Genomic DNA, 144179 nt, shown 5'->3' on the forward strand with positions numbered 1-144179 from the left:
AACAAATGCGTAAGTCAAAAGATATAGTATAACATTTATCTTGCAAATACAGTCATTGAAATGCTCTGAATCCTTTGATTTCAACAAAAGAGTTATAATTATTTTTTACCAATAATAGAGAAACTCAACATCATGGTTCTTGAAACACTTTTGTAGCATGTCTGTGAAAAAAGAGACATAAAAAATTATGAAGTTGAAAACGAACGTTTTGTTAATGTTACAAATGCAGAAAGAAAATTATGTACTTGTTAGTGAATCTTATGTGTTCACTCGATTTAGGTAAGGTTGCAAAAAAACTATCACAAAAGATCTAGAGTGCAATAGAATTCAATATTGATACCATTGTGTTGCATTTGAGTGTTAACTTACTATAATGGCTACATGATTTTAGGTCACTTGTAGCATGAGACAGTAAAGATTTTAATTAGAAAGAAAATTATACCATTGTATGCTTATTTTTTCCTGTATTTTACAGAACAAATGGATCTTCTGACTTTCATTGGATAGCCCTGATATTACCATGAAACATCGCTTTAAAATATTTCAGGAAAACTTCCTTCCTTACAAAAAAATAAATCTTACTATTTTAAGAATTGCTGTAACAGTGTTCTTACCTTCCTCTCCTAATAAAACAGAGTATTAAACTAGTAACTTCAGATAAATTAACAATTTCTCTGCTGCTCAGAGTAAGTCTCTCACAAAAAGCAGAAGTGTCAGAAACATCATGAAAACCCCTTGACCTTGCTACTGCCCTTGATTTTATGTAGAGGGCACTAAGATTTCAAAGATGCTCATGCACCCAATCTCTTTGAAATTACACTTCTTAGGTACTTAAATACCTTGAAGCATTTAAGCTTTACATTGCAGTGATAGGCTGTAGTGTGAAATTCTTAGGAAAACAGCAGTGCTTTTCCAAATTCAATTCAACAGTAATAGGAATAATTGATCATATTGGTATTCCGAAGTAAAACTCCTCTTTAGAGCAGTTTTCATGTAAGGTTTCATTTTATCTACATGAAAACCCTCAGATATTTTGCTAAATCCTTTAGGAAAGGCTCTATTGACCTACATGGAAAATAATTTGCAAGAAAACACTGCAAGCATAAATTTTAGAGCTCTCATAAAACATTATGCATGGGACAAGTGAGGCCATATTACATAGAAGAATGGACTCTGTCCATAGAGTTATCAGTTAGGTTACTGGTTAATATGTAATCTTCAATCTACAAACCCTGAAAAACAAACTCTCTGCACTCCATATCGCCTCAAAAATATGAGGGTATAGTCACTTTCCATGATCTCATAACTTTATTACTGATTTTGTTAACTTCAAGCTATTAAGCTGAACAAAAGTTCTCCTTACATCTATTTTTCCTGCCAAACAGAAAGTTTTGATGCTAAAAAGCTACTTTAATAGTTCTCCTGATACACACGGTTTTGTTATAGCATTTTTTACCTAGATAGACATTGAAACTATTTTATGTTTTCCTAAATTATATGATCCAAAACTGTAACACATAAAAATATGAACATCTAGAAGATGTATTTTACTTAGCTTATTCAAGGGCCTAATACACCATCCTATATAAGATCCTTACCATTTAACAAAATCGATCAAGCAAGGTGCCACTAACTTTAAAATTTGAGGGGTTTTTTGTTAGTATCTTTTTAAAAGCTAATCTATATTATACCAGACTAGTTTCTATGTTAAGCCTGATTTAAGTGCTGAGAGGTTTTTTTACGCCATTTTCTTCTCCTCACAAGCCATGGAACAGACACACAGTGCAGAGCTATGCAGATACCTTTATAACTATTTTGTTTGTTGCTACTGCACACTAGAACTAGAAGTTCCATAGAAATATTTGTGCTAGGCAAGAATGGATTTGGCTTCATTATTTTCCTTTAGCACCATCCATACCCAGAGGAAACTGTTACTCAAATAGAAATGAGACATATACTCCAAGTTTCAGGGGGACATTGTGTTCCCTAAAAACCCTAAATAAAGTCCTTTTCCCTAAATTAAGATCTTGTTCCCTAAAGACCCAACTTACGGAAGTGACTGAACTTTTATTGAACCTCAAAGTATTGGTCTATCTCTTGGGCAATAGCTGGGCTGGTTCTTATTTATATCCCTATTTAAAACAAGCAGATTAATTCTTGGGTTTGCTTTCAAATTTAGTCACACATGGAATGTCTTAATTGTTTGTTAAAGGATCAGCAGGTTATGGTCAGATGCCCTTGTGCTCAACAGATTTTAACTTTGCATAGTACTAACTCTTGAGACTATGATAAGCAAGCCCAGAGGAAGATCATGCTTTATGTAAGGGAAGTGCTGAGTGTGCAGGTATGCAAGGGCAGGGGAAAGGAGGAGGGGACCTGAGTCCACGGGACTGGGTATTTTTTACCCTACTAGACAGCATAGTACGTGCTGGTAAATAAGCTTTCAGAGCATGCATTTCGAACAGTATGAGATTCTGCAAGATTTGTAGTAAAACAATGCGAGATGTCTCCACTGCACAGTTAATTGGATGTTGGCAGAAAGGTTTAGGTGTATGGTTGGAAACTTGGTTATGTGTTCGCTCCTGCTAGTAACTCATCACCTGCTTTGTAGGTGTAGGTTGGGTAACAGGCAGGCTCATGGCCCTCCAGTGATGCCATTCCAGAATTCCCTGTTTTCACATATGAGGTGGGGTCCTCCCTGAGTCACTGGAGAAGGACCTTCCAGTAGTTTACTCAACACGGTATAAGGTAACATGAGGTTTCTTGTCACGTATGGTGAAGATGTCCTTTGATGTACTTGAGGAAAGGCGAGGAACTGGTGCAGGGACTGAACCATGAGGTACCACAGAAGGCATGAGCCCACCAGTTAGACTAGTGCAGCCATGAGAGTCATGGGCTGTTTGAGTGGTTTCTAAGGTAGACTCCCAGGGAGCTGGGGAATTAAGGCTCTCCTCATTTCCTCACTGTCCTTCCAAACCTGATCTTGCCCATTCAGGAATAGATTATGAGGGGGATTGGAGTGGTTGAAGGACAGTAGGGAAGACACAGATAAATCTCTTTCTTTTTGTGACCTGTGAAGGCTCAGGCTCAGACCCTGTGATCACTGGGTCCCTCTCTCCACTGGTGAGCAAAACCTCCTGAAAAGGAGAAGTTAACAGGAGTTAACTGGCTGTGGTGGGCTGTGGGAAGTGGATGACTCAGCAGGCAAACCACCTGTTCCAGACTGGTGCTTGGCACAGCATCTTTCTTGCATATCAGGCAGACACAAGGGAAGGAAAAAAAGGGTTATTTTAACTCACACAACCATGGTTTCAGCTCTGTGTTCAGCAAAGAGAAAAGGGAAGGCTGTCCTGTGTTTTGGACCAAGGGACTAATTCTGTTTGATTTCCCTTAGAGAAGACTGATTGCCAACTTTTCCATTCCTTGGAACAAGGGGTCTGGCTTAATTTATTTTCAGCACCTTCCAGGAAATGAGGCTGTTAGGTTTATTTTCCTTAAGCTAGAAGACAATTTCAGTTTCTTTAGTAGGTGTAGGGACATGGTTACTAAATTTACTGTGCTTTATCCAAAGGTTTGAGCCTTGGAGCAAGTCTGTTATTCCCTGATGCCTCAGTGTGTCTTTGGCTGAAATCTGCCAGCTCGAGCCATGACCTGCCACCGTGAGCAAAGACCTTACATAGACAGCCACCTTCAGTTGGCTCTGGTAAAAGAGAAATCCTGAGAGCTGTGTGTATCTCCATGTGAGCGCAGCAGTGGTATCAGTTCAGGGCAGTGAGTGTAGAAGTGATTAAGGAGGCTGTTTTACAGCAACATGCCAGTCTCCTACAAGACAAAAAGAAAATCCAGATAGCATTACACAAGAGAAAGGTACATTTCTTTCTCTGATCTCTTTAGTGCTTACAAGATTTAGATAACATGCTTATCATGAGGCAAATGGAGATATTTTGCAAGTTTTACTTGGTGTGGTAACAACTGTTACCCTTTATATCTTTGTAAATACCCTAGAGTTCACAAGAGTAAGCGCATAAATAAAGTGAACAAACACAGCTTAACTCCAAATACCTCTTGGTTTTTCATGTATATCTCTAATTAAGTGATGAGGATGAATCCTTGTGAGGTAGCAGTAAAATACAATTATTTAAATAAATATCTGACAAAAGAGTCATATGGCCAGAATAAATTACCATGATATTTTTAATTACTGAAGTAAGTTTTGGTAGGAGGGAATGGATAATATTAAAAGATTTAATTAGTGAATTCAGAGAGGGAGTATTTACAGCACTAACACCACCAACAAAAAATTTAACATAATTAGAGATCAAAGAAACTCTACCAGGCAAGCAAGACCCTTCTTGCAGAAGAAGATGTGGTCTCCTAGTCTTTAATTCTTGCTTTTCTCTCCTTTAATTTTTTTCCCAAGTACTTTTATTTCCTCTAGAGTATTTAACCATAGGTAATTAAATAATTTTTGTAAGGGATCAAATAATATGCAGCAGTTGTCTGTTGGTTCTACAGAAGCTAAACATCAGAAATGGTTGAAGAATCCTGACTTCACAATCCCACTTCATATGAGAGCAACAGGGCAAGGGGGAGCTAAATAACATCACTGTTATTTAGCACATATGCTTGTTTGAATTTTTTTCTCAAGGTACATAAAGGGTCCTTCTGACCTGGGTAATTTCAGCAGTGCTTTGAAATGGTTGGTCTATGAAGTTATAGGGCAGAGGCCTTGTTCTACCTTGGCCTAGTCCTGTGCCTTTTGATGACTCTCAGGCATGTGCAGAGTTTAGAATAGGAAACCTGCCAAGAGGCAAAAATTAAGTAGATTAATTAGATGCAATGAATTAGAGGGACATTTTTGAGGATTTTTTTTTCTACATGGAAGAATTTTCTTCCACCCAAATGCGTCATATTTACTTCTGCAATTTCTCTGACTTGCTCCATGTTTCCTGTCTGCTCTCAAGAACCTGTTCCGGTCACTGAAAAGGATCCTTTTTCTGTCTAGACTGAAGGTAAAGAGAGACTATCTAATAAAAATATTCAGGAGAGGAATTTACTTTCATGAAATTTATCTCCATTTCTCCTTCCCCACATTTTCTGTCAGAATTTGAAACCATATGAATAGCAAAAATGAAAAAAAAAGTTTATAAAAAAGTCAATTAAAATTTCCAGATGAAGAAAAATGTAAAACTTGTTCTAATATATATTAGATCTTTGAAATTCCTGCACACTCCTCCAGGAGAGGGAAATAACAAAATGAATAAAAGGCATTCCTCTTCAGTAATATTTTTGTAACTTGACAAACCTAAAATTCATCTACAAAAGTGACTATATACTGAGTAAACCACGTAGAGCTTCTGTACCAGCCCCAGACAACATTAGAATGTCTCTAAAAGTTTTTGTAGTACAGTTTAAAATTAGTTATTAAAAGCATTTATTATCAACAAATTACATGTTGGAACAGGAGAACAACATGCTCTCATTTTTCTCCAGATTTCTGTGAGCTCCAAAGGGCTCTCTCCTTGACCTCCTTCCCTCCTCCCCTTGGAGAGGGCACCTCCTCTCTGGGGAAGGTTGTCTGTAAACACAAGCTCAACTGCGGAGGACTCAAATCCACTTGTCTGCTCCCTTCTGTCCCAGCCCAAAGATCAGCCTGCTTCTTTCTGAATGTCTCGCCACCGGCTCAAGCTCAGTACAGCTCACCAGAGCTCTTAATCTGTCTTCTAAGCTCTCATTGCTACTGCTTTTTCCAGTCTGTGGCTAACATCATTGGCTCATCTGTTGCCTGGGCCTTGAATTTGCCCAATACCTTCAATCTAGGATTTTCTCCACCTCAGCTTCTCGTACGAAGGCTCTGTGTAAATTTTGACACACAAAAATTTAAACCTTTGACCTTCCTCATGCTTACACACACCTAAAATTACCAGTCCACCTTTCACCCTTCCACCACAAGATGCTTCTCCCTGGTTTTGACAGAGTCTATTTCCTGCTTGTTCCTCCGTGCCCAAAGATGTAAGCAGATTTCCTGTCTTCTCCCATCTTTCCATCAGCTCCCCTGTCATCAAGCACAACATAATTCTTGTCTATGCAGATTGCAGCCCCACTGCCATCTCGGACAACCCATGGCACCAGTTGTCATCACACAGTTGTAAACCTCATCACATCAGTAATGTCCTCTTCCTACACTGCTCTGCCAATCAGGGAGAAGCTCTCTGTAAAAAAACCCAGCACTCTGCCGCTACGCACCTTCAACATTTCCCCGTGAGCTTTCCTTTTTCACAGTCTGCAAAAAATGGGTGGTTGGCAATCTGCAAGTATTACATGCACAGTGACCAGTAACATCATATTATTTTCCTCCACATCTCTGAATGTAGCTACCTGTTGTTTTGCATTTTGGTTTTTTGATTGAAAGCATTAGATCATAAATGCATGGAGTTTCGCTAGCACTTGGGCCTGTGTGGAAAATGGCACAGTACAATGGCCCTGGTCTACATCTGAATTACACAGACTCTGCAGTACTAGAAATAGAAAGATTTCATATTCAGCTATACAGATCTTTGGAATGCATTATTCAATTTCAGGACCAGGTTTGAGTAATTCTCCTTTAGAGAAGAGGCTAAAGTTAAAAAAGAGGCTAAATGTTAAAAAGCCCCCATGAATTATTTACAAATATAATTATTTAGTGTCTACCAAAATCAGACACCTTTCTTAAAGGCACTTCTGAAATTGAATTTTCTTTAATTCTTCTTAGTTTTGCCTTCATTGTAGAATTGTAGCAATACTTTAAATGAATGATTATCCAGGGTGACTAGAGCACTACTGTATGTGATAACCTTGCACACTCTCCAATGCAGTTTGAATTTCAAATTTGGTGGTCACTGAATTGTATACACTTTTCTGTATTTTTCTATTCCCATGTATTGAGATGTTCTTAAAGACACATGCAAGTCTCTCTTGGAAGCACATTTCTGCAGGGATCTATAGTTGCTATAGTGTTATAATCCAAACCAAATATTTTCTGAGGCATAACAGAAAGCTCTATTTCTAAGCTATTTGAACACATTTATTCAAAAAGTATTAAATATGGGTAGATGATGACTGCAGAAGAAAATATTTCTAGATGTGGAGTCTTTTGAAAGGAGCTAAAATTGTTTTTCTTTCCAAGAAAAATATATCAGTTTCCCTATGTTTAGTATATTTCAAATTCTGTCAACAAGTTATAAGCTGGTAACAGGAAGCTGCCTTCTGTTCTTCTCACTGCCAAGATTAGGGATGACATTTCTACCCTCTTGAAATCAGTGACAAAACCTCCTTTGACTTCAATAGGCAAAAGATTTCATCCAAAGCAAGAAAATTATTATCCTTAAGTTTTCAGAACTGAAAAGAATTAAAAGCCTCCTTCCAATTCATACTTATCTCCATTTTCAGATACTGCCATGCAAGAATTAATTACACTGTCATCATTTTCAATAGAAAGTTTATCTTAGTTGATTTTGATGCCTGAAGATGGAAATCAGCTTATGAAGTGTTTTACAGCATGCAACAATGATAAAAGACTCTTCACAAAGGCAAAAGCAAATGCAGAAAAGTAAACGCCTATCTTTCCATTTTATTAATATGGATTTGCTACCTTTCTACACAAAAGAATTAATATAATTTCTTTATATAGAAAATTATACAGATAGTTCTTTTTGCAGAGCGATGTTTGGTGGGTGGAGGTTTTGTCAGGAGGAAGGGTTGATTCAAGGATCAGTGAAATGGGGGAAAAAAGTAGACATGCAAACTTCTATTGACTTTATTGGACTTTATGTCACACTCTTCTCCCCTGTTAAATACTGTGTAGGAATAAAAGTTCAAATCCTTCTAACTTTTCTGCAAGAACCTTCCTAAGAAGGACAGCAAAATGCATGAGCCACGGAGTCCCATCTGAATTGTATAAGATTAGGATAAATTTCCAGAAATACTTAAGTAAGTATAACGTAGGTGTCAAGAATACACAGTGATTTGGTGCATAAGTAGGCACCAGACCTACAAACCTCACAAACACTGGAGATCTCTGTGATAACTTATTAAATGACACAAGCTCACCGAATTCAGTCAGAGCTGAGAGTGGGTATCTACCCAGTGACACAAGAGTGCAGATTTTACTATGTGATCTCTGGTTTTTGGCAAATCCTTATTTTAATGGTAAATTATCTGATACAAATTTAAGAATTGAAAAAAAAGGGGTAACTAAAAAAATTTGGTCATCAGTCTCTTCTAGGATTACAATTTTGTTCATTCTTCACCTCACAAGGAAGGTCACTGCAGAACAAAAAATTCCTTTAAAGAAAAGTTATTTTTAATTGAGTGTACTGATACTATGATCTGTGTGTTCATCCTCATACATCAATTTAGGTAAGTTTATCATACCATAAATATGGTTTAGATTGCCTAGCTGATGAAATACTATTTAATACTACTTTGCAATTGCTATTCCATACTAACGCTTCACAGACATCACTACATCACTTAACTGACTTCACAGGACCTGCAGTGTAAGCACACCAATGCACAGCCCCAGGGCATGCTAGAGTATGATTCTGCAGCATGACACTGACTTTAGTGCACCCCTCCTATTCCACGGTGTGCAGAGCAGTTTACCACAATGAAATATTGCTTTGCTTGGTCATACATTCAAATATTGGCCAGACCTATGTCATGTGGTAGTTTCTGTAACTGAGATAATAAAACCATATTTTGTCACGTAAGCCACTTCATAATTCAGCTCAAAAAACAAGCAACCCTTTAATTATCCATAAACAATATACAATTATCGTAATTAATGTGTGCAGTAGATTAACATAATTTAGGAATCAAAGATTCAGTGAAAATCAACAGGATTTAGGCTCTTAAGTCAGTGCTTCCAAAATAGCAACTCATCAGGGCAGATATTTTGAGAGTCACATTCCTCTGAAACTCGAGTTATTTGCACACCTCAGCACATGCTCATAGTAGCATAAGACTGAGGTTCTGCTGACACCTGTTGATAAATGTCTGAACAGCAGAACTGCTGTCTTACAATTAGGTAAATGAAATAAAAAACATGTAAGAAAACAGAAGTAAAGGTACAGACCTGTCTTCATTCTATCACAGAAAAGTTTCCAGTCATTGCTAAGTTATAATGGGAGTGAGGTTGGGGAAAGGACAATAAGGAAAGGTAAAAACAAAATTTGCTGCTAGATTTTCTGTCAGATCTGACAGGATGATGAAGTCACTTCCTACTGAGTCAATATACTACTTGCAGTTAGTCATTGTGGAGAGGCTGACTAAGCTGAAAGAGATTTGATAATGACTGGATGATCAGCAGAAGTATAATTAATATCAGCAGAGACCAGTATCTGTTTTTCAAATTATCAGAATCATGCTAGCATGGGAGTATGATGACATAGACTACTGAGAGATTTTCAAACTTTCTGTTTTAAATATAGGAAGATTGTTTTTGGCTTACTCAGCAGCTTATCCTCAGAACTCAGTAAATATCATATCTGAACTCTGCTGGTTTTGGTTAGGCCCAAGAAAAGGGAAAATTTTAGTAGAAACTTTTTGCTACAATACTAAACAATTAAGATAGACTTCAAATTTTCAGTTACAGCACAGTCCTAACATGAATCAATTTTAACTTTGTGTTAAGCAAACACACTGTAAAAGAGAGAAGATTGCTAGAGCTTTCATTATAAGAATTTTTGTTACTAGACTGCACAGTACACTCCCTTTTATCTGAATAGGGAGTGCATGGTGTCAGGTAAGAAAAACATGTTTGGGGCAGTGTTTTAGACACTATATAAATCTGTATTAACTGCTTTTCTGATAAGAAAAGATCAGACAATGTAGATTTGCTCCTTTTACTGTTGTTCATGTGTGATCCTTCTTTCCTTCTCAAGCCCTACTTCATCCCCCCTCCTCTCTCCACAAGAAACAAAGGAGAAATTTACAGTAAAAAGGAAATTCACTTTCTGTCCCTGGTGTTCACCTTTAGAAGAAAATTACTGCTCGTAAAATACAGGTCCAAAGATCTTATCTTGGACAACTGTGTACTTGGGTTTCTTTGTACATTCCCTCCTTCTCTGTATCCAGGGTGAATTGGAAGGTATGAATGGATGATTGCTGTGCTTCCTGGATGCTTGCCAGCCCATTCGGGAATTACCCTGCTCTGCACTGAAAGGGCTGCTGAAGCCTGAAAAACCACGGGCACTGCCACGTGCCAGCTGCCAGCTGTGCAGCAGCGTGCAACCAGACTGCCCTCTCCCGCCAGCTCAGGACTCTGCAGCTGTGTGAAGCACAGCTGTCCAAAACTTCCAATACACCTCAGACTGGCTGCTTTTACAGTATAAAGCTCATCTGCGCTGATGTTGCAGGAATGCCCAAGATATTGGGATGTACAGCTGCTCAGTCAGAGCTACTCACAAGCCTTGACCGAGCTGCTAAACATCCAGATATTCTGGACAAACATAAAATACGTTCATCTAGGACAACACCTTGAGGCTGAAAAAGACATTTTCATCAGACAAAATGCAGCTCTGAATCAGATGCAAGGTCTTCGCTGCCTGTGAAGTTGCAGTCGAGACTGCTCAAAACTCCCAGATGTACTGTGCACATACAGCTTGTTTGTGTAGCCCACAGGCAAGTTGAATGCTTGACAGAGGTATTGAACTAATAATTCTCCATATGATGCAAATTTCTGTGCATATATAATTCTGTCTGGGAAGCTTTAGTCAGAAACAGCCTTTGCCTGCCAGTATTTACCTGAGCAAGTTGCTTAGACAACTAACAAGCTTTTATGAGCATTGGGCACATCAAGACATTGCCACTAACCACCTTGCTGGTGGCATGTTCTTGAGCTCTGGAACAAAAGGTGTAGTTGGCAGCTGTCCTGCTGCCTTGCAAAGGGAGAAGATGAGCCGAGAAAAAAGTTCAGAAGGAGAAGTGGCCAAAAGAGAAGGGATGAGAGACAAGAAGCCATGTAGGTGTTGTTTACTGTGTAAGCAGAGCTGATGAACGCAGTTATGTCACTTAGTAAGAGTTATCATTATTTCCTGGCATATTTCCTCATATTTACACAACCCTCAGCCTCCCTACAGGATGTCCAATTACAGACAGTAACTCTTTCCATTAAGAGTAGGCAATCGAGGCACAGTTCTGAGCTGGTAATTATAAAGGTTTCATGCCATTTCAGAAATGCTTTAGATCATTGTCATTTCAGGCAGTTACTTTATTTGCAACCATGAGCATTTTTGGGGCTGATCAGACTTTAAACACCACCACACGCAAACCTCCATGCCTCCAGCTGGTGCCATGCACCACATATACACACGAGTTTACCCTGGATGAGAAGCTGGGGTAAAGTCCTCCCCAGGCTGACAGGACAGCATGGCAAGGGCTCCTGGCAGCAACTTCATTTGGAGGAAAAGCAGTTCATCCATCTTACTAGCCAAACCATCATCTGCCCCCTGCATGTTTCTGGTGTATGGGAGGAGTGCACTGGGTCTCTTCCTTGGATGTAAAATGTTTGCAAGTTTTCTGACCCAGGAAACCCTATTGTAGAATAACCACCGTGTGGATGAGCCTGAGGTCACCCACTTGCAACACCTTTATGGGCTGCACGTTCATCCAGACCTGCTGCACAGGCCAGAGCCTGCAGTGGTGCCAGACTGTAGCCCCTGACAGCGGGAGTGAGGGGGATGAGCACCAGCCACCAGGGCTGTGCACTTGGAGTGGCCATCTTCACTGGGACTGGGTGGCCAACTTGTCCTTTGTTTTTAGGGTGAAGGGGAGTCTCTGGTAACATGTAGAAGTGTGTTGGATGGAAATGTTCTAAAGGTTTGGGTGGACCAAGCCAGGTTTAGCCTGGAGGAGGCTCAGGGGTGACCTTACCACCCTCTCCAACTACCTGAAAGGAGGTTGTAACCAGGTGGGAGTTGGGCTCTTCCACCAGCAATAGGAAAAGAGAACATAGTCTTAAGCTGAGCCAGGAGAGATTTAGATTGAACTTTAGGAAGAATTTCTTCACAGAAAGGGTGATTAGACATTGGAATGGGCTGGCCCGGTTGGTGGTGGAGTCACTGTCCCTGGAGGTGCTCAAGGAAAGACTGGACGTGGCACTTAGTGCAGTGGTCTAGTTGACATGGTGTTATTCGGTCATAAGTTAGACTCGATGATCTCAGAGGTCTTTTCCATCATAGTCGATCCTGTGATTCTGTGCCTCTCGGCTTCGAGCTGCAGAGCCCCTACCCAGGAATAAGCTGCTGTTTTCGAGGCAGCTCTGCAGGTCAGACCCTCTGCCAGCGCTCAGGAACTGAAAGGAAAAAGAATGGAAATCTAAGATTTGATTTTTTTTTAATTATTATTATTATTATTACAAGGAGGATGAGACCCGAGCGGTGCCCGACACACAGCTCCGCCGGAGCTGGGTGAGCAGGAGGGTTTAGCAGAGGCCGGGGGCAGCAGTGAGGGCGGGAGGGCCTCTCGGCCCGGCCCCTTCTGTGCCGGCGGGGCGGCGCGTGCCCGGCAGGGGGCGCGACGTATGGCGGCGGCGCTCCGCCTGTGCCGCGCTGCGTGCCTTGCTGCCGCTGCTGCCGCCACGGCCCCGACGCACGGGCCACGGACTCGCCGCCGCCGTCCGCGCCTCTCCGCCTCCACCTCAGCCTCCTTCTCTTCCTCTTCCTCCTCCTCTTTCTCTGCCGCTCTCGGCGCCCGCCGCCCGCCATGCAGGCCTTCCAGTACCGCGAGGTGTACCGCGACCGAGAACCGCCGTGAGTACGGCAACTGCCGGGGCAGCCCCCGGGCGTGCGGCGGCCCGCCCGCTGGACGCGGGGCTCCTCCGCTTGGCCGGCCCGCCCCGGGTCGCCTTGGGGGGGGTGTTGCTGCCCGGCTCTCGGGCTTTTGTTCGGGCTCCAGCTGCTCCGTGCGGAGGTCTCAGGGCTTGTCAACGCCTGCGGGCCGCGGCGGGCTGTGCCGGGGCTGGTTGGGGCGGGCATCGGGGCCCTGGCGCCGGTGGCCCCCGAGGCACGTCCCGCGTGTGGGGCCGGCCAGGGGCCGCAGACAGCCGAGCCCAGACGGGCGGATCCCGGGGCTTCGGCACCGGCTGGCATGTGGCAGGGAAAGCCCAGGCCTCCGCCGGGGCTGGAGTAGCGTCAGCAGAGGAACAAATAGTCTATTTATATAGGATGGCACATCTGTAACATAGTCCTATCTCCTCATGTTCCGACCGTAACTGGATACACAAGGATTACGGTGTTAGTTTGAGTAAAATGGGTTCTTTTTTTTTTTCCCCTTCTGCAAAGCGCTGTGCTTTGGGCACCGGCCCGGTAATTATTTACAGAACTAACATCGCATTTAAACCAAAATGTTTGCCGGCATGAGCCAAAGCTGTAAAAGCTAAAGTATTTATTTTCGTAGTTGGCTAAAAGGCTGAACTGTGCAAGTCCTAACAGGAGGTATCTAGTCCTGTTTTGTATACTGAAGGAAGGAAGCAGGTTAATTCAACCACGTGGATTAGTCTTTTGTGGGTTTTTTTGCTTGCTTGTTGTTTTGGGGGTGGGTTTTTGGTTGGAGGTTTTTTTAATTATTATTTATATATGTACATTATGCACATGTTTGTGGGCAACAATAGTAGGGAGGGCTAAACTAGAGACAGTTCGTGTAACCAGGAACCACATTTGGGGTACATCCAGTAATCAGGTTTGATAATTTGGCTCCAACACCTGGATTTGGAGGAAGCTTTAGGTTGTTTGATTTTTTTAGGGATATTGGTTTAGTGGGGTATATTTTTTACTTACTAATCTATCTTGTGGTAGGACTGAATGTTCATTTCACCCTTTTTCTGGTGCTCTGTGTTTTTTCTGAGGACTACTCTGCTGCCTTAGTGCCATCACCAAAGTGGTTATATTAGCAACTCACCTGGGAGCAATGTGTTGCTTTTCTCTTTCTTTGCTCCTTAGCACTGTATGTTTTCGTGAAATTCCGAATACTCTTCATTGTGATGACTATCATTCCTTGATGGACCGAGTTTGCTTGCGAGTATGTCTCTTTTAAAATTATTGTCTTTTATGAATTCAGGTGCAGGATTACCATGGATGTAAAATAAGCGACCCATACTGCTGGCTTGAAGATCCCGATAGCGAACAGACAAAGGTAACCTTTCCTTGTATGAGAATAACTGTTTTCACATGATTCTCCTTTATAGACTCTGTTTTGAAGAACCTGCCAGTACTTTCTGAAAAGTTACATAGTGAATCATAGTGAATGGAAGTGTAGTTCATGTGGCACTCATGGGGCCAAGAGCAATGCTGTTATTTTGTCCCTGTATTTTAGTGGGAGAAAGGTCGGATGGGGCTTGGAGCAACCTGGACTACTGGAAAGTGTCCCTGCACTGGCAGGGGGCTTGGAACTAGACGATTTTTAAGGTCCATTCTAACCCAAACCATTCTGTGGTTCTATGAAAAAATGGAACACTTTGTATAACCTAGATCACAGAATTTGCAAAATTAAGGCCTTGTTTATCTTGCACCCATTTTTCTTAGACAATTTGAATGCTCAAAGTGGTGTTATCACACTGAAGAGAAACACTCAGATTTTAGAGTGCTTTATCCACTGTCCTAAGTACATCTAAAATTGCCATAATAAAATAGTTAGGAAAGGGTAGAAAGAAAACTTCTTTGGCTTGCTTTTTATACAGTGATCGAGTGTGTGAGTATATTTTTTTTGTTTAATCCTTTTTAAAAGCAAAATAAAACCAAAAACATTTTCCTTCCTGAAGTTAGGCTTTTTTAGTGTCTGCTATTACAGATTGCAGGTGTTGCGGTGTTTTCAGCCTGCAGTCCGGTATAGCTAGACTGTGCTGTTGGAATCCGTCTTTCGCTGAGAGAGAATCCTGAAAAGTGATAGGAATGACTGTGAGCTAGGTCCTCTGATATTAATGGCATAGGGACTTACAGGGGTGGTGGCCTGGAAGTGGTAGGTGACCTTGTGGAAGAGGTTTCCTCTGTAATGGCTAGTAACTTTGTGATAATTGTAGTTCCAGATCTAAAACACTGGTGTCTATCCGATATGCATGATTTTGTCAGGAAGATGATGGAGGGCAGGATCTCCCTTCAAAAATATCCCACAGTGTAGCTTTCCATTAGTGAGATTCCTTCTAGGTTCTGTCATGTATGTGCTTACTTAATACACCTTGATGAGCCTAAGGTTGGTCAAATTGAACTTATTGTAACTGTCAAGAAAAAATAAAATGTGTACAGTTAGGAACTCATTCCCTACTTATAAATCTGTTAGCGTATTTGAAGACTCATGGGATTAAAAAGCTTGGTTTGGGATCTGGTTTTAGTGAAAATGCCAAGACATGATTTTTGTGTCCCTGTGTTCAATACTGTAGCCACGTACTGTGAACAGGTTGGGTGAGAACAGTTGGAGGACAGTGAACCGCATTGTCCAGGGGCTGTAGTTTATATAGGAGGCAAAATAAGGAGTGAGGGATTAGAACATCCTCATAATAGTGCAGCAGCTCAGACACAAGATGTCGTATTGGTGGAATGAAGATCTTGTTATATCTTACTTGCCTACACTAAAAAAACGCATGCCTTGGCAGTGCAGTAGTAGTATGACACAGAGTGGAGAGAGTTTCTGTATGTGTAAGTATGCAAAGTATCCAAAGTTTCAGGAGTTACAGAACAAAAGGGAGTAAAAGTATTTTGCTGTTCTACATCTTTCTTAAAAGAGGTCAGAAAACAATGGTCTTGAAGTGCTAAACGCTAAACTCCTTGGATCTCCTTTATCACTCACTTCTTTGTGCTCTGCAGCAGAGGTTGCTGATGACCACTCTTTCTTGCTAGCTTTTAATAGTTACATCTCCAAGTTCTTGAGGTAGTTTGCAGGACTCCTGCAGAACAGCCATTCTGAACCTACCAGATCAAAAAATAACCAGACACTGCTATAGAGACAGTTGAATGACCATATGGGCTTCAGAGAGAATATGGAGCGTGCTTTGTAGGCTTTTCAGACCTTCATGTCATTGACCTTGAGACATTTGTCCTTCCCATTCTTCTTCCAAGTCACACTCTCTGTCCTTATATAGTCCTTTATATCCCAAATCTGCATTCGTTTTTTGGAAAAGCAAATATACCCTGTGTACACCTCCAACATTATGCTACCTTTAAGTTTCTACATATTAAGTACTGAACTAGAAGAATTCCTTGGACATTTATGCTCATCTGTAGTGAAAGACCCCTATTCAGTTCCCGTTTACAACATGCTTGCTTGATTTGAGTAGGTGTAACTTGATTTATGCCAAGAGGGAAGAATGAACATCTTTCATTTATTAAGTTAGAATCTTTTCTCATATGCGAACAATCAAAATTATTTGAATGTGTGCTGTCAAATACATACAGAAATATGTTGGAATTCTACTTTTCTATGTGTAGCAGAAATAGTTGTGTCAACTATTGGTGTGCTCACAGAAAATAAATGAATAGGCTTCACTTAGTTTCTGTTTTGAGTCAGTGAAACATAAAGTTTGCTGTTCCCTGAAGCATGGGGAAATAAGCAGGTGAGATTGGTTTTAGCTCTGAAATGTTCATGGCAGTTTCACCTGATGTTCACTGTAGCTAAGACTGAAGGAAATTAGAACAGTTATGAGTATAAAAAAGTCTTATTTGGCTTTTGCTTCAACTAGTCCAAATTATCTTGTGGACCTTGATAGTTAACAGTTTACAAACAAGTGAACACAGAAGGGTAGAATTTTTTTGTAATTGGCTTAATCAGGTATTTTTGCAGCAAGAGTAGAGTGCAGATTGTGCTGTACCTGTTCAATTGTAGTTTGAATGTTTCCATTAAGCCAAGTGGCTTTGTAGTTGCCCTCCCTCTCATTCTTGTGCTGACATGAATGCTTCTGTCCCTCCATTGCATGGGTACAGACATCACAAGGTGATATTTTGGGAGGGAAGACTTTAGTGGATTAGTTTTCTATTGACATACATGGTTCATATAGGTCACCCCAAGGCCACATGATAGTTGGATCTAAGATGTTTCAAGAAGGGGATCTTTCCTTTTCTAGCCACCCACACTCTACTTTTAATTAGGTGAAAGTCAAATAGATCTATAAATTTTTCAGCCAGGTCACCAGGATGATCTTATTCTGTATGCGGTGCATTTATCTGCTACAAAAAGGAGGTTATTGAAATCTACAGGTGGCTAAGCAGGACTGTTTCTTGTCAAATGGGCAGTCTTAAGAGTCCATTAAGCCAATCATCAAGTCACATCCTCAGTCTTTTGTGCAAAAGCTGTTATTCAAGAAGTATGGGCTTTCATATTAACAGTCTATGCTCTTTACTACATCCCTTTTTTTTCCCCTGCGTGTGCTTGGTTGGAGCAACCAAGGGCAGCTATAAGCAAGCAAAACTCCCTTCTCCAGATTCACAAATGAAAATTAACCCCTGGGCAGATGGGGAAGTTCCTATTAGACTTTGGAGAAAGGAAGTGTAGAATGTGGGTTCATGCTCTGCTACTGTTCAGCCACTGACTTTTAAGACAAAATGAGGAAACATCTCTGGCATAGTTAAAATCTGCTACACTGGTAAAATGCTTCTGGTAATGACATAGGCCACAACTGCAAAACCACGCTTTCACTGTTGTTTTAGGTTTGGCTTGGCTGGACTTTTGAACTTCTTGGTTTGTTTTAACACTTTGTGGGAAATAAGCTGGGAGATAAGCTCTTTTTTAGACTGCAGCAAAGTCTTTTGCTACTATGTTAGTCATATATAGCACCCTAACTCACTGATGGTGTAGCAGCTAGTTCGAGAGATAAGGGATGGACAAGGGATGAGAAAGCAGGGATCATGTAAGGTCAAGTTGTACTATTATGAACACGTGTATGCTTGGATTAAGACTAGAATCAAAACTCTCAAAAATACAATTAAGTGGATTTTTAGTTACTATAGACCAGTGTTTAGTTCACATTTTGATACATTTCTAATTGCACTTAATTTTTCTTTGTAAATACCAAAAAAGTAAATTCCAAGAGGCAAGCCACAAGAAGTCTGATTAGTTTTAATTTGTAATACTTAACAAAGGTATGTGCCCTCTTGTAGGAGTTGCACTGAACTACCTTTTACTGAGAATGTATATATGAACTGTAAATATTTTGCAGACAAATAACAAAGACTAGTAGTGTTAAAACAGTTTGTATTCTGAGACTTCTCCATGGAAAGTATGCTGTGAGTGGAAATCATTGTCTTGAGAGAGTGTCTTAGTGGAATGTAGAAAGCTTATAGGTTTTAAAATGGCATGGTCAAAAAAAGCTTGTGTTTCTTAGATGAAATTTAATTATACTTTTTAAAAAAACCAAAAACAACAATTGGCCTGCTCGAGTAATGGCCAAACACTTCAACCTCAAGTAGAGCATCTCTACTCTTAGGACAGTGCTTTAGACCCTTACTCTGTTCTTTCTTCTGCTAGCAAATTCTGTCCTGTTTCAAACCTTATGACAGATTGTCAGATGCAGGTATAATAAAAATCTTTCTTTTTAGGTTCATGAAGATGTACAGTTACTGTTAGCCCTGTAGCATGAGTGGCACGTGATTTGCTCACCGTGGTGGATGGAGTTGTTTACTGTGAGAGTTTCTGGTGACATATGTTCCTGTACCTCACCTAGAGCAATATTTCAATTAGGTATTGCTTTTTGAACATCAGTGCAACCTCATGCTCAAAGGTGCAAGAACAGAAAGTTGCCAGACTGGACCAGATTCTTCTCAGTGGAACTCTTTCAAAAACCTGTAATTCCTTCCTCCTTTTTCAGACAACAGTGGCACTCCCTTTTTCATATAATCTTGAAATATTTGGTGCATATTTAGGGGAAATGAGAAAAATACGTCAAGTTCCTGTAAAAGCAAAATTACTAATGATTCAGTTGTGAGTGCAATAATTAGTATGTAATCATGCTTTTATGCAATGAAGGCTTGTAAGAAAAAGTTTGTGTCTCCTCCTTGAATACCAGTAATGAAAGCAAATGTGATAAGGTGTGTCTGCAGTTAAAAGTGAGTAATGCACAGTTCCAGTATACCCTTGCAGGGGTGTTGTAATTTCGGTTGTGTTATTGATAGATGAAAAAAATATCTGTGCCAGTTTCTGTCCACTGAATGCAAATGAAAAGTGCTTTTGCCCATCCAGTACAATGGATGGTTGTATACATGTTTTTATAAGCCATTTTTTCTCTGAAAATGTCACAGCCCTTGGAGGAGTTAGTTTATTTGTGTAGGATCCACTGTCTAGATTTTTGTGTATGTAGTCTTTGAAATTCATGTGTTTCCATTTAGAGAAGACAAATTCAGAGACACACAATTCTTAGGTAGATTTGGTTAAATTCTTTCATCATCTGATGGGGAGAACAGTTCTAGCACTGCAGTGTGGAGGCTGCACGCTGTTTTGACTTACCACTGGGATGTGCTGTGCACATATTAATTCTTCACCTGAAGAATTAATAAATGACTAAACATTGATAGCAATTGGTATATGTGTGCCAGGTACTCTGTCTGACAGCAGCTGGCTTTTCTGAAGAATTGCAAAACACATTTGTAGCCCTACTGTCCTGTAGTTCCTGTCCTGGGATGAAGTGTAACTCAGATGTTACAATACATTGATCTGATTGCTGTGTGACAGATTTGGGACAGGTAGAAACAGTAGCCTCTTTCAAAGCAACTGAGAAAGAGACCTGTGTATGTGGGAGATGAATAGACAGGGTTTCATGCTCTAGGCAAGAGGCTGGAGTCCCAGAGCAATACTGCTGCTGTCACTGCGACATTTGGCTGTGTATTACAGCCATGCAGTGTCCTGTCCTACCTACTTCATGTTAGATTCAGAAAGGCCTGCTTGTTAGCAGCTGTGATTCACCTTAAGATGCTTAGCTATTAATTTTATGTTAATGTACCATGCTATAAATAGGGATGGCAAAACACCAGTAGAGTACCCCATTTTCCATGCATGCCATGGGAGTGGCAACCTCTAGCAAACAGCTGGTGTGGTAATGGTTTTGACCACTGTCCTTAAGTGTTTGTGACAGGGAGTTGGAATGTTTTAAAGAAACCAGACTTCTCAAAGCTTTCAGAAATTGCATATTTTTGCCTTTTGTAACTAAGAATTGATCTCTGTACAGCACTTTGGCCTTCTCAGGAAATACTGACTGGGACTAATTCTGTGTGTTATGTTAATAATATGAACATTTGATGCATGTGAGATTTTGTATCATCTTCCCAGCTCCTGAAATGATAGTGCAGTCTGTGGGCAATATTAACCATTTAGGCAAATAAAAAGAGAGTTTTTAAAAGCATGGAGTGTTTTTTTGGGTTGTGTTTTTGGATTTTTGTTTTGTTTGTCTGTTTTTGTTTTGCTTGATTGTTTTTTATTTGTTTGGGGTTTCTTTGGTAGTTGGGATTTGGGTTTTTTTGTTTTTAAGGAGAATGGCAGGAATGTCTTGTCTTTTGGCTGGTTACCCCTGTGCATGCCCTGGAGAGACATTACTCAAGATATAAGTTCAGTCTTATTACAGAATTGTGGTATAATGCAAATAAGCATGTAAGATTCTTCAGGTATGATACTGCACAACCTATGTGGGCAGAAAGATATCGGTGATGCATTGCTTCTGAAAACACTTCCTGTAGAAAATGTGCATTTCTACTTGAGTTCATATTTTTTGGGGGGGGGATTGTTTTCTTTCAGGCATTTGTGGATGCTCAGAACAAGCTTACAGTACCCTTTCTCGAAAAGTGTCCTGTCAGAGGGCTGTTCAAAGAACGAATGACTGAACTTTACGATTATCCTAAGTACGGCTGCCACTTCAAGAGAGGAAAAAGGTATGTGAGGAATGTCTTGGTGATGAATGTGAAGCAAGTCAGAAGCAACTACTAATTGGGAAAACAAATTATAAATTATATTTATATGTATTCTTTTATAGTTCAGAAGTAGGAAAAGTAAGCCAATGTTAACAAGTGCGGTTGCATGATGCTGAGCACAAGATGCTTGACTGTCCTCTTCTTGTTCTTTTGTTGTCTTTTCTTTCTGTAGGAAGAATTGTGAGTTTATCAGAACTCAGACAACTTTGTAGAACAACTGTAGTAAAAGTAAGGCTTTGAGGAGTTCCTTTCGGGCCTGGTCATCCTGGAAACAGCATAAGTCTGTCATGTTGTTCCAAATATTTGCTGAAATACTGCTCTTATGTTGGTCATTCTTTTAGCAGCTTTTGTTTAGTCATAGCCAGTGAAAAGCAGTGGGAATTCCCTTGTGAAAAACTGCTTCTTTATTTGCATGATGATAAGGGAAAAATAATTTGGAGGATTTAAGAGTACTGATGCAAAAAGATATGTTTTTTAAGAAACAAACAAATCCTGCTGTGTTCCAATGTCTAGTCTGCTTGTATCCCTGTTTTAATTCTGTGGCTAGGTAGAGAGATGGTGCTTCTGTGGCTTACCGAAGATTACGAGACTGCAGCTGCTATTGAATTTTGTGTGACTTCTGTTAGAAACACTATCAGGCTTCTAAAGAAAGGAAAGGGAGTAAAGGGATGAAACGCTTGTTAACTTAGTAACATCTGAAGATTGTTTTAGCAATTGAAAAAGGTAGAGGGAACAAGCAGCCATTCTTAATTGTGGGAAACACAAATAAGGTTTTTCAATATTTTCGATTTGTTTGATCCTGGTTGAGTGGTATGCCAGGTATGTTTTCACCATCATCCATGGATCATGAGAAGGAGCAGAGGATGTCTCATTGTCTTAAGATTTCTGCACAGATATTGAGGGAAATTTGCTTTAGTTATCTGTGCTGTGGGGAAGGTATAGATATAGATAGAGAGAGAAATTCTGTCCTGTATGGGGTTTTGTGAAAGACTAATGTGGGCAGTGAACCCAAGTTGATGTTGGTTTCAATTGTCACAGATGCGGCTCAGCATGTCAGTGTATAGAGGTGTCAGGTTTAAGCTCAGAATCAGTGGAGATTTTTAGGACAATGCTGCATCCAGGGAAGTATGCCTTATTGAGAGAGTCAGGCAAAGCTTATTAGTTTGTATGTGATGCATCCATGTATGTGAAGCTACAGCTTCAGCTGTAGCTATGCTGAAGCAGATTCTAGAGCAGGCCTGGTCAATGACTACTCTGGATTCTCTGCAGTGCAAACATGTCTGGATGTGGTTACCTTCAATGCTGTTAAGGCTTGATGTTGCAGAAATGCTTATGGCAGTAGTCTTCACTACAAGATACAAAGTCTTAATTTGATGCAGCTGACTGTCCTCCAGGAAGAACAGTTATGCCAGGAGCTTAATGTGCTTATGATTTAGGATACTTTACTCTGATTGTAATAGATGTCTCTTTGGTCTTTCTGAGTGATACTCTATTTCTTGGCATGTGCTGAAGTTTAATCAGAGCAATTTAAAAATAATACAAAACCCCCCTATATTACGGTGTTTGAGGCAATCAAGAGGGCTTTACCAAGTTAAGTAACACTAAGTAAGGGGTGAGGGAAGGAACTGTTCTGTTTGAAGAACCATCCAAACTTCCCATGACACTTAAAAATTCTGAAATTTAATTACTCTGGTTTAGTGCTGAAGAACAGCTGATAAAGGACAGTGTCTCAAGAGTTCTGCAGAATCTGCATACAGGAGTACTGGGAGGTGCTGTGCCTGTCACATTGTTTGAGGTTTGCTTCCTATCTTGTTGCCCAGCATTGCAGAGGTGAAATAGAGAAGAAAATGCCTGGTCAAACTGAAAATTACTTTTCTTTTCCTTCTATTTTTTTGAATCTTTCAGTTTTGCACTTGCTGAACATTACTGTTACTACTTGAGCATATTACTAGCTCAGACTGTTAGCCAGGCCTTTGTGAGTACAGTTTCCCCTTCTTGGCTTTACCAGGTTCCCATGCTTGTATCCAAGTACTGGTTGGTCTTAGGGGATAGATGAACTTATTTTTAGATTTGAATATTGCCCCATAAATTCCCCTGTTCCCCCAGGTGAGGCTGCTATTTGGTTTATTAAGTCACAGGTTTGTGTAGTAAAGTTCTGAGAAGGAAGAAAAGTGTAGTACCTCTGTCTTGTGTAGAATATGGGTATTAATTTCTTTGAGGTCTGTAGTGTTTTGTGATGTGAAGAGTATCGCTCACTAAAGACAATTCTGTAGTTCCTACAACTCTTTCAAACACTGTTTTAGGGACATTGGTAAATACAGATTAAATAGTTTTGGTTCTGTTTCATTTGAACATAAGTCTACCACCCAATACGGATTGAAAGCAGCTATATGAATGACAAAGTTGAGAACTTAAGGAATGGGAACATGTGCCAGCTCTTGTAACAGGGAAATGCTGTGGCTGCCAGAGATGTTTAACACAGACAGTTATGTCAAGTTTATAGTATACTAGGCATTCTTTGAAATGCACTGTGGCAAATGCAGCTTTTTATTTTTAAATAATGGTTTGGATGCATCCTACAGTCTCTAGCCATGATTCCTACTCTGCTGCGGAGCTTGTTTTTCCCTTATATATTTATCTGCTTTTATTTCCTTCATGACAATCTCATACAAGTTTTTTTGTGCTTGCCTAACTGAAAATCAAGAGTTTTCCTGCTTATTTTCCCCTCTTGTGTTCTTTTAGGTATTTTCACTTTTACAATACAGGACTGCAGAACCAGCGAGTTTTATATGTACAGGACTCCTTGGATGCTGATGCCAAAGTTTTTCTTGATCCAAATAAGCTTTCTGATGATGGCACTGTGGCTTTGCGAGGTTAGTGAGACTGCGGTTTTCAGTCTTCAGCAGACATTGGAAATTTAATCAAAGTAATCACAGTAACCATATGGGGATTTATATAGTGTTTCAGAAGAACACATCTAAGTCTACACTGTATCAACAATGAGCTTGGTTCAGTTTCATTGTGCTTTTTTTTTGCAACTCTGTAGCAGCCTTCCACTGAAATATGAACAGGTCTTGAGGCTGTCCATAGAAAGGACAAAAAGTTTATGTATTTTTATTGACAAGTTGTCTTAAAATTGTATTTTACATCTTTAACACAAGCCACCAAGTTAAAAAAGTAAGAGACTGTGAAGGAATATGGCATTAAGTTTTATGAGAATCACAAAATTTCTTGTTTTCACTAGGACTGTAATTTCTGTTAACTGTCCCCTTTCCCACTTGCTAGTGGCTTAATGTAAAAGCGAGATTCTTGTATCTAGAAGTCCTATAATATCTGTTCAAGGCCAGTTAATAGAAACAGAGGACGGAAATAGTGAATGTGTCTCTAAGTGTGACCTAGTTGAAAAGAATCAATGTGGCTTTTTTTAGTGAGCAGTCCTGCCTTGAACTATAGATGTAAGGAATTGGGTTCATATGTTTTTAAAAGTCTTACAGCAAAGTCTCCTTCCAAATGCATTTAGAAAACAAACAACCGTGTAACCAGAGGGAAAACTCATGGTGTGGATAAATGATTGATTTAAGGGCAGGGAAAGGAATTACTGATGGGCTGTCAAAGTGGAAATCATCAGTGAAGTTCTGTTAGGGACTATGCTAGGACTTGCAGTGTTCAGTACATATTAGAAAAAGGAGTGAGCCTTGAGGTTGCAGAGTTTGGTGACAATACAAAGTTATTCCAGATGAAGGCTGAGGAATGGCTGAAGAGCTACAGGAGAATCTTAATAATAGTGAGTGGGCAATAAATTGTCAGGTAGAGGTCTGTGTGCAGATAATTAAGTGATGCACAGGGGGCAAACAGTCCTAATCTCATTTGTAGAGGAACGGATAGAATGAACTCTCGAGCTGCTATGATCACATGATCACCAATGCTTAGACTGTAACACATAGTTCCATGAAAATGTCAGCCTGTTTCTCGGTAGAAGCCAGACAAGCACATCAAATATCAATTTATTTGTCAAGGAGAAATTAATCCCTGGAAGTGTTCAAGGAACGACTGGATGTGGCACTTAGTGCTATGCTTTAGTTGACAAGATGGTGTTCGGTACAACTTGGTGATCTTGGAAGTCTTTTCCAACCTTAATGATTCTATGATTCTATGAAATAGAGTACAGAACAGAAGACATCATTTCATTAGCAACCCCAGGAGTTTATACCATAGCATGGAATACTAAATATGGTTCCAGTCTCCTCCGCTCAAAATGGACTCTAAAATACTATTTGGAGGAGAGCAGTAGGAACGATCAAGGGTGTGGAGCAAAGGTCAGAAAAAACTGAGTGTGCCTGGATCAATCAGCTTGGAAAAGGGGCAATTTAGCAAGGATATAATAGAGGTCTACAGAATCATTTGTGGCATGGAGCACGGACAGAGGAAATAGGAGTTGATTAGTTGGTTTTTCTATTACAAGAATGAGGGGATATCAAATGAAGGCAATGGGAGTTGAGTCTAAAGCAAACAGAAGAAAATGACTTTAAACTGAGAGTAGGTTTAGATTGGATATTAGAAAGAAGTTCTTTACTGTGAGGGTGGTGAGGCATTGCAACAGATTGCCCAGAAAAGTTGTGGATGCCCCATCCCTGGGAGTGTTCAAGACCAAACTCTACAGGGCTTTGAGTAACCTTTTTCTTGTGGAAGGTGCCCCTGTCTACAGCATGGGACTAGAAACTAGATTATCTTGAAGGTCCCTTCCAACCCAAACCATTCTATGATTATAAGATTGTTCTTATTCATGTAGGCATCACATTGTGGTTACTCCTGAGTACAGCTAAGTGGAATTTTACTCTGAATCAGTGACCACTCCTATGCTCTTATAGGGAGAATAGTGAGTGCACAGTAGTACCTCTCAAACCTATGATGTCTTTGAAATACGACTTTTTTTTTGGTCATTTTTTGGTGAGTACTTTCAGGTCCATACAGGCCTATGATCATTCAGTCTCTTGACTTGAATTGGTTTGCAAGTAGTGAATTCCATCCTTATCAACTATGACAGAAGCTCTTCTGAATTTTTTTCAGAATAGTGCTTTCCTCACACTTTGGATAAAGTGAAGAAATATCAGAGGTCTTATCTGAGAATACTGGTGATTAATACATTTGTGTACTAGTGGCAGAGCTTTCCAGTTACTTCAGTTTTCGTGATTTTGCAGCATCTAGTTTTCAGTGACTCCATTTTTTAAGTGGTATTTACATTATTTGAGGATACATTGCTTGGATCGCAGTTTCTGTGGGCTTCTTTGGTACTGTTTCTCTCTGAAAATACTACTTTTAAGTTCTCTACTTGTGTCCATTTTCATTTTCCAACTCTTCCCCCCAGACTCAGGAAAGTAGAAGAAATATGACTCAAATCATAATTCAGATGTTGAGCATAAGTTATGCTGCTGAACATGAATAGTTACTGAATATCCTTGCCTAAACTTGGATCTGTGAACAAACTGATAAAAGTGCTGTGAATCCCAAGTCATAGCAGATGTAGTTGCTTGCATTGTCTTTTAGAAAATAAACCGTCTTCTCTCAGTGTTTGGTGAACACAGTTCTTTTAACTAGTGTCCCAATTTCATCTGTTTTCCATTGGGATTTGTCTAGCATGTAGTAGATGATAAAAAGATGTGTGGCAAAATAACAAGCACTTTTTTGAAAATACTGTTTCCTTGTGCTGCTTCTTGTTTCTTTCCAATTTCCTAGGTTATGCATTCAGCGAAGACGGTGAATACTTCGCATATGGCCTGAGTTCTAGTGGCTCTGATTGGGTTACTATCAAGTTTATGAAAGTAGAAGGTCCTGAGGATCTTCCAGATACACTGGAGAGAGTTAAATTCAGTTGCATGGTATGGACCCATGATGGAAGAGGCATATTCTATAACTGCTATCCAAAACAAGATGGGAAAAGTGATGGTAAGTATGAGTGTGCTAATTGCATACTATGTGGAAGCAAAATGACCTTTGCACTACATTGGTGCAACAAATGTTTCAGTTTATACTGAAATAATTAGCTGTACTAGTTTATACAGTTAGAGATCAAACTATGCCTTGTATGGCCAAAGCCTGTGCTCAGTTACTGTGAGTATCTTCTTGTCTGCTCCTGTTTTTCTTTTAAAAGTTTGATATTCCTTTTCTTTTTGTCTGGAATGATTTACTTAGCTTTCATACAGGGTTCTGTTGGGTAGAATTAGATGTCTGGTGACAGCTTACTTAGATCTTTCCCCTTATACATTTGTGTGGGCATAGATGAGCTGGTTTGGGATGCTGACCTGATGAATAGCAATCTGACGCATAAGGCTTTTGTTATTCGACCAGATTAATTCATCTGTGGTTCACAGTACAACAACACAAAATGTTTATGCTAGCAAAAGTCAAGGAGCAGCACACAAAGTGAAATAAACTGCTGAGAAGCGTCAGCAGGAAAGGAAATTAGCAGCTCTTACTATAAGGCAGAACTACTGAAAAGTTTTCTGGAGCTGTGCTTTTTGTTAAACTGGAGAAAACCTGAATTTTGCCTCTGTATTTGCTCTTGAAGCCTATCATTTTGCCAAACTTGCAAGATAGATACCCACCTTTTTTTTTGTTGGGGTTTTTTAACCTCATATTTGTAGTTCAGAAGTTGGAGTGTTAGAAAACATTGCAAGAAGAAAATTAAAAAAAAGTTGTAACTACTCAGTGCTTTAAAATACACCACTTTTATATTTTCAACAAATGGAAATATGAAGGTTTTTAGAAATGTTAATTTTAGCAGTAAATCTCCCCTTAGTTGCTCAGGATAAAATGGGAGTGAAAACATCATTAAAGGGGTTGTTTTTCCTTGCTTTGCTTGCTTGTATTTCTAGAAAACAAAGCTTGAAATGATAAATATTAAATGTGAAGAACATATTATCAGCAATAAAAGGAAAGGATAACTGTTTGAAGAGGTTTGCAGTGTGAAGTTTTATTTTGTTTTGGAGGAGAGCGTTTGTTTGGAGGGGAATGGCTACAGTTTGGAACCATTCCTAGTTCTCTCTGCTGAATTTCTCTTTCATATGCAAAGGGATACAGATGTTTCTAAGGGTTACATATGGTTATTGTTGGATTTCTTTGAGAACTAATTGGTTTAAATATCTGCATTTCACTAGGCACTGAGACCTCTACTAATTTGCACCAAAAGTTGTATTATCACGTATTAGGAACTAACCAGTCAGAAGATATCCTATGTGCTGAATTTCCTGATGAACCAAAATGGATGGGTGGAGCTGAGGTATGGTAAACATCCTGCAGCTTGTCATTGTCATGTTCTGTGTTTCAGATTCTAACTGATAGTAGGTGTTAAATGGAAAACATTTTATTAAAAGAACATGTTTTATTAGTGTTGTAGAGGTGACCGTTGAACTAAGAATCGTTGATTAAGAATTCCCAAAAATAAGACTACCTAGTTTGCTTTAAATCAATCCTCCAACCTGTAATGACACAATCTCATATGCTTTTTCTTCATTGAGGTCATTCTGCCTGATACACATTCCAAGACAGAGAAGGATCTTTTGAGAGATAATGTGTCACTGTTCTTGTTTCTTCTTCGTCGATGTTTAGCCCGATGTTTAGCAAAAAGCTTGTTCCAATAATCAGCGTATCTGGATATTCCCTGCCATATATTTATTTTGTTTATTTTCGTCGTGTCTTTCCTGAAAAATAAATATGTCTATTCTGCTTAATTAAAGAATGGAGACATTCAGGTCAAAATCTGTTAATACTGTGTGCACAACTGGAGAATTCTAGATTTTCCTGTAAAAAGTTTTATCAACACAGATAGAGTACAGACTGTGTTGTTGGAAATGGAACCAGTGACTGCTGCTGGAATTGATTTCTTAAGCTTATTTTGTTGAACTACTACTATATAGTGCAAAGGTTTTGTAATTAATATGTGGTTTGTTCTTCATATTAGGTTTAACAGTGCTCAATTCAGTGTACTAAGTGCTGTTGGAATGGAGTGTTGGTCATTCTGTTTATCAAGGAACTGATGTTTTTCCAGTGGATGAATACCCATTGTAATACCTTGCTTTCTCCTAGCTACTATGTTTAATCAGTACATTTTGTTTCTATATAGGGTTGTTTTTGGTCTGATGCTTTTGATAAATATGAAGTAGTTTTACTCTGATTTGGGTCCTAGACTACTTTTCCCTGAGAGCGTCCCTCTTAAAAAATTTGTTCATCAGTCTGTGTCACTTTTCAACACATTAACCCATGAAAATGTTGGTGGGAGTCTTTTCTGTGGGCTGCAAGAAAACAGATCCTTTCAGAGAATTTGAACAGTGAGATTTAAAATGAGACAGTGAGTGAGAACATGAAGGGCTTCCCAGCAAAGTGATGACACTGAGTTTTCTCTATACAAATCAGATTTATCTGTAGGTTCTGTGAATAACAAGAACCTTTTTTACACAATCTGATGTATTCATGAAACGTACATTTAACAACTGACCTGAATATCAGTGTAAACTTGCAAACAGGGCTTTGGATTTTTTTTTTTTTTTTAATTTTCAAAAACTAGTCAGTTCTGTTGAGTTTAACTGGCAATAAAATGGAATTTAGAAATCATTATCCTTATTTTCCCCTAGTTCCATAAATAAATGGACTTTCTGTTGGTGACAGATGTCTTGTAGTGATGTATCCACTGATTCACAAGTGATGTTCATTATTATTATTATTTCTTTCCAGTATCATGAGCTAAACTCCACATGTTGTTGTGAAGGCAAATTCGTTTTCCATGGGGGAGGACTGTTGCAGTCTGATTCATTAGGCTCTTGCTGTAGAAGGGGAAGATGAAAGAATATGGTGCAGCTATGAGTTCTGAAACTACTGGAGTTGAAACAGGGCAGTGAATAGAGAAAACACCTCCCTCCTGTGGGTTCTTGTTTAATAAATTTATATCATAGAATGGTATGGCTGCTTATGAATGTCCAGAGATGTTCCATAAATGCTATTTTAAGGAGTGGTAAAACAGAGATCCACCTCAGTGAATAATCATGAACTTATCTAAGTGAGAGTACTTTGAAACAGCTGATATTCTGAGGTTGTGCTGTGAGCTCCAGCTGTAAATATGGCTCTGTTATAGTGATACTAATGAAAAAATGGGTTTTAATGGCCAGGAGAAAAAATATTCTGCAATAAAAAAACCCAAAACCAAATTAAACAGTGCAATTGCAAAACGTGGTTTCATCCTTGTGCAGTAGGTCAAAAAATCTTCTTTTCAGGCCATTCCGACAAGTTTTCTGGTGAATTTTTTAAAGTGTTTGAGAACATGGAAGACCACAAAGTAATGGGGGAAAAGTTAAAATATTGTTAGTAAAAATCAAATTATATCGCTTTTTGGTGCTTCCTTGGTGCCGATATGCTGCCATAGATTTTAAAATACACAGCTCAACATGCTGTGAAATGAATGCTTTCATGCATTCCTATCAGATAAATAAATAAATGTTTTAATTTTAGCAACCTTACTGGTCCAAATAGGTAGAGCCCTCTATAAATTGGATTCTTTTAATGTTTTACACAAGCTTCAATGAAAACAGTTGGATTATGGTGTAGGAGTTCTAATCTCAACTACCAAACCTTTCTCTATGGTGGGGGTAGAGTTGAAACTTTCATACTCAGAGCAGAATTTGCAGGTCTCGCAACCACTGGGCCAAGAAAGAGAAATAGAAATTCCAAGCTTGCAAGTGAAAAGCACTGAGAAGGAGATCCTTCAGAGACTGCAGCAGTAATAATGTTGCCACGATACTTCAGAAAAAATGAGTAATCTCAGGTACTGTAGGAAGTCAGAGTGGTGTGTATTCTTAACGGAGAGAAGAAACTAGGTCACTGATGAGGACAAAAGAGGCTTGTATAAAATTCTGTCAGCTTAATATATGTACAAGACAATATGCAAGAAAATAGCTTCAGGATTTTTTTCCTCATTACACATTCAACACCAGCCCCAAGTATGCTTGATTTAAACAAAATCTGTGGTGCTGAAAATGGTATTGGCAGAGAAATATATATATATTTCCAGTTCTTCACTTGAAGGGATTGCATGTTTATCTGTTTATTTTTAGTCATACATATGTTTTGAAAAAGAGCCTATGAAACCTTTTTTTAGTTTAGAGAAAGCATGTGCAGTTCTGGTACAGATTCTAGGATGGTGGGGGAGTTGGGAAGAGCAGGGATGGAGTTTAATTGAATAAACATCCCAGTAGAGGGCAGTCTGCTATGAAGATTTTTAAAACCTTTGCAATGTCTTAGCTACTCTGGAAAAAGGAACATCCCATGCTTCTCTGTTTAAGTGGCATGTTCTTGCTTCTTCTCCAGACTGACTGAGCATATATCTCTTTCACAGACAGGCTGTTATTCTCAAAGTTAAACAATAAGTTATATAAGAGTCTTTCATGGCTGGTAGTGTTAAAAGTCCCTATGGTACTGGCAGGAAAGTAAACAGGAGAGAAAGGAGGGGGCGAGGGGAACTCTCCTAGCCCAATTCTGCCAGCAGTAAAACAAATACAATTTTTCATGTTGTTGTTTAACAAGCACTGCCTCTGAATTGACTTTTTTTTTAGAATTTTTTATTTTGTATTTAGAGTTGTCACTTAACATCAGTGACTCTTAACTAGGGAGGTGATCTTGCAAATGACATTCAGAGCACAGAGGGGTAAGCTGTGCTAGGAGAAAGTGTACTGGCTGTGGTTTGTTTTCACTGCAGGAACATTGACATGCAGCATGCTCAGGGGAAGAGTGAGTAGCGTGGAGGGGAAGGGCTGAAAACATTGTCAGCTTGCTCAAGTGAGACATACTGATGGTTAAAACAGGGCTGTGGGAATTTTTCTAAAACCTTACACTATCTTTGTCAAGCCTGGATCTGGAATAGAAGCCTACTATGACTATCTTCCTGCAGCCCTGGCAATAGGTGTGGAGAATTTTACTATCGAGAAACAGCCAGGTAGTAGCTTTATTATTTATTTATTTTACTATAAGCTGAAGGCCATCATAAAAGTTGTGTGTGATGTTTCAGACATCAGAAGATTACTGATTTAATTCTGGCTAGACTTAAGAAAGAGAATGGATGTAAATATGCATGTACATATTGCTGGGGTCCTCTTCTGAACAGGGCTGCCTGGTGTCCTGTTGGAATTGAAACAGTTGTCAGCCCAATGATCTAGGGTCAAAATCCCACTTCTGTGGCTCTGGTAGGGCTCCTTCAACCTCAAACTTAGCAGAGGCTCAGATGAATATGGTCAGAATAGAAAGGCTCTTTATACCAGCACATGATATCTAAAATCCCAGAAGAAAAACCCAGCTGGAATAAGGAATTTAAATTAATGCCCGGAGCAAGTTTTCTAACCAGGGAAGTGGGCGGATAAAACATATCAGACTGTCATTTACATATAACTGTATCCATGCCCTGCATAAAGTATGTTGGGTCTGCTCTCAGAATGTAGTAAGTAGTTTCTGTTGGACCCGATCCTGAAATTATGCAATCCTGTGATCACCCATCATCTCGGCTTCTGAAATCTAGTCGATTAAGCCAGTACTCTGCAAATAGAAAACAAAACAAAGCCTTTGCAGCCTGAGAGTACCAGCTTCGGGTGGCTTGGATTGTTCAGATGGTCCCAAGAGGTCGCTATTTGAAAGGGAGTTCTTGCCCCAGTCCTCAAAGTCTCAAAAAACTGCTAGAACATAAAATGAGACAGGAGGTATGTGCAAACTTCAGTGACTTACTGGAACCACTGCAAAGATAATGTCAAAACATAGCTTTATGTTCCTTTCATTAAAAAAAAACAAATACACCTCTTCCCTCCCCAAGGAAAAAAAAAACCAACCAAAAAAACTCCAACCCTTCACAATCATTTTATCTAACGAAAAAATTTAGAAAATAAAAGTGGAGTTTGAAAGGCTGAGAGATTACAGTGGGGGTTCTTTGTGATCATGCAGGCAGATCTTTGTGGCATGGAAACATGTGCACATCTATGATATTAGAACACTTGAGGCTGTTCAGAGAGCATAATTGCTCTTTACTGATCAAATGTTTCAGCAAATTCTACAGAAATTTTTTCTCTGTAGAAGCCATGTGCTTTTTGTTTTTTTCCTTAAATAACAACAGATAGGTAATTTCTGCATCAAGTGAAATTTTTCTTGTATGTGAAATCTTCTTAGTTGAGTCAAATGCAGGGTCAGTGTTATGCAAAAGTGCAGTATATATGTAAAGTTAAGGAAGTAACTGATGTTATGACTGTTTTATTGTGGTGACTAGGTACATCCCTAAATGTAGATTTAAAAAGAAAAAAAATCTAGTCAGTCACTCTGTGTTTTTAAGCTGTTACATCCATAGCATATAGTGAAAATTGTGGCAATGTTAAAATGCAGCTTATTGATGCAATGAGTTTTTAGTTCCTAGTTATTAAAGCCATGCATTGCACAATTGCATCTCTCTTGCGACCCATCTTTCTTTCTCTGGATGCTTTCATCTTCCGTGGCTGGATACATGGAGTCCAGTTAGTAATTTGACCTTTTGGCTCTGTTTGAAAGTTTGGATTCTGTTTGTGATTTTTGTGAACTTCAATGTTTATTTTTTTCTATGAGATTGATTTGATGTATTTCATTGGAAATGCGTTAGATAGCAATGCAAAGGGCACTAGCGCATGAAGAACAGTAGTTTGTCAAATAACCACAGATAAAGATCAGGCTGTAGATTATCATGGTGTTAATGTCTGCAGTTAAAGAAGAGAGTTTATCTTTTCCTATATACAGGCATATTATCTAGTAACTGAATTTTACTTTTTTAATTTTTAGTACATTGTTATGCAGAAACAAATTATGCAGTAGAGTTTTTTCCCACCTTGAAAATAAAAAGGGGAAAGGCAGTAAAACTTGTAATTTATCATCTTAAAAAGGAATGCCTTAGTATGATACTATGTACTCAAAGGGCCCCTATTTGTGAACTAAATATAAAGAACTCTTCCTTGTCCTAAATCTGGCAGTGGTGATTTTCCAGGTAGTGTTCAAAGAACTTGCGTTAATAGTCACTGGGGTTGCTGGCATGCACATTACTTGGAAGTAGAGCACTCTGATGTCTGTCCTATTGACATTTTAGTTGAGGGGTAATACATAAAGCCAGGAAGTCTGAAAACCACCTGCCTTCTCTTGTTCATTCTTTTTGTTGTTGTTGTTTGTTTAATTATGTATGAATTCTTGGTTTGAAATGTGCTGCTACTAGACAAAATATTTAACTTTACTTTTGCTGTGGATCCTAATAAAGCTTTGGCATTCCTTATATGACTTGTATGATGAATCAATTGGATTTTGTAATGAAAGAAAATATTTAAGTGATTACAAGATTCCTTTTACTAATTGGGCTTTAAATAATTTTTCTTATTTTGATAATCATTGATTTATTGAAATTGCAGGTAAATCACTTCATCTCTTAATGCTTACCTAAGCTGTGCTTACTTTTCATCAAACTGAAGAAAAACAGGTAGCATTGAAACAAAATTGCTAAGGGAAAAAAAACAATTCACAGAAAATACTCCACTAGAAACTAAAACTCCTCTATAAAGGTTTTACTTTAAAGAGTTTGACACTTGAAAGATTAGATAAAATAGTACTTGGGAGCACAGCTATCTTAATGATACTGCTGTACATGTTGGTATGGTGTAATGATGGTCATAACGAATGTTTAAGAAATAATAGATATAACAAATTCAAAATTGCCAAGTGACTGAATGGCAGTAGTGAAACTAAAAGCCATGTACCAATGTCAGCTCTTTGAAATAATCCTTCCCTTACTAGTGCCGAGTTAGGGAGTATGTGTTATGCTGTGTTATGCTTATAAAATCATTGTTATGCTGAAGGTTTTTCAAAGCTCTAATTGAAAGGCTACAGGATCTTTTCTGTCCTGCTTTGACAGATCCTAAATGTTGTTTTGAGAGTTGCAATTGGTTTATAACTTCCTTACTTTTACCAGTGGGTGTTGTTCGAAATGATAGTAATTATTTTAATGAGAGAAATGTGCACTGAGTGGCATTCCAGAGCTCCTTCAGAAATTATTGAAATGTGTTTCCTTTTCAGTTTAGATGGAGGAAACCAGGTCTGACATTACAGCTGTCTCCCTTATGCTGAACCATGAATGCATTCTAAGATTTGACTGAGATGCTAGTGTGAAATTTCAGTTCATAAATTTGTGAACCAAGAACAAGGATTGCAGTTCAGCTCATGAAGATGATGTGGCAGTATAAGAATAACCCAAATGATAGTTGGTAAATCCTATTTCTTTTTGCCATCCTGAAACCCAGGATACTGTCTGTTTACAGTATAGTGTCCGTGGCATTCAGGCTGTGATTCCACATTCGTCAGTGCTGCAATCTGAGCTGCCTTAAGCAATCTCTGCCCCTAATATTCATGTTTCCAGCTGCTTGGTGCAGTGTGTTAGCTTGGCCATTTGTGCAACTGCACAATGAATGGACCAAGATAGTAATGTGGCAGAGGGACTTCTTTTATTATTTTTCTTTTTTTATTGTGTTTAGTCTTTTTTTTTATTTCCTCCTTCCCCTCCTGGATTCTTTGGTTTTTTTGGATTTTTTTTTTTATGTTTTTTTGTTGTAACATGCTATTTTTTCAGCTGGATCAGTTCCCCAGACTGGTTTACTTCACAAATGGCAGATGCTTGTACTGACATGACATGGGGAATGAACTTGCATGGATACAAGCAAGCACAGCAGTAGAAAGAGCTAGAGGTGGAGACCTCCTAAGCTGATACTGCTGCCAAGATTTGCTCACCAAACTGTGACTTTGCATCGTGAATGTCTAAATCTGTGGTATAATGCTAAACATTTTAGCGTGCTGCAGTCAACTGTATCTTGTCCTGTTTCTGTCAAATTCCTTTGGGTTATAGAACACACTGATGTAAGAATAGCTTTAGACAGACATAATTGCTATCCCACCAGCAAGATGCATTGGGAGTTCCTACTTCAAATTAAACATGAACTGCTATCAACTCTTAACCAGTCCAGCTGGGAATAATGAAGGAAAAACTCATTAGATGTACTCAGATTTGCTGTCATCAGAGGTTCTGAATTGCCTTTGTAACAACATCAGAAATTTGCAAGTCAGTGTTCTTTCTTGGGGAAAGCAATCAGTCTTCTCTTAACCGTTTAATTCACAGTATTAAAGAACAGATTTACACAGGTTCTGACTGTGACTTAAAGAATTTTGTGTGTCATACTCTTAAGTTTAACTGAAATTTATATTTCTATATACCACTTAAATTACTAGATATGTTTTTTGAGTTTGGGAGGAAGAGGAGGAAACTTGGTGCTTTTACAGGTATGGACAGATGTTTAAGCAGTGTATTGCAGTAATTTTCTTAATTACAACTGACACCTTCAGTTATTGTTTCTCTAAAAAAACACTTACGATGCTTCTTTCAAGAAAGATCACCTAATCTTGGATTCCTTTTCTGGATAGACTCCCTTCTAGGAAGGAGGAAACAATGTCTCAATTTTGCAGATTGCCCTATGTTTCATATAATGGGGCTTTTTTTTGGTCCAGTAGGAATCTTAGGTGTTTTTTTCTATTTGTGTTGTGAGATTTCAGCTCTGTAGACGTTTTTTAGTCATATAATTAGTTGTTGACAAAATGCCTGTAAAAAATACAACTTGGAAACACTCATTTGGGGTTTGTTTTTGTTTTGAGGACTCTTTGGTTGTTGGCTTTTTTGTCAGCTTTCATACACTGACATTTGTCTCTATTCTACTAGGTCCTCTTCTTGTGTCTTCAGAACTGTGGATTTGTTTGAATAGCAGTATCGTTAGAACTAATTCTTTGGAAATTTATTTTCCTTAACTCATTCTACAGATATTTTGCACAACTAATGTTGCAAATATTAACCAAAATATGTCTAAGAAGTAGTGACAATGTATGAATAAGAATCCTTTGAAGATGTGTTTAGGGCCAAGTGGAAAAAAAAAAAACAGATTCATATTTTTTGATTAGGGGTTTAAATTTCCATTAGATACTGTCATGTAAGGACAATATGGACAGGACATGGCCTGTGTCAGCTCAGTTCATTAAACATCTATGGTACTTATGGAATATGCTCAAAACAGCTCAGTCAGGAGAGGGAAACTTTAAGTTGATGACTTCGTGTTACTTTCTGCCTTTCCTTGTTGGGCTTGCACTTTCAAAAGCTTTGCCAGGAAACAGAGTATGTTTGCAAAGCCCAAGTAGCAAGAAGGATTCATTTTGAAAATTTTATCTTGTGTTATACGCGTGCAAAAATGAACCAGAAGCTTCAGAAAATTTATAACTTAATGCTCATTTAACAGCAGCACTAGATTTTTGTGTGTGTAAACATAATGAAAAGGTCAAACCTCAAAATTCTGAGTGTCATTTAGTTTGCCACAGTAGGCAAAGCAAGGGCGAGGAGGTGCTCCAGGTGCTGGAGTAGAGATTGCCCTGCTGACTGTGCTGAAGACCACGGTGAAGCAGGCTGTGCCCCTGCAGCCTACAGAGGTCCACAGTGGAGGAGATATCCGCTGTGACTTATTTAGACACCTGTTTAGCTGGAATACATTTAATAATAATAAACTTTCTTTGTTTTAATTCATGGTTAAAATAAACAGATAATGCTGTTTGGTTTTGATCTCCTGAAACGTTAGCAGACTGTACTTACTTTATTTATTGATGTAAGTGATAAATGTGGGTTCTTGGTGAGTTCTCACATTCCATACGTGTCTGTTTACTCAACTAACTGTAGAAACAATTCATTTTTTCCTTGGGGTTTAGGTAGTAACTTCTCAAGTTAGACTTTTTTTTCTCCAGAGAATGAATTGTCTTTGGTTTTTCTATACCTTCTTATAGGTGTCGGATGATGGTCGATATGTCTTGCTGTCTATTAGAGAAGGCTGTGATCCAGTGAACAGACTGTGGTACTGTGATCTACAAAGAGAATCTCAGGGTATATCAGGTATGTGTTTTCTTGCTTTCTAAGTTTTGCTTCATTTTAAGGCAATGTATGACTTGAATTACTTTGTTTAAATATATGTATTTCAATATGCGTATTGCTTAACCTCCTTAATGCAGAGATTATGAGAAAAAATAAGCACTGCTTCCTTCTGCTAGCATTCCATTTTCTGTTATATATCAGTAGATGGAAAACTCTGTTCATAGTTCTGTGGTTTGTTTAAAAGGTCTCAATGAAAAATCGATGTAATATAGGCAGCCTTACCCAGTGTATGTTTCATTTCATTCTACCCCACTAGTACTTTTCCATGTTTAATTTCTTTTTTGTATTTTAAAATAATTTAATTTAATTTAATAATTTAAAATAATTCATGTCTCCCTTCAAGCACTAATAACCTTTTTTCAAAAAAACATAGCTGCTTTATGGATAACATTTTTTTCTTTATATAGTACTAGGAAATGAACAAAAATCTTCTGATTTTGTTTTGTAGCAACATTGTTATTACAGTAGAAGTATCTGCTCATACTTCCAATACACTGTCATGGGATGTTCCTTCCTTACTTTCTAGTTGGATTAGTGTTTGGCTTTTGTGTATTTGGCTTTTTAGCCTCAATGGTATGGGATGAAAGTATGGCACTTTGCTCCCTATGGCTGTTGGTGATGGTTGGCATAGTTAGCTGTCTTATTGATTGGTGGTTTTGTATTTCCAGAGTATTGGATTATTGAAATGTCATCTTCGATATGTGCTTTGCATACAACACAACTCAGCTTTTTTCGATTCTTTGCAACTTTGTTTCTGTTAAATACTGGATCTCAAGAAACTTCTTTTTTTGTTTATTAACAGAATATTCTAGGCTTAGGAGTGTGATTAAGACTGATAGCAGCTTTGCAATGTGGAGTGTATAGTTCTGTTTCACCCTGCCTTTATTGCACTAGGTGGTGGTTGTGTTCTTCCCTTAGTTCATCAACAAGTCTTAGTACAATATTTTGCATTTTGGTGAGTTTGGTGTTATTGATGATAGTTAACAGTTTTATACTCCTTTCTGGGAGTAATTTTTTGAGGCATGTCACACACTCATTTTATAAAGGATATTTCTTAATTACTTCTAAACTTGTCTTGAACAGCTGTAGTTGTTTAATGCCCTCTTGAATGCAGGAAGTTGCAGGCCTAATCAAAGTTATTATGTGCTTTCTATGCAACTATATTTCAAACATAAAATTGTGTAGATAAACTGCTTAGTATAGTGAAGCATTTTTGTAAATGATAAATTGCATTGTCATTCAAGTTGACACTCTTCAGCTGGAGACAGAATATACGAAAAGCATAGCTCTCCTCCCATATTCACCCTCCCATTTATAGAGACACTGGACAATTTTGAAGAGAATACTATCATCAAGCCTTGAAATGACCATGGATGAGATAACGAAGCATCTATTTTGTACTACCTGGTATAAGGTAAACCTACAGTTTAACCTTTTCCAGGCTTGAAAATGCTTCTTTAAAAAAGTGTTTTCTCTGAACCAGTCTTTGATTTACCTTGCTACTTGTTTGTCGTTGGGTAGGAGTTATGCAATCCTTCAAAATTCTCCCTTTTTGCCTATAAAAGGAAAGATCTAGCTGTAACCATTTGCTTGCACAAATTCCCTATTCTATAAAGTTAGGAACTCTCCAGATCTGTCTCACTAAGTTGCCAAGTGCACTTTCAGTACAAAGACTCTTCTTTACCCATGTCTTTTTACCTCCATGTTAGTGAGCACAGGCTTAACAGTAAATGTCTGGGATACTTCCTAAAGTTGATCTTCTGTGGAACTGTAAATATGCTGAACCTTCAGCTTTTGGTGGCCAAAGGCAATAAGTTGAGCAAGCAGTAATATATGTAAGCTTAAATTTTGGCTCTATCAATCTAGCCCACAAGAGGTGTAATTTCAGTTCAACTTTTAACTTTCTGAGACAGCAAGTGTAGAACAGGTTGCTTGTGAAGTTCGGAGAAATTAATGCCAAATTTCAGTTTAGCTGTTCTAGACAAGTAAATGAGCAGCTCTGGAGTAGTGGAGTTAAATGGCAAATCTGTTTCTTAAGACTTGCATTTAACTGCTGGTAGTACAGGCTGCTCAGTAATATATCAAGATATGTTCAGATGGGTTAAGTGATGCTTAGAGAATTATGTATAACAGAAGCATATTCTTAACAAAACCATGAGATACAAAAATACTGACTCTTGCTACGCTATCTTTGGAATGCAGTGTTAGTACAAGGATCTGCGTAAGTATCAAACTATACCTCGTTATGAAATTTTAGGAGAATCAAGTGACTTTGAAAAATATCTCTACTTTTAAAACATGTTACATGATCCTTCTGTCTTTTGGAACAGATTTTATTTATGAGTAGATCTCATACCTTTGGTGACATCTAAGATAGTTCTTGCCTTCAGAACTATTGAATGTTTAATCTATGACTTTTTACTTGAATTGTTTACAATTATATATTTGTTCAAGAAGCCATTCTAGTGTTCAGAATACCACATATTAGTTTTGAAAAAAAAATACAAAGGAAGAAAAAAGTAGGATACCTAGTGCTTTTCCAGTCTCCTTGGTGGTACTTGATATAGATAAATAATTAGATTTTCAAGCACATTTTTTTCCCTACTTGCTCTTTTAATCCAGGTTTTCCAAGAATACTCTAGTTCTTTAGAAAATTTTCTCTTTATGCTATAGATCTTTTAGGTCTCAAACCTCTTTAGACTTATACAGAAACAATCAAACACAAAAAGCAGTGAGGCCTTTTCGAAAGGTAACAGTTATATTTTACATAGAATCCATTAGTTATACCACATGTTTCTTTGTAAGGAAGTAAAAGCAACTGCTAAGCAAAAGCTAATGGGTGAGATTCAAATTCTTATGAAGTTTGTGGCAAAACCCTAATTATAGAATGACATGCTTCAACAGATTGTGTTCGGTGCTCCTCTGTAGCATATATGGTTTATAAAATAATGTTTTAATCATGTAATCATGGATTTATCTTTTTTAAAATATTTTGTGTCCCAAGGTAAACATATCCCTGTGTAGTTTGAAATGCTACATATAAAACCAGGAGTGAAGAAATCTTCGGTTACTTAGACTTGCACAAAAATGCAAAGAATGGATTCTCATCTGTGACTTATTAACTAAAAAACCTGTTTCAAAGTGTTATGTTAACTACATCAGGAACACCTTTCTTGATTTTTGATTGCTAGTTGTGATTTGTTTTCCTTTGACAGGAGGAAATCAAATATCTTCATTGTTTAAAGAATTTTCGTTTGAAAGACTATGTTCTCATAGTCAACAAAACCATCCACTGAAAAGTGAATTTGTTTTCCTTCTAATACACTGAGGCCTTGTGGAATTAACTGCAGTTCTGTTACTGTTTCTTAGAGATGATGGTTGCAATGATAAAAGCTTCTTATTTGGCCACTTTGCAAACAAATGTCTGTGAAGAACTCAAGAAGTTCAGTGTGGCAGCATTAGTACCGACTGCCAAAATGCCAGGTGGTCATCTCCAGGAAAACTACAGGAATGTCTATCAAAATGCAATTCCTTATAGATATAGATCAATAGTTCATTTCCAAGATAAACTTGTATTTTTGCTGGAAATATATCCATATTTCATGACTTAAGAAAAGTAATTGGGAATAATTTGTCTAAATTATTTGATCTTGTCTAATTGCAGTGTCTTTGTTCTTGTTTTGCGGAGAATGAAAATGCAAACTGAAACCCATGACACTAGGGAACTGTAAGAGAACAGAGGAAAATATATTTGACCTCTTCAAAGAATGATGTGGAATATTTTCATAGTGTGCCTCTTAATCAGTAGTGCTCTCCAAATCTGACAAAAATCCAGTTTCTAGGGCCAGTAGGTTCCACTTATCCTAAGAACACTTCCAAATGCAATTAATGAACTGATTATCTTGATAAAGTCTTATGAACAAGCAACATAATTAATTATTGCTGTCCTTAGAGGTTAAAAAATGAACTGAAGGCAGCAAAAAGTCAACTCCCATCTTACATCAGTTTATAATTTGTACCTTTTATATTGTATTTTCTGAAAGGAGAAGATAAGTCTGAGATACTTGACTCCCCTCTGCGAAGGTCCCTGTCAACATAGTCTCTACTCTGTATTGCTATTGCTGAAACAGAGACCTGGCACAGAATTTGCAAACAGAAGTTTGGATGGAACAATGTAGCCATAGGTGTATTTGTGATGTTCTCAATACTGTCCTTGTGCTGGAATTCCCAAGCCTTTCAGATGATGGCAGTTTGAAGCATGTGTTCAACCAGCATGGTTTAGGAGGGGCAGGTTCTGTCTGACCAACCTGATCTTCTTTTGTGATCAGGTGACCCGCCTGGTGGATGAGGGGAAGGCTGTGGATGTGTCTATCTGGACTTCAGCAAAGCCTTTGACACCATCTCCCATAGCACTCTCCTGAAAAAGCTGGCAGCCCACAGCTTGGACAGGGGCACTCTGTGCTGGGTTAGGAACTGGCTGGAGAGCTGGGCTCAGAGAGTGGTGGTGAACGGGGCTGCAACCAGTTGGTAGCCAGTCACTAGTGGTGTCCCCCAGGGATCAGTGTTGGACCCAGTCCTGTTTAATATCTTTCTTGATGATCTGGATGAGGGGATTGAGTGTACCATTAGCAAATTTACAGATGACACCAAGTTGAGGGGCGTGTTGATCTACTGGAAAGCAGGAGGGCTCTTCAGAGGGACCTGAACAAGCTGGAGAGATGCTCTGATTCCAGCAGGATGAGGTTCAACAAGGCCAAGTGCCGGGTCCTGCACTTTGGCCACAACAACCCCCTGCAGCGCTACAGGCTGGGGACAGAGTGGCTGGAGAGCAGCCAGGCAGAAAGAGACCTGGGAGTCTGGACTGACAGGAAGCTGAACATGAGCCAGCAGTGTGCCCAGGTGGCCAAGAAGGCCAATGGCATCCTGGCCTGGATCAGGAACAGTGTGGCCAGCAGGACCAGGGAAGTGATTCTTCCCCTGTACTCAGCACTGGTGAGGCCACATCTGGAGTACTGTGTCCAGTTCTGGGCCTCTCAGTTCAGGAAGGATGTCGAGGTGCTGGAGCAGGTCCAGAGAAGAACAACAAGGCTGGTGAAGGGACTCGAGCACAGGTCCTATGAGGAGAGGCTGAGGGAGCTGGGGTCGTTTAGCCCGGAGCAAGCTCGGGGGAGACCTCATCACTCTCTGCAACTACCTGAAAGGAGGTTGTAGGCAGGTGGACGTTGGTCTCTTCTCCCAGGCAACCAGGATAGGACAAGATAGCATGGTCTTAAGCTGTGCCAGGGGAGGTTTAGGTTGAATATTAGGAGAAAATTTTTTTACAGAGAGAGTAATCAGACATTGGAATGGACTGCCCAGGGAGGTGGTGGATTCACCGTCCCTGGAGGTTTTTAAGATGAGACTGGATGTAGCACTTAGTGCCACGGTCTAGTAACCACAGCAGTGTTGGATCAAGGGTTGGACTTGATGATCTCAAGATCTTTTCCAACCCAGTCAATTCTATGATTCAGGCTTCCCACTGCTTCATTGTAGGGATGGCATACACTGCCTATGTAACTTAGAGACTATATCCATACAGTGACAGGTTGGCCACAACCTGTATTCTGACTCTGAAACTAAGGAGTGTGCCGCCTCACCTCCATGTGTCAAAGCTCTCTTTCTCCAAGATATCATAACTATATCCAAGTTGCCTGTTGGGAATGATTTTGGCAAATACTGTCCCCCAAACTGTGATTGCATGTTGTCTGTTAATTGGCAGAGACTAAAAATGTGAGGGGGGATGTGGTAGTCATTAAACAGTGCAGAAGTTGCAGCCTGTGTCTCACCTATATATACATATATATATATATATATATATATATGTAAAACCAGGTTGATTTCACATGGCAACCTGTTTTGTGTTAATTTCTTGTGCAGTGAGACATGAATTACCTGGCCTTGATTAAAGACTCCCTGTCATGATGTGTTTCCAGATGAACTATTCAAGAGCTGAGATGATGGATGTAAGTGAGGAAAGGAAGCAACACAGTTGCAATTTGCCTGCGTGAAAGTTATGTTCCTTTAGGAAGCAGTGGTCGCAGGATGAGAATGATAGTAATTGCTATGATGGTAATGACTGTAATAATGAAGTTGTCTTAAGGTAAAAGTAAACTGAAAAGGTGGTCTCCATCTCTCCTTCTCTCTGGCAATTCATGCAATCTGGCAATATTGCACTGGACATACAGAGGTGGTGAGGTGGCAGATTTCATATGATCTCATACAACTCTTAAGTTTTCTCTGTCATGTATAGAGATTGTTGATACAGTTTTTCATTATATTCATCTTTGGGGGCTTTTTTGATTTAGCTGAACTAGTGAACTTCAGCACACAGATGGACATATGGAAGTGGGTTATGCTCTTACGAAATATTTCAAGTCTGGTGTCAACAAATTTCTCATAGTTCTGAACTGACTTGTTTTGTAAAGTCAGTTTAGAAAGATAAATGCCAATAGAGTAAATATACTGTACTTAGGGGTCGTAAGAATTGAGGTTGACTAGCTCATTTGTGGGCTTTGTTTCTAACTTACTGTAGATTAATGACATGGTACAATTTTTTGGAACATTTTTACCTATATATTAAGAGACCCACTTGCTCAGAGTAAAGTTTTGTTTGTCTGAAAGACGGAAAAAATTGTTTTCCTTCAAAGAGCACAGTATCTGATTGAACTATTTTGCAGGCTAGAATGGAGAAGTGGGGTGAAAAGGGGGGATCCATCTTGGGAAAAGAGAGAGGAGAAACAGGAGTGCAAAATGAAACAATATATTTCATGTATGGAAATGGAAAACACTTAACAAATATCTGCCTTGTAGAACTCAGAAGATGGCTGTGAATTCAGGGATGAGTCAGCTACTGTGGGAATCATTAAGCAACACAATATAGCCCATAACAGGCTTACAGGAGCTCGGGGATTTCTTTCCCCAGCAGGTGAAAGGAACGTGCAGTCTTTGCTTTTTACTCTTATTTATATATGGCATGATTTTATAGCAAGAAAATTATTTCCTTTTTAAATTTCAAATTAAACTCAACAATTTCTGGCTGCTTTGAAAAGATAATCCAATAGAATAAGCAAATCCAGTTGAAAAAATTAAGCTGTAAAACCTTTTTTTGCTTTCTTAAATTGTGAACTTTTCCAGTATTTATGTTCAGTTACATGCCTGTCCCATTTTTACTGGCTGTCTAGACAATACAAATAAAAAAGTAAATTTGCAGTAAATTTTCGATCTGAGAGGCTGAAAAGGAAGATCCAGATTGTTCCACAAGAATGAGCAAGAAATGGAACAGAATGATTTTGCTAACAATCTGTAAGTAGTCAGAGTAATACCTTTCTTTCCAAAGCGACAGAATAATATTGTAGTTCTTCCTCTGTTTCTCATCCCAGATGTTGTTGGGGTTTTTTGCAGTTCCTTTAAGCTTTTCTTCACCACGTTGGTCTTGTTTTCTGACTGAGAGTTAGGCGGTGATGCTAAATCAAAATGTCTTGTTGTTTTGAGGTGCCTGGTGTAGGTTTTAATTGAGTTACCATTAGTTATTTTTGTTGTTCTAAATAATTTTCATTTTTTCACAGAATGTGTTGCTTTCTCCTGCAAGAAGACAGGTCATCTTCAGTCTTGCTAGTGAAGAAAGAATAACGGGCCTTACAAATAAGGAACATAAAGTATATTTTCCTGGTTTGTCCCATATTGGATAGATCTGTGACATGATCTGGACATTGCAACACTGAAATATTTCAATATTTATCTTTCAGATTCTCTGCTACTCCATGGTTCATGCAGTCCTGAGCTACATTTCCATTCTATAAAATTCGAAGAGATAGGGACCACAGAAAAGGATGCAGGAAAACCTACCTGTGGAGCTGTTGAAATGGGGAAATAGGCAGTGTTGAGGGGTGAGGGGCAAAGTTCAAACTACATGGGATGTAGATACTCCATGTTTAATAGGTAACTACCTTTCTGAGGTATCACAGAATATACAAGGAGTTGGTGTTTTTCCTGTAATGGCATAGCATGGAGAACACATACTGTGTCTTTGCTTTGACTATGGATGTTGTCTCTTGGGATGAGACACTGTATTCACTCCATACTTTGCCCGAAGATGAGCTTCTTAGCTTGGATATTACCTAAGTACTTGCGTAAAATCTGTTCTTTGTGAAAATCATCTACTGGTACCTCAGTCACTTCTGTGCATTTCAGGACAGTATTCTAGGTGCCAACCAATCCAAAGTAAATTGCTTTGATGTGGAGGAAACCTCTGACTTAACTTTCCCACAAGTTATCTTGTTATGAAACATGGTTTACCCAATATTTGCCATTTCATTGTTGGTTTAGTAATGGTGATGTGATGCATTTCATTAACTTCTTGCACAGCATGAATTGTTGCTTCTTTTTGCATACTCCCTTTAAATAAGTGAGGTGATAATGATATCATTAAAGACTCTATGCAAGCATGACATTTGACTAGATCTGCTGTACTGAGGGCAGTTGTGTTCTGTGCATTCATTGATTCTTGATGTATTTCTCAGGCTATGGACTAATGGTAGTTAACTTGCCCTGTGTTTAGCAGGAAATTACCTTGTCTATGAATGGAAATCACATCTAATAAATGAGAGTAGACTATTTCTAAATGTTTAGGAAACTTAAAAGACTTTGACTTGTTTGTTTCTACATTTGAAAAATTAAGTGTGTCGGATAGGACTTCCCCCTTTACTGTATTTGATTACTCATGATATTTTTGTCAAGAGCTATAGATTAATTGAACTTGCAGTGCAATCTTCTGTAATAATTCTTGTCAAATTGTATTCCCCAGAAGGTAATCTACACTACTGTTTCTGTTTCTTTCCATGAATAGTACAGGGAGCATCTGAACATCTTTTCTGCTTCCCAGAGTGCTTCCCTTCCCCCTTTCACAATGTTTCTGCTGTATACAGACTGAGTCATTTTCCTCTTCAAATGTTCAGGTTGTTTGCTAGGTTTTCAAGTGGGCCATTGTGAGCTATTTGTGCCAAGAATGGTCCTTTTTAGAATAGAAAATCACCGTGATAAGTAACCTATGACAAATACATAATAGCTTTTTTTTTAAATGGGAATTTTAAATTAGTCTGAAAAGGTAAGAGGTTTGGGAGATAATTTTCCCCTGCTCCTCTACTACCCCGGGCCTCTCGTGAATCCCACCAGGTAAAGCCAGTTTGTGGTGTAGTTTTTAAGACAAAACTCTTTGTGTTAGAAGTGACTAGATTTACCTATTGGAGTTTTGTGTTTACAGCTAACTTAACTAAACCCACTTTTTAAAAAAAGCTTTTATTATCTGATATTGGTGCTTTACAAATATTCCATTTCTCAAGACTGGGTATCTGTGGTCATAATTCACAGTATTGTGGCAAGGCAATAGTGAGGAGACATCACTGGGAGAAAACAAGAGGGCTGCTCTTGGGGTAACTCCCTTGCTGTACTCTGCTTCAGGTAGCTGTGGATATGGGAGCTCTTCCCTTCATGCTTGCTGCTTTGGTTGCTTGTGGGGTGAGCTTTAGAAAGATCAGGCAAAATTAAAATTATGGGATTCTTGTTGGGATTTGACCACTCTTTGTCAGCCACTGAACCAACTCACACAGTTTAATTTTGCTTTATGAAATTTCAGTAGCAGGAGTGCAACAGCCGTGTGTTGGGTCAGGAAGGACAGCACTGTAGGTTCATGTACAGAAGGTTATCCCTCATTCAGGGCTCCAGATTTCCCTACTTATCTTGCCAAACTGCTGGTAGGCTTTTCAACCCTTGACTCTTGTAACAAACATTTAAAAGTGATCAAATACTAAGTATTTCTTTAAAAAAACACACATATTTACCCAGTAGCTGAGCATTATAAGGCACAATTTTTAGTAACTATTTTACCAACTTGCCTTCCAGAACACAGACAGCACTCTGGTTTGCTTGTATGTTGAACCAGTCAAACAAGAAAATTCTCTCATTAATCACTTTGCTTAACTGTTTTTGGGAAATCTGAAAATGTCTCATAATAACCAAGCAGCTGGATACACAGTAATCAAGCGATTATATATAAGCAAAAGGTCCTTGTTGTGCACCTTGCCAAAAAAATCCCACAAAACCCCCCAACCAAACAATGACTTCAAAAAAACCAAAACCAGTGTTTTTTTTCTGTAGCATGTCTCTTCCTGTTTCTGTGCCTGATAATAATTTTGTTCTTCCCTTTTCTTGAGAAATGAGTTTGTTTCTTTTCTATTAGATTGTCAGGCTTTACTGTTTATTCTTTTGAATATGTGGTTTGGTGCAGCGAAGAAAGAATTTAGCACCAATCTGTTGGTGTGGAACAAGAGACAAATGAAAGCTGTTTAATCACTCTTGGCTATGAACTTAAACCAGCATAACATAGCCTGTTGGTCTTGCTGAAGTTGTCCTTAATATTGACCTTTTTCTTTATTTTGTGTTATGGTAGCCACTATGAAGCCTAATAACGAAATCAGGATCCTCTTGTGAGCACCACAGAACTGTTTTATGAGTCACTGACGCAGAGCCCTGGGCAGAGCCCCACTTTGCTCTCTTGGGGGAGCTGAAGCATGAGAATAGAGGGGGAAAAGAAGGGATATAAGGCAGTGCGAGGAGCAAAAGAGGTAGCTCTTGTTATAACCTCTGGGAACATAGAAACTGTGAAAGGCTGCTGTGACTCTGGAATGCAAAAAGTTGAAAGGGTTGGCTAATTGGAAGGCACAGCCTGAGTTGTTGACCTGGAAGGGAGACTAAACGCAGGTTTGTCTAAGCAGGAGGTACAAGGGCTTTGTGGAGAGAGGACAGTGGTAGAGGCTTTTATGCTTGGGTGCTGGGCTGCCTGGAGATTGGTAGTTTGTGTGTGATGGGAACAGTGTGAGGTAGTAGGAGGACACATAGAAGCTAGTGTAAAATAGATGAGGACCACTGCCTTGGAAAGATGAGATAAAAATTGAGCAAACACAGAAGTTCACAACTTGCTGGTTGCTTAGTCATTGTCAGCTGGAACTGCTTTGTACTAGACTGGTAGAGAGAGGTTGCAAGAAGGAATTTGAGAGCAGGACTGTCAGCCTCAAGAATTTTTATTTTGCTTCTTTGTTTAGAAGGTTGTTCTTTTTTTCCCCCTCACTGAAGAAAGCATGTACGTGACTTGAGGGTAGGTGGAAAAGAAAAGGTAATGTTTGTCCAGTTCCTGTTGAAAATAGGATTCTTTGGCCTTTTGTGTCTGAGTTTAGCCTTGCAATTTATCAGGCTCTCTTAAAAATAAATAAATAAGCAACGAACAGTGCTATATACAGTTACATCAAAGGGCTGAGTCACTATGTGCTGGGTAGCCTGAAAAAATGGATCAAAACCTTTGTAATGAAAATAAACAAGAGATACTGAGGAGACAGTAGACATCAGCTATAAAGTGGAATGTGGTGGGAGAAAACTCTTCCCTTTTTTGAAAGACTTTTTGTGATTGAAGTGACTTTAAAAAAAAAAGTTTCAAAAGTCAACATCAAAACAAGACCATTATATCCTAGTCCCTAACAAATGGGGAGAAAAAAATCAGTTGTCTTGAAGCATATGTGGAAGCCTCAACAATAGTGTTTACTTTAAGAAAAATGTTTCATATCCTTTAAATGGCAATTCCAAAGAGTTTTGCTTTCAGTGCATTTTTTTAATTGGAACCAAATTATTAGTAATAAAAATAAATAAAATTAGCAACAAAAAAAAGAGCTGCATATGTCATCTGTCTGAATTTATGTAAGGCCTTTGACATGGTCCCCTACAACAACCTTCTCTCTAAATTGGACAGATATGGATTTCATGAGTGGAATGTTCATTGGTTAAGGAATTGGCTTCAGACCCCTCATCATCTTTGTGGGCCTCTGCTGGACCCTCTCCAGTAGCTCCTTGTGTTTCTTGTACTGAGGAGCCCAGAACTAGACATGCCTGGAGAGGAGAAGGCTTCAGGGAGACTGCTGACTCTCAGTACTTAAAGGAAACCTATAAGAAAGATGGGGACAAACTTTTTAGCAGAGCCAGTTGCCAGTGGTAATGGTTTTAAACTAAAAAAGAGTAGGTTTAGATTAGATATAAGGAAGAAGTTTTTTACAATGAGTGTGATAAAACACTAAGGTTGCCCAGAGAGGTAACAGATGCCTTATCCCTGGAAACATTCAAGTTCAGGTTGCGTGGGGCTTTTCATCTAGTTGAAGATGTCCCTGCTCATTGCAAAGAGGTAACCTTCAAAGGTCCAAACTGGGTAACCTTCAAAGGTCCTTTCAACCCAAACTATTCTATGATTCTATGAAATTAAATAGCTTGCTATTAATTTGAGCAAGGAGATCTTCATGCTGCCACTGTCTAACTGGACATTACATTTATAAATAGTATTCATAATGAAGTTATTTTTTTAGATTAGGTATTTGTGCTTTTGTTTGTGTATATTAGAGAAGTGTGGTGTGAGAGAGAGATTACCTTTGATGCCTGTTCTTTTGTTGCTATATTCTTCTACCTGAGGACATAAGCTATAACTCTCTCAAAACAAAGCATATTCTCTTGTCCTGTCTTTTGAGTGATTATCCCAATGGAGGTAAAATAGAAGCCTTGAAACTAATCGAGAAATGTCTGCCCATAAAAGTACTTGATTTGTTTTTTCTGGATTAATCTTTGGTTGACATGTCTGAACTTATTTAACTCGAAGGAATAAATAATGCCTGTTTCCATTTATTTATTTTTAGATGGCAAATACATTAACTCTGCATGCTCATTGAGTAGCTGTCATCCATTATCTGCAACTTGAGTGGTACTGAGAGCCCTTTCAATACAAACCCAATGAACTTGGCGTTCCTTTCAGAGACATCTTAATATCTCCTCTCCAGTCTTCCCCCCTTCAGACCTTCGTAAGTTAAGTCAGGTCCCAAGAGATAAAGAGATCTGGCTTTCAAAGAGAGTCCAAATTGTTTGAAAATCTCTCTTGCCCTTTGGAGACCAGAGTGAGACACTTAATTAAACATTTGTGGCTTTGAAAAAGAAAGAGGGGAAAAAAACCCCTGAGTTCTTTCACATAGTTACCTGGCTCAGACCAAAAGCTTGAGAGCAAGCTGAGTATTGCATGATTTAAAAAGAAGTTAGATTCTGATGTGGAAGTAGATGTCGGAGTGAAGGGCTTTGCTTTGCCATTCAGTTCCCAGAATATGTTATGAATGTACCATGAGGGCCCTGAAACAGTCTCGATTTGAAGCATGCTGTGTACCATGAGATTATCTGTCTTCTATCGAACGTAAAAACTAGTTTGGATTACTACTATGACAAACTCCAAAGTAAATGCCCAGTTTTCAAAATCTCCTCTTGTAGAGAATACTTGAAATTTGAAAGCCTTTGAGTGTACATATCTTAAATAAGTCTGATAGATCTAACTTGCTTTAGTGAACCAGTATTCAGCAATGAAAATAGGCAGCTCTCTGATGTGATGAGAAATACAGTGAGAGTGAATTGTGGCCCGGTGACATGCAGCAGTTGAACACTGCCTGTTAAGCTGTATAGGATAAATCTAGGACAGGAAAAGAGAAAATGCAAATGGGAGAATACTAAAAGGAGATGTTACTACTAGACAAAATTTAAATTACACCATGAGATTTGTGCTGGGGATTTTTTCCCCTGTGATGGAAGGCTTTATGTATCCTATGATTAGGGTTTGCAGAGATGGAATAGACCTCTAGCAACTGAAAGAATTTTTCGGTTAGTAATTGACAGCCCAAGTGCAAAAGATATCTCTCTGCTATAGCAAACTTAACGTGTCTATATATATACACACATGTGTATTATAAATTTTAAACCTTTTTAAGTATACTGCAGGCTATGTAGATTAGTTAATATTGGAAAATGGAATCTCTAAAGGATGCAGAGGATTCTTTAAGAAAATAAAATTTGGTGTTTAAGAGCTGTTTCTTTAGTGAGAAACATAAAAAGCAGAAATTATGAGAAAAAGAGTGGCTTTAATCCACTTTCCTGAGACTAAGAAAAAAATAATAATCCACTAGCAGGGATGACTTGCACAACTGGAGTGGAGCTGAGGCTGTTCAATCTGGAGAAGAGACAACTCCAGGGTGACCTAGTCGCGGCTTTCCAGTGCCTAAAGGGGACCTGCAAGAGAGATGGAGAGGGACTTTTTACAGGGGCACGTGTGATGGGACAAGGGGGAAGGGCCTTAAACTGAAACAGAGCAGGTTTAAATTAGATATTAGGAAGAAATTCCTTACTGTGAGGGTGGTGAAACACTATAATAGGTTGCCTAGAGAGATTGTAGATACCCCATCCCTGGAGGTGTTTGAGTCCAGGTTGGATGGGGCTTTGAGCAACTTGATCTGGTAGGTGTCCCTGTCCATGGTAGTAACGTTGGAACTAGACAACCTTTAAGATCCCTTCCAACCCAAATCACTTTATGATTCTATGAAAATCTAAGAGTTGAAAAATCAGGATCTTTCCTTGAGTAGAAGTTTATCTGCTTAATGCAGGTACCACAATGAAATGTGGTATGACTTTTTTAGTTAGAAAGCCTTCCTATTGTTATGAGCCGAACCTCTTCATTCATTTTCTGAGCATTCTCAGCACGAACTGATTTCCAGAAAAACTGTCTTGCAAAAAATAAAAATGACAAGTCAGAATGGAATATAAATTTATGGAGATGAACATTTATATCTTCACCTGATAATTATGACTGCTAGAGTATATGAAAAAAGCCAAATGCCAATGTTTGCCTTTTCAAAACTTTTTTCACATCAGATAGCCCTACTTGATTACTAAGCCCTGTCTCTCCAGCAAGCACAGTCGAGAGGTTATTTGCCATGAATTGATTGTTTGGCCTTTCCATGAAACATGAAATATGGAAGGAAGTATTGAGAACATTTTGTGAACTGATGATCAGTGACTCTCAGCTGCTTTATCCTTTCTGTCTAAAGACCGTTGGTAACAGACTCTGTGATCGTTCATGCTGTTATCAGTTTGTTCACATTAGCTTCTCCTTCTCCTGTAGCTGTCATCATTCACTTACAGACTTGCTTCATCACACAGAGCTCTCAGCAAACCGGTGAATCTTTTACTATGTTCAGAGACCAGTACAAGATCGAGGGCTTATTCTGTGATGCTTACTGATACAATTTCCCTTTTGATCTTCTGTGGATCCAAAATTTTTTAAAAAAAATTCTATCTGTTCACTGATAGAATTTGCAGAAGGGCTTTTCTTTTGTCCTTTGCAGAAGGGCTAGCTCTATAAGATTATGATTTTCTGTTGTGTGGTATGGCTTTATTGTCCACTGAATAAAGATTATAGGTCTTCTACCTGCAGTTCCTCTTCTACTGCAATTATTTGATGATGGATAACTGGCTGGTATAAGGTATAGAGGCAAAACCATCTGTATATCTGTATGTTTTCAGCAATGTGTTTTAATGTAAGGGATGGCAGGGGAAAGGATTAGGTTATAGGGGCAGCATACAGTAAACTGTCATGCTTTTCTTATATATAATAAATCTGTCTCATTGTAACCTTATGTGGATTAAACTTCAGTGGTTCAGGTGTTAAGAACAGCCTGGACTACAAATGCCACTTCTCAGTGACTCTCCTCAAAGATTCATGTTCTCATGGGCTGCTGGTTAAACCTGCAAATGTCTTATCAAGATCTAGTTCTTCAATTCCTCCCTCCCCTCCTTTCTTTTAACAAAGAATGAACTGAGTGCCCATCCTTCACCTTGTTTTTTGAGTACTTCTTGAAGTCATAAGTTATAGATATACTGTTCTTTTTGTTAGTGAGAGTGCTTGACAGGGGGGCAGAGCCATAGTAGTGAGCTGCATGGGCCTGCCCCTTCCTTATGCTGCCACTGGAATAACCTGGGGATAAATGATGTGTGTGTCCCCATCAGTTTTCAGCCATATTAGTGACCAGCGAACTGGCTGTGTTTGTTACCAGGTTGTTATTCCTAGCCCAAAAGAGAGAGCTAAGCAAGAGAATCTAAGGCAATGCTAGAATATCCCTTTCAGTCACAGCCGCAACTAGGTCACCTGGAACTGGCCATAAAGAAGCATCCTCTTATGTCTGATATCTGTGTCATTGCAAAGGGTTTCTTCCTCTCACTGGAAAACTACAGCACATACTCTGTACAGTAATGTACCTGATATAATTGTCTCTTTCAGCTCCCTGTGGTTGCCTCTTTACTGCCTCTGATCTTAGATTAGGTACTGGCTTATTTAACCACTTCAGTGAGACAGTGGTTTAGAGGTAATTCATCTGCAATATTTGTCTTCTAAGGACTATATCACATCCACTTTAATAAGATGAATGCTTTTATTTTTGTATAATAACAACTAAGTGTACCCCTGTAGAACATCAACCCTCTTGCTTTTTTACTAGCTGTTCATTTGAGAGTGGATGAATAACTTGCAAGGAAGCAATGTAAATCCCTAATATCACATTATTGTCCTTTTTCTTCATGGAATCCAAGTCCTGTTGCACTTAGGGAGACTACAACTATTGTGAACATTTAGCATTAAAAAAAGTGGATTTTTTCAACAGTCTGGTGATTCCATTTTATGAAGTCTTGTTCTTTAGTAGGACGGTTTCATTCTGTTAGATACTAAAATACAAATGTTCCAATATTGTTATGGTGTTACACTGCAGTTAGTGTTTTTATTTACTAAAATGTTTGTGCGTGCGACTTGGGATCTTAAAACAGTTTCACTGGTGTTTATTAGAGTTCACTGTAGGTTGGATTTTCTTTGTTTTACTAGGCATCAAAGCAGGTTTTCTCTGTAGAACTCACAGGAACTGGAGTGACTTAGCAGGATTTTTCTTCAAGATCAAATCAAAACTTTGGACCTCACAGCAAAAATCAAGGTTTAACAGGCAATGTATTCATTCAGAGACAGGATACTAAGTTTATATTACAGCAGTATACAAAGTAGAATTTAATTGTCTAATCTATCACTTTGCATGAAGAGACAGGGAAGTTTTTCTTAAACCAAAATGGCAATTAAGAACTTTATGAATGTACCGGGCCTAATTATACTCTGTTATTACATCTAATGGGTTTAAAATGACCTTAGTCATCTCACTGCTTCCTCAATTATTCTTTCCTTTTTTTAAACTTCCAGTAGTTACAACTCAGCTGTGATCTACTTTCATTATTCTGCTCAGCTTTTAATATTATAAAATAAACTGAAATGCTTTTTATTGATGCAAACATTGTGTTATAGAGTTTTACAAACAGATTTATAAAGTTTATTTGTTTATACTTAAAAGCAAAGACCCAACCTTTAGTTTTGGGAAAGAGACAGAGAGTGCACCAAATGTTATTTTAAGATATAAGTACATATCAACAGGAGTTGATCAATTTAAGATATCATATATCAGTAAGGGTTTTGATTTTTCAGCACAGCTAATTTTTGATACTTATAATAGAAAGTTTGAATGATAGGCTGTGTTGTGGATATAACAAGTATATTGCATATCTTATCTAGTCCTGCTGCTTTTCCTTTCTACTAGCCTTTTGACCTATTACAAAACAATAAAATGTGAATAAAAAGTAGTGAAGTCTTAAAATCCCAACTACCGGTTGAGTCAATACTATTCACTCTGTATCACAGTCTGAAACTGAGGCAATTCATGTTTGAGAGAACTCCACTTCTGTTCCTGAGTGTGATATTCTAGAAGGTTGATAAGGAAAATGCAGTTTCATTCTTGAAAAACCCAGATGTTAACATTTTAGCTAACTGTGGTTGTCCTTATAAGTGGTGACAAGCTTCTGCCGAACAACATTTCAGGAATGTTGTTTCTTGAGTTGAAAGGGAAATTCCTTATGTTGAAGTTTATTGTACTCATTCAAATAGCATAATTTCTATTCTGTGGGAAGTTCTGGGCTTTTAAGAAGAATGGAAAACTTTCCATTCAAAGTTGTTTTTTTTCCCAGAAAGAAAAAAAAACAACCCAGCAACATTTCTTTATAATTATATAATAATTTTAGAAAAGCTATTTGAAATAAAATGGAGCTTGAAAGCTTAGTGCAGCCTTTTGACTCAGCTGTGACTCTTCATTCTAAGAAGTCTGTAGAAGTGGGGACTTGTGAGCTCCATTGACAAGAACCCGATGTGCTCAAAGGTGTTGGCTTCAAGGCAGTCAGTGTGGTAGAAGCACTTCTGTAGCAAACATCTGAGCTTTCCAACAACCCCTTAGGAAAACTGGTAAAACACTAGCCGTAATCCTGTCAGTATTCTGCATGTATTTCCCTAGAAATTCCTCAAAACCAGTTATGTTAACATGTCCATGAACTGGCATTTTTCCACTGCAGCCTATCAATCTGGAGAATTCTTGGGAAGTTCTTAATACTTAGTAGACATTTTGGCCTTTCCATAGCTGTGCTGCTTCTGGTCACTGCTGTTGTTCAAGAAAGAGCCTACAACAATTGTCAGGAAGGCCTTGCCCTCCAGTGTTAAAACGTTTTGTTTCAGGAGATGAAGAATTTATATTCGATGTTTTATCTTTCAGGAATTCTTCACTGGGTGAAACTGATAGATAACTTTGAGGCTGAGTATGAGTATGTCACCAATGAAGGAACAGTGTTCACTTTCAAGACAAACCGCCATTCTCCAAATTACCAATTAATCAACATTGACTTCAGTGATCCAGAGGAATCCAAATGGAAAGTTCTCGTCCCTGAACATGAAAAAGATGTTCTAGGTAAGAGTTCAAGTCAAGTTAAAGAATTCCTATTCTGCTTTTTTCAAATTAATTCAGTAATTAGTCTATTGAATGATCTTTTACAGACCTTCTTAATTTTTTCCTATGTTTAGGAAAACATAGGAAATCCTATATAGGATTTGCAATTAAAAGGTTTCCTGAGATACAAGACATTTAGAATCACAGAATATACTGAGTTGGAAGGGACCCACAGGGATCATTGAGTCCAATCCTTAGCCCTGCACAGGAGCGTTCCCAAGAGTCACACCATGGCCCCAAGAGTATTGTCCAAATGCTTCTTGAACTCTGTCAGGCTTGGTAACCACTTCCCTGGGGAACCTGTTCAAGTACCCAGCCACTCTCTGGGAGAAGAACCTTTTTCTAATATCCAGCCTAAACCTCCCCTGACACAACTTCAGACCATTTCCTTGGGTCCTGTCAGTGGTCACCATAGAGAAGAGATTGGTGCCTGCTCCTCCTCTTCCCCTCACGAGGAAGTTGTAACTGCAATGAAGTCTCCCCTCAGTCTCCTCTCCTCCAGGCTGAACAGACCAAGTGATCTCAGCCACTCCTCATACGGCTTCCCCTCAAGGCCCTTCATCATCTTCATTGCCCTCCTTTGGGCACTCTCTAAGAGCTTAATATCTTTCTTATATCGTGGTGCCCAAAACTGCACACAATATTAAAGGTGAGGCTGCAACAGTGCAGAGCAGAGCGGGACAATCCCCTCCCTCAACCGGCTGGTGATGCTTTGCCTGATGCCCCCCAAGATACAGTTGGCCCTTCTGGCTGCCAGAATCAATCTCTCTCTCCTTCTCTCTCTCTTACATCCTGTGTGGCCATAGTGAAGTTGCTTCATCTGTCCTTGGTTTAATTCTGTGTTTGTAGGAAATGAGGGGAAAGTATTTTCCTGCTTTATGTCAGTGTAATAAATGTTTACTAGACAGTCAGAGATTACAACAAGAGGGACTTTGTAAGCAGAAAGAAGGAAAAGAGTAAATCTGGCAGTAGTGTAGCACACTTTGAACAGAATTGATCAGAATTTGAGACAGGATTTTTTGTTGTTCCTGGAATAAGAGGAGTAAACAATACTTCAAAAAAAAGCCTCAGGAAAGTTGAAGGGCATGGAGGTCTCTTAAGTGTAAAAGCAAGTTCGAAGCATAAATCTTTGGTTTTGATACAATTAAAAAAAGGTGTATTTTTTTAATGCCATCATTTTGCAGAAAGTTCTATGAAAACTAGAATTAGTTTCAGATAATGCAGAAAAACCTCTTCTGAGCTGTTTTTTGACAGATGCTTAGTGTACATTTATGTAGTTTGTTCTCCATACAGTACAAGGTACAATTCGATTTATCTGACCAATATTAGTTATTCAAAAATACACTCCTTTTTTATTAATAATTTTTTATACAAACTCCTTCATGTTTGCTACTTTTCTAGTGAAGGGTTACTTTGTAGAATGAGTAGAATTCTCTTTGTGTATATGATTTGATATGCATATTTACAGTAACATCTGTCTTTCCTCACTAAAACAAACCAACAGGCATTCAGCTCTTAAACACTTGAAAGCAAACATAATCTATCATATGAAACCATCAGAGTGACTTTCAGGAGTCTGTTGTGTGTCATTAGTCTTCTACTGTATTTGAATGTGAAGCCAGAGGAGGCAGTCAAACATCCACTTCTCTCTCTAGCTTTTTGGAGTGGTATATAAAGGAATTTGATTAACTAACAAACGAAAGTGTCTCCATAAGAAGGTGAGTTTAAAGTAGATCTTAGAGGAAAGTAAGTTTGAATTGTTCGGTTACTTCTTTGTGGCGGACAAAGAATTACTGTATCCTTAGCACCAAGGTAGGGAGTTTTCTCACCTTCAGGAAGCTGTAGACCTGAATAAATAAAAAAACCCCACTCCTTCACTTGATGAAGCCAGTAAGCAAACCAGTCTCCATGTCATCCTTTTCAAATCATTCTAAGATTTGTTAAGGAAGACGTAATTATAGCAAAGACAGTTGATAATTCATTGTCTTGAAAACCTTGTAGTCAAGTGAATTTGATTTTGTGTGATCCAGAGATGACAATGTGATGAACACCTTCTGCAAAAGCTAGGACAGCAGTGGGTAAATGAGTATTGCTACTTATCCAGTTGTACATATGTGTGGGAGTGACTCCTTAACAAGATGTAGTTTAGCTGTATCAGTATTTCTTTATAAACATTATAGTTAGTGATGCCATAGCTCACAAATATGTTTTACTTGGATATATTGATCCTTGGTTTAAGTTTCCAGCTCTGTTGTGATCTGCCTGGAAGCCATAGCCTGCTTCATTTCTATGTGTTAACTTAAATTTCAAAAAAGCTGCACTTGCACATATAGAAATAGGTTTATCTACAAATAATAAATTCAGGATTAAGAATTATGAATCCCTGCCAGTGTCCATCAATGGCATAAAGAAATGTTCAACAAAGTATCATAATGCATTCTTTGGAAGATTCTATAGCTAATATAATTTAACCAAGAAATACACATGCCTACAAGGTGGTGTGAATGTCATTTAGTTTCTTCAACATATTAAGATGGACTTTTTATTATCTTTGACCTTTTTTTTTCAAGAACTGTTTATAAAGGAGATAATTTGGGAAATACTGGGAAAAAACCAAGCACATCACTGCAAAGGGGTTGTACACACACCTCATTTTACAACTGTCAGCATGAATTTCACACAGAGTTGAGGTAAATTTAGATCTCTACTCTGTAAGCTGAGGGGAAGAAAGAATGACAGCTATTTTAAAATGAAATTGAAGAGGGCATCTCGGAACATATTGTAGTGTGATGAGACTCATTTCCTTCCCTTTGGAGTTTGTTTATAAAGAGTTATTTCTCATTTTCAGGGAGTCTAAAATAAAACCATAAGAGACATTCACATCTAGCACTGAACTTATGCTTTAAGTGACCACATAGCTACAAGTAGGTGTGCTGAATTGGTTGAAAGGCAGCTTTGAAACTGTAAATGCAGACTGATCATTATAGACACTGCAGCCTAAGACATAGGATAAACCTGCTGGTTTTAGAAGGTTAAAGGATTAATTCTGAGAACTGTGACAGTCCCCATCTCCCTACCCCTGCAAAATGCCCAGTACTGGTAGAGCAGGGCGACTTGAGAGTAGCAGTTAGTATCCAGCCCTTTACTTGTGACAATGTAAAGAAAAGCAGCATAGATCTCCTGAGTAAGAAGGGCTGAGAAATAAAACAAGTTCATGAACATGTCATAGATGTGAGTGTGATCTTGAGCAGTTCCTTGAATCTCAATTCACCATTTAACAAGCAGAGGCAAAGCTAGCAATTGCTCCCTGTACCTCACTGTACCTACACATCTGCACACCTAAACTCAGTGCATGTAAAATACTTCCCTTCCCTCAACTAGAATGTGCACTCCCAAGTGAAAAATGGTATTTTTCTTCATACCTTTAACCTTCAAACCTGCTAGCTAATTGATAAATGGTTAAGAGATAGGGAGGGGAGTTACTGCAACTGAAGTTTATCTTCTGGCACTGTAGTGAAGACAGGAGGGAAAGTCAGAATGAGCACCATGAGATCGTTGATCCTGAATGACAAGAATGCGTGGATGTTAGTAATCTTTCATGCTCATCTCAGCCATCAGGAAGCTTGTGTGCTCAGTTAACCCTGTGGTGTTTTTCAGAGTACTCATAGGCTTACACGCTTGGGAGTTTTGTCATTTGGTTCCATGTCCTCATTTTTTGCTTCCAGCAGATAAGAAAAGACATTGTCCAGTGCTGGTGCCTTGCCCATGATTTAGAGTTCCAGTCTGACTTGTCAGGGAAGAAGTTGCACATACATAGTTGAAAGAGAATAAGAATCACCTCCTTACCTAGTCCTACAAACAAACAAAAAAAAAAGCCCTCATTACCTTCTTCAGGATGCTTTTTCTTAACTTTTAACCTTGTTTGTCATTTTTCTTGTTTGTATTTGATTTGTGAGTTAAGGAGAAGTTGAAATACTTTTATTGCAAAGTAGTTTCTTATATGACAGAAATACTGAGTGAGATTGAGAGGTTTCAGTCTTTTTCTTGCTTACATGAGTAAACAGATTTGTCACTAAAGAGTAAAGCCAGCGGCACAGGAGACAGGAGTGACTATGTTACGTGATATATTCTGGGTGAACCAGAGCTCTGAAGGATACAAAGATAGAGATTGAAGTGAGATGGTCAGTAGGACTACAGAGATTGTTTTTAGAAATTACCAGCCCAGATTTTTTATTAAAAAAATTAACATACCGTGAAGAAAAAGTTCACATATCTCTAGTAACTGTTCTGAGGAACAAACTCAGAATGTGACAGTTCTGCTGTCTTCTGTGAAGCAGAAGCTTTCATTCCTGCACAGCTGCACAGACAAAGTGGCAGGTCTGCAGGAGCCCAGGACTGCCAGGAGAGGCATAAAGGCAATGAACCTCTGCAGAGTTTTTTGTTTCTGGGTCCTTTTGGTGGATTGTGTTCCCTGTGCTGCATCATCCTCCTCCTATTTTACAGTCTCAAGAATGATGTTTAGCAACATTAACTCCTTGAATAAGCGTGTGGGGTATTTTTAATGGCCTGTTGAGAATATCACTCCAGAATAGCCCTTTTCTTACACCCAGTAGAGCTTACTTACAAGAATAGCATCCTGATTACTTAAGCAGTAAAACCAAGACAAATAGTAACCTTTAGGTTCTATACTTCAATGCAATATAGGATCACGTCTTTTTTCATTAGTTTAGTTTGAGTATAAATCATAATGATTGTTTTGATTTTCATGAATTTCTGTAAGTATTGCTGGAAAAGATAAATGTTTTGCTTGGGTTTTGCATTGAAATATGTGATATTTAAGAGCAATACTGATCTATAAACATCCCAAATGCATAAGCATATTGATTAGACAATTCTTTATTCCTATGTCTGCATAAATTAGCTTCAAGTGGCATGGTTAGTGCATTTCTAGAGAATGTCAGACTTGATTTTGGGTTCACTTTTTTGTTTCAGAAGGCAGGTGACTTACAAAGATTTAAGAGTTCTGATTGTTTGCTTTCTTACATTTTTTAATTGTGCAGAATGGGTTGATTGTGTGAGGTCAAATTTACTAGTTTTGTGCTATCTGCATGACGTGAAGAATATCCTGCAACTTCATGACCTCGCCACTGGTGCACATCTCAAGACTTTCCCCCTAGAGGTTGGCAGTATTGTGGGATATAGTGGCCGAAAGAAGGACACCGAAATATTCTATCAGTTTACTTCCTTTTTGTCTCCAGGTAAGACTTTTTTCTTTCATATTGTTGTTCTTTTTCCTGTGAACAAGATCTGTCTCTTTTTCTGTTGTTTAGTTGTTGTTTGGTATGTTTAAGATGCAGATAAAACTGCTTCACCCTTCCCCATGTAGTAAGCAGTGGTTGTGCGTTTCAAAACGTACCAGTCCTTCGTCCATCAAGCCTAAATAATATGCCTACTAGTATTTTAGAGGCCTGCGTTAAGAAATTAGTCAAGACAGACTTGTAGTGGAGATGAAATTGTAGCATTCTCACAACTCTTGCTTCATACAGCAAGATATAAGTTGACAAATGCTGTTGAAGACGATTGTTAATGTATTTAATGTGATTTTTATCAAAATTTTAAAGAACATTAATAAAAGTCACAGAAATTCTTTCTCTGAAAGTTTAGTGATTCATTTATGCATAACTCATTAGAGCAACCTTACTATGTGTCCTTACAGCACTTGCTGTTGTTTGATTGCTGTAGAAATTATTCTTCTACAATCCTGCAAAGCCGGAGATGTCCAAAGCATTATGTAATGCATATGTGGCACACCAATAAATATTCTAGAATTCTGCATAGGAAGGGAGTTTCTACGCTATAGTCTAGCTAGTATATGACAAGAAAATGTGTTTGCTGTTCACTCTTTTTAATTCCTCTTCTTCAATAGCTAATAAAAGACAGGATTCAAATATGGAGGGGGAGATAGGCTTCAGGATCTTTATCTTCTTCCAAGGTTGGGAATCATAAGATGATAAAAAATGTTCTTATAGTATCTGACATATATTTTTGCTCTGTTTCAGTTAGAGCACAGCAACATTACATTTCAAAATGGCCATATTGCAGTTTTGATAGGTTTACTGGTTTTGCTAGAAAGGATCATATGAAATTATCAAAATTATCTTTCTTAGCAGATAAGAAGCGTGATTAATTTCCTGTTATCTTACTGTTTACATAACCAGGAATAAGATACCTTATGTTTTCAGTTCGTCTTTTAAACAACATTCAGATCATTGCAGCTGGATAGTAGCTTGACACTCTTGCATTTACTTCTGACTTCATCCAGCTTGATGGTGCAGATAGTTCACTTGCTCATGTCCTGCCTCGTGGGCCAGTTTTACAAGCCTCCACTGTTCATTGCAGCTGAGCCAGTAGAGTCTCTGTGGCTGCTAAACGCATAGGGGAAGAGCGTGGAGATCTGTTTGAGCCCATGACTTGCCAACCAGTCAGCAATGGCTGCTCTCACTGCCTACTGGTTGCTTAGGCAGAATTTTTTCTCCTTTTGATTCATTTGCTTAGCATCTACAAAGGATTCGCCATGGCATAGCTCTCTTAACTGGGGCAGAGTGACCTGGAACCTAGAATTAAAATGGAAGGTAAGAAATGGAGGCAGACTGTATGGGAATAAGGAACGGGTGAGGAAAGCAGAGCAGAGAGGTAATTTTTAGGAAGGTGTATGGATATTTTTTAATTTGCATGCAACCTCCATTCACCCAATCATTGGAATAGTCTGACAAAGGGTATGGGGCTGATCCTTGATTAACCTAGATCTTTCTACTTTACTGTTAGAAATCAATACAATTTGCACTTGTACTATTTTTTTTTTCTAATGAGAAACAAATTAACATACTGGTGTTTAATACTTATGGCAAAAGTAATAGTAAACATATATATGAAATAATGAAAAAAGCAGTTCTAAAACCGTAGATGTTGATACCATAAAAATAATTTTCGTTATTCCCTGAAAAATATGGTTATCCCTGCTGTCTACTCCAATCAGACATTTAGGTGACCACTCTGGTATTTTTATTTATTTAGAACACTGAAAAGGAATGCAGGCCCCAATATTACAATGTTTCTTGATATAACTGCTGTGACACTAAAAATAGAAGAAAAGATTCAGTACCAGGGGCTGAATTGCATGTTACTGTAACATTAGGCTGATTGGCTCCTGAAATGCAGTCTGTGACTGTGCTTATACTTCATCATGTGGTTTACTAAGATGCAGCTATTCTGCCTGCTCTGTGTGTAATATTTGCCAGTACATTATCCAGCTTGGGCAGCTGCATTTATGTCAGTTGGCTGCTCTGCCTGTTACTGCCTCCAGTGCTTTACATTGCTCTTTCACATCATTTTCTGGATCCTAATCTTTAAGGGAAACACTGCTTTAATGCTTGTTTGCATCTGTCACCCTGATTAGGTTTGCTAGTCATTTTGTGATAAATGAAGAAAAAAAAATCCCAGCAGATTAGAGTAGTCCTACTTTTAGTCCCCTATTAATTCACCATTATGGAAAAAGCCTTTATCAGTTATTAGAAATGTTGATTTATATCTGTATTCTTTGCCAACCTGTAACTTCCTGATCTTCCACAGTCTATAAAAGTGATTTAATGAGGCAATTCCCTTGTATCAGATATGTTTCCTCATCATTTCATGTTTCAGTATAAATTTTTATAACTGTAACCTCTGTATTAATTACATCTGGTTTCCTGAAAGTATCTAAAATGTACACAATACAATATGGCATTATTTCAGTCAAGTCCTGTCCACATTGGTTAGTTTTATTACCTTGAGGATCCTAGTAGAATACTTGTTGCCTTAACTTTTAGTGTTATTTTCTCTAATATGTGTTTCTAATTTTGCAGGGACCAGCTTACTGTAAAGGAGAAAAACATAGAATAATTAACAATCAAGTTTGTTTATGGATCATATGTATCTCTAGTGTAGCCATGAATATTAGGGTTTTGTAGTATGTTAGCCAGTGTGCAAACATGATAGTCGCACTGTATGGCATGTACTCAAATGTGTTAAATTATATAATAAATGAAAAAATGTCAGAAACTACTGTTTTTCACCCTACCAAGTTACCTTTACCATTCATTCATTACTGCATCACAGTGTGTAAACTGGCATCCTTTTAATGGTGGATATATACTAAATTGATAAACTTGCACTGTATTTTGTATTTTAGGTATTATATATCACTGTGATCTGACCAAAGAGGAACTGGAGCCAAGAGTTTTCCGAGAGGTGACAGTGAAAGGATTTGATCCTTCGGTTTATCAGACAGTTCAGGTAATAAACAGGAACCCTTCTGTCTTGCTCTAATCACTTATGCAAGAGTTTAAATTTGTGCTTGGCTGTGAGGGAGAGGGCTTGGATTAGCTCCTGAATTCAGGTCTATGTGCATGCTGAAGGAATCCCACCAAGTCTTGATAGAGAAACTGAAAGATGCCACTGCAAGTAACCAGGGCAGACTCAGTACTCCCGTCATCTTATATTAGGAGGCAATATGTTCTTTAATTTTTTTTGCGTGTTACGGTATTCTTTTCATGTTTATGTATCTCTTCCATCAGGACAACTTGATATGGCTCCCATAGGCAAGTGATAGGACAAGATTTAAAAGGCGGTGGAAAAATAGAGGAAACTTGGAATAACCTGTTGTCTTCCCAGCACTTCCACAGTATTCCGTGGCCCATAGTGGGAAGTGACAACAATAGATAAAACACTTCAGTCTTCACCACTCTTGTATAAAAATAGTGATAATTTTTGCCACAAGTTCATGCTGTGGATCGCTATTAAGACCTCAAGAAGAAACTGAGAAGAAAGAAGGAAATGCATTGATACATTTTTAACTTGTATCAAATATAAAATTTGCCATAGAACTATGAAAGGTCTTACTAGGACAGAAAGTAGGAAAATATCTAGTGATGTGAACAAAAATCATATTCATTCATGTTATGTAATAATTTCCCATTCTGTTCACCTTACCAAGGAGTGCTATAGCATTGTGTTCATTAATGCATCAGTGCAGTTAGACATGGAGCAACTCACTTTGGTTATCCTAAGAACAGGATTAGACCCTTTGTTTACAGTACTGGGAGGACTAGAACAAGGAGCAAAAGATGAAAGGAGTTTAAAATACATACATATATGTAATTATAATTTCTAATATAAAACTCCATGAAGCAGTTATTATAAAGGTCTAAGAATTTTTAGTGTTATTCAGGAAGAATTTCTTCATGGAAAGGATTGTCAAGCATTGGAACAGGCTGCCCAGGGAGGTGATAGAGTTCAGCATTCCTGGAAGTGTTCAAGAAACGACTGGATGTGGCACTTAGTGCTATGGTCTAATTGACAAGGTGATGATCAGTCAAAGGCTGGACTTGATGACCTTTTAAGATCATGGAGTCCAACCGTAAACCTAATATTGCCAACTCCATCACTAGATCGTGCCCCAGAGTGCCCCATCTGCATGTCTTTTAAAAACCTCCAGGGATGGTGACTCAACCAAAATAATTAGGGATCTAGAAAAACAGTCATTATATTGTGATGCTTAGCATATTTAATATTTACAATTTATAGAAAAAATATTGGAAGGTGGATTCATTATTTTCTATGTAGGATTTTTCATCTGAAAAGTGAGAGTAGAATAGAAGTTTTTTCTTCTGTAGACAAAGGTATAACAGGATCTAGTGCGAAAAGTGGAATTTAAACTTAGCCTGGAAAAAAGTGAAATTACGTAGAAGATGAGCAACAGTGTGACAGCATGACTTGGAGTCTTTGAAAGGAGATTAGATATTTTTCTTAATATCTTATTTTTAATTTTACCTCTGGCACATGCACAGGGCAGGTTCTCGAAAAACATAAAGACAGTAGTGTGTGTGCATGAGGTGGTTGTAAATAGCCCCATCTGTTTGTCTCTGCATCTCCAGACAGAAATAACAGTGTGGTAGAGGACAGTTTGCTGGAAGTGTTCTTACAGAAAATGTGTTTTTACTGCTTCGCTTAAATTCATAAATAGACTTTGCAGGATAACTTCAGGGCATAGTAAGCTGAATAAAAGAAAGAAAACTGCATTCTCTTTAGGAAAGAACTTGCTGCAATTATAATACTGCCATCAAACCCAGAAGTATAATAATGGAACACAAACACCCATGTAATTAGAAAGGGTATAGAAGATGTTGCTGTGAATTAGAAATAATGTATTTTTCTAGTAAATATAATTTTATAAAATAAATGTCCGGAAAAACAAAATCTCGTTTTATATTTAAATCAATTACATGCTAAATTAAGGTAAAGTAGAGCAGTAATACAAATAATTCAAGGAGGAAGCATGCTGTTGCTATGGCCTTGTAAACCTTCAGTTTGCAGAGCACTGGCAGAGCTTCAACGCTAGGCTGTAATAGCGTGGAAGTCAGTATCACTGATTCTGGTTTTCTCCTTACTTACTTCTGCTCAGTTCCAGCTCTAGGGAAATGTGACCTGTGTCGTTACACTGGGATCAGTGCTTCTAAGGAGTACTCTTGGCTCACCAATCATCCAGTTTTGCCTTTTACCAACAAATTATCTCGATATGGCAACATCTTGGAAATTAGTTTCTGATAGCTTTCATTCAAATCCATGGAGAAATCTCAGCTGAACTGTGAAAAAGACTATTTGTAAGAGCCAGGACTGAGACTGCATGGTCACTGTTGTGGTAACTCAGCCTGTCAGTGCTACACACTTCAGCCAGACTCCAGTCCTCATTTCCATTTGTGGAGTCCCACTTAGAGCCTTGATGGTACTTCTACTTGGAGGAGGGAAGGGAAGATGGAAGCTTATCAAAGCAGTGTATAATAAATGGCTATCAGCCTAGATGAAACCTTTGCACAGCCATACCAAAACCTGGGCAACATTGCAGGGAATTGTGACAAAACCTCAAAATTAAGAATGCAAGAAGTATACTGAGAGTAAGCAAAAACTGATGACTATAGGAGAATGAACAGTGCTGCAGAATTTATTGAATAGTTTTAATTTCTGTCAGAATTACTAAGTAGTAAAGAAAAATGTTGCTGAATCTGTCCTGATCCATGTCCTTAATGAAAGGCAGGTCTCCTGCCAAGGTTCTTCCTTTATTCTCATATACCTGAAGAAATACCTACTATTACCAGCAATCTTCCTAGCTTTGCTATGTAACATACACAGAACTTTAATGAGTTGTTGTTCTTTAGCAGTCTTTGAATATAACTGAGTCAAGATTTGAACTGAAATGTAAGGTGTCATGTATATGAAACCTGAATTAATGGCAATTGGAAAATGCCACAATGCCTGTCTTTTGCTCTTTCAAAGATTTATTACACAGATGTTGTACAGTGCAGGGGTGGACCAGTGATAAAGATTACTACACTAAGAAAATTTGTGGTAGAGCAGCTGCAGTGTTGTACCTAAGTTTAAGATCTTACACTTTGACAGCCCAAAGGAAGAACAAATTACCCCCCTTACCTTGCACTGAAGGGAGAGCTGTTTCAATATACTTGGCACACCAGGGTAAGAGCATGCCTGTAAGTTGTTGGCTCTATATGACTCCCTGCAAGTACACAGTCTAACTTACTGTGCTGTAGCTTGTACATATGCCCTTACCTTGAAAGACTCTGTGACCTTCATGAAAAAGTCAAACTGATTAAAATGCTTGCCACACATCAAAAATTTATCCTGGCTAGTCTTGTTGAATGATACATTAAGTTGCATTAATAACTTTTCTGCTGCCAAGCACTTCTTGAAATTTGTTTTTGCTTCCCTGCTTACTTCCATCTATCACAATGACAGACTTTGTCAGGAAATAGCCTGGGGTGGGTTTTACAGAAGGAAGAAATACTTTTGCAAGGACTTAAAAACAGCACTTGCTCTAAGGTGTTTACTGCATTAATAACTCAACTGTTGTTTTAAATAAAAAGCCTTTATTTTATCCTTACAAAGTTGCCAACTAAGTTCTTATATGCCTGTCCATATTAGCACCTCACAGTGACACTTAATCATGGATAAAGAGTCTTCTGGTCTGGCTCACAGCTCACCTACTTCTAGGCTGATATGTAGGCTTATAAGTGTTAAAATTGCAACAACAAAATTGTTGTTTGGCTCCTTTTGCCATTCTTTGAATACCTTCTAGTACTGTCCTTAAAATAGTTTGAGATGAACCAAAAATAGATGTTGCTATTGACAGATGCACTTTGGATTAGCTCTTGCAGAAGAAAGATGGAATTTAATAATGCAACTTGCTTTTACAACTCAGTTTGATTTAAAAGCAGCTGCCACTTAGATATTGTTGCAGAAATGAAAGAAGGACAAGTCTTTAAAAGGATATTTCTCATCTTGGGGCTGGGATGAATTTCTTCCGATTTCTTTTGCAAGAAGTTTTCTAGGTGAAGTAATTTTCCTGAGTTTGTTTTCTTTTTCAGTCTTTCACTTCCATCTTCAAGCCTTTACAGCACTGATTTCAAGTTATGAGGCATTGATAGGGAAAATTTGTCTACAGTCATTCTCATTCCAAGCGGAACTTTACACTATACAGTTTGGCACAGTGATTATTCTCTGCTTCAGGAAAATACAATACTGAGAGAAGATGAGTCAGGCTTGGGGTTGATTGGCAGAGCTGTGGGAGAAACTTGTGTACAGCACCTGCCCGTGCTATTCCTGGATCTTACCATTGCCAGTGGTGTCATTCCATGAGCATTAGATTCCCTCATTAGTATAAAAAATAACAGAGAGAAGCAGAGGAAAGCAGTGTCCTCTGAAAACTGTAGTAAGCTCAACCTGCTAAGCAATGCAAGAGCTGATGATATAATCAGCTCTCATTTTTTTGGTATGCTTATAGAGATGGTCTTAGTGTTGTTTCTTTTCCTTATGCACAAATATATCATAGAATTAAAGAATGGTTTGAGTTGGAAGGGACTTTAAAGATCACCTAGTTCCAACCCTGATGCCATGGGCAGAGACATCTTCCACTAGACCAAGTTACTTAAAGCCCCATCCAGCCTGGCCTTGAACAGTTCCAGGAATGGCACATCCACAGCTTCTCTGGGGCAACCTGTTGCAGTGCCTCACCACCCTCACAGTAAAGAATTTCTTCCTAATATCTAATTTAAACCTGCCCTCTTTCAGTTTAAAGCCATTTCACCTTGTTCTATTACAACATGCCCTTGTAAAAGGTACCTCTGCAGCTCTCTTACAGACCCTCTTTAGCTACTGGAAGGCCACAATTAGGTCACCCCAGAGCCTTCTCTTCTCCAGGCTGAAGAATCCCAGCTCTCTTTGCCTGTCTTCATAGAAGAGGAGCTCCAGCCCTCTGATCATCTTCGTGTCTCTCCTCTGGACCCACTGCAAGAGGTCTGTGTCCTGCATGTGGTGGGGGCCCCAGAGCTGAGTGCAGCACTCCAGGTGGGGCGTCACCAGTGGTGACCTGCTGGCCATGCTTCTTTTGATGCAACCCAGGACACAACTGGCTTTCTGAGCTGCGAGTGCATATTGCTGGGTCATGTTGACCTTCTTGTCAATCAAGACCCTCAAGTCTTTCTCCTCAGGGCTGCTTTCAGTTCATTCTCCACCCAGCCCATATTCGTGCTTGGCGTTTTCCTGACCTAAGTGCAGGACCTTGCACTTGGCCATGTTGAACTTCCTGTCATGGTCCCACTGAGTGGCATCCCTTCCCTCCAGTGCGTCAACTGCACCACACAGCTTGGTGTCATAGGCAAACTTGCTGAGAGTGCACTCAATCCCACTGACTGTGTTGCAGACAAAGATGTTATGCAGCGCCGGCCCAAATGCCAACACCTGAGAAACTCCACTCATTAATGCTCTCCACTTGGACATCAAGCTGTTGACCATAACTCTGAGTGTGACTATCTATATGGATAGTCACTGGAAGCTGGAGAAACATTCAGTAGCTTTGAATCTCTCTGTTGAGAGAAAGCACTCTCATACCAGAGAATAAAGGCATGTACTTTTTACGTGGATTCTCAGCAGAGACAAATAATTCTCCCCTTTTCTTCAGAAGAGTAAGTTATTTTAGCATCATTTTCATCCCTCTCTTAAGAGTCCATCACAAGCAAAAAGGGATTATTTTTGAAGAGTTGGACTTTCTTTCTTCTAACAGTATTTGAGGTTTGAATCCTTCCCTGGTCTCATGGGATGGGAGGGTAGAATCAATACTTGAGGAAAACAAGTTGCATATTTTTATTTGTTTCTGGTTTATTCCTTTTATTTTCTTTGGGATTTCATATTGCGGTAAGGAAGAAAATAAGGAAATATTGGGAGGAGGAAGGAATGTGACAAACACCACAGTTTTAGTGCTCACCACAGTGTAGTAGACACCTGCCCTCTTGCAGGGAGAAAATAAACTTTGAGCCACTTCTTTCAGAGCTCCCAAGAAGAGGGCTGAAGTCTTCAGCTCTGATCTCACCTAGTGTTTTGGCAGTGACTGTGGTTTTGGCACCAAGACACCAGTCTGGCTCTGGAGGACATCAACAAAATGATAGTGACAACTGTGACAGCATTGGCAGTTTGCCTATGTGAATTTAACATCTTACACCCTTGGCATATGGTTGTTACAAACACCACTTTAATCTGCCATTACCTCTTCTAATTGGAGGTGAGTGAAGAAACACTAACTGAAAATGTAGTGCTCTAGTTTTAAGACCCCATAGTTCTTGAAAGCCAAGAGATTGTATATTAAATATGTTACGGATTTGCAGCCACAGTACACTCCTTTTTAAGGGTCGAAATTGTCAGAATCAAGGCGTTTATGCATAGAAAGAGTATCAAGTAAAAGATTTCTTATGATGACCTTACATATCCTTGAACTTTGAAATCCATATGCTGGAGCAGCAGAGTAGCAGTTGTCTACCATTTAAGTTGATTCTACACTCATATTTGAGCAACTCCATTGAATGCAGCTCAGATATTCCTTAAGTATCTGGAATAGGAACAAGATCTCTCTATTTCAAGTAAGAGGGTGAAGGGATAGACTTTGTATTGCTTTCTTCACCAGTCGAGTTCAAATCCTGGTTTAAGGTGTAAGTGTCTGGATTTGCTTTGTCCCCTTCTTATATACCACAGGGGATTGATGCACAGTTTAGGAAGTTGGGAGCTTTTGTTTAGCAGAATGCACAATGGAAATGTGGTTTGGGATGGAGGAGTACAAAACTGCTTTTAGGAAGAATTAACACAATGCTAGTCCACACAATGTGGAGAGTAATGCTAAAATACTAAAATAATACTCTCTGTGTTCATTTGGATCATTATACAGACTTTGTGATTCACTAGTTCCAAGCTTGTAATAGTACATTGTTTATTTTTTCTACTAAGTGTGCAAGGAATGGGAGAGCTTCTTAAAATGTAAGATTCTGTAGAACCTTCATGCTCTAGACTTTATAAAAGCATTCATTTTAAGCCTTTGAGAGAAGCAATTGCTTAGTAGTTTAACTAAAACTCATTATGAAATATTATTCTTGTACCTTCCTCAGTAGAACTCTTGTTTGAACTTGCAGTGATTTGTTTTTCACTCTTCTAGTTAATAGAGATGTTACTTGATTTACTTAACCCAAGCTGCATTCCATGCTCCATTTCCTTGTCAGAATTCCTTAAAACACAAGGCAAAATAGCATGGCCTAAAACAGACCTGTAACCATTGAACACAGTGTAGAGAATCCCTTTTTAAACACAGGAGTTTCAAACAAGAGCTGAAGCAGTTGTAGTAGAGCTAAAAGAATTGCCTCCCGTGTCTTAAATAATTGCATTGTTAATTATAAATAAATAGTTTTGATTTTTACAATAAATTACAAAATATATTTTCGCCATCAGGAAAATGATTTAAAAACTTGTTCACTTAGACACCTGAAATGAGCATGTGTTGTTGAGCCTTCAGGAATCTCAGTAGGTAGATTCTTTGCCAATATAGAGATACTAAAATGATAATGTTGTAGTGAAAATGCTTAGGTTTTGTCCTTTTTCTGAATAAGTCAGTGAAGATTTTCTTCCCTTCTATTTTTCCTCCAGCTTTCATATTCACTCCTATGATTGAATGCACCTCCAATAATTAAGCATGAACACATTACTGTTTTAATTAACTTTCTTACTCACAAGATAAATAAAAATTCTATTTATTGTTTCTCAGTAGGAATCTACTTTCAACTTTTCTTCTCCCATTTGTATAGGCTTATCAATGTTATTTCTCAAAGGCAGTGAGTATTATTAACTTCATTCTATAGGAGCAGAAGCATTCAGAATGAAATTTGTCTGTGGCTGCACACTGATGGAGGTGTTGCACAGGGGATATTCTTTGCTGTTCTGATAGCACTGGTTTGCTAATCCTCAGAGCTGAGTCTTCAGGTGTGGTTTGAAAACTTAATCAAGACAGTTATTAAAATCTTACACAAATGGCAGTTCATACAACTTCAGCATCAATAAAAAGCCACCATCTTGATATCTCTAATAGTAATAAATGCTGACAAAACACTGTCTTTTGATCACTATGGTGTTTGTGTGTCTTGTGTAGTGCAGATTGTATGGCCAATACCATCACTGGTGGAGGATCAAACATACAGAATGCTTCTACAGAAAAACTGCTCTGAAGCTTCTTTGTGGCTGTTTAATTCTTGCTCAGACTAAGTAGTCATAAAAATGGGAAATTTTGGCAGACTAAGGACTGCCTGCATAGTCCTCTACTGAAAGTAAGAAGTGGTAGCTGCTCCTTTTCTTTTCTTGATCACTTTTTTGAGACTAAATGTCAAATTTTGGCATGCCAACATTGTTCAGAATGAGAGTGCTCCTTTTCAGTGTGGGAATTTTTCTATCCATCTGCCTACCCGTAACTTTCCCTCATGGAGCCTGGCTGGGGGGTTGTTAAATTGTGCTGATAATGCTTCATTGAGGACAGATTGCTCTGGGACAAAAATTGTTGGTTTTATTCACACAGCTGGCAAAAGGTCATTAGATGATTGCAGTTGTCAGTCATCACTAGTGTGGGCCAGCATTTGAGCCACTGATCTAGCAGGGAGACACATTGAATTCCTTTACCAGGTCAGCAAGATAACCACTTTTCTGGTTATATTTTTCAGTACTGTGCTAGCAGTGTCATGTAAGTCTGTTTAATAGTCACTGGGTTTCTGAAGAAGGGAATTTACATTTAGTAAGAGTTAATTACACAGGTATGTATCTGTCTCTGCCAGAGAATGGTTTTTAAATTCAAACAGATTTCCAGAATAATAGTAATTATAGTCATTTATTTCTTAGTGAAGCTTATATTACTTGAGAATAAAATATTGTGCACTCTGTTAATAAGTATTTACCCATTCTGTAATATAGAGTTTTAAAAATATTTTCTTTCATTTTAAATGTAAATGTTTAATATATAAATATTTAAACCATTTTCTGCAATTTAACTAATACAGATTCATAATTCAAGTGGTGAATTTTTGAATGTATCTCTGTTCTCACCAGCTGCTCCTGTAGTTTTTATTACATATGTAAACTCCCTGGATGGCTTTCATGTTCCTCGAATAGTTGTGGTTTTGTGAAAGGCAAAAGGCAGTGAGAATGGAGGCACTTGTTCTCTTTCAGAGTCTGTCTTCTCCACTTCTGGTTTTGAAGCTTCTCTTCTTGATATCATATAAAACCTGTATAAAAACAATCTCAAAGCTCAATCGGAGCATGCTGATCTGTCCTGGGCATTGTGACAGGCCACTTCTGCCTGTACCATTCACGACTGGTTCTTTGTCTGCCTTATTCTTAAAAGCCTTCAGACTCCCTAGGCAATCTGTCACAGGTTCTCACTGAATTTACTGTTAAAAAGCTTTTGGAGGGAGCAGGGTATATGCCACAAGGTCTCACCTAAACTCCCTTGTTGCAGCTGAAATGCACTGCTTTGTGTCCCTCACTGACGTGGAAGACAAATAGTTCTCTTCTAGTTACACCAAGCTTCTGCATATTTAGAGACTGTCACCATGTGTCCCTCAATTATATTTTCCTTTAGACTAATACCAAACCAAACAAAAGAAAAATCTGCACTCTGTTGGGTTTTTCTAGTGGATTCTACTTCCTGGGCCTCCTGTCACGCTTCTTTCTCCTCCCTGGAATCTGTTTAGATGCTCATACACACATACGGTGTGCCATGGTTTCGACTAAACACGACATTCTGTCTGAGGCTTTGCAAATGTTGAATGCAGCAGAAGGGGTTATTTCATATGTCTTGTGACTGAGACTGCTTTATATGTCTCCATGTAGAGTTTGCCTTTTCTCTAACGATTCACTGTTTGTTCAAGTTCAGTTTGGCATGCACTGCAATTCCAAAATACTTTTCTAAATTACTTTTTAGTCAGTTGTTTGCTATCGTGTATGTGATTGCACGTGTTAGAGTACAGTGTGTTACATTTCTGGCCTTGCTGGATTGAGTTTTACCTTTTCAGGTAGTTTTGTCTTCTGTTTGTTACTCTTTCAAAAAAGCACTCCCTCTTTTCTGCAGTCTCAATGTTTCCTGTTAGCAATTAAGCTTCACCGCAGCTCCATACTCCATTTAAATACTTTACAGTGAATGCATCTCTCGTTCTGAATGGTGTCCCTGTAGGCTACCAGGGGACTGGAGTGCTTTCAGAATAGACATGGCTCTGGCAGAGCTGGGAGGTTTGTGTTTCAGAGCTCCAAGCCTCCAAACACACGCAAGTTGATAACTATTTTATGCAGTTATTTATTATGCTTTGCATACAACTGTTACAAAGAGGTTTAAGATAGTAGAGCAGCCTGCAGAGAACAAATTAGAAAGTTGTTGCTCCTTTATTTACTTGCATTATTGCAGTTCTTTGGAGTCTTAGTTGCAGACCACATTCAACAGTGTGCTGGATGGCATAGAAATGAAGACCGTCACAAGGCTCTTCAACCACAGCTTGAAACAGAACAGAGAGATATATTATGTTTGGAAGAGTAATAAAGATTGTTATGCATTAACTACATAAAGGAGATAAAAACATATTAGAATTGCTAATATTTAAAGCTAATTAAAAATGCAGATAAACTTCTGAGATATGTATATCTCAAGAGATATTCTGAGTTATAATTATACTCCTAATCACTGTAGCCCAATAAAATTATACTTACTGTCTTCACCCAGGGTCAAAACTACTTGGTGGATTAGGATTTTTGTTGTTGTTAATTAACATTCATCATCATGGTGGAAAACAGATGAATAGAGTTGAGAGTGGAAAACAGCCATTTCAAATGTTGGTGAGATTTTACATAGACATATGTAAGATGAGAGCCTCTGCAAAGTAAATGAGTCTGTGTGGCCACTCCTGAGAGCAGACTCTGCTGTTGAGAGGGAAAAAGGGAAGCAAATTGTAGCATATCTTATAACCTTAAGTTTTGACTCTTGCATTCAGTGTGAACATGATTACCGTAGAAAAGGATACATATTAAGATGAACATATAATAGTTATGAGCAGTTCAGTTTGTACTGAGAAAATAATTTTAATAAATAGTAATGAGGAGGTTTTGGAGAACCTCTCCTACCAGTTTTCTATGGCACAATCACACCTCTTAATAATACATTGGTGTTGCTGGCCACTTTCAAGGACATAGTCACTGTTTGTACCAAACAAAAAAATTGCACTGATAACAGGTAAGGAAGAGCTAAAAAATCTTCTTAGTTAATAGTTGTGTCAACAGATTTTGTGGGTTGTTTTTCTTAATTGGCATTCACTGCTAAAGAGAGAGGACTAGTTAAATACAAAGTGCTTTGATAAGTATCCAGAGATGCAGTTGTAGACTTGTGTAAATGGAACATATGTGAATGGGATTGTTCAGGAGACCTCTCTGTTCATCCTCAGTATAAGAACTGAAGTAGTAAAAACTCAGAAATCACAAAATCTTGGAGCATTCTGAAAGAACATTTTTTCAAAGGAAAAGAAAGGAAGATAGCACTTCACTTTCTACTCAGAAACAGTTCAATCACTAATTATGTGAGCTTTTTTCTCTTGGCTTTTTTCTGCTTATGATGCAGCACAAATTCATCAGTGTGCAGTTTTATTAAGGGTAATCTAGTTTGCATCTTCATTTAGCTGTTGATTTGATTTTATCAACACTGCTCAGAAGTACTGGTAGAATATTATCTTTCCTTAGATTAATAATTTCTGTTCTGTCCTTGAGACATCTCCCAGGAGATTTATGGGACAAGGGAAGCCTCTAAGAACTATCATTGTTATTCACAGTAACTAGTTTTTCAACTGTGTAGATGAATGATATAAAGAAATAGATGATTTCCTTAATTCTGGCTTCCATTCTCACAGACAGGGAAAAATTGATACATAAATTCTCCTTGACAACTCCCTGAACTGCTTGCTTTTCAGCCAATTTGTCAATTATTTTTGAAAGTAATAGTGCACAGTTATCCCTGCTAACAGCTAAAAATAGAGAAGATGCAGAAAAGCTTCAAAGCGTAATTGTAGAATGCCGAAATTAGGAAATCTTTTATTAACAATAACATCCGTGACATTTTCTTTCTGCTTACTAGTGGTTTTTGAACTGTTAGCACTCACTCGAGTTGATTTGACATCATTAGATACTTGATCTTATTAGTAGTTGATTATTAGTTGTGGATTTCCTTATGTATGAAACAAGTTTGTTGAATTTTGCTGTCTTGTTCACATTTTGCCCAAGAAAGGATTGCTGCAAACTGTCCTTAGCTTAAAAAAAAACGAAAAAGCATTCCTTTTTTGTTACTTGTTTATCTCTGCCCTGTTCTAACAGTATTACAAGGGTGCATCAGCACATTCCTTGGTGTTTCTGTTATGAATTATCTTCAAAGGTTTTGTTTTGGCATCTGTCTGAAAATTACACCAGCAATTGAACTTTTTGCTGGCTTGCTTTATACTGGATTTGGTTTAATTTTTTTCCTGAAGTATTGTTACAACAGTGAATGAAAACACATCCGCATAATTCTCTTCTGCTTCTTGCTACTCACTGAGTGATTTTTCCTTCATTGTACAAATGAGTACTGCAAATCTGGAAACAATAATACTGTCTCAAAGGCAAGGAAGTGGTCACCAAGACAGAATTGTTGAAATCAATAGCATCTGATCCTTAGAATTATTTTTTCGAAGATAGCACCACAGATATTTTCTAGGACTCTAGTTTTACCTTGACCATTCTCAAGGGCTTTTTTCCCTTTGCTACCATTTTGGTGGGTTTTTTAATCATGTAGGGACACAAATGGGTAACTTTAAATTCAGGCTTAAGCTCTAGAAAGTAAATTTATGTAGCTATAAATTGTGCGAGAAAACACACGTGGAAGTGCTTCACAATACTTGTATTGACCTGTTTATGTCAGTAAGTACTTCAGAAAAAGTAATGCACAGGATAAGTGATTTGGAACTGATTTTGAAACTTGCACTGCCCAGTGCAGATGATCTCTGTTTCCTCTCAAACCAAAAAGCAGGAACAAAGAGTATCAACTATTTTTTCTATTATTATACTAGCCACATGCAGAATTTTTGTAGGTGTTTAGTGATTTATAGCACCTCTGATTTTGGGTAACCAACTTTACATCTATAAACATGATTCTCTAAGGAAGAGAGAGTAGAGCCCTCTGAAATTGCCTGGCTGTTGAAAGTCACAAAGAAAACTTCTTGGCAATATAAGGGGAATACATTGGTCTTCTTGGGGCTTTTCACAGAAGCTGGGTACTTGACATCACCAGTGTCAAAATTGAGTTTTTTCTGTGCAGGAATTTTTGAATTCAGGTTTACACCTGATATTTGAGCACCCTGAACTCTGTAGATGCCTGTGTGTTAGGGAGAAAATCCAACAGTGATTGTGTCATCTTTTCGAAGCTTATAAACACTCAGAAGTGGGGCCGTGTGGAGATAACCAAGCAAGTTTTGAGCAAGATGGGGTCAGAAACAGAAAAGCTGAATTAGCTAATTACTGATTGAGTGAATGTGTCTGTTTCTCAGCACATTGGATTACATGTGTGCCCCTACCACAGCGTAATAAATAAGAATAGTTATTTTGCAGTAGTTTGGAGAAGGTAAGTTCTCTCCCTTGCTCTACCTCATGTAAGTTGCCTCTACATTTTTATTCTTACAGTGTTTCTCATTACAACTTGAACTGATTTCCAGCATGGTAAAAATAAGTAGTGTTTACTTTCTAATGCCTACATACTGTTACAGTGAGTTGTCTGTCTCCTGTCAGGACAGTTTACTCAATGAAGTAAAGCTTGATTTATTGACAGAAGTTGGACTAGCCAGCAGCTGTTATTTATGTTTTTATTCAAAAAGGTGTACTACTTCCATCAAGACATCCCTTTGTTTATCTCATGCTATACTAGTTCATAGTACTGGATTTCTTGAATACATAAGCACAGAGGTAATTCAGAAAATAGACTGTAACTTACAAAGGCTCCTGGGATGTTTTTCTGTTCAACATGACTACAACCTACATTTTAATGAAAAGGTAAATATTATCTATCTGGTATCTGGCTGCATCTACACTGTACACCAAGTCATCTTCAAGGCAAATTGATGAAAGACAAGGAATAACTGTGTGGCAGGTGCTAATTATTCTACTTCAGGAAGCTTGGAGATCCCACTGAAAGGATAAACATTTAGAAAAGAGGCAAGAAGTCTTTCAAGTGAATGTGGGGGGGGTCTCATTGGATCCCATTTACCACTAAGGCTTTATGTGAAGGGGAATGCTGCCTTTTAACTAATCTAGAAAAGTGGGGTTTAAAAGTATATGCCATGCCAATCTTACAGGATTTCTGATTTTTCACTTGTATTTTTCTCGTCTTCCCCTACATCCTCCCCTCATCCTTTTAGATACCTCCCTGCAATCAATTGCATCTCAGCAGCTGAACTTATTAGCAAGGCATTTCTTCTAACCGTCTTCTAACTTTGCCTCTCTCAGCATGAGTCTGCTTTTTGTGCTAGTGGGTAGGTGGTGAAACAATTTCTTCTGAAAGGCTCCTTGATTATTTTCATAGTGCCTTTGCAAACATCTGTAGGGGGTGTTCTTCTTTCTGAGTTTTACCTGCATGAATTTTTACTGTGCTGAGTTACCTTGGCCCATGTCCAGCTCTGTGTTAAGCAAGCTTTGCAACCCACACAGAATTGCTTTGAAGCTAATTTAATAGGCTTTAAGACTGGTGAGGATTCCCCTCTGAAGAAGGGAAGCCACAGATCCTGTGGATTTGCTCTGTAGTGGTAATAGTTCTCTATTATTTCTCCTGACTTCTGATTCTTGCTGTATATAGGAATAAAAAAACCAAAGTGTGATGAGAAGTCTTCATCTCTCACTTAATGAAGGAAATGCTTTGTGTGAAACTGGATGCTTGAAATGCAGTTCCAAGGAGTAAAAACTGAAGTAGGCATTCCCTATAGTTGGCTGCTCAGCACAGCCGTGCCTGTGGCTGCTGAGACTGAACAGGGTGTTTTGCTTCCCCGGCACTGTCTGTGACCTTGTGGTGGCCACGGCAGTGTGGGGGCAACCACACTTATCTAGAAGCAGAAAACAATTGCTACATTTCACCAAGACTGCTAAATCCTGTGTTTGTTTCACATGAAAAGAAGTTCTCTCAGGAAAAGTATATAGGGAACTTTGGAACAAAACTAATTTTAAAGGCATTGTTGTGGCGTTATTAAACCTAAATTATCGAACAAGCGTTTTTAATAAGGAGTATTCAGGCTTGATTTATATACCTTTTTAGTTGCTCTTTGTGTAATTCTTTGGGATTTTACACAATGAATGTCAATCTAATGAAAAGTGTAACTCTTACCTGGTTTTGATCAAGCACACAAAGACATGGAAAGAATTGCTATTTCTGATATGTAATATCTAATCTTGAAAGAGGGTTTGGGAGAGACATTATTAGAATCACTACTGGCTTTCTAAGAATAATTAGCCAACTGTGGCTTACGGAATGTTTTTGAGTCCCAGAAATCAAAGTTTCTTTTCACGTGTAAATTTCATGTTTTATCTGCAGGAAATAATCCTTTCTGAAAAGCCAAACTAACACTTTTTAACTGGATTTTAATTCTCTGCCATTAATGAGCAAGTCAGAAAAATGATAAAATGTTTCTAAACATTCAGATATTATTCACAGTTTAAAAATATATGCATTAGACCCATATGGATAATATTATCTTGAATTTGTGTTTTACAGCAGTATTTCAAAACCTGTGTTGAATCTCACCTTAAAAGGTTAATTTTAAATGTACGCAATTTTGGAGTTGGTTTTTGCATAGAAGGATTTTAGGTTTTGTAAAAGCAAGATAATTTCACGTGTACATTCAGTTTTCTTCACCAAACAACTATAATTACATCCTTTAATGTGGCCATTATATAAACAGAGAAAATATTTCTGAAAGCGAGAAAAAGTGAAACTAAATACTCTCAATTGGCTGAGTTTTTTAAAAATGGAAGTTTCTATTCAATGTCAGTTGTCTTCGGTGTTTTTAATTATGTGACACAATGTGAGTATTCAGGCAGATTAGGTTTATTTATCTGTTGTGATGATTGCCTCATTTCATTTAATATTCATAGATACTGGTTTCATATTTACTCACAAAAGAAATGCATAATGGATGATTGCCAAAATTATTTTTAGTTCTGTGTGTACGTATAAATGTCTGTCTGTATTATCTCTATAGACAAATGAAAGAAAAACTTTGTCTTCAACCTCTTACTTCGAAATTCTCTTAGCTTTTTTAAAGTACTTAGTTTTGCCTCCTTGTGACCTGAGATGGAGAGGATGCTTCTTGTCACTGCAGAGGCAGAGGTGGATAACCATAGTCTTTCTGAATTTAGGTCTCTGTCTACAATGCCAGCTGATTGTTCCTATCTTCCTTAAGTAAAGATTCACCTAACATAAATACTGCACATTTAAGACAAATAATAATTAAGAGGATGAATACTTTTCCAGGAATGAATGTATAGAACCTTTTAATCCTGTTTAACTCCTAAGTAAATTTACAAGCCCAATCACACAGTCATTAACTGTATTTACGTGTAAAATTTACTCTGTAAACTGTCTTAGAGGTAAACTTCCACTGACTTTTTTAGTCCATGAAAATGGAATGTAAATTGCTTTCAAATGCTAAGTTTAAAAACAAAATAACACACCACTCTATAAATATATATGTGTGCATGAAGGAAGAATGACTGAGATTCGTTTTTGTGTAGCTTATATAGCTTAAGCTTCATGTAGTTTGTAGTAATGACTAACTGTGCAAACAGTGTTGCTTTCTGCCTGAGTCACAATAAGTACACTCGAGGCTATAAATTTATGCCTCAGGTTCCAGCATCTTAATCGAAAGTGATTCCTTCTGGCACTGAGACCCCTCTGGCATGTGACAGATAGGGACTTCAGTGTGAGACAAAGTGAGCTACAACTATTTCGGGGCTGTTGTACTGCTCCAGCTCCTAGAATAGCACCAAGGGTTGAATGCAGCAGGAGTGCCCTGTCAACCACACAGCATTGCTGTTGCATTCCTAAAGGCTGAAGATACTTATTTTTGGCATCTCCCCCCTTGAATGGTGAGTTCCAGCATTCATAATAATGTTTCTGAAGTGTTTTTCTCCATCCTTTTCCCTCCAAAATCACTTTGCTAACTTGTCCTCTTATATATGCTGACTATAGTGACATGAGTCCTTATTTGAAAATATATGAGCAAGAAGTAATATAATGTGACTGGCACAAGTGGATCACTCCTATCTGTGATAAAACAGAAAACAGGAGTACCCTTTCATGAGCATTTACCACTGTAAAAGCTGAGGGCTTCTAAAATTAGGCTGAAACACCATCTTGGGAAAGTCTTCTTTTTAGGGCTTGCCCTTTGTGGTTTACCTTAATCTTTGAGATAGAAGCACATCCATTTGGTTTACCTTAATCTTTGAGATAGAAGCACGTCCATTTATCGGTTATGTGAATAAACCATTGGACTTGCTTCAAAAATAACACCTAATTTAAAGATGAGATTGAATCAGTTGCTGAAAATAGTCTATTTGGAGAAGCTTAAATACCTTCACGTATCTTAGTGTCTCACTGAATTGATTTCCATCCCACTTTCATGTGTTCATCTTGGTGGGAGAGGTAATCATTATTTTAGCAAAGATAGGAGTGAAAACTCTTAAATTGCAAATGTCATCTTGACATACATCTTTTATTATTTTTGAGTTTTCATTTAATGCTATGTTATTTTATCTAAACTGATGACAATGAAATCCCTACTGAAGTCAGTTTTTAGAGAGCTATTTAAAAAAAAAAAAGGCCCTTTTTCAGAAAGAAGAAGTAAAATTAGTGGCATCCTTTAATCATCAGGAAAGAACTGGCCAATGGCAGTAAGTTTCCGGAAATGTAGGAAGGCCAGGTGCTCACTTCATGTGAGTTGCCAGCAGCAACTGGAGTTGATGGATGGCATTTTAGGGAAGAGTCTCTGGAACTCCTCGTTACCAACCTCAGTGGTTCTCCTGTTTATCGTTTACTTTATTTGTTTATAGTGTTCAACTAATTACTTAAAGTGAAAATTCTTTGTATTCTACTCTTCTGCAAGCACTTTGTCAGCAAAGATACAGTTATGGCAGTAGTTGGAAACAGTGATTTAATCTGTGTAAAAATGCCCTTAGGCTTTCGTTTTGATTTTTTTTTCCCATCTGCTGGATACTGAAATACTGAATTTTTATCTGTAATATGTCTACAGGTTTTAGTGAAGCCTTCAGAGGTAGATGTGGTTTTGTTTGAAATTTCTCGCATTTCATTAGCAATGATTAAAATTAAATGTGATTATTTTGTTTTCAACGTGCCGTGTGGATTTACATGTTTCACATTACAGGCAATGCTCAGAATAAATGTGTTGTGCAGGTTCATATTACTGTTGAGGTTCATGTGTTGTAAAAATAGATCCTGTTGATTGTGTGCTTTATAAAGCATGCTAGGACTATTTCCTTTAAAAGCACAGAAATTATAAACACACAACAAAATTATAAGAATGTGTCATTTTTCATTTACTACGTTTTTGTTCTAATTAGAGTTGAAGCTGCAACTAATGATGCTAAAACAAAGCAATGAAAACTAATCAACCAGAACTTTAGGACATGCCGCAAACTCCATTCACACCCACATGTTTTGCTTGACTGGTAAAATATGACAGGCTGGATTCTAAATTAGAGTATGCAGGCAGATACATACATCAAAACAACAAGATGTGAGAACTGTGTTAAGCAACTACTATCTAGGACACCTTAGAAGGGATCACCTCTGATTCTTGTCAACAGCAGTTGTGGAGAGTTACGGCACTTAAGATCATTACGGATTTCTTTTTCTTCTTTTTCTCTCTTAGGTTTTCTACCCTAGCAAAGATGGTACTAAGATCCCTATGTTTATTATTCACAAGAAAGGAATTAAATTAGATGGTTCTCATCCTGCCTTTTTGTATGGATATGGAGGCTTCAACATATCAATTACACCAAGCTACAGGTAAGTGGGGTACTTCATACCTTCCTCTGAAGTATCTGGTATTAACAGCTGTCACAGACTGAGAGCAGGGTGGATGATGGATCTGACAGGATGCATTTCAGGTCCTTGAGAGGCAAGGTGAGGGCCATAAGGACTGCACATCAGTGCCCAGGCGCCATTTGTCTGCTTTGTTAGTTCTGAATTCAAGGGTTTTGCCCAGGCTCACAAAAGAAATTTATGTCAGAGTAGAGAAGTGCTCTGCTTTTCTAAGGTTTACAACAGGCACCCTACCCTTAGGATTATACCTCGGCTTCTTCCTGCTCTGTCACTGAGCTCAACAGAAAAGCATATGGACATATATTAAGCAAATATTTGAACCCTTTGCTGAACTAATGTCATTGGAAGTTTTCTTTTTTCCAAGTTAATTACCTATGTCTACATATTATAGAAGATCAAATGTTTGTCTAAATTAATGTAAATAATTAAAATTTCACAGCATTTTCATATAATACTTTAGAGGAGATTACATCAGAAGCAAAATCCTACTGTGTCCCAAAGGATTGGGAAAGACGAAAGATGATTCTGTCTTGAGAAGTAAATGATGTGATCTCTGCAAATGCAAAGCAACACATTGTAAATCGAAAATGCTGTGTGCAAAACAGGATTTGTAGCCCTCAAAAGCCATAAGCTTTATTGAATAGATGATCTTTTTAGAGAAAAGGCTTATTTCTTCAGCAAGGGAGTTTGAATAGACTTGCTGAGAGGCAGCGATTTTCTGAATACCTAAGACAGGCTCCTAGGTGAGGCAGAGGAAAACAGAAAGGGAAAGGATTGAATAGAGAGCAGCTTTTCAGATAGCAGAAGAGAGCTCACCAACAGAAAAATAATCTACTATGAAGCAATCCTATTAAGCTGAGGTACTACTAGTCTTGCTTTAGAAGCAGCACATTTCAAGAAATCCTTAGCAGTGCTCACTTTTCCAGGTCGCAGTGATTGTATTTCTGAATAGCATTTACAGTTTCTCGTCCTTTCTAGCAAATACTTTTTCAAACCATGGACCTCCCATCTTTTGTTCTGTGATTATTTGTAAGCTTTTTATCTGCCTCATAAAGCTGCATTTTTAATTTCCTGTGGTTTTTGAGAAACACAGTTATATAATCCAAATAGTTTTTAAATTCCTTTTTAGTTAGGTTCAACCACAGATTTATTACAGTTTATTGTAGATGCTGAAAACTGTGATAGAACTTACCAAGTTTTCTTTTTTAAAGAATGTAAAATAAATATCATGTATCTGTTGATTTAAGGTAAAATTTCACATTCTGCAGAGCTGACATGAGCGGGCTGTTAGCAAAAAGAGAAGGTATTTCACAGTGCCTACTTCCATTTCCCATCCATTTGCCCTGGTGCTTGCTGGAACCTTTGCTAAGCTGATTTATATTGAAAGAATGACATAAAACTATCCCAGCAAAATGGAGTGGGTGGTTTTCTGCCATTTTGGCAAGTTAAAAATTGATTCTTGTAGGAGTCCAGCAAACAGCAGCAAGAGGGTGCAGCTGACAGTCAGAAGAGATGAAGATGGGAGGTGTGAGCAGTGACCTATGTTTTCCTGAACCCTATGAAACCTTTTTTATACAGTTCATAAAATAAGAATATGAATTTGTAACAATCCCTTAAAATTAAGTGCACAGAGAACTACCAGTGACCTCCAGTTCAAAATACATTATCCCACTGACAATATAAATAAAACATGATTGCCCATACCTCCCTCCTAATTCTATCCCTGTATTATCAACATATCCTTTCTCAGCTTTCTCTTTCTAAAAGAAAAATAAGGATAGCAGAAGCCTTCAAATACATCTTTATGGTTAATAACTTGAGAATTGAGTACTTGGTGAGGAACTATGTTCCGAAAGTAGGCAAGCAAGATCAGGGAAAGGTAATTGTAAGAGAGAATTTTTGCCAGGAAGGCAGAATATCCAGTTCACCCTTTACCTGGTAAATTCCAGTAATGTTTTACTACATCCTTGTTACTATATACTGCAATACTCCACAAGGACTTCCCCGGTCCAAGTGCTGTTCCAAACACAGCCCAACACCATGATTTGATCTTTTTTTTTTTTAGATGACCACAGGCAGGAGTGCTTAGAAAGCAACCACAGGATGGTCAAGGCTGAGGCTTGCCCCATCATTCACCTGATGCTGAACTGAAACATAGCTATGGAAATGCAACCAAGTAGTAGCCAGATTACCTTTAAAACAAAACAAACAAAAAAAAAACAAAACAAAAACTACTGGATAAATATTTCTGAGGTTTTTTTTTATTTAAGCTTCAGGCTCTTATAACTTTTCACAAAGCATCTAATTTTCTCCTTTCCAGTGGTTTAATTCTGTCCTGTATTTCTTCCAGACAGTACAATGTTTTCTCATTGGTATTTCGCTCCCATTAACATGAGCTAAATCTCTGACTTGAAGATCTTATTTCTGCTTAAATCAGAAACTAGTGTTCCTCTTCCTTTTTTCTCCAACAGCAAAAATTAAAATAAATTTTTTTTCACTGAAAGCAGTAAAAACAAACCAACAGGTTACAGGGTCCAGAAATAACTACAAGAACAATAGCCTGAAGTCATGAAGTCAGTTACAGTAGGGATTTATTTCTGAATGCAAACATACATCTTTCATATGCTTCTCTGGACTGGAGAGCTACATTTCAAGACGGTGTTTGTCAGAGCATTATCATTAATTATACAGCTGGCATAGCGAGTGCAAGTGAAGGCTGATGGAACCAATACCCAGAGAGCCGCTGGGAAAATGCCATCACAAACCTACCACTAATGCCTCAGATTTGGCTAATTACCCTATAGGAACCAACATGTTTCCCTTCACTGTTCCATATGTGCCTGTGTGGGTACAGGAGAAGCAATTTCTAATGCATCCTGGAATATAGCTCGTTGTGCAGCAGACTGTGAAATTGCATTTCACTGGCAGTTTGTACCCAGCCTTTAAAGCAAAGAGGTGGTGCAGGGAGAGACTGTAAGCCCAGAGAAAGGTCAAGCAACATAGCAGCCCTGGGTGCGGAGTGGAAGATTACTCTTTTCGGTTACTTTATTACTGCTCTCTTCTGCTCCACAAAAGCCAAGAAAGCAACGAAGTCCAGTGACTCAGGACTTCTTTCCCACCACCAGTGCACTAGCCTGCATTTCTCTGTCAGCTGTAATACTTGACAGCAGATTTTCTGCTCTCTCTACTGTCTCCTTCCTTACCCTTTTGCCCTTTCATTTACCCTGCTCTCAGGAGGGAAGGAAAAACAGGGATAATGAGCAAAAAGCTACAGAGACTGTTGGGAAGAGCAGGAAGCCAGACTTCCCTCTGCAGAATGAGACATTTCGTTGCCATCTGGGGTGACTGGGCAGTTTGCTGTGACTCAGACACCAGGTTGACTGGAAATCAAATCTGGAAGCAAGAATATATCTGGAAGGACATAGAAGGCAGTAGCAGGGCTGTGTGTGAAAGTTGAGTTTTGTGCTGGCTGATCACTTGGAATTTTCACTTTTTAAAAAAGTTAATAAATTCTGATTCTCTACTTATAAAACCTGGTTCTTTGAACTTTAAAGTCCCTTTAGGAAAACTTGTTTTAAGCTTGAGGCACATTTGCCTCAAAGAATTGGTCAAGTAAGGGTCCTGACTCAACTTACTACTGACCATATGGGGGTGGGTATTAATTAATCACCACTGGCAGTGACATGACTAGTTGTTTATGTTGAGGTATACGGGGTAATGTGTTCTGAAGTGCCTAAATCCCAGTAGTATTACTGAGAGTGAGCACACATAGACTAAACCTTGCTTATAATTTGGGCAGTATAATGGTTGTTACCAAACTCTGAACTTTATCCTGTTGAGGGTCTGTGCATCAGGAAAATTGTTTGCTTGTGGAAATGGGGACTAGCTACCTATAACAAGAGTACTTCATATGCTATGAGATCCTAAGTTACTTAGACCCCTCCAAAAATCATCATCATCAAAGTACTATCTCTGTTAGAGGAGTCCACAGGCAGGATAGGATGCACTTTGGTTTTGCATTGCTCGTGGGTACTTCACTTGTTAAATATGGTGATCCCTCAGTGGGCACAGTTTATTTCAGCAGATGGAAGAAGACAGACTCTGTTCCAGAATTTTTTATTTTTAAAATATTTTCAGGCAATAAATTTGGGTAGCAAGCTCTTGCCTTACCTGTAATACTTTCTTATACTTGCTACCTTTAATTATTGAGAATCAAATAACTTTGGACCAAGAGGCCCAAAGTTTGAGACAGAGACAGAGAAAAAAAGTGCAGAATATTCTGTGAGGTTTTGTGACTCTAACATACCAAAAATTAAGAAGCCACATCTAATGAGGAAACCTACTGTCAGGCTACTCCACATTAGCTGTGCAGCAACCTGTTGAAATTAGGCATCCTGGAGTTTGACAGAATAATTCCCTCTGATGTTTGCACAATGTGCTTATAGAATATCAATCTTGCATCTGTTCAGCATGTCACAGCAATCTAAGGAAAATGCAAGTAACAGACTTAAGTATTGATTTTACAGAAGCAGAGATAATTCATGCATTCTGAGCAATCTGGTGGCCAGATAACCAGCCTAGGTAGAAAGTTTTTCCTTTGATGGATTATGAAAATACAGAAATCTCTTATCAGTTATCCTTCTGCTTTTCTTTTTTTTTCCTTAATCCTTGGTATATACTTTTAAGAACATGTGCTACTACATAGGTAATTGCTTTGGGAGGTAGGAAGATTTTACCTGTTTTGATACTACGTCCACATGAGACACACTGTAGGACTACCATCTTTCAAGCCATTTCTGATAAGCAGTAGTAGGACTTAAAGGTAACAAGACCCAATCTTTTTTCTTGTGGTTGAACAAAATTAATTTCTGCAAACAGTGGTTTCTTGCATGAGCAAAGATTTCAACTAAATAAGAAATTTAAACCTACCAGAGGGGAAAAAAAAAGACTTGTTAAATTTTAATATTTTATTTATCTCCTTGGCATATGTGTGATTGGTCTTCTGCAGCTTCTGCTAAGTTAAGCTACTGCCTCTACAGATTACTCAGGTTTGCTATCAAGGGGGACTTCACTCACAATTTCATAATTGATTTTGGGAGAGATCTTTCCCTCAAAGTATTTTTTACAGAAGTGGTAGGTGTATAAATATTGGAAATTAAAAATAATCCTCTGTCGATTTGCTTTTTCAGTGTGTCAAGACTTATATTTGTGCGACACCTAGGAGGTGTTCTAGCAGTGGCAAACATTAGGGGAGGTGGTGAATATGGAGAGACCTGGCACAAAGGTAAGTCACTCAAAGCAGGGAAACAAAACTGCAGGCTTAGCAATGAAAATTGCAACATTTTCTCTTCATTCCTTCTTTCATGTTCAGATCTCCTTTTTCATTTTACTTATTCTGTAGAAAAGTAATTTTTTTCCTTACTTACATGTTAGATCTGTACATTGTCCATTAATCTGATAGTTTTCGTAGATTCTTTTAATTTTTGCAACTTCTTAAAAATAGCTTTGCACAAAGACAATATTTTCCAAGAAAATATTTTTTTTAAGCAAGATCAAGTTCCCTAGACTTTCAGAAAATTTTCTGTATTGCAGAAGACCTGTCTGGATTTCAGAAACCTCTGTCACAATTTGCAAGTGCACATGGCTCTACAATTCTAAATCCCCAAGACAACAACACTGACTATTTAGATTCTCTTGGTATCATACCAAAAAAAAAATCATTTGCAGAACCTTACAGAAGGTGTGAATACTTGAGTTCAGAATGTAACTCTTCCAGACTGTTTTTGCATAATTTATGAATAGACCTTTTTTTATATATTTCATGAATGTGATAGGAAAAACTTCTTCACCAAAAGGGCTGTCAAGCACTGGAACTGGCTACCCAGGGAAGTGGTTGAGTCACCATCCCAGGAGACATTTAAAAGACATGTAGGTGTGTCATTAGGGACATGGCAGTGCTGGGTTAACAGTTGAGCTTGAAGATCTTTTCCAATCTAAATGATTCTATGATTCTGTGAGTGAAGTTCATATGAAAACAGTCAGCTCTGGAAGTACAGTGACATGTGATCCCCTGCGCGCTCATAGGGGATCCAACTTCAGGTTTTTTTAAGCTGACTTTTGTGCTACAGGGAAACCCAGTCACTCACTGCAAAGCTCTATAAATCTCCTTGCCCCTTTTCTTAATATTTTTGCTTTATTTCTGTCCATGTTTTTCCCATCCAGTCTTTGTCTTAGTCCTTTGATTGTCTTTGTCCACTTGCCTTATTGCTGACAATTGTCTGCATCCCTTCACCAGAGAAAAAAGCTTGGAAAAGTCCTACTTATTTCTGTAACATACCCATCATTATTTAATAGTGACACTTTACTCATATCCAAGAATCTGGAAGATAAGTTGCTGGAGATGTTGTCAGCAAGGCAAATGTACCAAAACAGTGGTGTTTATGATGTAGCAATTTGCCATGGCAGTAATCCATAATAACTTTTTATCAAACAAAATGGGTATTTCCAGATCATTGCATCTTGATTTTACTGTTTCATCTGTGGTAACTATTTGTCTGGGTCATTTCCTCACAATTGAGTTAATTATGTAATAGCTTCATAAATAGAAGCTGTATGTGCTTGCAGATACAGGATATTATTGCTAAAGATGAAGTATCCTTCATTAATTTTAATTTGCTGATTGATTTGTAGTAGATTTTAATAAAATTTATCTTAATATGATAATGCTTCTTTGGTCCACCTATTTCCTGCTTGATTTTGACCCGAGTCTTTTATTGCAGTTGCAAATATCATATGTATCTCTTCTTTGTTACTTCCAGAACCAATTACGAAAGTCTTTTTACTTAGGTTTAATTATATAGATAGGATTCTGACCTTAGACCAGCCCAGGATTTTGAGCAACGAGTAAGATTTATTTCTCCTTTATTGCCACATATTTGAAGACTTTTCTGTTGTCCCAGTATATCTCTCTACAATGATGTTGTTAATGTGATAATGATGTGTATTTGTTAAAAAAAAAATACAAAAAATTAAAAGTGTAATGGTTCCAGTTCTACAAGATCTGTATGACTAAATGTCAGAGTTATCTTGCCAAACTTCTGCAACACAGAAATAAAGCAACCATTGTAAACTGGGTGTCCAGGATCACTGGATGGGCAGTGGAGTTAAAGAGACACGTCCAGTTAAAGAGATGTAGCTCATCTCACTTATTTTAGGGTAAAATTAATTGTCCTGGAGGTTCCTAGACCATAGTGGGAACCTTAGGCAATCCGCTTAGAATAAACATCCACCCTTTAAACAAAGTAAAAGGAACTGGAGTTAGATTTCTGTATCCTTTGAGTCCCTTTTACCTGGCTGGGCCACAGCCTTTGCTACACAAATACAAGGATTTTCTTCCTAGTTCCCATTTCTTACTAGCATTTAATTGCCTGAGATTACCATGGTCTTAAGGTAGGGTAACCTTTGAAGAAGAGCTAGTTTTAGTCTGTCGCCAAACAAGTGGGAAGATTATGAGATTTGGGCAACTTTGAGTTCTCAAGGTTGATATTCTTCTACTAAAATGATTGAAAACTGTTGGGAAAACTATGCTTTTCTTTCCCTATCCCACCCTGCAAAATTTTTTATTTTCCAAACTGGAAGTCTCATCAGTGATGTCATCTGGACCTATATTTTCAGCCCTGATTTATTCCCTCATACATCTGAGGACATTTGGAATTCTGTTTGACAGGATGGCGGTATCTTAAGCATTTCCGTATTGAAAATTAATTAATAAAATTTCAAACCAAGAATGCAACTCTGAAGTTCCTTTTTCACCATAGCTGTATATCATCTGATTTGAAAAAAACTAATAGGAAAAAAAGTAGATTACCAACCACATATTATATGTCCAGGAAATTAGAAGTGCTTATTTTATATAGCTTATTTTGTAAGCTGAAGCTTTATTGCCTTAAGAAACTGTAACTGAGTTTAATGATATCAAAGTCCCATTAGATCAAACCTCAAGTGGATTGTATGTGGTCATTTTGTATATATTTTGCTATGCAAAGCTTTTAGCTTTCATTTTAGTGATTAGGAACATTACCTGACTCTTACTCCCCAGTATAGGTATATATTATTCAGAATTTCTTAAAACATCAGGGTTATTGACAGAACCATCTTATACCCTCTCTGTGTTGAAAGAATCTTTTATTTTTGCTGTCTTTCAGAGCTCCATCAATTATTAAAATGTTCATGAAACTGGAATTGTTCCCAGGTATTTTTGCACACATGTTTTTCTGAAGAGATGGTATCAAATGGATTTTATGGCATCAGCTGATTTGTTTTGTTTCTGTGCTAGGTGGTATCTTGGCCAACAAACAAAATTGCTTTGATGACTTCCAGTGTGCTGCCAAATACCTCATCAAGGAAGGCTACACATCCCCAAAGAAACTGACTATTAACGGAGGCTCAAATGGGGGCCTCTTAGTTGGTAAGAACTGCTCGTATACTTCCCGGGTTTGCTTCTGGGTTTGTAAGTAACCAGACAAAAATTTATGAAATCTGCTTGTCCAAAGTTGCCAGAATGTCAATGCATTAATATATACAGCTGTTAAATGTATACAATTGTTCTTAATTTGCTGTTTGCATGGAACATTGGGATTCTGCAGTCTCTAGCAAAGGATGAAAGCCATACTTAGAGTCTTGTGTGGTAAGAGCTAATCTTGTGGTAGAATCACACAGTAAGTAAAAATGGTTTAAGAAACATTTGCATTTTTTTATTTTTCTTTCTCAAGACTAATCACTACAAAATAACTATTGAACCAGAATTGTATTATGTAGCATATTGGGGAAACTGTATGTGGTCTGTAATGTAAGCCAGGAGCCCATGTCCTGCTATCCTCCATCTTGAGTTTCTCATTCACTCCTTCTGTAGTCATGCATTCTTGTTCTTAGAGAATGAGTGAGAACATAGCAGTTCTGCAAATAAAGCCTTTGTACAGAAGGGTATTACAAGTTGACTCAGCTTTCATTGTGTAGTTAAAATATGACCACAAAGCAAATCATTAATGTCTCTGATGAGAAATTGGGGTTTATCTGCCTTTTTTTTTAAACAGCATGAAAGGCATGTGACAGTAGCTTGAGTTACTTATGTGAGAAGGGGAAAAAAGACACTTCAAATGCATAAACCATAGATATATAGAATGCATAGATATATAGAAAATGAGCAGATTTACTAGACCCACTCTTTACTTGCTCTTCTTTTTGTACTCCTTCCTGTTTATCTGCTTCTGAATACTGGCCCTATTGATTTTATTCTATTTTTCAGTGTGTTAGCATCCAGCATAAGAAAACAGAATTTGACATTATATAGGTCTTTTGTCTAAGCCATCTTGGCTATTCCTGCATTATTATTATTTTTAAAAAGCAGTTGTTTTAAAGATAAAGTAACAAGTACATCTAAAGTTGTATTTTTGCTTTCTGCTTATATTCTTCTCAATAACAGGTGGCAGGAGGTATTTTTGCATTGAAAATAGAAATGGATGAATATGATAAAGGACTAAAGGGTTTACACTCCATTTGAGAGTGCATGCATTGCAGAAGTCAGTTTTATGTGAGCGTAGATATATATTTGGAAATGCAGTTAAACTTTCAACATATTACATACCTTCCGAAAATACTGTTATATATATATGTGGTTATATGGACTTCAGTTTCAGTTAGGATGAGATTCATCCTACCTAGCTTTAGTAATAAAATACTCTGTTTTTCTGGCTGAACGAGTCAGCTGGGCTCCTTGTTTTGATAAGGGGAAGCAAGTCACATCTGCAGGGCATACATCATTCTGGCAGGAGACAGGTATTAGGAATCTAGACCTCTCTGCTCTGAAAAATCTTGTTGGAAACCTTCCTTTGCACTTACAATCCAGCTGGATTTCCATGCTCTTGATGAGCCAGATAGGGATTTTTTTTGACTGGGTGCAATTAGGTCAATTTAGAAAATTCTTGTAAGTGCTTTTTCATCAAAGCAAGAATAAATTTTGCAATAGTTGTTCATGCAACACTAGAGATCATAACTCATCCTTTAGGTGCAAGGACCCACTGCCAGACTTTCTCAGTTCTTATTTATAGAAGAAAAAGCTGACAAGGAAGAGTATTGTCACTCTTCCAAAATAGTTTCCTTTCAGTCAGACTAACAGGAGGTGACTCTAAGGACTACAGAGCCCTGAGCTCTTGCCTCATTCAATCGCAAAACAAGACTTATTTGTCCTGCAATGTGATCCCCAAGCTGAGCAAAGCAGCACAGCTGTAAGCTGAAAACCTCCTTTATGCAAATGCCATGTTTGATCCCTCATGTTTGCTTAGTCAAAACCAGTTCTGATGTTTTGAAGGCTTACTTTCATACCGAATTTTAAAACTCAACGTATATGTAGAGGGGTAAAATTAATGAATAAATTGTTGATCTGGATTACACTTTATTAATGCATTTAATTAAGTATTGTGGCTAATTAGAGGGGTGCAGTGGGAATGGGTGAATATCTCCATAAGTGATTTCTTACTGAAGTAACTACTTAAGGAAGTAGGAAGCAGCCATTTCTTACAAAATCCTGAGCAACAGACAGTGCTTCAAGAGACACTCTAAAATAAAGAGTATTAAAATGAAATGTTGTGATAGTTGTTTTGGCTTTTTTTCCTACCAGAATATAATTTATGTTCATAAAAGGAAATAACATGAGGGGGAGGGATCTGATCAAAAGCTTCAGTTAAAAACATCAACCTCTTTTACATAGCATCTGTTTAAGGCACTATATATACCTTACAAAAATGTCTTGGGAACAAACTAGGAAGAGTTAGCATGGTTACCTATCAGAGATGACCAGAAGTAAAATCACATCTTTCAGAAAACAGAATTCATGTTCAAATAAAGAAAATAGGGTAAAATATAAACTCTTGGCAGGGACTGACAGACCACAGGAGACTGATGAGCAAATTGCCTCTAATGTAAAATTAGCAGCAAAATCTTTCTATGCACATCAGAGGCAGGAAACTGGCTAGAGAATCTGTGGGAGTTGCAGGTTTAAGGAGATGTAAAAGGAGCATTAAAGAATTATAATGGCAAAGCAGAACAACTAAATGGTCTGTTTGTATTGATATTCCCTCCTGAGGAGTGTGGGGGGTTCCCTGCACCAGTGTGTTTTCATGAGGAATGTTCTGGGGAGCTGACTCCAGCTGGAGCATCAGCAGAAGAGGTTTTGGAATTAATCAATCCAATGAAAAGTAGCGTGTTGCCAGGACCAGATGGTGCACATGCAAGATCCTAAGTGAACTCCAGTATGAAATTGCAGGCTACTAAGCCTAAATATCTGAGGAACAGAAGGGGGCAACTGTAATGCCAAGTTTTCAAATGGTTCATGGTGATCCGCAAGCTGCAGATGAGTAAATCTCACTTCTCTAACGGGCAAACTAGTTGGAACCAATAAATAATAGCTGACATAAAAGGAAGAATTTTGCAGGCTGAAGTTGCATCTTTCAAATCTATTTGAGCTATTTTGAAGGAGCCAGGCTGCATATGGTGCTTGTAACAGTGATCTAGGTGAAGAATTATTCTTGGATTTTGAAATGCTTTTGACAAGGGCCCTCATATAAGGCTATGAAAGAAAGTTCTTGCTGAGCTGGAAGCAAGGTCATGGGATAGCAATATCCTGGTTTGCAGGAGGCAAAGAATGGGAATAAACAATCCATTTTCAAAATGGACAAAAATGAGGAGATACAAGAATTTGGGAAAGAGTATACCTACATGTGGATGCACAGTGAATAATTCTGAATTACAAAATGGATTCTGTGATCCATTGTAGTAGTTATGTGCAAATTTCAGTGCTCTTATTTCTTAAAATTCAAAAAAAAGCAAGGGAATTTGTAAAATCGTGAAAAAACAGGTTTAAATCAAGCAACAGAAATTGGAATTGAAGAACTTACTGCTACAGGATATGATGAACACTAGATGAATAAACATTAAGAAAGAAAATAGATGTGTTTACAGAGGATGAGTATTTTGATGGCTGTTTAACAGGGTGGATAAAGAGAACTCCAACTGAGAGAAAGCTTAAACAACTAGTTTATAAGCTGATAATTTACGGGAGAGATCTTCCAGTATTTGTTTAATGCCTTCTCCCAGAGCATCTGCCAGTTGCCACTCTTATAAATTGAACACTGAGCTAGAAGGGCCTATTGCAGTTATTTTTAAAATATCGGAGGCAAGCGTTATTCTTAAAGAACTTGTCCCTTCCATTTGTAAGAAGATGGAAATCATAAAACAAGAAAATACAAGTTAAGTTGAGGTTATTCCTCTGATTTTGTAGCAGTCTGCTTTTATCAAAACTCTTTCCATAAGGGTTTATAATAATAATTATGGAAGAAAACTTTCTTCAGTAAATGGAGGACTTTTGATCCTTTTCTTTCTTGATGCTAATATTAAAAGCTTAGACAGGGAATGGTTTAGGAACCTTCAGTTCCGTAATTGAAAATCTCACATATTTTCAAATTTCACTTCTTCAAACCTAGTTTGCTAGTTTGAAAGGCAGTTTTCAAAGAACAGCATGTTTGGTGCCTGAAGAACAAAGAAATAACTCTTAAGGTCTTTTGAACATAGCATCTTTGGAAGTTACATTTTTTATCCATTCGTGTATTCGCTTCCGGTTTTGCTTGAAAGTCCTATTTGAATTCCTATTCACTGGCATTCTTCTCCCAGTGTGATTTGGTTTATATCAGATATTTTATATTTAAGGTTTTTTGGCTCCAGGTATTATATGGTAATCTTATTTTTTTCACATTATTTTAACAGTTTTATTTTCTTTTTTTTTAATAAACTTTGAGTTTATGAAAGCTTTTTGGAAGTTGGTCTTTCATGAACTTGGCAGTGGACCTTTTACTGCTGACTTTAATTCTTTAAGATAGGAATACTAATCCAATTGTTTTTCTGTTGAAGCTGCCTGTGCCAATCAGCGCCCTGACCTATTTGGTTGTGTTATTGCCCAAGTGGGAGTGATGGACATGCTCAAGTTCCACAAGTACACCATTGGCCACGCTTGGACCAGTGACTATGGTTGCTCCGACAGTAAAGAGCAGTTTGAATGGCTGTGCAAGTAAGTGCCTTTAAATACTCCTGTGGTTGTTAAAAAGCATAGTCTGCTCAAGAGTTTCAGGTTGTCATGATCAATATCTATTTGAGTAATTATTTCATCCTGTCCTCCACTGAATTTGGGGAGTTCTGTATTTCCTTACAAGTTGGTTTTGAATTAAAGACTGTCTTCGAAGTCCTGTTGAGTCAACTGGTCATATTTTCAAAGACCTTGTTCTCCTAGCAGCTTTTAGCAACTCATAAGGTTTTCTTTCTGGATAATGACTCCTTTAGGCTATCACAACAGAATATTCTCGAGTGAACCAGGACATAAATTGTACTTTTTAGTGTAAGAGAGAGAGAGTCACCACTGTGAATTGTGTTATACAATATGGATGGGATGTATTTGTAGGAATTGAATGGCAGTAGACCATAGCAGGATATTAATTAATTTCTTAACTCCTTGCTGAGAGGTCTAGAAAGATTATTTTAAGAAAAATTAAAAATATATGGGACAGGCAGCTGTGCGGGAACAGAAATTATCTACATATTGGCTATGGCTAATATGGTGTGTAAGAGTAAGTGCCATCATTTTAAAATATTTTTTGTGGAACCTCATCTTCAGTTACTGCATTTGTGTCTCTTCAATAATGAAGATTGACATTCCAGAAAAATGCTTCATACATACTAAACAATTTGACTGGTCTTTAGATATTAAATAGATATTTATATATTAAATATATCTAAATATAAAGATATAAAATAGATGTTTAGATATTAAAAAGAACATGGGCCGCATGAACACTCCATACCTATTTACTCACATACTTGCTCACAAAATCTAAATGCACAATTTTAGAAACATCTCATATGGCAATACCTGAAATATACCTTTGTCTCCTTTTCAAGTGCTGGCAATTTCTTGTCAGTTAAGATATATATGTAATGTTGCTTAGATGGTGCCTTTACATATACTTACGTTGTTCCTTAGATGAAAGTGAGGAAACAAGGAATCTGTTAGGTTAGATGCTCAAATATTGTCATGTACTCTTAAAAATAATTTGAACTTACTTAATGGGTACTCCTCCAAGGGCAAAGTTCATTCAAAAATAAAGCAAAATTTCCTTTTGTATTTCCAGTTATGAAATAGGGGGGAAAACAGTATCCTACTCATGGTTTAAGAAATGTAACATTCTTCTTAGGTGTAACTTTGTCTAAATAAAGAATGAAATGGTTAGATGGAATTTTTTGTAACTTATTATTACGTTTAATTTCTAATGTTAGAGACCACTTTGTGTTGACATATGTAGAGACACCTTTTATGGAATGTCACAGTGACTGAGAGATGCAAATTCTCCTGAAAAGAAGGCAGATTTTGAAAGTTAGATTATTCATTGCTCAAAAACTAGGAATCGAAGTCACCTATTGAAAGCAGAAAAACTTACAGTTCTTTCCATTTCCTGCATGGCATTTCCTCTGCATATGTGCATGTTCAAAGGTGGCCTAAATATTGGAGGGAGAGAGCAAATTTAGTAACTGTACAGCACTTGTGGCTTACCATCAGAGACTGTTTCCAGATTTGCATGGGATGAAGCCATCCACATGCAGACATAGACTGCTGGGGGATATGTATGCTGGGGAAAAGTCACAATTTCCCTGTTTCCAGCAGGATGGATCCTGCTATGGACTTGATAGCTTCAGCTGCAGTTTCCCTCTTATCCTTCCTGATATTTTGGACATTTCTGTGAGATGTACACATATGTCTTCTGAAACTAAAGAAACACACTTGCTTCACATTTGAGAACCAGAGATCCTTCTTGTTGGGTCTTAAGGAAAAAAATACGTAAACATTTGTGTGCTTTTCTTAGGTACTCTCCACTCCACAATGTCAAGCTACCAGAAGAAGATGGCATCCAGTACCCCTCTATGCTGCTGCTCACAGCGGATCATGATGATCGTGTGGTCCCTCTGCATTCACTGAAGTTTATCGCTACTCTGCAGTATGTTGTGGGCCGAAGCCGTAAACAAACCAATCCACTTCTCATCCATGTTGACACCAAGGCTGGGCATGGAGCAGGAAAGCCAACTGCTAAAGTTATAGAAGAAGTGTCAGATATGTTTGCTTTTATAGCACGATGTCTAAATCTTGATTGGATTGAATAGGCAAAATGCATATTACTGTCTCCTTTAGAAAACAAGGGCTTTAACACCATTTAAGAACAGCCACACTACTACTTGGTGTAGTACTTACATTTAAGAAGTGCAGTTTAATATTTTATTGATCTGACCTGCTATGGAGTTTTGATCTTCTGTGCTTCCCTTTTTTTGGCATTTCTTTGAATTTCTTTTTTACTGCATTCCAAAATACATTTTGAAAAGCATGTTCAAATAAATTACTGAGCTAATCTTGGTACTGTTGTGAAAATTAGATTCCAAAGTTAGTGCTAGTTGAGCTTATTTTCTGTAAACAATTTTAATGTATTTCACACCTATCAACATATCCAGATCATTTGTAATTAAATGTAAGTACTGTCCACATACAAGAACTGTGAGCATACTTTATTTACACAGTAATTTATTTTAGAATGTAAATTGAAGATGTTCAGTGATAACCGTGAAGTACTGAAGAGACAGTAATCTGGTTAAGTAAAATATTATTAAAAACCTTCTGCTACATGCTGTTCATAGACATGTTACAATCTATAATAATGATGTTGCTAGATTGTTCTTTCTTTCCAAAGAGACATCAAAATGTCACCAGTTTTCTCTTCTGTGTGGGAATAAATGGCAGAAGAGGCCATTATAGAGGCTGGAAAACTTGAAGAATTCTTAGATTCTCATTGTAATCTCAGTCAAGCTATACAGATACTCTTCAACAACTCATCAAAAGTTATCTCTTTAATTGTTTCTGAAGAGTAGACCAAACACTGATTTAAACAAATAAACAAAAACAAACACAAAACATAACCAAAAAAAATCACCTCAAACCCACAACTTTGTCTGGATTTTTCAAGTTCACTTTTTCCTGATGCCTTTGTCAGAAGGTTCTCTAACAAGCCAAAATCTGAACATACATATATAGCCAAGTTTTACCTGCAAAACGAGAAGAGCTTGTAGTCAGACTCCCTAATGATTTGACACAGATACAGTATTTGAACTGCCATTATTCCCATCCAGGCTGTAGAACTATAAAGTAGATATGAGTATTTGCCTACTAACTGTCTAAACTCTGATGCACTGCAGCAATTAGAGTTTGATGTTGCAGAGAAAATAGTATTCTACCGATTATTATTATTATTATTGCTCTTGCCCTTCCAGAAGACATCACTGCTTCTCAGTTTCGGATAAACTGATATATTCTTCCAGAATCATGATTGTCATTGTATTCACACTTAGGGTCTAAGGCCTGTATTTTAACTCCAGGCTCATCTCTCAGGAGTTTCATCTCTAAGCAAACAGTGTCTCAGTGCAAAAGGAGGAGGGAGTGGTATTTAAAAGAGGAGGGGGTGCTCTAAACATCATCAAAACTAAAAATAAATTTATATCAGATTCACTCTGTGTTTCCCTCATGATCTGGACTTCTTTTGATTCCCTCTGCAATCCAGGAAGGATCACCCCCTTCAGGCCCTTATTATACGTAATTTGATTTTAGGAGGAAACTAATAGAGGCTTTCTGCTTTCCTGTGAAATACCACACTAAAACCTGTATGTGATCTGGGGTTTATTTGTGACCTGTGGGCGTTACAGTTGTTTACAAGATTCTCTGTGGACTGATGTATTCTGATCACAGCATTGCATTAAAACAATCAGAATAGGGAGTTGGGGGAGGGGTGGCTTTTTCCCCTCCAGGCTCTGAAAACAGGGTTCGGGTTCAGCACCCTCCTTTTCCCAGAGGTATGGGAACTGCTCTCTGTGGTCATCTGAAAATTTTCAACAGCTTAACCACGTGGCAAGAACAGCCCATGAAGCAGTGCCATGTCCACTTGTAACACCCGACAGTTGTGGCATGTGGCCTTCTATTAAATTTATAGTTATCATCAAGAGGGCAGAACTTCACGTCTGATACAGAGCTTTGCAGGATAGGGTGTGTGGAAAAAATGGTCATTCAAGAATGGACATTCAAGAAATAGACACACAACTGTGTCGGTGCGTGGTTAGGGCCCAGCCACCTCAGTCATCTGTCCATGTCTTTGTTCCTAAAAATGCTTTTCCTTGTTCTCCAGTTGTTCAAACACAAAACTTCTGGCACAAGTTAAAAATAACTCCTTTTCCTCCTGAAGCCTTCTGCACTGAATGACTCAGTGTCAGGACAGATGACACATAATCTGGAGAGTTTGGAACCAAAATTTCTCATTGAGTGACAATCAGTAATATTGAAGGTGGAGCTGGCTTTCTGGAGAACCACTCACAAAATAGGTGTTCAAGAGTATCCCTTGTAGAATGCTGGTATCAGTACCGGAAAGGCATTTCTGTAATGTTGGCATTTATTTTATATTAATCAGGTGTGCCAAGTTCAAGATTAAGGTGCCAAAAGAGTGATGTTGCAGAGCTGTCTTATTAGCTAAGTTGCTGCTTTTGGGGCAGAAAGGGTCATGCTCCAACTGGAATCTGTAATTAAGTCTGAGCTAGTAATGCTCTTGTAATATAGTGGGATTTAAACCTTCAGGGCTTGGATTAAATAGACCTGGAGCCAAACCGTTCCTGCTGTACAAAACTTAATGAAATTTCTGTTAGTCTAGTTTCAAGGTTAAGTTCTTTTCTCTATAGTGGAAATGCTATCTTATGAAGATGCTCAGTATTTTGTGGCTTTTATTTCCAATACCTGAAGCAAAATTCACTAGCTGGGCAAAGTAACCTCCTTACAACTATCTGCTTTTTCAAAATCATGTTTCTTAGAAAATAGATACTAATGTTTTGCACCAAGATCAACAAAAAAATCCTGTAAGAGGCTCATGCTACATGAAGTAAAATCTGTTTTTAAGTGGAAATAAATGAACTTTTCACATATTGCTCCTTCTGATACTCTTCAGAACTGATGTAAAGATATCTTAGTTGTCTTTGCTCCCTTGAGTATATATTTGCATTAGAGTTGATTTATGTGAAAAAGGTCAGAGGCATTTTTAAAACCGGAGAGTCTTCATATTCTTCACGGAGAGAGATATTTGAATTCCTTTGCAACAGAGTTAATTTACATTTTGGTAGCTGCAAAAAAAAATATATATACAGACTTCAGCTGGGTGCTGTGTTTTTTGTCTAGCGGTGGAAGAAGGGCAGCTGATCTGTGGGTATGTAAGTATAAAGGACGCTCAAGACAGAGTTTGGAGGCACCTGTTCCTGACACCTAGGGTTTCTCCTCTTTCACCAGGATTTTCTTGACTTGGCTCTACTTTACCATCTGTCTGTAGGAAGGCAGTAACATGAGCAGCAGTACTTTTGGATTTGCTATGGCAAGCAGCAGCTTTCAGACATCTGTGTTGTCAGGTCATTTATTTATTTTTAGCCTGAGGTTGCCCCTCAGGATTGCCTAAAGGTCTGCTTATAGACTCTTCCTGACAGCCTCTCCTGTGAAAGGGGTTTTCCAAGCTGAGTAGGATTTAGGGGGAAGGGCCAAGGGAGGGACTTGGAAGTCAAGCTAATAACAAGCACCCAATTTCTGCCAAGCTCTTCTATTTTGAAAATCTTCAGTAGGCAGCTTTTGTTCAATTGTCTCCCTGTGCAGACCTTTCAGGATTTGGATAGGCCATGCTGTTTAAACAGCCAGGTTTGGCAACTTTGTACGTTTCTCCATATGTTCTTTTAATTACTTCTACCTTTCTATACTGCATGCCAGGAAAAGAAAAAGCATTCCTCGGGCGTTTTTTTGGCCTTGCCCTGGCAGGAGGGGGAGGTGAGGTAGCCTTCCAGTTCTCATGTCCCTGAAGATAACTACAGTGTGTCCTCAAGATAACATTTCTGAATAGGCATTTCTGAATAAGCTTGTGTATTCAGTTTATTCATGGCAGAGAAATCCTTGTGGCAGGGTCCCTTAGTGGAAGCTAGACTAGCTACTGTCATCCCCAGAAATGAACTGAAATTCTGGACTAGGAGGACTGTAATTTGGCTGTTTCTCCTAATTTTCTGTAACAGCAGCTGAAAATTCAACATTTAAAACCAAAGCTAAGCAGTAACATGTCAGTGAGAATCTCTGTTCTGTAGACATCCCTCTGGCTTTCTAGCAAGAGTAGCAGGGACAAGGAACAAACTTGGTGCTCATGCCCTTAAACCAACGCAGGGTAAGCTTAATGCTGAAAGTGTGAATAGCAAGAGTCATATGTGGTGATATCCCTAAACATTTCCAGCTTCCACAGCTGGAGTCAATGTATGAATGATGTCCCTGCCATTGTGACATTACTAGCCTGCCATGTGCTGCTCAGAAGACTACAATTTATGTGTATGCACTACTTTCAATGCTTCTCATGCCTTCTATGTGCAAAAAAGGAAGGAGATCTCATTCTTGAAGCTCCTAAAGTATGGGAAAGCATGCAGTTGTAAACAACACACATATTATGTAGGTATCTGATAGGACTAACTAAGCAGTAAATTAGATATTTGTCTATAATTTACACAGGGCATTATTAGGCCCAAAATATTATCTATAATTTTCATCTTATCCTCACTGTCAAAATACTAGGGAAATAATCAAAATAAAAGCAATAGAAAGGTCTTGAGTTTGTAGCATTTGTATTGACTTCTTTCAGTACTTCAGGAGACTATGTGAATGTTCGCTGTGTGGGCTCCAAAATAAGCATTCTCCCAGACATGGAGGGGAGTAGAATTTCCTGGGTTTAGGAAATAAGATTGTATTACAATGTAAGATTGCACACAGTGAAGCTACAGACCAGCTGTAGATTGAGCTGCATGAAATGCCTTAATTCAGCGGGTCACCTGAACTCATAGGTGGCAATTCCATTTAGTTCTTAGCACCATAATTTTCATGCTGCTTTTCTTTCCCTGCTAAGAGCTGTACTTAACCTCTGATGTCTCCTCAGCAGAAGAACAGATAAACATGAAGATTCATTGCATTTCCATGATGCCATCAATAATATATTCTCTTCTCCTGTGGGACTTCAAGAGTGTCAGAAGACAAGAACAAGAGAAAAAAAATTAATGTTTGCTTTGCCACCTAGCAGTCATTGAACAACCATGAACATACTAAATAACAGAGGAATTTATTCATTAGTTAGTTATACATCAGTTATTGCAAATTTTTAGAAGTTTGGGTGAGAATGCTTAGCTGGTGAAAAACTGTTCTCTGTGCTGCTTTATGCTTTCAGACCATTTCTGGTGTGCAACAGCAGCATGTCATTGTGACAGCAAGTGATGGAGTGCTGTAACATGGACTATTGTTTCCTTCCTGAGAAAGAAACTGAATAAAGGGCTCAGGCATTTCACTATTTAGAATCCTTTGGAGCAGTAACAGGAGCAGATAAACCATTGTCTTCTGATTGTTTCAAACTTATTGCCTTCTGATTGTTTCAAATGAAACAGTGTCACTGCTCAACAGAATATGCTGGGTTTTGGTAGTGCTGTATTTCAGAGGAAGCTCTGCTGTAGTAGAACAAGCTTTTTAATGCAGGTATGTGCAGGTATCTCTTTCAGTAGCTGGGCCAAGCTGTTAAATACTGTTAATTCCTACTTCATATATTTAGTGTTGATAATTAACATTCTGCTGAAACTGCCTCTTGGTTTAGTTTAAAGCTTCTTAGTATGAGAACTGTGTTTTCATCATGAATGGCATAAAGCTGAGACCTAAGACCATTCATAAGGACCCAAGCTTCAGCTCTTGAATTTTGTGTTTCATTTTGTGTTTCATCAGGTACTAGGAAAACTTTGCATTACAGTAAAAAAGTGAAATGACCATTTATAATCACTGCCTATAAATTGAAGAGCTTGGGAAACCTCTATTTTTGACTCTATGTAAACAAACCTCCAGCTGTATTTTTAAATTAAAGAGATTACTTTTCCTGATTAGAGATGCTTAGCCCTCCTTGAGCTTCAAGGAAATGCAGATCCAAATCTGATCTTCACAAGAGCACCCGTTACTCAAAATGCACAAAAGCAAAAGCAGAAATTCTTGAAATTCCTCATATTTGCAATGTGGTTATCCTCCAGCAAAGCTTTGGCTGCCAAGGACAAATTGGAAAACATCCTCCTCTCACAGATGACAGTCACTTGCACAACAACCCAGTCATTAAACAGTTTGCTGCTGTGGGCCTGCTGCCCATTCTTCCTGCCTGCTGGAGCCTCCCAGGGCTGCTGCTCTTGCCAGAGGAAGTCGATTGAGGGGGAGGAGGATCAAAGTTACAAAATCGCTTCCATCTAATGAATTCTACAGTTGTTGTGACCATTTCATTAGATTTTGGACTGCTTTCATTATTTTTGGTGCTTGTTCCCTGTTAAGATCTGATGAGTGAGAGATGGCTCTGCCCGAATCGAGGGGCTCACGAGACCATATATCGAAGTCAACAATACGGATTTTATTTAACAATAAATGTGATGTAGAGAGATAGAAATAAGTAGAAAATTGCAGATGGAAGCGGGGGGAGAGAGAGAGAGTCATCACCCGTGGCTCCAGTGGCATCCCAGTGGCCCTTCCTCACCCTAGGCTTCTCAGTGGTAGGGAGGGGGGCCCTGTTTGTAATTATGCACAGAAAAGGGTGCTCGGTAGCAAGTCCACAAAGCCCACTGCCAACTATCAAATCTTTTCACTGTTGATACATTTTAGCAAACAAAGGAATTAATGCTTATTGGCTACAAGTTACATAGTTCTCATATTAATTAGTATTGTATCTTCTATTGGCTAAACGATTCTCTTGCTTCTGATGCTGATTAGTCTGCATGCTCAGTCTCTCTCTTCTTTTGAGTCAGTGGCCATGAGTCAGTGGTTGCCATCTGCCCCTGCCGGAATTATCTTTTACTCAGTCAGACCTGATTTCAGCACAGTGGTTGAGTTGGTTTTATTAGTTTTTTCCTTATCTTGGAAGTTCTGCCAGATGTCCTTGTGGCCCCTAAATGCTGTATTCTTTGTATCTACTGATAGCGATACGTTCTTCTCCCCAAGCTTTGTTAACCCCCCTAGGTCTGAGATAATGGAATTTATCTTCCTGACACCTGGAAAACAGTACCACCTTTATACAGTCCAAGTTTTGGGTATCCACAGAGCCATATTCAGGGGGCTTCCATTGCTCTTTGTGGTCACAGATGCCGTCTGTCTCACAACCTGGGATGATCTTTCTTTGACTGGTGGTATGCGTATAAGCAGTTGATCTTTTCCAGAGTCTGTCACAATGGGCAAATTTTGTCCAGATGTGTTAACCAGGATGTGCTAACCAGATCTTACCTTTGCCAGGCCTGGAATTAGCACCCTCCTGTCACAAATTCCTCTCTTCTGTGGCCTTAACAGTGTTTGAGACAAGTAACCATCCTCTTTGACTGCTAACATTCCCTGTGCTGAGAATCGGGCAGCTTTTTCTGCCAACTAGAGACAGCAATTCTGGATCAGAGAAAGAATCACCCTGATGGTGGACATCCTGGAGAGGCATTCTTTCTGTGAAAACATGCTTATTGTACCTCAGGGTTTAACAACAATGTGCACTGGTTTCTGCTTTACTGATCTAATCAGGTGCAAGGGAGTATCCATCAGAGCATTAACTGCAGAGGGATGTCGTGACCTCTTCAGTCCCTCCGAGTGACTGAGGGGGGGCAAGACACCCATTGTAGCAGGACCTCTTGAAAAAAGGGGAGCAATCACCAGGGAAATACAGACATGTCACGTCTCAGGAGATGATGGGGATAAGAACTGTGTATCTTTGTTTTCAGAGGCACAGGCTGATGGAGTTCCTGCTTATGAAGCCTAAGGAAGAGCTGTTCCCCTCAGCTGTCAAAGGCTGTGTTTGAGACATGTAGCTCATCCCAAGGTCCTACAACAGCCATCGGGCTGGTGCTTAGCTGTAGTCACTGAACCATGCAAGTTCTCTCTTTGGCTCTTACTTAGGGAGCTGAGGATGATGTACCAGTAATTTGAGGAGGGATGTGATAGACTGAATCATTTAACCCCTCAGCCACTTCACCCTGCTCTGAAGGCCGTGGTGCAGATGGGCTTTATTGTGTTGCAATAGCAGTGACCTCCACTGGTGGCTGAGGGCAGCTGAGTTGGAATGGAGGACAGGTTTTGGTCAGGAGAGCTGGCTTTCTCTAACCAGCTGAAAAGGCATGGCAGCCTCTAGCTGAGCCTCCCTTTTGGCCACCACCAAATGGCTGACAGGGATCTAGACTCCAGCAATGGGGGAATCCTCCAAGACTGGGACAGTGCCCAGGTGCTGCCCCATCTCAGCGTCCCCCGAAAGATATAGGTGCTCTGTTTAGCAACTCCCTTATTCTACATGTCAGCTGCAGCCTGTGCCAAGTGATGTGGTCGCTAAGGCTGAGTTCCTCTGGACAGCCCAGTTTCCCTTTGGGGCAGCCAATAGTGGCCTCAGTTGTTAGATGAGGGATCTGGGAGCAAAGGGGACACCAGCACAGACCATGCCCTCGCTGATGGGTGCAGTCCCACAGGGTTGGACCATGGTCAGCAGATCTGGGAGCCGGGAATGAGAGCCATCAACAACCCCTGACATGGGCAGTGTACCAGGTCCAGCGTCCAGCCACGGGCTCCAGACAGGATCAAGAGGAGATGGGGTCAGAGACAGGCTGAAGAAAAGATGCAGTGCCCATCCAAGGAGTTCATGGAAGAGACAGGCTACCCATAGTGTAGATACAGAAATGGGTTACCCAGCACTTGAGATGAACACTTGCAGGATTAGTTAGTTATTTCCCAGTCACTAGATAAATAGAGGCCCCTCCTTTTCAGGAGCAGACATCAGACCCTGTTCCAGGGAGAGAATGGGGAATTCAGACATAGATGTTGGTGTTGGTGCCCTGGGTGCTGCAGGACTTCAGCCCTTCCAGGTGCCTCACATGTATGGTTTGACCTGCTGTGACTTAATGCTTAACCTGATAGCTACTCTGAATCCTGTTTTGAGATCTAGGTTTACTTTTCCTCTGTTCTCATAAAGTTCTGGCAGGCACTTCTGACATCTTTTGGAAAGCCTAGCTCCTAAAATTAGGTATTCATACACCCAACTTAGGTGGCATTTAAATCCCACACCAGAGTTAGCTCGAGGCATCTCCACTTGACTGTATAATCCTTTGAGGACTTTTAGTAAAGCTTCTGTCTGGGCTCAGTTTACTCCATTCAGACAATTCAGCACCTCACTTCAGGCTAGGTACTAGCTGTTTGCTCTGGTTTAGTATTTTGGGAATGTGATTCAACAGGCATTCTCAGAGTACGTTTTCACAAACAGTCTACCAGGACAGAGCTCTCTGTGAATCACAGCTTTCCCCTTTTTGCCTTTCCAAATTCAGCAACCTTATGGCTGGGACCCTCCCCAGGGAGAGGAGTTTGGGGTTGAGTGACCCTGTAGCCCTCCCTGGCTGTGTGACACACACTGCAGTGATAAACACAAGCTGTTGTACCATAGAAAGCACACAGCAGCCACTTGCTCTCCATAGGGATGCCATGGGCTCTGGCACCAGCATCCAAAACTCTTATCTTGTTTCATCCCGTGATGTAAATGTAAAATACCAATATGGGCTAAGCAAATTCCGGGGCTCTCCCATTTGCTAGTAAATACTAAACTGCAGAGTTGGGATTGCTCTTTTTTTATTTTTTCTTTTATCCTTCTGGGTCTTGAAATCCTCTATTTGTCCCAGACCAAAGGCAACTGCTTGTTTGAGTAACAGGCAAGAAGAGGACGTCTGCTCAGGCTGCACACACCTGTAGGTGAACACTCAGCCAAGCAGCTAAAGGCTGTGCCTGGCAGCTCCTGAGTTAGTCTTGTCTTTAACAAATATGGCCCACTGTGAAAGGTTTTGTACCTCTTTAAATAAATAAATTCTCCTTCCTCAAGACAGCTTCCAACATTGCAGCCATCTGGTCAGACTCAAATAGCTGGTGATAAATCATTCTGGGGAAAAAAAATATTTCTTTTCTCCTTTGTCCCCAGATTTGATATTCTTCCAGCTGACACTAGCCCCAAGGCAGAAGTCTTGTGTTAATCATTTTTGCCTGGCTGCCATGATAAAATTCAGAGGGTCTCACCTCAAGCTGCATCAGGGGAGGTTCAGGTTGTACATCAGGAAGAATTTCTTCATGGAAAGGATTGTTGAATGGAATGGAATGCCCGGGGAAGTGGTGGAGTCACAATCCCCGGAAATGTTCAGGAAACAACTGGAATAGCACTTAGTGCTATGGTCTAGTTGATGAGGTGGTGATTGGTCAAAGGTTGGACTCAATGATTTTGGAGGTCTTTTCCTACATAAATGATTCCGTGTGATTCTGTGTGACTGATCCTGTAATGTGGTTCTTGGCTGCAGAGAAAAACGGGCTTACATGGGAACTCAGGAAATATATTTGGAGCATGAGGTCTTGAGGATCACCTGCCCTGCTTCAGCAAAGGGAGCGCTACCTTTCTCTTCCTTTAAGTATAAACATGTCCTGCACTCAAAGCTATTTTTTTCAAGTTTATTAGCTTACTCATCTCATTTGTGGGTTTTTCTCCACTGTTCAAGATGACAATAGATGTCTAGGGAAGCTAATCGCTCTTCTGGCAAGCCCTAGAAGGCTCTGCAAGCCTTTTGGGAGAGCATGTCATCCTTGTCTCTAGCACAAATTTTGATGAAGATTCTAGTTTAGCTTAGAAGCCAGCTTCCCAGGAATCTTTCTCCTTACGATGGAAACATGGAGCTGATCTCCTTGGCTTGCCAATCCAGGACCCACAGAGACTTATGGATAATGGAGACTCAGCAAGCAAAGAGATTCCTTGAACCAGCAATGGCAGCCAAGGCAAGGAAACTGGGGAGCCCCAGTGCCTCCAGGACTTACCAAAATTCTACTGCTGGTTCATTTGTTTGAGCTGTCCAGCTGTTCTGTAAAGCATAAGGCTGACAGGAACCTACCCCTGCCACTGAACGACCAAGGCCTGTCACTCATCACAAAGCCAAAGTCCTGCTCAGGTCAGGCCCTTGGCACAATGGAGACCTTTATCTACCAAGGGAGCTTTCTGGCTTGCATGAGGGACATTTCTGGAGGGAAGCAATGAGTTGACAGGATTTTCTGAATCATAATTTCAGACTCAGGAACCTAAAGACTTTCTGACATAGATTCTCCTATGGACTCTGAGCCTTTATCTTAACAGCAGCAGCTTCACTCTTCTCATTCTCCCATCCCATTCTCTCTATGCTGTGTTGCATGTTAAGGAATACCTTACTTTCTTTACCTGCTTTGAGCTTCATAAGGTGTTCTCATCTTTCCTAATCACACTACATCTGCTCATTTTTCATTCTTTGACCTTCTTGCTATTTAACCTTGTCTACTCCTTGAATCACCTGGAGCTTCAGCATGTGGGAATCACTACAAATCTTATGGCAAAACAAACAAGCTGCAGGCTAACACACACACACATATGCAGAGGAAGACCTTTCCTTGGGATCTTGCTTCATTTTCTCTCTGCTTTGCTCCAGATCACTTATTAGAAATTCAGAAATCCCTTGAGCCAATTTCTTAAGACTAGCTGTTCTCCTTGGGTGACATATGGTTCCCACATACATGGCCCTCCAAAGGACTATGTTTCACTCAAACTTTAGTTCTGGGATGCAACGGGGACTTGCAACAGCATGCTTATTATCCACGGATGACTGAATCTCACCCGACAGGAATGTTTGGTACTAGCATTACAATTCCCATTTTGCCCTCTGGTTTTAATTTCTGCTTTCTCTATGCTTTCACCATCTGTTGCTAACTCCAGCTGTCGGCTTTTAAAGAAACACTTTTGGAACATTAGCTATGGCTCTGGAAAACCACCTCTCCAGGTGCTTCTGTGAGAATTGGGTGTTGCTAATTAACAAACAGCCAGTGCCTGAGACATACTGCTGCTCTGAACTTCCTCCTGGTCTGTTTAATTAGCTCCTCTAGCTGGAACTAGCTGTGGTTTAGCTTCTGTCGTTTTTTTCCTTTCCTTCGTTATTTCACCAGGGCAAGCTGTCCTCACAGACTTCTGCCATCTCTTGTGCATCTCCTTCATCTTGAAGTTGCCAATGAAAACACATTGTCTAAGTCTGCTTTCCATGTTGGAAGATGGGCAGCTGACAGAGCTTTCAGCCCTGATGGTGATTTTGCCTCTGCAGCAGCCACTTGTTCCAGTAATTGTCTTAGAGACACAGGCCCCCTGACACGATGTGGGCTTCTCCTCCTGAAAACTCCGTGCTGTTTTCATTACTGCATTTTTTTGCGGACACATAAATAGTATGTCTGGCACTACATTTCCCTATTCTCATTTCAGGAAAGCACAGCCAGCAACGTCTAAAACAAACAAAATCCAACAGAATGGAGAAGTTTGGAGATCCCTCAAAGTGACCCAGCATCTCCCCAACCCAGGGTTTTCAGTACTGGAAGCTGAAAAATGACTGGCAGCAGAAGACAGTCCTCATCCAAAGCAAAACAAAGTGCAAATCTTCCCATTTTGGCAATGAATTTTCAGATCAGACCCCATAACAGCAGGGAAATTTTCATACTAGTGTAATTTTGAATTTGCAGCATAAATGGTACAAAAGGACCCTCAAACACCTGTTGAGATATTTCAGTATACCTTACTAGGGCAGTTCTGCCATTGCTAATTTTGTGCCTGTATTTAACCAAGTCCTTGAACAATCTGGGAACTGCAGGTCATTAATTATCACAGCCACCCTCAGTGAGGGGGCAGGTGAGAGCACATGTTAGAGGATGGCCGGTAAAGGGTCTGTGCCACAGGGAAGGGGCCGGGACCTGTGCCCTGTTCTCAGGATGCTCCCCAGCTGGCTCAATGCCAGCAGCTCACCCTAGGGAGCCCTGCGGGCTTTCCTAACTTAGGATCTCCTTCTCAGCCCTGGCCCTGAGGGAAGCTCAGCATTAGAAAAGTGGCATCCTGACACGCTGCTGCATCTCCTCATTTCAAGTCCTGGGAACTCTGAACCTTACCACAAAAGTGTGGACAATCCCCTTTGAACTGTAACAAAAAACTTTTATGTACAAATTACTGTTGAAATAGAAAAGAAAAAAAAAAAGGCATGATCATTCTCAAGTCTTCATGATGCAACCAGGATAGAGATATGGTGGGAGAAAAGTGAGGAAGTGGTTGTAAAAAGGAAACATTTTCCTTCATTCTTACAACCCTTTTCAGCCCTTGCACCCTCTGCAAGATAAAAGAGCCATAGCAGAAAGTGACTGAAGCCATTTAACGTTTTAAAAGAAATAAGATTATGAGGAGTAAGATCATGTTTTCTTTAAATGTGACACCCCACCACTGATGGGTTTTTTCAACCAAAGGGATGCACTTCTATACTCAATCCTTGCATGTCTTCATCCCCTGTGATGATCTGAGATGGTTTTCTAGCCTGTGGAAAGGTTGAGCAGCACAGCATTTTGAAAGAGAAAGAGGTGAAATGCTCAAAGATGGTTTTGTGCAAAGAGCCATGTACATACCTGTGCATTACTGCTCCTTTACCACCTGAATTCATGAAAGAGTCTATCAAGGAGTTTTCTGAGCTCCTTGCTTTCTGATCAAAACAAACCCAAGCTTTTGATGCCATCTTATTACTAGAAATGCCTTTAAACACCTTCACATCTTTTGGTCTCCTCACACTCAATTATAAGATGGTTTGACAACTGACAATTAACCTGATTTCTTTTCATTTTTTTTTCCTTCTCTCTTCTGACTTAACTGACTGCACTGTAGATGGTAACATTGATGCCAGTGGTCTCTGCCTTTTCATTTCCATTTTCCATCCCTGCTATTTGTGCAAAACCTGGTTTTCAGTTTTTGTCAAACTCAGATATAATGGGTTCAATGTCTTTTTTTTTCCTCATTGAAATGCATGTCCTAAAATTCATATTTAGTTGAAGAAAATGTGTCATTTGTCCAGGAAAAAAAAAATTAAGCACATCTATCACAAAAGGGAGGCAATTTGAAAATGAAATTACTTGACTTTGCCAGCATTTTGTGAGATTGTTTTTCCAATATGTGATCCTAAAATATGGAGTCCTGTTTGTGCAGGACTCCATTGTTCAATGACATTGTTCAATGACTTTCATGCTGTAAATAATCCTACATTACCATAAGACTCCCAAGCTTTTCCTAAAGCATTGTAAATCTGTGAGAGATTTTTGGTGCAGTTCCACCTTTAGTTTTATAAGTCTTCCTCAAAGAATAGGTCTGCTTCTGACCCTCTGTTTTTTGCTACCACATTGCTGCTAAAAACTTATAAGGTCTCTACAGCAGTGCACAATAGCATTAATCAGTGTCTCCAGCCAAATTCTTGTCAGTTCAGAACAGCACTCGGGGAAATATTTCTCAGACTCCATTCATAGTCAATGACCTCTTGCTTATTATTTTCACTGCAGTGACAATTTTGCTGAATTGAGAGACTTCCCCATGTATCCTCTGTTGGATTTGTAGCAGTTACATTTTGGTCTTCCTAAGTTTGTGTTTGGCTGCAAGTTTTTACCCTGTTGTCTCATCTTCAGATGTATCTCCCAATGGATTAAAACTGACTTTGACCCCTTGTACAGCCACTACATATACAATGGGTTGGCATCACAGGGGAAGCATGTTTTCTTTTTTTCCCCCATTCTGCATGCTTTGGTTTCCCTTTCTCTTACAGTCTCAGACAGATGCAGCAGGGAAAACTCCAATCTTCAAGGATAATCTGAAACAGTAGTGAGAAATTGTGGGTTTCAACCTCCTTCATCATTTCCATTTTTCAGGAAACAAAACCTGACCCAGCTACATAGCAGCAGCGGCACAGGAGCCCTCAGCCTCCCAGGGTTCTGTGGTCCCTCCATGGCAGCTGAGTCCTGCCATGCTCAGGCATCATGTCCAGGGCCTGGGTACCTCATCTCCCACCAGTGACACTTTCCACTAGTGGTCACCCAAACTCATTCAATGAAGGGCTGCCTTTCCTATCAGAAAGAGTGGTGATGCTGCAGGTTCCATGGATGTGCAGAGAAAGGCAGGAATGATTCCAGCAGTAAAATGGACGTTGGGATGCTGTCACCACCATGCTGTGTTTCCCAGTAACATTACTGGAAGATGTGTGCACCAAGCTCAGTTTAAAGACACTGGAAGACAAACTTATGAGCAGTCTACCAGAAGGTTTCTCCTGAGTCTTTCAGACAATTCAGGTTATACCATCCCATTTTTAGTTCATTCTTTCCCATTTACCATAGTGCTGCAATGAATCTCATAGACACATCTTCAGAGGGAAATGGAAAATATCTTTTAGTTTGCCAGATGCGAAACAAATGTCAAGATTAACTGCTGTTGTCAGCTCTGTTAACAACATCTTTTGCAGATTTGTCCAATCTTAGTGTTATTTTCATGCATAGTGAAGTATTAGCAATAACTGCTGTCATAAGCAAAAAATTCCATTTCTTTAGCAATGTGTTAAAACCTGGAAAAGAAAAATTGTGCCTCGTAATTCCTGACAAGAGTCCATTATATGGAAAAGGAAAAAGTGATCTTGTATTTTATGTACACAAAAAATTATGTCTTGAAGGCTGTGATGCTTCTGTTCCACAAAGAATATTCTTCCACATCAGTGCAGTTACTCTAAGACAACATACCCATTATTCCTCTCCAAGTCTTTCATCTAATATGACAGCACGTTCTGTGGAAGACACATGACGACTTTCGCATCACATCAGAATTAATCAAAATATCACAGAGAAAATATTTTTTCTCAAAATCTTTCAGCCTAATAAATTCGGAACAGAAATCTGTCATTTATAACAAACAGATAAATCTTAACCATCTGAATAAACTACACAATGCTGTTTCACCACATAAGTTTGCACCTCTGGGGTTTTATAGCAAAGAGAGCTGGAGGAATCCATGACAGCTGAAGATGAAAAGGCAAAATCCTTCCCTAATAAAAATTCTTCTAACTTCATCAAATTCAAGCTAGCTACAATGATTTACACTTCCCCAGAGTGTTTTCAGCACAGTTTCTTTCATAAGTAGAGGGGAAAAATGGGACTAGGAAAAAGTAGGATTACGGATAAACAAAACAGAGAATGGAGACTGCATGAAGCCTGCTAAGGCCCCCTGCTCAAATGTAATTCAGCTAGCAAGTGTGTGCGCACACACACACACACACACACAAGACATATTTTTAAAAGATCTAGAAAATTAACCTACTATGCCCTGTGTAGCCCTTGTGTCATGTGAGCTCTTCTGTGATTACTAAAAATGCCAGTTCAATGATGTGTCATTAGGAGACCAGCTCAGTTGCCCATACATAGATGTTTAGCAACATTTGAGATGCTTCCAGGCATTGCCTCAGCCTCCAAACGCTCTCCCAAAGGGTGCAGGTTCCCCACGTCTTGGGAGGTATGTGCCAGCCCTGCACAGGCATCACAGACATCCTTGGGCATCTCAAACTGAACAACCTTCTTACATCTGGGCACCTGAAACCGTCTCCTGGCAGAATGCCAGCTTCAGGGTGACACCTACATTTAGATGCCTACATGTGTCATGGTTTAACCCCAGCCTGCAACTCAGCCTCCCACAGCCACGTTCTCACTTCTCCCCACTGGAGTGGGGGAGAGACCCAGAAGGGTAAAAGTGAGAAAGTCTGGGTTGAGATAAAGACAGTTTAACAGGTAAAGCAAAAACTGTGTACATGAGCAAAGCAAGCCAAGGAATCCATTCACCACTTTGCATGGGCAGGCAGGTGTTCAGCCATCCACAGGAGAGCAGGGCTCCATCAACCATGATGGTGTCTTAGGAAGACAAACACCAGCATTCTGAATGTCCTTCCTTTCTCCTTCTCCTCCCAGCTTTATATGCTGATGTAGTGGGTTGGTTTTTTGGATTTTTTAAGCCTTCCTTAGCAACGGGGTCAGAAATCTAAGGAAGTATTCCATATCATCCCTTTCTGTAACACAACATATAAAAAGGCATAGATAAGAGAGTTCGCTCCTCTTCGCTCTTCCGGTGGTTGAAGACAACAGGTCCCTCTAGCAGACAGTTTTGTTTGTATAGGTCAAAGCCTGCCTGCTCTGACCTGCCATTATCTCCATTCCATTCAGGAGGCGTGGGGAGTTAGTTCTGCTGTCCCGTTCAGGGAAGTATTTAATTCGTTTTTTGGTATTTATTCACTAGCTCTCTATTAACAGGTATATTTGGAGGATATTTGTTTTTAGGGTTTTTTTAATCCCTATTTCCCTCTCCCTTTTCCCCTTTTCCCCCTTGGGAGCTCCCTACTGTGTATAATATATTCAAATTGTATATATAATTGTAAATATATGTAATATATATATTTTATATAATCCTGTTTTGTTTGGACTTCTTTCAGTTTTTTTTCCTGTGGTTCATTTTTTTTTCCTTGCTTGGGGAGAGCAAGAGGGGGCAGGAAACAACTTGGACTTGGTGGGAGAGTCAAGCCAAATTAATACAGCTGAGCATGGTGCCATATGGTATAGAATATCTCTGTGGTCAATTGGGGTCACCTGTCCCAGCTGTGCCCCCTCACAACTCCCTGTGCACCCCCAGCCTCCTCTCTGGCGGGGTGGTGTGAGAGGCAGAAAAGGCCTTGACTCTCTGCAAGCACCACTCAGCAGTAGCTAAAATGTCCCTTTGTTACCAACACCATTTCCAGCATAAATCGCAACCATAGACCCATACCAGCTACCATAAAGAAAATTAACTATCCCAACCCAAACCAGCACGACAGATAAGCCATCTGAGATGCCTGGGGTTATCTGCTTATCCACACAGCGCTGCTGGATACAACCCAGGCAGGAGACCCACAGTGCACTGAAGAGGCAGCAGAAGTTGGCCGGGATACTCCTAGGCACTTCATGTGGCCTTAGGTGCTCATGTTTGGGCACTTAGATGCAGCCCTAAGTCTCCACTGACATAATGGGAGCCTGATCTAAGCTCATATTAGTGCACTATATGTCCACAACACGGACAGTAAGGCTGAAAGACTTCTGCAAAGTCTTGAGTCACCCAAGTATTAGCTGACCAAAAAAAAAAAAGGCTTAGTTATTTTTACCTTCTTTGCTAGAGCAGGGCTTGAAAGTGGATGCCCAGTCACAGCTCTGACACCAATATCCCTGTTCTGAGGAGATTACTCATAACTTTACAATTCAAGTGTTTAAATATGTTTTAGTACTACCCTGCTGCCACAAATACAGAATTTATACTCTATTCACTCCCTTGGCTTCAAAAATAGAAACTGTCCAGCAACTACAAATATAAATACAGTCTTTATCAAGTGGCATTTTGTTATTTTCAGACTTTTTTTTTCCTGAGACAACAACAAATTAAAGTTGGATACCAAGTTAACTCTTCAAGGGCAAGGTCTCAGCAGCTGAAGCTCTGTAGTGCAAAGCTTTCTGGTTACTGGTGTGAGTAGGGACTTCAGGGTGATTTAGGAGTTACTTTGAAGATTGGTAGCTTAGTTCCCCTCTTCAGATGCTGCCACTTTGCTGTCAGAGTTCATTTCATATGCCCATTTTTCAGTACAAACCATTTATGAATGTTTTGAAGACCTGAAAAGTGAAGTTGCTGTTTATTGGCTTTCAAGTGATTCTGGCTTGATTTTTTGAATTCATATTTTCTGCATTCATCTGTTCAATAGAGAGAATATTTTCCACTGGTTCAGAAAAAGTAAAGATCTCATTCTACACTGGGTCAAAAGTCTCCTGCACTCACTCCATACCTTCTCTGATGTGCCCCAAAGAGCCACAAAAAGCATTTGGGCACCAAGTTATCCCAGCCTTGTCTCTGCAGACTCCCTAGTGCAATGCTTAGACATAAAGTCAAGAAATCTTTACTTTAATAATTTCCATTTCTATCATACAATCATCTAGACTAAAATGCATAAATCTATAAAATGCCACTTTTCAGACATGAAAACGCATGTTCTGACTGAGTTTAGGAATAAGGTATCTAGCCCATACTTAAACTTTGCTGGGTCCTAAAAGCCAGACACTCAATACCTTGTATGAAAACCCACCTGGGTCATGCTACCAGAGCACACACCTGCCCTGTCCCAGGTGTAGCAAGTGTGAAGGCAGCTTCCCAGACAGCATGCCAGGCTTTACCAGTGGTTTTCTCTTGTGTCTGTAGTACAGTGGGGACACACAGAGTCAATTCCAGTACCAGAAAATGCTGAAAAGAACCTCAGTGGTTTACTATTTACGATTGCTGCCCTATGCAATTGTTCTTCTGCTGGTATATGCAACAGCAATCCCAAAGAAGGCTTTCTAACTATTTTCTAAGATGCTGTTTCACAGAGGAATGATTGGTCTATTTAACAAACAGCGCAAAGAGCATCTGCTCTATACAGAAAAAAACTAAGCTAATTATAAACAATTTTGTCTATACCTCCTATTCCATACTTCTCTAATTTCTTCTCTGATTCAATTTCATTTTAGTACTGTTTCAGGGAAATAAGATCTTTTGCTTTAAGACTTCATCTGCTCTCGCTTGTCATAATTTAGAAGCTAATAATCCTCTTCATGACATCACACACACTCACTGACACCCATTATGGCAAGGACAAAGTACGACAGTCTCAGGCATGGGGAATAACAGATGAGAGACAGCGACTGATGCAAATGAACTGCTAAAACCAAAGAATTATATTGTACCCTTCCACAGGAAAACTCTAGGAGGAAGGCAAACAGCCCAGTACTGCTCTCTGTACCCTGTGGATGCTTTCTAAAATCCCTTGCCCATTGTTAGCAGCAATGGAATTGATCAGACCAAATCTTCTCCTTCACAAAGGAAATGTAGTGGGCTAACAAATGGCAGCTAAAACTTAGTGTTAAACACAGCCTAGCACTTAGCATAACCAACTAAGTTAGCCTTGTGTTGCTTTTAGTTCAAAGTAAGAGCTTGGCTTTACTCCAATTCATAGTGTTATCAGTTTTCCTGTGCAGCTTGAAATTATGCTCAGTATTTTTTAAACAATTGTATTTTCTTTGATCATTTCTAAAGGACAGATAGCACTGTGAGCTGAGCCAAGTAGGAGTGATAAAAATGATCATGACATTTTGATAGCTACCAAGCTGATCAGTCTTATGTTTTATGTGGTTTTAGCCAAAGGAGTCCCACCTTTATTGAAAAACTGAATGTTTTTAATAGCATTGTACAATAGTTGAGTGGCGGAAACATGTTCAGGGACCACAGCGGCCACAAACACAGCTTTTACTCAAACAAGGGGATCCCTGTGAGTGCTCTCAGCTGGTACAAACAAGGAAGGAAGGTGAGTTTGAAGGGTGCAAAACCGAGCTCAAATGTAAAGGATAAAACAGCATGTTTGTCTTTTCACTGTAGGTTTCTGTTTCCAAACTTCAGATCAGGAACCACTTATCCTAGGAGAAAAAAAAATCCGCTTTTCTGCTTTTCTTCTTTTTTTTTTTTTTTAACATTTAAAGCTGCTGTTTACAACGTAAAACCAGAAAGGTTCTTAAGGTGGTGCCTTATCTCCAGCAGTGACTGCAAGTGACTAACAGCACCCTGTAATGCTCAGCAAAGCTCTTTTCCATGAGCTTGTCCTGTGCCCCCTGAGTCCATGCAAACTTTGGACATCCGTGATGTCTATGAGCAGGAACTCATAGCCCAGGGACACCCCGAGGGTGGAACAACCTCCTGTGCTGTCAGCTGAACCTGCTTCCTACTACTTTCATCTGCCAGAGCCCCATTCCTCTACCAGAAGGAGTGTGTTGTTGATCCCCTCTTTCAATGCCTTCTACAATTTCACAAGTATCTGTGCAGTTTCCCTCCCTGCCATTTTGTTGTCTCTTTTTCAGACTATTTTGTTTTCTCTCTCTTGTTGTTCCTAATGCCAAAGTAGTCTCACACTTTTGTTAATTCTTGCTGCCCTTTTCTGAAGCTTTTTGAGTCTCTCCACACCTTTTCGAAGAAGAAAGACCAGAACAGCATGTAGAATACAAAGAATGAGAAATCACAGACATATATAGTGGCATCAGGATGATGTCCAGTTTTCTCTCTCTTTCTTTCCTGCAAACTGTTAATACTTGCTTTGTCTTAGACTTCATACCGATAGCAAGCATGGATAGTTTTCATGGCACTATCTGTCATAGCTCAGGGTTTTTGCTGCTGAGGGAAGCAATTAACCCATCTTTTTATCTATGAAATTAGGATTGGTTTTCCCCCACCTTCATATTTGTCTGCATCAAATTTCATCTGTCATTTTATTGCCCACTCAATCTAGCAGGCTTCTTCTGCAAGTCTGCACAATCATCTTTGCTATCCAGAATAAATTGTTAACTTCATATCATTAGCAAACCTCTCTCCTCATCCTATTTCCATATGACAGTGTTGAAAAGCACAAGTCCCAGTAAGAATTTCTTGCAGGATCCCCCTTACAATCTCACTTTAACACGAAGAATGACCATTTGCCCTCACCCTTTGGTTCCTTTCTTTTAATAAATTATTTATCCACACATCAACTTTCCCTTTTGCCACACAGCTGTTTTGCTTCCTTAAAAGCTTCTGGTGAAGGACCTTGCTGAAAGCCTTTTAGAAATTACAGTAGACAGCATAGCCAGCTTTTTCTTATTCAATTGTTGTTGACATTTTCAAAGAACTGAAGGTCTGAGAAGGTGATGTTCATCTATAAAAGCTATAACAATTATTCTCTAGCAAAAGGGATTGCTGCTACTCCAGTCAAGAAAGTTTTCTTGATGAAATGATAGTGCAGTGCATCTATCACTGATAAAATGGGTGATTTTCCATATGACTTATTACCCAGCACTCATTTCCAGAGGAAATCACCCAGATCAAGAAGTCAGCAGAATTCAAAAGAAGGTTTGGCAACCGCAATAAGAGTTCTCCTGCTTGGTTTTCACTAGTGTAGGAAGAGATATCATGAATCAGGCATTAAATTATTGTCTCAGTATAAAAGGTCAGGATAAAATCTAATGAAATGTAGTAGATGATCAGATGATCCCTTTATTTCTGAATACTCCTTCATTTGAGCCTCGTCTGACAAAAAGAAGCATAAAACTTACAGGAATGAGCCACTCATGAGGCATGGAGCTACAGGCTATGGAGCCAAACAGAGGAACTGCCTTCCTGTTAATCACCAGGCTGCAGCACTGCTTACTTGGCCTGCACATCAGGATAAAGACCAAGATTAAATTGTCTGCAAATATTTTTGACCACTTACTGATCTTTATTTTAATGCTGATGCTTGGGCTATAATGTAAGCTAGCTGAGATCTCAAAATCTTAATTTGAATGAAAAAATCTCATTTATAATCCTCATAAAATAACTTGCAGCTCTCTAAATCCAGCCTAATATTTGTGCTTTGTTTTTCACACTAGTTTGCCTTGCCTTGCCTTGCCTTGCCTTGCCTTGCCTTGCCTTGCCTTGTCTTCCCTTCCCTTCCCTTCCCTTCCCTTCTCTGCAATTTTCAGTAGGATGAGATTCTCACACTGTTCAAGTTAAATCTTGTGTTATTCAGTGTATTACAGCTAGTGCTACAATATTTCTTAATGATAAACATGAGCTGATCAGCACATTGGGAAATATTTTTGAGCTTTGCAGCCAAAAACCCTCTTGGGTTTTGTTTTTGTTGTTGTTGTCGTTGTTGCTTTAATCCACAGACCATTTGGTAAAATGTAGTATGGTAAATTATGTTTCCACTTTTTATTTTTTTCCTGTATAATGCTTTCCAGCACAAATAATAACCAAAAAGTAAAATATTAACACCCTAGGTTCCATCTTACTTCTGGACGTGACAGTGTATCTATGTGCCTGCAGGACCAAGCAAGCACAGACAGCTCTGAGTTAGCTTCACACTAAGCTAGGTATGTCCACTTTACAACTGTTGCACAGAAATAACCTAGCACAGAAAATCAGCATGCTCAGAGGGCTGTGATTTTAAAATTAGCTTGGATAGTTCTCTGATATGTATCTGCCCACACACGTTTACTTCAGAAAGTAAAGCACTGGAGCAGGAAAAAAATGGCACACAGTATTTTTTGTTTACTCCCCTTTGATTTCCATATGCAGCCAATCACTGTAGGGGACAACATGCTCAGATGCTCTAGAGACATAATTTTCTGTGCATGTAATAAACGCAAAAGCAGTGCAATTTTTATCAGCATTTATTAATTTTCTATGTGCAATAATACATCGCCTATTGGCATTACGGCAGACAATCCACATTAATGACCTTCCCGAATTTCCAGCCTTCAAGAACACAATTCAGTTATGACTTTCATAAATATTTCTGAACAGCTTAATTTTTGAGAACAATCCCATTGAAGGTACATTTTAGCCTATATATGTGTAGTTAGATTTGTCTGTCTTACTCTTTTGGCAGAATGTGTTCAGCGAAAACTGCAAATTGTAAAGATAATGCCAGAAAAGACTAAAGAAAAAAAATTCTCAGTTGCTATAAATAAGTGCAAGCAAACATACATGACCATGGATTATGAAAAGAGTAATTGAGATTCTCTTTTAAAATAATTAAGCAACAAGGAGAGTTAACTCAGTTGAAAGACAACATCCTTATTAAGGGTGAACATGATAAAGGAATGTGTTGAAGTGGATGGTACTTTCCATAAAGAATAAGTCATGAAGTCCCTAAACTGAATTTCAGTTGTTATCCATTTTCTTATCTAAGCATGTACATGTGTACCTGGTATATGTATTCTGAAATCCAACCTCCTTTAATGTATTGATTTTCCCTCCCACTGGGCTGACTCAGTAATTTATTTGTTCTGCTAATAAACAGCAGAGGTGCTTCACGTAAATGCTACTTAGAGAGAACAGCATCACATTCCTGTTTTGGGAAAAGAAGTCCCAAGCTCTGACTTACCAATACTCACTAATCTTTCATATTCTCTTGCACTTGCACCTCCCTGCTGACTTCCATGGCACAGAAATATGCTTCTGTAGTCACAACAGAGATCACTAACGAAGTAATTGCTTCTTCAATGGCTGTTTCCTGTGGTCAGTCTGGTCCTGCATATGGGCAAAGTCTGGCTGAGCATCTGGAGGTGAGGAGGATGGAGTGATCTGTGGGAATGATTCAGAAGCCAGATGTTTTTCAGTGCCACGGAAGTCCCAGGTGAGTTTTGCTGAGGAAACACCAGCTGTCCTATTGCCACACCACACAGACAGTGGACTAGCCCTTCGATGCTTGTGTCTTTTTTCATCTGTACATGAATGAATGAGGAACACACAAGTGCATTCATGTGTCAGGGAGCTGGTCACAGCTGCTGCTTTAGGCTAATGAGCACAGTTAGCCAGAGGCTTCTTGGCAGTATCAGGGAAAAACAGATTTTGCCAAAAATGGTCAAGTAGCTCTTGCACGGGCTTCTCTGCCCAAACAAATCACGGAGATGGTGCCAAGTCAGGGTCTAGCACCAGGAGGAGATGGCTGCTCCCTTGCAGTCAGCACCTCTGCCCTTCCCCTCATCGGCTTAGGGAGGCACCATACACAGCTCTGCCCAGACAGGCTGACCCAAGCAGACTGTGAGGAGGGGGCCTTTACTTGGGTTTTCCCTCCCTTCCTACCACACATCCTGCAGGATCTGCTCCCCCCTCACGTCAAGACACCCATTGTCCTGTCCTGCATCTGCCTGCCATTCACAGTGAGTGCCTGCCTTGTCCCAGCTGGCCAGCCTATGGGACCTCACTGCTGAAAGGGACACAGTCAATGCAAACAGACAGGATGTAGGTTTTCCCCCTTGTGAGGATTTTCAAGAGTAGGACCTACCCCAGATCTTTCCTCATACAGAGCTACACCTAAACTCCTCTGAACTCAGGAAGAGTCTCTTTTTCTATAATGGACTTGTTGAGGGCTTGCCCAGAGGGCCATTGTCTCAATTCAGTGAGCTGCATGTGCAAAAAGAAATGCAGGATTGAACCAAAAAAGAAGCATTTAGCATTTTAATAAGTGAAGGAAATTGTGTTTTTCTTTGCTGTGCTGCTTTTTTTTAAATGTCCTTTTCCCCACATGCAAATGTTGCACTTTGAAGGAAAAGAGCACTATCAAATGAAGTCAGTTGTGGTTCAGGCACTCTGCCTTTTCTTTGTCATCCAAAACATTTACAAAATACTAAAAACCTTTACTTTCTTCTTCCATAAGTTACTGATTTTGTTTTGCCACAGCCTATGTACAAGGTAACTGAGAATTTCTTTTTACTAAACTTTCACTTGGATCAAATATTTTTTAATACAAAGAGCACATAAAAGATGAATTCTTTATGTTTGGATATTCTTCATAATGGATTGATTGTATTTTGGTTTAACTTTCATTGATTTTAGCTAAATCATATACCCTGAAGGCATTGCATCCCACAGCCACATGTGGTACATTCCTACTTACTACTACCCCTCCTCATTTCCTGTCTCTGTAAATTGGTCACTTTGCATTATGCAAGACAAACCATACTAAACTAATTCTCCAGTGCTCCTTTCTTTCCATGTAAATGCACATGTTGTTTAACTAGATTAAAATAATCTGCTTACTGACATCTAAGTAGTTGGGCAAAAGAAACAACATTATTAATTATCTTCACAGACGTGAAGCCCATGTGTGCCAAGGACAGCTGGCAGTCAAAGTTTTCCATGTGCCTTTTACTAGGAAGCCAAAGAGGAATACCTAAGCTCAGGATTTGCTTATTTAAATTCAGTGCAAAAGCATTTTTCTCTGCCCATGATCACTTTCATTAAATCAGTCCTAATCTTTCAACAATGATGTGAATGCCATTATGCAAATAAGCAACTGCTTTTCAGCCTTGCAGAACGATGACACCTATTCAAAGGTTTCTGAGGCTCTTGCACGGTGGCAGTCGCTGAACTTCATAGGTACCAATTTGTAAGTATTGCATTAGATTATAATGATTTTTTCGGTGAGGCTGGCCACTTTTAAAGCTGTATCTTGAAGCTGAGAACTAATGAAATGTTTAATATTCTGGAATAATTCACCTCTGTGCATCAGAATGTTGTAAAAAGGCTCCCATCTGATGACGCCTGCAGCTGGCACAGTACGCTCTGTATTTATCACAGTGCTCCAGATAGCATTTAATGACTGTGCACTGATAAGATGAAACTGGATGAATAGACTGTCTCTCATCTCATTCTGCTTAAGGTGACATGAACTTTCATTTATGTCGCAGCCACTTGCAGCTGTTCAGATACACTCTAAAGACGCTGAAAGGAATCAATCCACAACCAAATGAATGACCATAAGAATGAGTCTGTTGTCTTACTGTCTTTGGATTGCTTTAATAAAAGCATTTGTATTCCAGGAAGGAGGCAAGAACATAATTAATCATTGACACAACTGAGTAGGCACATTGTGTAAGTGATTCATTAGGAAGCAATTTCAAGAATATTTATTTTGATGATATACATTTTATAATTCATTAGCAACATAATAAAGCTAATGGTCATTTCCTATTTTTATAACTTTGAATTAAATATAACTGCATCCTTGCTATCTGTGGCTCTCTGCAAAGCTTTGTTTTTGAAGCAAAATGCAAGAACAGTGATTATGATTAATGTAGTTAGTAATACGAGGAACCTGTATTTATAGGGTTGGAGTCCTATTCGTATTGATTATCATGATTCATAGAATCATAAAAATGTTTAGATTGGAAAATACCTTAAGGATTATTGAGTCCAACTCTTCAGACCAGAAATATGGTATGGTTGGCAAAATTCAGTCTCACAACTCAGCATTACTGATAACATCTTGACAGGTAAGTCTAGAACTAAACTAGTAGAACCATATGCAAGAACAGATGTTTGCAATGATCTTTCCATACTCCAGCTGCACTTCAATGGGTGCAGAATATGGGCAGAATTCTCAACATGCCGTGTCACTCTCCTGCACCTATGTGGAGCTAGGGCTATCCTACAGCAGCTTGGCATGCTTCATGACTTTTCTCTCTTTGAATACTTCAAGATAAAAAGTTTTGTTTGAAGAGGAGGCTTTTTTGATAAATATTTGAGTAGTATATCTTCAGTAAGCCTGCCCAGTAAGGCTCACTTTGGTTCTGTTCACTGATAGGGCTCCATGACATACATTACCCACAGTTTCCACCTGCAATTAATTTGACACATTTTTGTAGATGCATCTTCCTAAAACCAAGAATGAGAGCTACAGTGGATGAAACAAGAGGTAAATGACATTGTATGCGTGTCAACTGAAATTCATATGATTCTAAACTAGTCCAAACTTGGTTTTAACAAGAAGATGGATGCCCCCAGGCACACAAATCTCTTGCATTAGCACATCTGGTTATCTGGACCTTACTAAGCAAAGATAATAATTTATTTAAAAGATCTTTATCTATTCTTAATGACAATGCTTGTAAAAGTAGCTTGATTGGTAAGGACTGAGGCAGAAGGTTTCTGGGAATAGATGAAGGGTGAGCTGGAAGAAGGTGAAAAAGCAAAATGAGTGGTGAGAGTATAGAGTTAAAAATACTAAGTGTAAATCTAACAGCTATTGAAAACTGTGTGTAACTACTAAGATATTTGATACGCAAGCTTAGGCTGGGAATTAGAGGTTTCCTTCCTTTTTCCAACAATATCCACTAGGAGGTTGATGACAGCTCAAAACTTCAGGAACAGAGAGTATCAGATACTGGTAACATAAACCATCTCCATTCCTTAAGTCTTTAAACATTCGTGAGGGAAAGCACCTGATTTATTTGCCTGACTATAATATAACATTTTCACTTTCACAGTTGATATTTTCCATAGTTACATAATGCTTTGAGGAGGTTTTAGATTTGCACTCTGTATTTTTAACTTCGTATTCTCACTCCTGAGCAGACACCTTGCTCAAGGGATGAAGTAAACTACAGCTGTGCGGTGATGCCAACAAACATTAGCCCAGTGAAGCAGCCCATCTCACAGAGCCATGATTCAGCCACATCCCTCCCTGTGCAGGTAGCCCACCTTTTACCTAACAGTCTCATGGTTAAAGCACCCATCCAAGCAGCATCTGAGGGATGTATCTGAATGAGACAGCAATGCCATGGGGTAGTGGTTTTGGCATACAGTCCAGCTTTACTGCTAGCTTCCAAATTTGATTCTGTACTTGACATTAAACTGTATTTAGCTGCAAAGTGGAAACAGTCCTGAGAAAATGCAAGTCTTTCCTCTCCCACACTGAGTGCTCTGAACACTGGACTTTCAACATACATGTGTTTTGCACCCCTCGTTTTGGTCCATATAAATCTTATAGCCTTGTCTGGTTCCTACATCTGAGAACAGATGACATTTGTGCAGGGCTCTAACCTTTGAGGGTGAAAGAAGCAGGCTCTGAGCCTGACCCCGGCTCTGCTGTAGTCCAGCACAGCAGCTGAATCAGAAAGGGCTGTGGAAAATGCCCTGAGCAGAGCGACATGCAGAAACCACAGAGGAGGGACCTCTACAAATCTAAAGCCAGAAAAGCACTCACTGAGTGAATTTAAACATCTCCAGCAGCAGCCACCGACTGGGATTCACGTATTTTTGTAACAACTAAATCCTGCACTGGGTACTTCTCCCATCTCTTCTAGATGCTGGTGTCTGAAATGTGCTCAAGCTGGGAAGAGACAGTTTCCAGAAGGAGAAATCTCTGTGGTCAGGTTGCTTCAGGGTGTGAGGTCACTTGGTCAGGGAGCTGTAATTCCCACACCCTTTCCTATGAAAACCTGGGTGGTGAAGCAGCTAGGGCTCGCCACCTAAACTGCAGCTGAGGGTATGAAGATACTCAATTCCAAGTCTATTAGCTGAAAGCCTTTACACGTGGAAAGATTAAAATACGAATGTACTATTTAGCATTTTACTTTACTGATGTGTAAAAAAAAGAATGCTTTTGCCTACATTTAAACTATAAATTAATACTGTTTATTCTGTACCCGGTGGGGAATGCTGTTAATTGAATAATATTTTAAAAAAAGGTTTCCACTTTGAATTTTTCTCAGTTCTGCAGGCTGGAGATGATCTGAGTTACAGGATTGTATTGCGTTATGACACGATTTGGTTATGTCTTGCTTGTAAGAGTTAGCAATAAAAACTAGTTCACTACACAAATACAATCCTGATTCTGTTTACTTCAGTTGCACCCACAAATAAAGGGAAGGGCTTTATTAGAACTGAACTATACAAAAGTCTGCTAAAACCTTTTCAAAGTACACAAAGAATTTCATTCTCTTTCCAAGATGACTAAGAGCTCCTACAGAAGAGTGCTCTTCCAACTACACAGGAAAAACATTACATCCATAGTGGAAGAGAACATCACTTCTTAAAAGAGGTAATTCATCATATCACCTGCTACCATGTCACCCTGCTTCATAACTTACTTTTATTGACCAAGGACAATGCAGGGGAAGAAAAATGCAGTGGAGTTGCATTAAACATTTAAAAAGTCTAAGAAAATATAAAAAATCTTCCCATTAAACAGTTATTGATAACTTCTCCTCATAGAGTGCAGCATGAAGTAAGGATTACCATTACTTTACTTCAGAGACAATGCAGAAGGCAGTCATCTGGTGTTGTAAGTCAGTCCGTCCTTAAGCAGTTACTGAGGAAATAGATGTGGCTGTTTTCTAGATGGTGAAATCATACGCTGAACTTTCTTCTTCCTCTCTCTGTGGGAGACTGCTGGCACACCCAAGGGAAAGTCTGGTGCCAGCACTAGGGGGGCACTTCTAGGTTCCTGCTTAGGTAACTCTGCCTTGGCTGCAGCAACACTACCGGAGGCATCTAGAGACAGGGCTGTGGAAGAGAAACAGACAGCAAGGCAATCTGCATGTTTCATAGAGCTGTCAGGCTTCTTGTAGCATGAATCATGTCCAGATATAGGTGCATCTAAGGTGTTCCCATAAATCTAATAGTAGATACGAGAAGAGAGCTGTTTACAACCAGGCAGAAGCTCATGGTGTCCAGTTTCACAGCTAAGCAGTGGGACTGGCCCAAAGACTCCTGTTCAAGAGTTCAGGTTCCTGCCCAGCCCAACAGGAACTAATCTTGCCCTTTCTGCCATGCCTTTCCAGCTGGTCTTTGTGGCCCCTTGATCAGCTGCCTTCCCACCCTCTGTGCAGAGTGTTTGCTGCACCTGAGCCTCTCTCTTGACCCAGGGCCACAAAGTCTGCTACAGCTTCTCAAGTTGGCTATTGGATTTCTGAGTCTCATCACAGGCTCCCTTGTAAGCTACCTTTAAGTATGACCTTTATATTTTGCCATACTGCTGCAAAGAACAATATTGGTTATAATTTGGGTTTACATTTATTATATTATTTGACCTTTTGAAAATAGCCATTTTATATAAGTGAAACAAGCAGTTTTAAAAATATCAGAGTGGTCCAATGACTCAAGTGGCTGGTTCAAAGCACACTGGGTAGTGCTAGTCTCTTCATATCACATGGTGACTTTCCATTTTATTACTGCCTCCCTTGAATATCTCATCCAGGTTTGATTTTAAAGGCTAGGTTGAGAAGGTCATTTGTAGTCTCAGCCTCATAGCATTAGAGAATATAGATGTGTATTATCAGAAAATTGACTAAATTAAAATAAAAGCTATAATAGTAGATCTGTTCCTTGGGGATTTCTATATTTGTGGAGAATTACACTGACCATTGCTTCCAACTAAATACGACTCAAAAAGTGTGTTACAGATACACCATCAACATTTTCTTGCTTCTTTTATGATGATTAGAAGGAACATGTTTTAACTGATATAACAGTTGTTTATTAGAATAATGTAATCTCAGTAGATACATAGACCAAATAAAAAACTTTAGGACTCTTCTTTTATTATGTATTTCCCCATCCCTTTGCTAGCATTCCAATGAAAAGTAAATATAATGGGTAAATTTATGCCTAATGCAACTAGGGATAAATCTGAGTAAGTGCTTTCAACTCCATCCAAGTATAAAGAACAAGAAGGGAAAAAACATGAATCAGTACTGCCTCAGTTTTGCCAGTATAGACATCTCTCAAATGATAACTGCTAAAGTTAAACAAGTTGTAAAATAGCATATGCAAAGCATGCCTGAAAGGTACGTATTGGAGCTAAACTGCAAAGTCCTAAAAATATTTAATTAACTACAAGAACTTTAATACATACTTGAATAGATATATAAAATATTTTTTCTCTCTCAAAAATAATAAATATAAAAATAAGTACTGAAATCAGATAAGATATATATGTAATATATATGTAGCTCAGGATAGCTTAAAGTGCTCTGGCTCTTTGCTTTCTCAAGTCTTAGGAGAATCACAATGTACTATTCCAAAAATGTATGTATCTTCTTCCCTGGCAAATATGGAGCTAAAAATCTTTGAAAATAAAGAACACCCTTGGGAAAGCAAGTTAATGGAAGTATTAATCCCTGTATCTAGAGCAGAACAGGTTACTCTGTCCTTTTACTTCTGGAGAAGGTCAGATCAGCACACTGCCCTGCATTGCCCTGCTGGGTGACAGCCTACCGTGGGACCTCAGAGCTGGCCACCAGGACACACACAGGGTTCTCCACACTTACCATTTAAAACACATCATTGCTTATGCCCCAGTTACTGAGAAGTAGCTTGTGTGGTAACAGGAGTTGCACATTCAATATGCTGTGATTTTTTTCTGTGTTAATAACTTGTAAATCTGCGGCCTCCTCCTCCTCCATCAATAAATTCTGTCTCCCCGAGACACAAAGTGATCACCAGAACTAATACGTGGCTAGTACTGAAACGCTTCTGCACTGACACTTCTAGCTGTGTTCTCGGTAGGCATTTGCTTGTTTGGAAAAAAGGTAACTGAATATCGCGTACGAATAGGTGAGACAGCCATGTAATTAAGGCGACCCCGAAGGCGTGCATCTCCCTTCCGAAGAAACACGTTGCTGGGGTAAGTGAAAGAGAAGAAAATCGTAATTTCATTTATTCCAAACCAGCAGTTGCAGACAGTTTAACCCCAGACGGCCGTGCCAAAGGAGATGCCGCTCCCCGCCTGCCTCAGGAGCGGCAGGTTTTGCGTGCCCACGCCAGACCGGCACCGGGTTTTAAGGTGCCCAAGCTCAGGGCTCCGTGTCCCCGCGGCGCTCCCCGCAGGCCGGCTGCACGCCGCCTCAGACGCTCACCGGCGGTCCCGGAAGCCCGCGGAGGGACCGCATGCGGAGGACGGGAGGGTGCGCGGCGGAACGGGCGGCATTCCGCTGCCGCCGGTGGACCGGCCCGGCCCTCCCGGGGCAACAGCGACGCAGCCCCCGGGGCGGGCGGAGGCGCCTGCGCGCTGCGGGCCAGCTCGGTTCGGGTTGTCGTGCCCGCCCGCGCTGGCGCCGCACCGCAGCTCCCAGCCGCCGCTGCCTATTTTAGTCAGGCAGCGGCTTCCGTGCCCGCACGCGACGAGCTGCGGCAGCGCGAGGAGCGGCAGCGCAGAATCTGGATCCGTCTGGTTGTCCTTCCTGTCCTTATGTCCTGTCCCGTCTGTCGCGTCGTCCCGTCCGGGCGCGTGAACGTTTTACCTTGGCGGGGCACGGGGCAGGTAAGGGGAAGCGGGCAAGGAGCGGGGCCGAGCTGAGCCGGGGCGGGCTGAACTCCCTGAGGGCTGCCACATCCGCCCCCCGCGGCGTGTCCAGTCGGCAGCGATCGGAGCGCCGCCGGCTGCTCGGCGCCGAGGGTCGAGGGAGCCGGGGGCCCCTCTGGCCCGCTGCGCTCCGGGCACCGCGTCGGGGGCCGGGGCGGGCGGCGGACCGGCCGTCGGGGGAAGAGCTGCCCGCCCCGAGGGGCTCGGCCGGCGTCCCGGGCGGGTGTGACAGGTCCTGCCCTGGGAGGGGAGCACTCCCTCCTCCCCTGCGCGCCCTGGTCACCGGAGGCAACCCTGGCTGGAAGCTGGGGAGCTCTGCCGTGTCCCCTTTGCAGAACAGCGCGACACGCTGCCCTGCGCTGCCACTCTCCAGGGCTCTGTCTGGAGTGAGACTCTTCGTTATGTGTCTCGGGTTTAGGGTTTGTCCCTTAGGACGGCGTGGTTTCTGGTTCTGCCCGGGTTCAGCTGCTGCCGCTCACACAGGAGCCGGCTCGGAGAGTATCTCTACTGTCACAAAAGCAACTCGGGATCCGGGGATTTCTTTCTCAGGCTGGGGATTTGCCTCGTAGGCGGACGTTATTTGATTCTTCCCTCTCTCAATCAACAAATGGTAAGAGCAGATGAACCCTGAAATTAAGCTCTGGTTTTGCATTTGCAGTTGCTTCTTTCCAAAGACAGAACGAGCGACACAAACCACTTCTTTTCCCCAAACTATAATATTTTTTCCAAACATATTCTCCCAAATTGTAATATTTTAGCACATTTTCCTTCATCTGTTCTGTAAAGGTTTGTGTGCATTTAGGCTGTCAATCACTTTATGGGCAAATATTTTATGTAGCTAATCTCTTGTAATATTGAATCATGTACCACCTGGTAGTATTATAAAGAAGTCATTAATGAAATTTGGCTTCCAAAATTAGGACTTCTTGCTACTTTATTGTTTAACGGGAATATGATTGTAAACGTACAAGTTAAAATGTCTTCACTGACCACAGCAAAACAAGAAATCGTTTCCACATCTGCAGAACTGGTGCTATTTGGGCTTTCCACAAAGGTCTGTGTGTTGCCAAACAATAAAGTAGCTTAAAATGTCAAGTTTTAAAGAAATGCTTTGCCTGCAAAATAGTAAGTAAACTGCAAGTCCTCCAGTGAGGAGAATAGATATTGAAACAGAAGAAAATTGTAACTGTGGTTCAATTGTGGTTCCTGGCACAAACTTGCCTTGACAGTTACCCGTAAGGTTTGTGTCAGGAACCACAACTGAACCACAGGTTTTATGATGAAACTTTTTGAGAACAGAAAGTTTATTAAGGATTCAAGAAAAGGGTTATTAGCTGAAGCTAGGTTTGATCTTTTTAGTAAGTGTGTGGGCTCTTCAGAGAAGAGATTTTATTTCATCATTTTAGTGTGTTCCCCTAATTCGCGAAAAAGTATACACTGGTCAGTGTCTCCAGATGATGATAGAATACCTGTTGTTGGGCATGCCACTGTTGCCCAAACAAAAGTCAGATATTACATAATGAACAAAGCTGCTATTTGTGATTATATTATGTGATGAATCTAAGAGTTTTCTGGTTGTTATAGAAAACTAATGAAGGTGATGCTAAACCCATACCATGTCCATGCTTCTGCTTGTTTCTCCTTTGTATGTAAAGCTGTATGACACTTGCTCCTGTAAAGCAGAGAGTAGAAGTGTACCCAGACTGTACCCTCCAGTAATGATAAATAATTTCAGCAGCTCCATTAGGGTGCACTTTCTACCTTTCACTGCATTTCACTCTGGTTTAGAGCTTCCAGGGTATGTAAATATGGTGGTTTGTGGCTCAGTGTGCCATTTATATGTTCGAACACAGGGGTCATGGTACAATTCTGTAATCCAGTTGTACATGCAGGGATAGTGTGATGAACCAAGCCTCTGTGTTTCTTTCTTTTTTGAGAAATTAAGTTCATGTCAGGTAGTTGATTTCATGAGAATACATTCCCATCCAGGGGCACTGCTACACCATACAAATTCATTTAAGCTGTATTCTGCAGAATACATTAACACAGTTTATTAACACAGTTTTAAAGCACTTGTGAAATATGCGTTGTGGCTGCTTTCTCTATTATAATTTAAAAGTTGAACTGTAGAGAAGCTTGAACTTGTACTTGACTTCGAAATTTTATTATAAAACACAATAAAACAGACCCCCTGAGTTATTTTTTGGCCAATGCTGCACAATTTACAAGAGCCTTGCTCGAATTTATCAGTGCTAGCAATCCATAGTTAGTTTAAAAAATGTCTGACTGTCATTCCATATTCATGTTTCCTAGGGCCAAAAGACCTTAAAAAAAGGAGAGAGGGGATTATGCTTCTTAGTTTGGCAGGAATACCACATGTACTTATGGTTCATCAATTCTGATTCAAATTGGAAGAAAATATGTAATTTTTTTCTTCATTTCAGATACTGTCCAGATGATAAAATAGACAGCATCTTCAATATTGGCTTTGCAACCACAGAGGGTTGCATTGTATATTTTACAGTGATAAATGAGGAATTGTTGAAGTACTGTAAGCTCTGTAGAGTTAGCTGGTCTTTAAATATTTAAAGACAAAATAATACCCGCTTCACTGTATACAGTGCTTCTAATGAACCTTCTGTTCTGTATTACTGTGGGATTTCTTTTTCTTTTGAGGCCTCCCCCCAGCCCAGCTTTTTTCCACTTAAAAAGATTAGTAGGAATTTGAGCAAACTGTAGGCAGAAACAGGCCTTCCCAGCTGCAAGCTCAGTAAGTGCCAAGTCCCACTGAAGAGCTCTGCTTTGGAGACAGCAATTCTGCATCTGCTGCAGCAGGGAGACTGGGAGTCAGCCCCAGCTTGGTGAGGAGGACAACCACTCACCAGCCTCGTGCCACTGGTGGGTCGTTCCTGTGGACCGTTGACTTCAATGCAGAGATGACACTGGGGTGTCTCCAGGGTTGGGCAGGAGCTGATTGAAGGGGCTGCCTTATTGAACAACCTTGAATATGGTAGCCTAAATTCTGCCTGATCAAAGCAGAGTTTTGGCCCTGAAAAGTCCTGCTTGGCTGGCGGTTGTTTTTCAGAGCTGTCCTGAAGGCAGTGAAGCACCACTGATGGCCGGGCATGCCCCAGCTTCTTGTTTTGTAGCTCTGAGCATTCCCAGAAAGATTGCTCTCCAGGAAGGTATCACTTCACATGGATGATCTGGGAGTGGGACAGTTTGGCAATTGCAGCCCAGGGGGGTACTGGAAGGACAAGGAAGAGTGTGGTTTGACCACTTTTCTTAACACCCGAGATACTTTACCTTCAGTGTGACAGCCTCCACTGGGAGCACTGATCCAGTGGGTGGGACATAGCGATGAGACATGAGTGAGACACAGGATGCCTTCCTCAATCCAAGAGAAGGAGAAATCTGTCTTCCCTCCTCCCATGAGCGTGCTCCCAATGACTCATTTTGACTCGTATGAACGGGTCACTTGCTGCCCTTTTCATTAAAGCTGTGAAGTTGTGCAGAAGGGAGGCTGAGAACTGCACTGCAGTCCCTCCTCGTTCCGTGATGACACTCACCCAGGGAGTGGGATCCTGGGGCTTGGTTGCTGGGCTTGCAGACACGTTTCATGGTAAAGCATTCATTGATAACACATCCCTTCCTTTGAAAAACATTCGCAGGAGGAGTGCTGGCTACACATGCATGAAAGTTTCTTCTATAAGGTCTATAGGAGAAATAATTTCAAAAATATACCTGTCTTCAGTGTTTTCTCTTGTCTTAGTTTGTATCTGAGATAGGCTTCTGGATTTCACTGTGAAGACAAGCTATATAACTTTCTAGATATATACAACTATTTTATATCAAGTAACTTAAGACAAGAGTCCAGGAGACATTGTTGCGAACATCTAATGTGACTTCCTGTAGAATAAAAAATAGAATTGTAGTAAATCAATTAATTTTTTAATAATAGCATACACAGATTTATTTTGGGGGCCAGACAGCATCCTGACTTCCTTAATTCCCAGCAAAGGAAATCTTTAAAACCATCCTACTAATTAATTACCTTTGCTATGAATGCTTGTGTGTCTTTGTGATCTGAATATATCTACTTTTATAGTGACTGATTATCTTGATACCTTTGTCTTTTGGGTTGGGTAGTCCTTCCTCATCCTTCTTCCGTCTTCCTGAATAGATCTTATGGACTGTGATGAGGCTACTGTACTGTTTTCTATATTGCACAGGCTGCATTTTCTTGGGAAAACCTTGTGGTTTTCAGTATTATAATTACAACTTTCTCTGGCATATAGTGTCAAGAAGTTTAAGGTAAGCTAGCTTGTGTTGTTAGTTACTGTCCTAATTGTTGTATGCATGTTTTGAGCCTGATGTGGATTCAAGGATGGATTATCACTGTATTATTTTCCTTATTTATCTGCCCATACTTGCCTACAGGTGCGTAGCCATAGCTCTCTGTAGGTGCACAGCTCCTCTGCGCAGTGAGGTAGGCATTGCAATTAAGAGTTTGGTTGTCTTGGTCCCTTTGGGTGTCTAACCCCAAATGACAACTGCAGAAGGAAAGTAACTTGGAAAAAGCATGATACATAAAGAAGCCTCAAAGAGCAGTAGGTGTCAGTAGGGGCAACAGAGGGGATTTCAGAGATGTGGGGGCAATGGAAGGAAGGGGTATGTTAATTGATACATGTGTTTACATTGCATATAAAACTACTTGCTAAAATTAAGCAGCAGTTTCTTTTTATAATTTAAAGATTGCTAGACCAGATGTAATTTGCCAGCCTACAGGGGGTGCTCAGAGCTCATCCCTCTGGAAGTGGGGGGTGTCAAGGCAAGGAGGGCCCCCCCCTTGGCTGAAGGGACTGCCTTGCTCCTGGTGGAGTTGCTGAGCTGTTGAGCCAGGCTGTGTCCACCAGCTCATGTATAAACATACACACTGTAGTGGCTAAAACCAGTGAGACAAATCCTGCTAAATCTAGTATAATCTCATTTTGTGCATGAAAATGTGTATGCTGTAAAGGAAAATCTTTCTTTGCTTCCAAACCTGTAGCAAACAATTCATCTGGGCTGGTTACACAATTAACATGTACAGCTCTATAGCCTGTCAACATGTGCAGTGTGAAAGTGCTGAGGGCTTTCTTTCTGAATACTTGGGATAAGGCAACTAAAGAATAGAGTATTCAAACTTTGAATAGTTTTACTTTTGACTTAATTAAGAAGACCGAAGAGAGAACTGCTGGTAGCCTAAGGGCTTTTAGGGTTTATTTTTCACAGGAATTATTGTGATCCAGACACAGTAACTAACACTCAAAGCTTCTCAGAGTTGAATTTGAGTCATCAGTGACAAAAACGGAGTAAAGTACACAGTTCTCAAGCAAATAAAAGATGTACATAATTGGTAATTCTTTGTGGGAATACTACAATGTATGAGGGAAATACCCATTTGAGGAGGGGAAGGTTGTACTATGTGCATTTAAATTACAATATAAATTCATTCTGTTTTGACTGGTTTTGTATATTACTTATATGACGTTTTAAGTTGCTGGCAGGTATTTATTTGGGAGAGTATAAGTGAAATACTCCATTTACTGCTTTGAAGCTCCAACTTGTTGATTTTAACACTTTCTGATGACAGCTTAGTCCTTCCAGCTGTTGTTTATTTAAAAGGAGTCCATGCCACTGTACATTGCTCCCATCTCTAGCCTGGACTGATTTTTTGCATCACTTCATCTGCTCTTAATGAAGAAGGTGGGACGTGTGGTGGGGCAAAACACTCTGAAGCATCTCAGTAATTCAGCCTTTGTTGGCAGGGCACAGCTCCTTCCCAAGCTGTGAGGACTGATCTTGAATGAACCTCTGATTTTGGCAGCCTACAGATGTCAATGTGTCAGTGTTATTCTGAATATGGCAGACACTGTGCTGTGCATGGTGCTCCTTCTTCTCCATAGGCAGGGGACAGAGTAGAAAGTACTCAATGTGTACTTGGGAAGATACAGTTCTTCAGGTTTATAATCCAGATAGCCTGCTTTAAATGCAGTTTCCTGCTCATTCAATCATCACCATCAAATGAACTTGTAGCAATAACTATTCACCACAGCCAGGACTTACAAACTTGGCAGTGTTGTGCTGCTATGGAGGATAACTCAGTTGCTATCACAGCTCTCTGTTTTTTTGATTTGGAGGATTTTTCTCCCCCCCCCAACCTTGCATGCAGTAGATGAATGGCTTAATTAGAGTGACTGTTCTGAAGCCCTCAAGAATTTAAATTTTGGACTTGTAGGAACCATAAAGAAAAATGTGAGAGGCCTTATCTAGCACTAAATACCCATCAAAATTAGAAATTTTATTGTCCTTAGGTCCATACCTGTTATTGTCTCTGTTCTACATAATACCTGATAATAAAAATTACCACCAATTTTTAGCTCACAAATATTAGAATAATTTCTTGATTAAGAAGAGGTGCTGTCTTGGTTTAATGACAATATATATTCCAGGAGGCGAGATCTCTAATGAGATGAACCCTCTTCCTTTCTTTTAAATATTCCCTTCCCCAAATTCAGAGAGAAATAAAAGATAATGCAGGGAGGACCCAGTGAGGGAAAAATGCATTAGAGTTCATAGTGCATCAGTATCAACCAAAGCTTTGTATTCTTGTGGATCTGATGTGCCAGGCCATCCAATAGACATGGTTATCCCATGCCTCTACCTGGCTAGAGGCAGGGCCTCTCTAATGCTGGTCTTGGTAGTCACGGCTTTCTCCCTTGAATACAAATGGGAGGTCCCTTCCAGAGGATCTGATTCTGTCTAGGGGCTTGCCTACAGGAGACTGGAGCTACATCCATCCTTTAGAAAGTGCCTCTGGTGGTCATTTTTTCCCTTTAACTCCTATACCCATGCTGATAAAGCAGAGGTGAGTTTTCCATCCCATCTCCTCATGTCTTCCCCATATTTGTGTAAAAAGAACCACAGGTTGCCCCATGTGGTGTATCCTCTCTCCATAGCCTGTCTAAATAGCAGGGTCTCCAGTTTGCACTGGCATGACATAGACAATGCTCTCCCTAAACTCCTCTTTGAGTTTTTTGTGGTCACTTTTTACTTCCTCAATTAGAGTCCAGAGGTCTTCAGCCAATTCCTCTACAGAAGAGATACAGGCCTGTAATGTGGCTCTTGGGGAAAAAATAAAAAAAAAACTTGAGCTTTGATATTCTTGAGAATGTAATAATGTAGATGGCAAGATATTTCTTAGCTTCCCTGCTCTTTTACCGGGAAAAGAACCAGACACTTAAAGACTTTGGAGGTTTTCAGTCTTGATGACACCACTGAGAGATACTGGATTTGCAATTTCTACCATGTGTAATCTCACATTGAAGCATGAATTTTTATTTTAAAAGACAGACATAGAAAGCTGATTTTGATTTTTTTTAAACTTATTTTGGTTTTTTTTCATGTTTATTGGTTGTGTGTTTTCCTTTTCAAATTCTTAGCAATTATTATATGAAATATATGAAATATAATCATAATCATATGAAAACAAATAACTTGTTGAACAAAAAAAATTATGTGGTCTATGGCATGAAATTATATGAGGTAAAACTTGGAATGTTATAAAATTGCTTTGTAAATGTCCTTTGAGTAATATTTTGCAGGACTACTTACTAAATTACCTCTAATAACATGATCTGTATAGAGATGCTTTTAAGCTTTATAGTCTTTCTTATATATGACAGGTTTTTCAGGCAAAAACCTTGGAGTAGAAAAGACCATCCCCTGTGATACTTGGGTTTCCCATACTGTAGTGTTTGGGGATGTAGTCTGTTGTCTCCAGGAACAGAGAGCAGCCTTGCTCAACACATTAGTGAGAGTGGTTGGACTGAAATCCAGAGCGAGATGGAGGAGGTGAACAAGGAAAAAGAGTTCACTGTCTCTTCTTGTTAAAGAGCTTGGTAGAATGTTAAATAAGGCTCTCAGGGGGCAGTTTCAGGACCAACAAATGCAACTACCTTCTCAACAGTGGGGCTGTGCAAAGGCTTGTCACAGAATATTGTGGATACAAGTACAGGTTTACATGGGTTCATTTCAATGTTTGTGACAGGGTTCATAGATACAGGAATATGATCTTCAGTTGAATGAATATTAAGGTTTGATCCTGAAATCACAGAGCTGCAAGGGGAATTGGAAGACTGTAATGTAGTCTGTGGTTTTAGACAGTAAAAACTTTGATAGAGGCTAGCTGATGAAAATAATTTTATAAGTAATTAGTCTTTTCTTCACTTGTCCAGATCAGATGAAGCTACAGATGACATGACCAAAGTCAAAACAATGCATGAACTGATGAGAAATAGCATGGAGAACATTAACTGCCTAGTTGCTGGATATCCTAAGCACAACCTCACTACCAAAAGAAACCCTGATGTTATATGATCATGGAACAGAGTTCGCAAGAATGGAAAAGCAAAGGAGCTCACTAGTTGCATCTCATAAATAAAAATTTCCAAGATTTAGCTGAATCAACAAATTATTCCAGCCATGGGAGAAAATGCAAGTTTTTGGGAAAGTTTGATATATGCACATCCTACGTGTACCACCTGGAAGCAAGAGGCAGAGGGATCTATCTACCACCTAGCCAGTATTCTCTTTGTTGTGGGCTTCATGGGTGGCAGTGGATTCTTTGGGCTTCTCTATGTCTTCAGCCTGCTTGGATTGGGCTTTCTCTGCTCTTCTATTTGGGCTTGGCTGGATATCTGTGCTGCTGATATATTCTCCTGGAATTTTATACTGTTTGCTATATGCTTCGTCCAGTTCATTTATGTTACCTACCAAGTTCGGAGTGTTGCCTTTGACAGAGAATTCCAGGAACTCTACAATGCTCTGTTCCAGCCTCTGGGAATTTCCTTGACTGTGTACAGGAAGATCGTCTTGTGCTGTGATGCAGAAGTGATTACCCTGGAGAAGGAACACTGTTACGCCATGCAGGGCAAAACACCTATTGATAAACTGTCCTTGCTTGTATCAGGCAGGTTGGTATTAGTTTGTTCAGGTATGCTGCAAATACCTTTATTTTTAACTCCTTGAAAATGAGAGAAAAAAAAAAAAAGGCCTGATTTGTGTATTGTTTGTTTATTTTCCAATACAATAGATTAAATATTAATGCAAGTCATATAAATATTAATAGGCTAAATACACTTGTCTAGGATAGCACTATCATAAAAACACTAAGCACAAAATCTGTAATAGCATAAAGAAAAAGATTTGAAGTCATTCTTTTCCAGACCACTATATCAGAGCACTTAACAGGTTAGGCAGATAAAGGGAACAAATATGTACTTCAGTTTTCAGGCTGTGGTTTGCTATCTATCTACTGCCTAGCTGAGGAGAACAGCATCTGTCTTATTTTTCTTTACTTATATAATCTGAAATGGGACTAAAAGTTAGTTATGAAACTGAATATACTGAGAAAAACTCTGTGTAATAGAGATCTTGACATTGATACAGATTGTATTTAGTTGCTTTCAAGGTGGTGGGAGAAGAAAAGGAGTAAGGGAGAGCAAAAGGCTTAAAAGCGCCTTTTCATTACAAAGGGACATAGTTGAACCCTGTCAAGATTTGCAGAACTGTATCTACAGTTACTGTATACTGTGGCCCTTTGTTAGACCCTGAGGCAATAAATCGACCTGCTTGTATTCCCTAATTACAGGGAAACCTTCTGGCAACCTTGCCGATGCTTTACTGAAGGGAAATACTAGCTTTCGTACTGTATGAAAAGCAGTATGCAATTCTAGACTGCCACAAGACTAGGTGGGATACCCAGGATGATGTCCATGGACTGTCTTTGATGGGACACTTCGTGGGTGAATTTTGATAGCCTGTTGCATGGACAGATGGAATTTGTAGGCAGCTTGACATTCAGCTGATTTAGGACTACTTGCAATGGACAATATGGATTGTAGGCAATTGTCCTTAACGACACCCTGGTTCAGAGCATTGTTGGGAGTACCTCATGGAAATTGCTTTTGGTCATAGGTGAGGTAAAAGCATAGGAGAGGTATCCACCCTTCTACATGCCCAGCCGGATAGTAATCAACTAACAGGAAGTTCCTACTGCCCTTCTGCACCTGGTACAGGGCTTCTTGTGTGCCTTCAAACTTAAATATTATTTAGAAAGTAGAAAGGAAATTTTTCTTTTTGTGGCATCTGCAGAAGGCCGCAACATTCACATAGAGATGCCATACCTCCAGGCTGTTCTTCTGGCTCCAGACACAGTCCTGTGGCCATGTAATTCCTGTTAAACATGGAGAGAGCCCTCTCTACTACAAGCCGTGGGGAACTCCTGCTTCCCACTCCCTGCTTTTGCCACTTTGTTCCCTCTAAAGTGCCTATTTGCCAAACCTAGAAGTAAATCCCATGGTTTTCAGGGGAACGAGGCAAATGGTGTTACAGGCATTGGTCTTTCACTGCTCCAGTTCACACTGGCCTTTTAATGACGAAGCTAGCGTGTCACTGCACAGACTGCACTGCACTGCCACAGAGAGAATAATATGACTTGAATAAAGCCTCCAAAGATTTCCATTTCAGTTGCGTGATTGTCTTGTGTTCTCTTTCAATTGGCCTGATCAAGTTGGGTTTAAAAATATAATTAGGATACTGTTGGCCATTGATTGCTTTTTTTGTGCTCTCAAAACTATATTTAAATTCCTCACACAGTAGAAACAGCACATTTTTGTTGCAGTCCTTGCTGGTGTACAGGTAGTGCTAACAAATTAACATGTCTTATCTTGGTAGGATCAGAGTAACAGTTGATGGGGAGTTTCTGCATTATATTTTTCCTCTCCAATTTCTGGATTCTCCTGAATGGGATTCACTGAGGCCCACAGAAGAGGGAATTTTCCAGGTAAAAGATGAGGGTTTTTGTTTTATGGGTTTCTTTTAGTACTACAAAAAACTGTTCAAGTACTATTTGGTTTAGAAATAAATTTATTCAGTTGTGGGGTTTTGGGATGCTATAAAAATAAGTGACATTCTATTAATTTTGGGAGGGAAGTCCTCTTTAGCTGTTGGACTGGTTTAGCTGTTTGTATCTTTTTACAACAGATAGGGTTTTTCTTAAAGCTAATCCAGGAGGTAGACCCTGTTTGCATTCTTTGGCTGTGCCAATATCCAGCCCTGAGAAGCCAGGTTTGCATGAGGTGGATAGAAACTGGTGCTGAAGAGGCTTCTCAATGGGAGATGAGCCAGGGAGACACGTGCCTGTGACACAGCTTGGCACAGGTTACAGCACAGGACACTGTGTCAGTCGGGGCTGCCCCCTCTAATCTGTGAGCCCTCCCACTGCTGTTACTTGACCAACATGCTGTCTCCTGCTTGTGTGGGATCTGATGTCTCCTGTCACAAGGGCAAATGGCATTTGTCGAGAGCTTTCTTTAGACCTGCCTTTCCAGCTGAGGCTGCCAAGAGTGGAGCAGGGAGTGCAGGGCTGAGGCAGGGCATCCTGACAAGGTGGGTACAGTCATACTGTCACCAAGGCCAACCAGATGTGATCATTCAGTCCATCCTCAGTCACCCTTCTCGCTTGTCTTTTGCCTACAGTAGACCTTCCAGAGCTCTCTGCCTGGATTAAAAGGCTCTAATTGCAGTAGGCAGGTTCTGCTGAGAGAGGGGGGTGCCTTCTGAGCAAGGAGAGCAGTGGCAACATCACTGCCTTGTCACCTAGCTCTTTAATTTTCTCTCCTATAGGTAACACTTACAGCAGAGACAGATTGTCGGTATGTGGCCTGGAGGAGAAAGAAGCTCTATCTGCTGTTTGCTAAACACCGTTTCATCTCCCGCCTGTTCTCAATTTTAATTGGGAGCGACATTGCTGAAAAACTGTATGCCTTGAATGACAGGGTGCACGTGGGGCAAGGCTTTAGATATGACATTCGGTTACCAAACTTCTATCATGTTGCACTGCCAGAGACCCCTCCAGTGCAGGTCTCTCCCCACCACCTACAGCGAGGCTCCCCACGCCGCAAGCCCTCAGGGGTTACAAACTGCGGCTCCTTCCTCTCACCGCCCTAGGAAGGAACGTTCTGCTGCAGCCATTCCTCAAAGTGATG

At 39.3% G+C, this 144179-nt stretch overlaps 2 protein-coding genes across 3 annotated transcripts in view; both read left to right on the forward strand.

Moving 5' to 3' along the window:
* Positions 1–12562: 12562 nt before the first annotated feature.
* PREP (prolyl endopeptidase) lies at positions 12563–102634 on the forward strand. Its single transcript, XM_029962753.1, has 16 exons — positions 12563–13166; positions 13226–13272; positions 14098–14172; positions 20746–20879; positions 23661–23791; positions 26652–26861; positions 28073–28194; positions 37812–37917; positions 56514–56705; positions 61805–62002; positions 64972–65075; positions 84140–84276; positions 89502–89596; positions 92648–92779; positions 97273–97429; positions 99273–102634. The coding sequence occupies exons 1-16, from the start codon at positions 12563–12565 to the stop codon at positions 99565–99567; spliced, it is 2739 nt and encodes a 912-aa protein (XP_029818613.1). The 3' UTR covers positions 99568–102634.
* A 29392-nt stretch (positions 102635–132026) lies between these two features.
* POPDC3 (popeye domain containing 3) overlaps positions 132027–144179 on the forward strand; it is a 13038-nt gene continuing 885 nt past the window's right edge. The window contains exons 1-4 of one of the 2 annotated variants that reach the window (XM_008920510.3): positions 132027–132045; positions 140367–141104; positions 142867–142975; positions 143818–144179. The exon at positions 143818–144179 is cut by the window's right edge and continues 885 nt beyond it. In XM_008920510.3, the coding sequence (XP_008918758.1) occupies positions 140614–141104; positions 142867–142975; positions 143818–144141 (924 nt within the window). In that variant the 5' untranslated portion in view covers positions 132027–132045; positions 140367–140613 and the 3' untranslated portion in view covers positions 144142–144179. Of the gene's footprint in view, positions 132046–132382; positions 132698–140366; positions 141105–142866; positions 142976–143817 lie in introns of those variants that run through there. The other variant, XM_018077975.2, reaches the window with a different exon arrangement.

The sequence above is a fragment of the Manacus vitellinus genome, unplaced genomic scaffold (assembly GCF_001715985.3).
Source record: "Manacus vitellinus isolate BGI_N305 unplaced genomic scaffold, ASM171598v3 scaffold_4_pilon, whole genome shotgun sequence".
Taxonomy (NCBI): domain Eukaryota; kingdom Metazoa; phylum Chordata; class Aves; order Passeriformes; family Pipridae; genus Manacus; species Manacus vitellinus.

Bases quoted from the DNA above. Each gene is read 5' to 3' on its own strand.
- PREP (XM_029962753.1), top strand. From the start codon at position 12,563: ATGGCGGCGGCGCTCCGCCTGTGCCGCGCTGCGTGCCTTGCTGCCGCT. The intron at 28,195-37,811 runs GTATGGTAAACA...ACCTTCTTATAG, and splicing joins AATGGATGGGTGGAGCTGAG to GTGTCGGATGATGGTCGATA. The intron at 62,003-64,971 runs GTAAGACTTTTT...TTTGTATTTTAG, and splicing joins TACTTCCTTTTTGTCTCCAG to GTATTATATATCACTGTGAT.